At 40.3% G+C, this 144,179-nt stretch overlaps 4 protein-coding genes across 6 annotated transcripts; 2 read left to right on the forward strand and 2 right to left on the reverse strand.

Moving 5' to 3' along the window:
- Positions 1-2,573: 2,573 nt before the first annotated feature.
- On the forward strand, positions 2,574-12,955 carry nars1 (asparaginyl-tRNA synthetase 1). 2 transcript variants are annotated; one of them, XM_047569690.1, is made up of 15 exons: positions 2,574-2,774; positions 3,588-3,670; positions 3,754-3,819; positions 3,961-4,053; positions 4,388-4,477; positions 6,052-6,130; positions 6,285-6,355; positions 6,957-7,043; positions 7,752-7,973; positions 8,568-8,767; positions 9,389-9,524; positions 9,705-9,818; positions 10,428-10,559; positions 11,123-11,254; positions 11,760-12,955. In XM_047569690.1, exons 1-15 carry the CDS (start codon positions 2,732-2,734, stop codon positions 11,889-11,891), a joined length of 1,680 nt encoding a protein of 559 aa, XP_047425646.1. In that variant the 5' UTR covers positions 2,574-2,731; the 3' UTR covers positions 11,892-12,955. The 2 variants fall into 2 exon arrangements, with proteins under 2 accessions (XP_047425646.1, XP_047425647.1); XM_047569691.1 differs by having other exon boundaries at positions 2,574-2,753.
- A 4,517-nt stretch (positions 12,956-17,472) lies between these two features.
- fech (ferrochelatase) lies at positions 17,473-31,802 on the forward strand. The gene is made up of 11 exons (XM_047569793.1): positions 17,473-17,676; positions 18,714-18,804; positions 19,424-19,543; positions 21,131-21,279; positions 21,711-21,845; positions 23,201-23,307; positions 23,747-23,845; positions 24,529-24,636; positions 26,328-26,492; positions 27,348-27,407; positions 28,520-31,802. The coding sequence occupies exons 1-11, from the start codon at positions 17,637-17,639 to the stop codon at positions 28,655-28,657; spliced, it is 1,212 nt and encodes a 403-aa protein (XP_047425749.1). The 5' UTR covers positions 17,473-17,636; the 3' UTR covers positions 28,658-31,802.
- Positions 31,803-37,988: 6,186 nt separating this feature from the next.
- Positions 37,989-78,842, reverse strand: onecut2 (one cut homeobox 2). Its single transcript, XM_047569478.1, has 2 exons — positions 77,264-78,842; positions 37,989-49,345 (listed from the first exon to the last, which is right to left on the reverse strand). The coding sequence occupies exons 1-2, from the start codon at positions 78,489-78,491 to the stop codon at positions 49,056-49,058; spliced, it is 1,518 nt and encodes a 505-aa protein (XP_047425434.1). The 5' UTR covers positions 78,492-78,842; the 3' UTR covers positions 37,989-49,055.
- A 14,051-nt stretch (positions 78,843-92,893) lies between these two features.
- st8sia3 (ST8 alpha-N-acetyl-neuraminide alpha-2,8-sialyltransferase 3) lies at positions 92,894-110,764 on the reverse strand. Of its 2 annotated transcripts, XM_047570414.1 has the most exons (5): positions 109,851-110,764; positions 105,252-105,281; positions 102,798-102,917; positions 100,203-100,760; positions 92,894-98,193 (listed from the first exon to the last, which is right to left on the reverse strand). In XM_047570414.1, the coding sequence occupies exons 1-5, from the start codon at positions 110,102-110,104 to the stop codon at positions 97,908-97,910; spliced, it is 1,248 nt and encodes a 415-aa protein (XP_047426370.1). In that variant the 5' UTR covers positions 110,105-110,764; the 3' UTR covers positions 92,894-97,907. The 2 variants fall into 2 exon arrangements, with proteins under 2 accessions (XP_047426370.1, XP_047426371.1); XM_047570415.1 differs by lacking the exon at positions 105,252-105,281 and having other exon boundaries at positions 109,851-110,762.
- Positions 110,765-144,179: the final 33,415 nt, after the last annotated feature.

Here is a 144,179-nt window from a genome sequence, read left to right on the forward strand (position 1 = left end):
GAAGAAACGGCGACTGACAGCAAACATGGAAAAAAAAGATTGTGTAGTGGTCTGCAGTTTGCCTGTTATGTTAAAAGTTGCATTAAATATCTGTTGTCTTGCTGTGTTGTTAGCTCCAGTCGCCACGTCTGCCTTGGCCGTAGTTACGACTCCAAGATATATAGGACATATTGGCCTACATTACTTTTTACATACCGTTTGCATACTACGTCTTCTGCGTCTTCTGTCCATCAACAGCTGATGCATGTTGGACTGCTGGATGAAAACAAATGCCGAAAGCCCACAGATGCTCCATGCGATCTGCCATTTTGCCGTCGTTGCCTTAGTAACGCGGAATAACGTCCTCCCACTAAAGTGACCTACGCCCACTTTGGTTCCATTTAAACTAGTGTGAACGCAGTGTAAGTACATATGAAATGCATTTGAATATCATGGGAAAGTCAGTTTGTATTTAGGTACCTGCTGATCCGTTTTACCACCATAACCTTCCCGTGTACTCATACTCTACGGAGGAACCAAACAGAACCATGCTGTACAGCAATTTCTTGTCTGTCATGTCGACAGGAAATCTGTGAATGGCATGGTAAATGCTTGACCATTTTCATCACCACCATCTACTCCCAAAAAAGAGACCATGATCAGACACAAAGATAAGAAGTAAAACCAGATCAATTTGTTAATTGGTGTTGTCCTCCCCTAGTGGACCTGGATGAGTGAAGAAAGAAGTGTTGCCGCTGACCATGTAAAGCCATAGTAGTTCTAAAAGTCAACTATTAGAACTGATGTTTGCTAGTCATTCTCAGTTTAAGCAAGTCAGAATAACTGTGTGTGAACTAGTTACCTACTGGTCTGAGGTAGTGCTATGCATCAAACCAACCATACTAACCTTGCGAGATACCTTGTAGATACAGAAAGAAAGTATCACTATGTCAGACCTCTTTTCATTTCAAGTTCAGCTTTGTATTGTGGTGAGAATGTGTGCCTACTTTGACTCTGTCTTTTGTCATCAGTTCTTCACTGCACCCTGTGAACAGAGGCCCTAGACATGCTCTCCCGTTGCCGCTTACACAGATGGGTGTAACCAACATCCTGTCAAAAGCAAAAGCAGAGAATCCGAGTTTGCAGATATTCACACCCGCGAACAAAAAGGCAGGCTTAACCAGAAACCTGACTGAACAGTGAGAAACCAGCACAGGAACCTGAACACAAATAGCCCATCGGTTCTAAAGCTATAAAAATTTAACTTTTTTTTAATGTATAAACGTTCAATTTAATTGACACAATCCACCTTGTAGTAAATGGGATATATAAGCATTTGTTAAATTAAATCTACACTGAAATAAAAACATGGGCAGGAATCAAACAGTTAGATAGAAACTGACAGTTGAGCTATCAGTGCTGATTTGCTTTACAAATGTCTGAGTTTTCACTTCCCTTGATTAGAATACAATGTGTTCTTATAAGCATGAAAACCACTGGAGATTTCATTTATTTGTTTCCTGATGTTCTAAGTTGAAGTTCCAGACTGGTTCTGGAAAGAATTGCAAGGTGCATGCAACACACACTATATATATAGATATAGATATATATCACACACACACACACACACACACACATATATATATATATATATATATGTATATGGAACAACACTATCGATATGACACTAGTCAGAGTACAGTGTAAATGTGCTGTTCCTTCAAAATAACACACAGCTATTAATGTCTAAAGTGCTGGCAACAAATTTGAGTACAGCCCTAAGTGAAAATGTCCAAATTGTACCCGATTAACCATTGTGTGATAAATTTGGTGTTACCGCTCTCACACTCTCTCATACTGGTCCCTGGAAGTGGCACATGGCACCACATGGCAAAGAACTCTCTGAGGATCTGAAAAAAAAAAATATATTGTAAAAATTGTTTCTCTACATAAGGATGGCCTAGGCTATCAGAAGATTCCGAACACCCTGAAACTGAGCTGCAGCATGGTGGTAAAGACCATGAGTGCTGCCAGCATTGCTGCCAAGGTCTCCATGGCTGTCGTCCCAAAGGGAAGCCTCTAAAGATATATACTCACGAACAGTTTGCTGAAGATAAGCAGGCTAAGGACATGGATTACTGGAAACATGTCCTGTGGTCTGAAGGGACCAAGATAAACTTATTTGGTTCGGATGGTGTACAAAGACAAGTGTATCTTGCTGTCAAGCGTGGTGGTGGGAGTGTCATGGTTGAGGAGACCATAAATTTACATGTTTATATGAACTGTACACTGACTGCTTTACATTGCATGAAAGTGCCATATATACAGAAAGATAGACACATAAAGTTCAGTAAAGTGGGAGGACCTCTGTAGATAACTGGTTTAAATTAATACTAAACATTGACAGTGTATGGTGCCAACTGGCGTGATTGAGCGTTTTCAATTGACCTGGTGGGTGGAGCCCGCAGACTATACAGTCATGTTATACTCATAAGTTAGTTGACACAGAAGATCACCAATCACGTTGGCCGTTATAAGACGTGACGTATCCATGCCAGCCAATCAGTGCAAGGGCACTGTGCCGAAAGTGAATCCCCCTCCGCCTGTGTCGCTTTGCGGCAGGATTTAGGCTGATGCAAAGTTACATGTGCGACTGAGCAGACATCCGCAGACGGTCTTGGGCTTCTAGTTCCATTTTTTTTTCTGTCTAATAAATATATCATCAGCGGACTCCTGTTTTACTAGGGTCAACATGGCGACCGAGGTAAAAAAAGGTGTGGAGACACTCTCAATCGGTAAGAGAGATATTAGCTCATTCAGAGCTAGCTAGCAGGTCAGCCAGCTCCCTGTCTTTGATATTGCATCAGTTGCGGTGAGTTTAACAATTAGCTCGTTAGCTATTGTTGGTTTCCGATTCTCTCATGTGCTCACACAGAGCGTGTGCACCCGGTCACTGGGTTTATTTGAAGCCCCCGAAGGACCGATAGCCAAAGATAAGAGCTCCCGGCTAAGAATAGGATAGCATCCAGCACTGACAGCTGGCCAGTTGCAATGCCGGAGCTGGGCCGTTGCGTCGATCCAGAAACGGATTCAATGAATCAAGGCGGCCAAGCTTTGTAACGTTACGGCCTTTCAACTAGACCACGTAAATAGTATGCGACGGTCGTTGTCAGTTATTTCATCTGACAGCAGAGCAGACACGTTGAACGTACTTTCGGTTTTGTCTCACAACGTGCCACCCCTAATATGATCCGAAGGCGCGTGTGGCCTAAGTGTAGATTATTGGAGTTAATGTGGAGGATAAACTTTCTTTTACTTTCTTTACATAATCTACAATGTTGGCTTGATGTGATTACTGGGAAGATCCTTTTTTTAGTAACATTTTATTGTTCTGTAATAACGGCGTCTTATATCAACATGTATATTTTCTGTATTAGAAGATGAGTAAATTGATTTAATTACCAATCGACACTATTTTGCAAGTAAACGAGAAAAATGAATTTATACTTCCTGGTTTTGAAAGAAGGTCCCTGTAGGGAGTGGTCCTCACCTTGCTTTTGACCCAGACCGCATTCCAATCCCTAACCCCTCTCCCTCTCTTTCTCTAGGAGAGCTGTATGTGTCCGACAAGTGTGGCAGCGACCAGGATGGAGACGGCACGCAACAGAAGCCCTTCAAAACGCCTCTCAAGGTAAGCGGAGTTCAAATTGCTGGAAAATCAGCGGGGATTATATTGTTGATGCCCACGCCTCATTGTGTTTCTGATCCTCACAGGCTCTACTGTTTGCTGGGAAGGATCCATTCCCGACCATTTATGTCGACTCACAGAACGAGGGAGAGGTACGGTTTCTGTTTAAGTTTAGACTATTAATATGTATGTTTTTATTCATGTTCATGTTCCTGTTAGACTTGTGTGTTTTGTACCCAAATTTGCCGTATTTTTTATTTATTTTTTCAACATGTTTTCCTTGGCATCCTCAGCGTTGGGCAGTGATCTCCAAGACGCAGATGAAGAACGCAAAGAAGGCCTTTAACCGCGAGCAACTGAAGACCGATGCCAAGGATAAGAAGGAGGTTTGTGTTCCAGAGTTCACTTCTCATCTGCTAATGCCAGCTCTTTTAGTTTCTCTTCTCTGCATGCTTCCTCTTACCCCTGAGTCATAAAGAGTCCCTTGAGGACATGTCTTCTCTCTTCCCTGTGTTGCAGTTTCAAGATAAGAAGTCCAAACTTTCTTAATTAATGTCCTTTCTGACTTATAAAATCTGAGCGCAGCACGCCACGAAAGAAACTTAAATAAACATACACATCAAATATGTACAAAGGAAAAATAGGAATAGTAGAAGTGGTGAACGTGGAAGGTGAAACGAATTTGTCTCTTTAAGGGTTGTCTTGATGTTTGTTGTGCAGGCAGAGGACGGTGAGAGGAGAGAGAAGAACTTGGAAGAAGCCAAGAAGATCATCATTGAGAAAGACCCCAGCCTCCCTGAGCCTGAAAAGGTCGGTCATTGTTTTCGTTTCGTGTGTTACATTATAATGCCCTCAAAGGCTGTGCATAATCATTAAGGTTGTGTTCACACCAGAGCTGTTTGGTCCGCTTTAAACGGGCCACAGTTTGCTTCCTCTGATCTACTTAGTTTGGGCATTGTGACAGCTGAACCGAACTCTGGTGCAGACCAAACAATTGAACTCTGGTCCCCTTGGAATTGCAGGTCTCAGTTCGCTTGCAACTTTTGGAATTGTTTTGGAAAATAATCGATTGCTTTTTATGATAATACACATAACACATAATTTGCAGTGCGTTCATGGTTAACCTCCACTCTACAAAAGCCTTGTATTTTGTGAAGCGGCCAAGTAACTTTAGTTTGAAAGGCGACGGACACACATGTCGGACCCTGTCAGGTTCAGTTACTGTCTTATGCTGCGATTTGCACATTTAAAAAAAAAAAAGCAGAAAAAAGCATTTGTTGTAATGGTAACGTTACTTATCAGTTTACGGTTAATTCCCCGCCAACATTGTCTAATCAACAAGCGCCCATTTCAACCATGTGATATTGCTCAGAAAGTTTGGTGCCAAAACAACCTTTATTTGCTTTTTGTGTCAAATAAAAAGACAAGTATGAAATAAATACAGGGGTCCTTACCTGATTCCCTAACCCCAAAACAGGAGAAATCAAGAAAACAAAACTGGCATCTCATTCATACTTGGCAGACCTGTGGTGGTAAATTCAGACATGGAGTGAACTGTGCAGAGAGAGTGGAGTGGTTCAGCGCTTGATGGGTTATAGGAAAAGAGGAGAGTGCCTGGCGTCTCCAGTGAAGGCCTTTTGAAACTCCATTTCCGCAGGTCTGGCCGGACTACAAGAAGCTGAAACAAAAAATGAAAAATGGGGAGGAGCACAGTACCAGACAGGAAGTCTTAACAATATAGCCCTGCTTTCTTTTGCTATAAAGTAAATATTTTTTTATGAACTGAAAACTGGACAAACAGTGCACAGGACAGTAGGTTTGGAAATAAATAAAATTATATTAAAGTCACAATCTGAGAATAAGAGGTAGACAGTCATTTCTAAATTATGCCATGTGGATGTTTGGGAATGTGGTAGTGACTGTCGACTTGAATCGCCACCAAAACTGACAAAAATAAACAAAAAAAATGTGTATTGAGTACACTTGGGCTGCACTGTCACAACAAAAACAGGGTTGCAAAGTTTATGGTGTTGGAAGCTGGCCATCCAGCAGTGTGGTGTACACATGATCTAGGAGAATACAAGTAAGAAAAGAAATGAATCACCAGAGGGAGAAATTTAGTGTATTTAAAGTCAGGTTGACCAGTGTTTAATATTAAAAGATTGGTATTGGCTCGAGGCAAAAATAACTGATTGGGACACCCCTTGGGTTTTAACACGAAGAACTGACATTGTTCTTTATATCCATAAATTATATTTAGGTCTGCTGCAGTCAAACTAGAGTGTTGGTGGTAAATGTGAGAACACAGTGACTTGATTAGTATGAAGCCAAACTACACATTAGTCTTGCATGTTAAAGATGAGTAACACTGACTGTTTGTCCAGGTTAAAATCAACCAACTGGAGGCAAAGAGAGGTCAGAGGGTGAAGGTGTACGGATGGGTTCACCGCCTCAGGAGACAGGGTGAGATACATGACACATGTCTATGTTTGTATTTGTAGGAATTTACAGAGATCATACCATTTATAAGACCAGTCAAACTGCTGCATGTGGGGAGCCGAAAAGGAATGTTCCTTGCAACTTTCATTTATTTCATTTATTTTTTTGTCCTCTTCAGGCAAGAACCTGATGTTCATCGTGCTGAGAGATGGAACTGGTTTCCTCCAGAGCGTCCTGTCCGATAAACTGGTACAGCTTTATTTCTTCCTATCTTGACACTTTGTGACTTATTCGCTTGAGTTCAGACCTTTGTATCTATCCACTCCATTAAGTAGACTAATCTAATGTCTGGTAACATGGCATAAAATGGCATCAGTCTACATGGACAGGACATACGCTGGTGCCAAGCTGGTGGTTGTTAGTCAGGCTGATGCATTGAGCTTTAGTTATTGGTAAAGAATAAATGATTCCTCTCCCTAACAGAAAAAGATTAAAGCCGAGGCGACGTCAACTGACGATGAAATTAGTTTAAGTTTATAAATAATATATTTATAAACTTGAGTCAGTCAAATCGGTATAAATTTAAAGCTGTTTTTTTAACCACACTTGAATACACTGAAGTCTGACCTAGTCCAATTTTATCAGGACCAGGACCAGGACTAGGTTGTAGTTATAATTCTACTATATTTGAAAGATGTGCTAATATTTTCTAACCTTCTCTATGTCTAGGTTCTGAAACTCACATTGTGCTGTGTGCTTGTTTTGGTGCACTAGAGTGAGCACAATTATTCAAGCAAAGTTGTTATAACTATGACTGACTGGTGTGTTGTTGTTGTTTTCTTGTCTTCAGTGCCAGTGCTACAACGGCTTGGTGCTGTCCACAGAGAGCACCGTGGCTCTGTACGGGACCGTGACTCCTGTTCCTGAGGGGAAACAGGTAAACACACCCACTGCAAAAGACACAACCTTGCAAAACCTGTAATTGTACAGAAACTAGGTCACTCAGAGAAGTATTTACCTGTACTGTAGTAACCGGGTTCCAATGGGTAAGTGCATTATAAGGACACGATGGTCTGCCTTTCTGGTTTTTATCATTATCACACTTGAAGAGTTGGTCAAATCAGAGCATGTCATATAATTCAGTTTCCATATGAACCTTCAGCCATAACTGACAACAGTGGCTCTTAGCAGTTTTAAGAACAGTTCCAATGTCAAGGGTAAAAACGAAAGCCTTCTTTAATGAGGACATGAAGCATAAGCATAAGTGTTAAGATAAGATAGGACTTTATTTATCCCGATCAGGAAATTAGAAAGTGCTACAGCAGCAGAACAGAATGCAAAAAGAGAAAACGTAAATATCTTATGGTACAAAAAATATTTACATATTGCATCAGGTTTAAGTAGGTAACCAAAAGACAACTAGTGTAAATAGAGGTCAACCCTCTATTGGTGGTAAGTAGGTTGACTATAAATAATGATATTTGTGAATATGTGAATAGGAAAAAAAAAAACAATTTGCAGTAGGAGTTGCACTGAGTATTGCACAAAAATGACATGAGGTCATGACTGGGATGAGTCAGTATGTACAGATTATTATAAAGGAGGGAGGTGTTCACAGAGTTCTCCTCTCGTCTGCCTCTACCAGGCGCCCGGAGGCCACGAGCTGCACTGTGACTACTGGGAGCTGGTGGGCTTGGCCCCGGCAGGTGGAGCCGACAACCTGCTGAACGAAGAGTCCGACGTGGACGTCCAGCTGAACAACCGTCACATGCTGATCAGGGGGGAGAACGTCTCCAAGATCCTCAGAGTGCGGTCCACCGTGACACAGTGCTTCAGGGACCACTTCTTCAACCGCGGATACTATGAGGTGAAACACTCAGACACAAAGGGGTGGTCAGTTAATTGTTTGAGATGTTGGAGATGGCGCTGTAGAGAGAGCTACGGTAGCAGCTGCTTGAAAGGTCTGATATCGAATCATATGCAAGACCGTGAATTGGTCACATGACAGATCACAGATGCTCTGAGAGCACTGTCAGACATGAAAGTGGATAACATGAGCAAAGACACATGCAACATGTAGAAAATATCTTTCAGAACCAAAGTGTCTCTAAAAAAAATTCATATTGAATTGATTTGAAATCAAAATGATACAGGAAACTGGTAGTAATACTCAGCCCTAGTGTAGATTCAGTTAATAGGGTTAACCTTCGTCATAGTCTGACTGCTTGTGAACACTGCCTTGTGTTTTATACAACAACAATTAAGGAAACGTTAGTAGTGATAGTAGCAATTTACTGCAGCTCTGATGCATCTGTAGGAAACAGAAAATCACTTTTGCTAGTCACAAGTGCTGGATTACATGCTGCATATGTTTCCTGGTGCGTATTTCCTTCAGATAGACGTTTGTATTCTGGATCATAGACCCTAACCATTGCTGATTGGATTGGTTTTCTTGGTACAGATCAGTCCTCCGACCATGGTGCAGACTCAGGTAGAGGGCGGCTCCACGCTGTTCAGCTTCAACTACTTTGGCGAGCAGGCCTACCTGACGCAGTCCTCTCAGCTCTACCTGGAGACCTGCATACCCGCCCTAGGAGACACCTTCTGCATTGCTCAGTCGTACCGAGCTGAGCAGTCTCGCACCCGCAGACACCTGTCTGAGTGAGTCTGGCTAGCTAACACGTTAACAAGACTCGGTCAGGGAAACAAACGTAGGCTTGTGTAGGGACTCAGAACCATAGAGGAAAGAATTTGATCCACCATTTAATACTGAATTATTTTAGTCTTTTAATCCAAGCTGAACTGGTCACGTTATACTGAGTACATGTGTATTTTATAGGTTAGAAGGAAGGATGTGTTTTACTCCCTTTCCATCCTCTTCTGAGCACACGATGCTGAACTGTGATCACTTTGTGGTGTCAGTTTCTTAAGCACCTAATGAGGCTGAAGAAACACTGAATGACTTGTGTCAGAACTTTTATACAGTACACATGGTCGATTTTGCCTTCACACAGTATCATGTGAAATCAAATTCATAGCCAATGATTTACTAGTGTATAGCTGTGTGAAAGCTGAGCTTGACAAGGTGAGGCTGCCTTACAACAGGATTGGAATTTAGGCTAGTAGGTTATTATCAGATAGTACAGATAGTAATCAAATGACAACAGGCCATAAATAAAGTGTTAGTCACACTTTTCAAGCGTCTTCCTCCTGCATGTGAAACATTTTTGTCTTGTTAAAACCCAATTATTCGTGTATTAATTTGTGTGTTTCTGTGTTCAGGTACACTCACATCGAGGCCGAGTGTCCCTTCATCTCATTCGATGATCTGCTGAACAGACTGGAGGACCTGGTGTGTGACGTGGTGGACCGCGTGCTCAAATCCCCCGCCGCACCGCTGCTCTACGACATCAACCCGGTACGCCACGGTTCACCGATTCACAGAGCAACTTCGCAGCTTTGTTTCGTTCTTTTCAGCAAAAGCGGTCAAAAGCAGCAGCGCAATCACAAAAAATAATCTCAGGGTCCATTAATAAAGAGGTTCTAGTTCCTTCGCTTATACTGATATTAATGTAGATTTTTTTTTGTTTTATGTCAGAACTTCAAACCTCCCAAGAGGCCGTTCAAGAGGATGAACTACACCGAAGCCATCGAGTGGCTCAAAGCGCACGATATCAAGAAGGACGACGGCACTTACTACGAGTTTGGAGAGGTGACTGTTGAACACAACACATCTAAACACACACCATCCTATTATCTATGTTTATTAGACTGTTTCTACAGGGAAGGTTGACTCATATAGGTTATAATATTTATTTGTAGCGTCATGTGGGTTATAGATCATCAGGTAAATCAATATACACGATAAACAAATCATTGACTAAAATGTGCAAAAATGTTATAGTATATAAATGTGCAAGGAGAAACTATAGCAGCAGAGTCCAAAGTATCCTGACGTGGTCCAGGCTGTAGTTTATTAGTTGTGTAGCAGGTCTATTGAAATTGTTGTCAGTCAGAAAAGAAGGGCTGTAGTTTTCAAACACACCTGTAGAGGTCACTGTGGTATTTAAGTACAGCTCCAATGTACTGCGTCAGTCTTTCCTCTTTAATGTGTGTTTGAGGAGTTGTGTCCCTGCAGTTATCATTTTGCTGACGCATTTGTTGGTTACAAGGATTTAGCACTCATTAAGTGCATTGAAGATAAAAAAAAAAGATTCAATCAAACCTGGGGGATCAACAGCATTTTATGTTTTGACATTTTATACGTGGTTGATCTGAACTCAAATACTCAGTTTTGAATCGCCTGTCGTCTCTCTCTCAGGACATCCCCGAGGCTCCAGAGAGGCTGATGACCGACAGCATTAACGAGACCATCCTGCTCTGCCGTTTCCCAGCTGAGATCAAATCCTTCTACATGCAGCGCTGCCCCGAGGACAGGCGGCTCACTGAGTCGGTACGAACCTCAGACGCAAACCCTGGACATGTGCACATAAAAGGATGGCCATGTTCTACAGAAAGATCCATGTTCACATTTTATCCATTTCTGACGTCCACGATTAGTGATTCTGAGCTATTATAAAAAGCAACTAAAAACAAACTTCAAAAGACACAGAGGGATTCAATTTGCTGCATTTATCACTTTATTTATTGACCTTTTACTTTTATTTGAATTATCATGTAGTTATGTTATTGTCACCACCCACCTACTGTTATATGTTAAGTCTAAAAATCTTCCAGAATATTATTTGACCATGGTGGGAGTTTTGACACTAAATGAAGTGTCAACATTAATCTACTGAAACAAAATAATAGACCTGTGTGCATTTAATTAGTGAATAAAAGCAATGTTTGAGTTCACAAATTGAGCAGAGAGTGTAACACTGATTTACTAAGTCTTACTGAAATATGGTGGAGTAAACTCCTAAAAACAGGGAAACTTAAAGTAAAATAAAGGCCTGTCTCTGATATGGTTTTCTGCTATCTGACCTGTATGGTGTGTGTGTGTCTGTGCTGCAGGTTGATGTGTTGATGCCCAACGTTGGTGAGATTGTTGGAGGCTCAATGCGTATCTGGGACGCTGAAGAGCTGCTGGACGGATACAAAAGGGAGGGGATCGACCCAACCCCATACTACTGGTACACTGACCAGGTAAAGGCTCTGTTATAGTACTGCAGGACTGGGCACTGTAACCTACACATGTAGCCTATGCTGGTGAGAGCATAGCATTTGTACTTAGGCGCTCATCAGTCTGACTCACCCTGTAACAACACCACCAAAACACTAGTGGGCGCTGTGACTTTTGTGAGAGTTTGATTAATTGTTGTTTCTACTTGCTGCTTCACTTTCAACAATGGCGGCTGAAACTTTGGCCATTTTTCATTTTCACCAAAGACGAGTCCTACAAATGTTTGTATCTCCAAACCTCCTCAGTGAACCTTTCCTCGATGTGTTCTGTCTAAAACTCTCAATTTGAAAATTGCGGTGATGGAGAAGCAGCTGGAAATACTCGAACGGAAACACGCTCTCTGGAACAGCTGGTCCGACCCCACTGAGCCTGATTTGCTTAATCCGTTCCTGTGTAGAGCCCTGTCTTAACTTTGTTACGTGCTGTTGTGAATGGTGTGTATTAACAGGCTTTCTTTGTGTGTTTCAGAGGAAGTACGGCACATGTCCTCATGGGGGATACGGTTTGGGTCTGGAGCGTTTCCTCACCTGGCTGCTGAACAGACATCACATCAGGGACGTCTGCCTGTACCCTCGATTCATCCAGCGCTGCAGACCCTGAGCCACATCTATACGCCAACATACACTCACACAAACACACACAACACACAGTACGACACAAGTACCTCCAGGATATGGCATGTGGCAGCACTCTGTTAGCCGTGCTGCACATTAAGTCAAATTACAGAAACGAGTTTTGTTTCGTTACTCGATTTATTTTCTGCATTACACATAAATTCTGAAAGCTTAGCAGCTTTCCAGTGAACTCTGTCACCACAGACTCAGTTGGATATTCCACGTGCAGTGCTCTGCCTGAAACCTTAAATCTTCCATCTTCCCCTTATTAGCCCTGTGACTAATTCTGATCATTTCTGCCTCTACACATGTTGTCTTATGGCGGATTATTGAACTAGAAATGAACAGTTTTACTGTTCTATAAGTCCTTATAACAAAATGATACCTTTCTGCACTATACATTTATTTTTTTACTATGATTTATTAGCAATGCGGCTTTAAAATGGAATTTTAAAGTTTTCGAGATAACTTTGTAGCCGTTTAAGTAAACAGTCACATGAACCTTCAAAAGAACTTTTGACAACTTATCATGTTTCTTCAAAGGCAGAACAGAATCCTGTCACAAAAAGGTCTGAAACTTAGAGGGTCAGAATTGAGGGAATAACAGAAACTGACGTAAATCGGAGCACAAAACATGAGATGGAAATCTACGATGACGGTTCATTTTAAGATTTCAAAAAATTACAAGTTACACACACACACACACACACCTTCCTTCTGCTTCCTCATTGTGCCAGGTGACCACTGTCCATCAACAGTTGGTTCAAAGTAATATCACAAAAAAATAGCGCTACTTCTTCTGCACACTGTTTCTTGTTCATGGGAACAATTTACTTCTTTTCTAAATTAAATCCAGCCTTGTCTGGAAATCAAAGGTAGAAATAAACCGTGGGCAGCGGTCTGTCCGTCATATTCCACCATCTGAAGTCCTGGTGGTTTAGAAATGTGACATTATTCTCGATCTCTTTCTGTCTCTGTCTGCTCTGCCTCTTCATATGATGAACCTCCTACTCAATTAACTGCACTTAAATAAAATGTGACTCAAACATGCGCTTGAACGAGGTGTTTCTTCCGTTTGACTTTTTCCGGTCTCTTTGTCTTTGGATGGCAGCTAATGCCATGAGAGATTATTCACCTACTATATGGTTGATGTAAGTTTTTATGTTGAGGCAAACTGAGTTACCAAATGAAAAGGCAGGGTGCTTCATGACAGCCACAAATGACAAATTATGGCATGAAATGGAGACAAACCTGGAAACTGGTAAGAAATATACCTTGCAGTCAATGTCAATGGACATTTAGTGCAATTCAATTTTTTTTTAAATGCAAACAAAGTCAAAACAAAAAACTTTGGTCTTCATTGTCATATACCAAATGAATAGACTTCCTTTTCCTGCAAAAACCACTCAGTAAAATAATACAGTAAATGTTCACTGTGACATGGACATCAACACAACTTAAAATCATACATTTCTACAATAGGTTTAAGAATAATTTACTGTGAGATCACTTTACTGCATTTGTGCCTTAATTATGGGTTATTATTAGTATATTATATCATTGTTGTAACATTGCCTGTAACATTTGTTGGAAAATATTTCATTAACTCGATAAAGTTCTGTGTTTTAGGAAATAATTGCATTTAAGGGCGTGGTTCGTGTTACCTGTTATTCCAGCTTGTTTCACTTATGAGATTGTTTGACTTTTGATTAGCAAAAACAACGATGCCATTTTTATCTATTTATTTAGTACTGTTGTTATTCACTCCAGAACTTAACTAAAGAAGTAAGGTATGACTTCATAAAAGTACAGCATGAATTAATATTACCTGCCACAAAATGTGAACACCAGAACACCACCCTTCTCAAGGGCCTCCTTCAAGGACTGCTGGAGGTTCCTCACTGTTCCTGGTTCCACTGTTTTTTTTTTTTTTTTCTTTTCAGGTCCTCTTGCGCCTCGATTGCAAGAACCTTCATAGTGGATGCTGTCTCTAGGTTCTTGGCCATGTAACTGAGTCTTTCCTCCTCCCATTGGCAGTGTTGATCTGCCATATGTTTGCAGGACGCTCAGTGCCACTTTAGCTCTGATGGTTTCCTCCACCTCTTATTACAGACAGCTCTCAGCTGCCTTCCTTTTTACTTCCTCTGTCTTGACTGCTTCTTCAAGCTGTTGAACCTGCAGGGAAGCATTTCCATGCATTGTGTCCTGTTTGCAGAGCTCCTGACGGAAGACAGCCATGTCTTCTTTAGCCTCGTTTACCCGTGTTCCTTGATCTGCTCTACCTCTTATTGTAGAGCAGCGTTGTCTTGTTCCAGTGAAGAAATCTTCTTTGCCTTGTTCTCCAGAATTTTGTGAAACGCCGGCTCAGAGATCTGAAGTAGAGCGTCGTTCTGGTTCCTGGCAGTGGCACATTGAAGTTGGACTGTGTCCTGTGGTTTTTTGGTTGTGTTGGCGCGTAACATCTGAGAGTTGGATGCACTTTATCCTCTGCAGGTTGCTGTGTGGCAAAGGTAGAAGCTGGAGAAAATGCTTTGTCACAGGTAGTTCTGGAGTTTCTCTTTGGGGAACAGTAGATGGCTCCACTTTCAGAGTTTGCTCAGACTGATATTTGTGTGTGGATGGTTGTGTAGGTGGCCGTTCTATCCCCTCTGGGCACTTGGATGGTTGCGGTTGAGGTCTCACGTCTCATGCTTGTTGTTTTTCTGCTCCTGTTGCATGAAGGGTTGAGTCTGCTCTGTCTGGAGTGCTGGAAACTCACAATCTTCAGGCTGCATGCTGGAGTTTTGCTCAACAACCTCTTGGACATAAGATGTGATTTTCCAGGAGTTTGCTGGCTGAGATATCTCTAAGGTTGCTCTTTCGTAGCAGACTTCTCTCGAAGGGCAGAGACACGTTGTCGACCTGTAATCAGAGGTTTCTTTGCTTTACATTGATGTCAGTGTTTTCCTATTATGTGGCCCTATGCTATATTTAAAGCCTCCAGACTTCATTGGCAGAAATGTTGCTTTTACCTTATAAAACACAGGTGTTACTGGTCTGCTGCTGCCCTGACGTGTTAGTTAGATCCAAATGAACATGCTAAAGCCACTGAGTCATTCAGGGGTAGACCCCAGTCCACATGTTCTGCAAGGAACCACTGAGACTGTCATCACCATCCCAATCCCAGTGTGGTTTGGAAACTGCACTGCAGTCCTTTTGGTACTCATGCACTATATTGCCTTTACACTCATATGAACTTAAGTGACATCCCATTGTTAAACTGGTAGGATCAGGTTAAAAACTGCACAGGTATCTCTGGAGCAGCCTTTCCATCACTACAGGACATTTATGCAACCAAGAGCTATCAGGAGAGCCCACAACATCTCCAAGGACAGAACACACCTGCAACACCACCTCTTCACACTGATGCCATCTGGGAGATGCTGCAGGAGTGTGAAATGGAGGACAACAAGACTAAAGAACAGTTTCCTCAGGTCACTTGCTCAGACTTTCAAGGTAAGAATCTCATTGTATGGTCTAAACCTCTGTTGTTTTCTTTCTGCTGAGCATATGACAGTAAACATCTTGAACCCTGTTAGTGGACTATGGTCTCCTGGTCAGTGTCCCTAAACTGGGGGCTTGCTGAACGCCTTCTGCTGTGCAGTGATCCATTTACTGTGGATGGATATACACCAAGCTGCAGTGCATCTAGTTACCACTAGATGGCTAAGTGTACCAACAATAAAGTGAATAGGAAAAACATACAACTTCACAAAAAAATACAAAGGAAAAACAAACTTCCAGGAACAGGATTGAATGTCTTTAGAAGCTGTTCTTAGAAGCTCTTTACTGGTGAGCTGTTTGAACACACCTCCTCTTTGACCCTGTTCCTGTTTTATAAGGAAGAAGGAAACACAGCTCTCAGTTCTGGACAAACTGGTACCATTTAAAATAAATGGAAACAAAAGCTACACCCATTGTATGTAAGTGACCTTTTACATTTCCTTCTTCCTTTTAAAAAGAAGAGAGCCTGTACTTCATTAACTACCTTCAAGTAGTCTGATGAAAGTAATAAATCAGATTACTTGGAGGTAGTTGCTTAAAGAGCCTGTCTTGACCTAAGGCTGCTCAGATTAAAGCTGGTACCTGGCACTGGAACATTAATGTAATTCTAAATAATTCAATTCAATTCAATTCAGTTTTATTTATAAAGCGCCAATAACAATACAAATCGTCTCAAGACGCTTCACAAAAACCAGCCTGCAACCTCCAGAGCAAGCCTGAGGGCGACGGTGGCAAGGAAAAATAAGCAACCTCAGGCACACAGAGCAGAAAACAAAAAGTCATAAACTGTCCAAAGACATGGTCACGCATTCAGTCATGTAACAGTGCTGCTGGGGAAAAGTGTGAATATATAAACAGCAGATAATGATATTACATGTTCTTGTTCTTATTGTGATCAACCCCCTCCTCATTCCTATTCCTCCATTCACAAGCTTGAAACCAGGTCAAAAGGTGAGCAGCTAGAACTATACCTTATCTCTGAACACGCACACAGAGAAGGAGGGTGTGGTCAGCATGGGGCGGTTGGGTTATACAAAATGATGTTGAGCTTCAACAAAAGAAGAAAAAAAAAGAAATCCTCAGTGGAGTACTAAAACCAAAATAAACACATTCCATTTTACATAAAAAAAAAATTTAAAAAATCAAATCACGGTTTGTAAAATTGTGTCATTTTTGGGTTTGTCTTTTATTTGCTTATATCCTGATCCCTGGCCCTGTTCACACCACAAATTGATCTGAGATCTGAAATTTAGCAAAAAAATCTCCCTTCTATGTGTATATTAATTTTTCACCATAAGATACACATGTACTTAATAAATTTCTATAAACCAAAAATTGTTGTGTTTGGGATTGAATCAGAGAATCCTGCACTATGTACGGGGATGTCACCAATTAACTGCCAGAATAAAAGCAATAATTAATTAAAATATAAATTTTCACATTTCAATTTGGTAACAGTGTCGTATTTCAAGTCTTTGTGAATGAAGTTTATCTCCACTTTGGCCCCTAGTTGCGCACGCTTCTGTGCAATGACGTTGAATATAAAGTGACGTCACAGCGCGAACGTAAACAGCGTGAGACCGGATATTCGACTAAAATCCCCTGCATAATAAAAGCATGAGCTGTATCATAAAATAAGTTATATCATTTGCCAATTAAGAGCAAATAAAGTTGTGGAAAAGTCGAAAACTGTAACATAAATAGTTATCAAACCCATTCGCGCCATGGGCTTTTAAATACGTTCAGTCCAGAATCCATATCAGCTTGCTGACAAGTAATGCATTTTCTTTTGTTTGAATTTGTTATGCTGACACATCTTTAATGCAAAACCGTGCTGTAATTTTCTACAAAAGTATTCTTCATGAATCATGATAATAATAGAAAATGAACACCAATCACCCTTTATAAAGTCGGCGAGTCTGCGAATAAAATAATTCATGCATTCGGATTTTTGTATTGCATTGGCCTTTGTTTCGTTTTATTTTGAAATTGCAAACCGGAATACCAGCTTTATCATTACAATCTTGACGGAAGTGCGACCAGCCAGCCGGTGGTAGCTGAAGGAATCCGGCTGTCATTCTGTTGGGGTTGGAGGTTGTCGTTGATCTGGGAGCAGGGAGCACAAATATCCGGCCTTGATTCGAGCTGCTGCAGAGACTTTTATCGTCAGCGAAAACAGGAAATTACCATGATGGCGGCCCTGGGCAGCGCTGGTCGCTTGATCCAATGTGAGTATATGTGTGCGGCTAAGACAGCTTGCTCAAAGCTTAAATGGAAACCTTCAAGTTTCTTTAGATAGGACGGAATTTAATGTCACGTCATAAGTTGTAATAGTCGGCCTTTCCAACATAGTTGAAATGCAGTTTGGAGTCATTACGCGGTAAGTTTTTGGTGTAACGTGGTAGAAACTCTACAGCATGCTGCTGACATTGATATCACCATTTCGTTACATGTAAAGAGTGCACGATTAGGGCAACGCAACTTCCTGTCAGGACATTCATAATATAATGTAATCCGTAGCAGTAACAATAATTCCATCGTGTTATTGATTTGTACAGCATCAGCATCTCATTGTTCTCACTAATGGGGCTAAGGTACTTTGTTTGTTGTCCGTGTTCACATTAGATTTACACGAAATCCTAATATTTGCTGTCCCGTGCAGGTTACTGTGCTTTTATTCTTACAGGTGAATCACTATTTCCGCAGCGGGCTAGTCGCTAATTCACGGTGGTTTGACAGAGACCGACGTTAGTGAAGATTACTGTAAATGTTGCATAAAGGACTTAACTTGTACCAGCGCTGCATTAACAAACACCCGGAGGTCTGTTAATGCTACGCTCGTCCGTGTCCAGTCCACGCGTTGATGGCGAGAAACAAAAGAAGTGGATATTGAGTTACACAATTACGGGCTGTTGAACTTGCGTAATCGCAGCAGACCCCCTGGTGGCGCGTCGACTTACTGCAGCCGTGGTTATGAAAGTTCAGCTGCTTTTACAGCTCATTTATCAAACTGTGAATATCTGAATATTGTGTATATATATTCTGTGCTCTCTGTGACTCGGAGCGTCTGTTTTTGTCACTTTACTTATTTCACTGGCGCGATGTAATCAGGTGAGTTGGTGTGTCCTCATGTTAGAGGTCATGGTAATGCAGTGGCAGCCTTCTGGGACACTTTCCCCTTTATTTTACTTATTTCCGATGATTCAGAACAACCAGTTAAAAATAAAACGGCCATGTGGATAACCAGTGTTTTCTTCTGCTACAGTTGCCAGGAGCAGCGTTGGCCTGAGTTTGAGGACACGCTCCACTGCTGCAGCTTTAGCCCAGACTGCCAGTCCAGAAACTCAGGAGAACAGGTGTGACACACATTGTAACAGATGGACATAAGTGTGGGGGCTAATGCACCTCCAGAATATTCCTCACTCACATTGTTTGCGTCCTGTTCTGTCAGGGCCGTGTTTAGCATCTGTGGCTGACGGCCAGTGACGGACTTCAAATAGTCCTTACCCAAACCAGCACGTTGAGATGACAGTAGTGTTTCCTCTCTGCATATTTGCTTCTGATCCACACGTTTAATGTCACCAGGAAGACATTGTAAAGCAATGACTTCACTTTAAGTTGTCAGGAACACGTTTGTGTAATCTGATTCACTGTTGGTGTTACTGAAAATAGACAGCAAGGATAAGTAAGAGTAGCTTCACAGCATAGCATAGCGTAGCATGACAGGCTAACAGTAGGTGATTGAACCCACCACATTTATTATTATCAATAAGATACATTTCAAGAGGGTATTTGTATTATTTTGTGTTGGGATCTTAAGAATCTACAGTACTTTTCACGTCAGACATCAGCAGACGTTATTCATAATGAAATCTGTTATTAGTTGGCATTAATAATCAATACGTCCAGCATGTCTTTGTGTGGGCCTGGGGGATTGTTAGCTGTGCATTATTGATCATGAATCTGTGTCTGCAGGAAGCCCAAGACAGGCATCCTGATGCTGAACATGGGGGGACCCGAGAAACTGGAAGACGTTCACGACTTCCTGCTGCGGCTCTTTATGGACACAGACCTGATGAAACTGCCTGTACAGAAGTGAGCAGCGTGGTCACACACACACACACACACACACACACATACACACACAAAGAAACTTCTTCTTATCCCAACCAATAAACTGATGTGCTGAACAAGATCCAGAGAAAAATACCGTCACACTTAAGAAAAAAAATCTATACACAACTTGCATAAATTTAAGTTGGTGCTTATTCAAGTAAACAAACACAGGCCTGAAACTTCAACAAAAATTCCATACAGTGCGCAAAAAACTGATTTATCCTAGCATTGACACACACTGTAGGAAAAAAAATGTCTTTTAGTAAAGACATTAACTCACCTAACACAGTTTATTGCTAATGCACTTTATAAGAAATGATTTCTATAGTTAACACACGCAGACATTGAAGAGGATAAATGGGGAAGCTGGTTGGCTCACAGAGCTGTGCTGTGTCTCTGTTTCATAATAAGTGATTATGAGCCAACCACCGCTGCTGAGAAAAAATGGTTTGAACAACGCTGTTCTTTTTTTTTTTTTTTTTGGTTGTCGTTGTTCTTGTGACTTCTTAAAATGAAGCTGACCCAAGTATGGTCAGATAAGACTCTTTGAGAATACCTTGGGACATAGACGCCACAACCTACGTACGTAGTCTACACCGCTTCAATGTGTCTCTCTTCCCGGTCACTGAAACTTTACTTTGCCGAACAGATGAGTAATACAAATGTTTGTATCGCCAAACCTCCTCAGTTAACCTTACACATTATTTATTGATCCAAAACAATCAGTTTGATGGAGATGGAGAAGCAGCTGGGAATACTGAAGCAGAAACATGCTACTGCTACCAAGTGGACCAGTCACAGCTCTTGTGGTCTGCACCGCTGCTGCACGTAGTTACATTTCTGGGGAGGTGCACGTCAGCTACGGGGCAAGGGTCTGTGTGTAGGGGTCTGTGTTAACGCCGTAGCTATGGTGTCAAATCAACACAAAAACCTAAACCACCTATTGGTGACCCTGTTGTTTCTTTGAAACTTGTCGGGTGTAAGGTGCTTTTAGAGTACTGTGGAACCTGCACACACAGCCGACGGTCGTGTGAGTCTGGCTCTCTCTGTAAAAACTTTACCCAAACACTAGTTGGCGCTGTGTGTTTATTGTCAGTCAGGTTAATTTTGCTTCTACTTTCTGCTTCACTTTCTGTCTTTGTGAACAGCCAATGTGTCTCATTGGCTGTTGTCTCTATAATGAACGTGATATTGTGTTTGTCTTGGAAATCATGTGGCCTTATTGCATTTATTTTTGTCTTTTCTCTGTGTTGTTTATCATGTCTCATTGTAGTCAGTTTGTGTCTCCCTGGTAGCATTGTGTCTCTTTGTAGTCTGTGTCTTTGTAACAACATTGTGTCTCTTTCTAGTCTGTGTCTCTGTAACAACATTGTGTCTCCTTTTGTCCCTTTTGTGCGTAGTATATTCAGCTCTATTCACCCACAGCATCTAATCAGTGACAAACACAAAACTGCTTTAAAAAGTAAAATAATCAATCTCCATACATCACTCCCTCCAAATGACACCATTTATGGAAGTGAAAGATTATTGTGTTCATAACTCTGCAATCTGTCCTGTGTTTTTCAGTAAGCTGGGGCCATTCATCGCCAAGCGGCGCACGCCTAAGATCCAGGAGCAGTACAGTAAGATCGGAGGGGGCTCGCCCATCAAACACTGGACCTCCATGCAGGGAGAGGGCATGGTGAAGCTGCTGGACGATATGTGCCCCGAGACAGGTGAAGTGGTCTGAGAGAGGACCTACACCTTCCAACAGGAAGGCTGAGATAGTGAGGCTAGCAGAGGCATCACTCACTTTAAATGGAGGTTTTTAGTGTCATGAAAAGGCCTTCTGTGCTTTTATAGGCACCAGAAAAGACACACCGTCCTCTACGTAGTACTTTGTATTCGACAACAAAGGGAGTGAATGTGTTTCCTGCTGGCGCGCTCGGTTGTTGGGAGTAAAGTGTGTGTAGAATGAAGATAATGACACAGAGAAGGAGTGTTTATGCACACGCCTGCAACACACCTCACTGATAACAGACATTCAACAGCTGTCTGACAACTGACCGCTGTCTAAGTAAACACTTTATGAACGCACACGTCTAACATTCCTTATCCGGCAGCATTCAGTAGCACTGCTAATGGTTCGCTTCCCATCTCTCGCCAGCTCCTCACAAGTTCTACATCGGCTTCCGCTACGTTCACCCGCTGACAGAGGAGGCCATAGAGGAGATGGAGAAGGACGGAGTGGAGAGAGCTGTGGCCTTCACACAGTATCCTCAGTACAGCTGCTCCACCACAGGTGACAGCCGCACACTTCACAGACACAGGGAATGAAATCAAGTAAAAATGAATTATGTAGGAAAGTAAACGTGACGTGAATTTATTCCTTTTTCAAAGACATGGGTTGAAAATGAAGGGACAATGCTGAATGACCGATAAGAGACGTGTGTGACCGTTACTGTCACCACACCCAGGCGGCTATCTGCCCTCTTAGTATCTGATAAACACACGCACACAGTACTGAACTCCAAACTAAATCAAATTCAGTGTTGCATCATGCAAGGAGAAGCTGCTCTGCAGACCGACTGAGAGGAAGGGCTGTCCAAACCACAACACATCCCTGACCACCACCACCCACGTCCCATATGTTTTAGGTAGCATAACTAACACAATCTTTTGTTGTTGTTATGTTTTGTGACACGAAAAACAGCGTATGAAAGTCTACACAGAGCATTCATTATTCTATTATTATTGAGTTTAAGAAGGACATATGTATGGACACATCAAACTGACTTCAAAGAACTACAAATGACAAAGGCCAAGATCACGTTCTCTTACAACATCGTCTGAGCCAAAAAGTGGTACTTGAACACACCACAAGGACTACAACTAATGACCAGACACTTGTTTTTTTCTACCTGCGTGAAAGACCGGAAACAGGAATAGGTGCTATTAGCTCGTGCTTAGTGTTTAGTGTTCTATAGAGCTGGCCTCTTCTGAATCATGCTGATCACTTGATCCAGTTTATTCATTCTGCCGCAAAATTCAGAAAGTTCACCTGGTGACGGTTCGTCTCTGTACGAGGATCGACCGCTGGTTTACCTGTAGACGACTCAAGGAATGCAGAGATCAGAGAGTGAGAACTGGATTTAATAAATGACAGTGATAGTCAAATGAGCTAAATAAACTGTTTCGACAAAGAACGCTGAACGGCTGCACTTACACTTTCTCATGTCAGTAAACACAGGGAGTGTGCAGTTGTTGTTCCTCAGGTCTAAACTCAGAAGCAAAATATTGTCTTGAAAATGTACAATAAACTGAGCCACATATCGTGTGGTTCTTGTTGTACATTTTGCTTACAAGGCAGCATTTGAGTGTGAGCATGCTCAACAGTTTGGACTCAAATCTATGATGGTATCAGTGAACCTCTTGTATTTCTTGGTTCTGGTGTGGTGTGTATTCTCTGGTGCTTTGCTGTCAGTGTTAATGTGACTATCATACCTACAGACACACTGAAACACTGCAAGCTGGATATATATTGGTTTCACTTCACTTTTCCATCTGTTCACAGGAAGATATTTGAAATAATAATAATAATATTAATAATAATAATAATAATTGAAATACAACTGTTTTTTTTGTGTATGTACACAGGCAGCAGTCTGAACGCCATCTACCGTTACTACAGCAACAGAGCCGACAGACCCAAAATGCGCTGGAGTGTCATCGACCGTTGGCCCACACACCCTCTGCTGGTGGAGGTTAGGGCAGACACACCTACACCTTTTTTTTTTGTGTCCGTTTATGTAGCCCGTCAACCTAATCATAAAACTACAGTGTCTCAGCTTCCTCCTTCTGACGCATTTGAAAGCGTAACGTTGTGGGTGGGGAGGCACATTAAACCAGCCCTCTGTCTGATTTCCTCTGAAAGAGCAAATGGCTAGATTATGGAAAGCAAACTGAGTGTGCCAACGTGTCGTCATAGCAACTAATGAGCCGAAAGCAGCCATGTTTGGTAATCATGGGAACTAACGGGTCTCAGTGTATTTTTAGAAGACGTCAGAATGCAGCTACCGCAGGGAGAAGCAGCAATCATCCATAGGCAGTTAACAGTTAGCAATTATTTTACAAGAAGAAAATGTTTGATACAACACAAATAATGTTTGACCTGTGTGTCTTTGTGTGTGCGTGTGCGTGCAGTGTTTTGCAGACCACGTCCGTAATGAACTGTTGAAGTTTCCAGAAGAGAAAAGAGACGATGTTGTCATCCTGTTCTCCGCACACTCCCTCCCTCTGGCTGTAAGTATTCACAAGTATGACTGGTATAACTGACAGCAATATCAAACCTACTGCTCCTTACTCCTGATGACACAGATACTAGCCGTAGGAGTATAATTAGCTTTTTACTGATACTGTACAGCTTATCAGTCCACTTCTTTTCTGTGTTTGTGTTTTTTCTGACCACTGCTCACAGAACAACCTGAATTTACAACCTTTTGTTATTCAGTGTGCACAGGATTGTAATTTCAACCATAACCATTTTATCCAGCCAACCTTTGACCAGCCAATGTAGAGCCAGTATTCATTCAGAACCAGGTGCCAGGTGCTTTATCCTGAGAAAACTCTCTGTAGTGTCGATTCATGGTACTGAAGCAGCCAGTTTTTGGTAAAAAGAAGAGAAAACTACTGCATTGCACACTCATCAGAAAAGGCATTGGCTAACACTAGCACAGGAACGGTCTGAATCCCCATCACCGACTAGTTGTCCTGACTTTCATCACATATGAATCAACTTCAAACTATCTGAAGTCGTGCACTGCCTACCATCTATGTGATGTACTGTATGTACATTAACTGCTACTACAACTTACAAATACACTGTTGCTGCATTACTATTACAACTCCAATGACGGCTCAATTTCTGAGCTATTCATCTCCCAGATGTTGTGTGTGACAGTCCTGCTGCTGTGTTCCCTGTGCAGGTTGTAAACAGAGGTGACCCCTATCCTCAGGAAGTGGGAGCCACTGTTCAGAGAGTCATGGAGCGACTGGGACACTGTAACCCCTACAGACTGGTGTGGCAGTCCAGGGTGAGTAGAGATAAAAATGTAACACACAGGCTGCCAGATCAGTTATGTTTTCAGTAAACCAATGGCTCCATCTAGTGTATATTTACTGAAACTGAACAGAAGCGACACACAAGTTAAAGTCAATTTAGACATGAAGTTAAGTGAGGATTAATGTAGCATGTAGCCTGCATTATTAACCTGCTGTGGTTATGTAACATAATACAGCTTTGCTTCTCATACCTCGGCATTGGCAGCAGCTTCTTTTGGTTTGGCCACATTCTTGTCAACCTCATATCTCACAAGCTCCTTGAGGGTATCGCTGGGATTTAAGGACGAATGGATTAGAATTTGTCGGTCGAAGGTCCCCCTCATACACAGTTTTGACTATTTTTCAAGAGTTCCTATGATATTTATGGCTAAATTCGTGCAAATATCAAATACAAGAAGTGATGAAATAATGACATTTGTTTTACCCAAAACACCAAAGAGCAGCATCAGCCTAATATCGTAGTATTCTGCAAAAAAACACTAAATAAATTCCTTCAAAGTCCTCAATACATACAGTATGTTGTATATTATATACAGTAGATGTAGACTTCAGTGTATGGTGGAGGTGTATATCTGAAACAGTAATTCCAGTTTCCTTCTCTTGTAATGCATCCATCAAACATCCAGAGTTTTGTTGCTTGTTCCTGACTCTCTAAGCACAGTCTGTATCTTCACTTTGTCTTTTCATTTAAACAGTGTAAAGAAGGGGAGCTTTGCCTCACTTTTGCACAGTACTGGGACTGGACTCTCTTTAATGCAAAGCTCCTTCGTCTCGTTATGAAAACCTCGACTAACAGCTTTTTATTTGCCTCAGTGACTTAGGCACAGTAATTTAGAGCTTTATCCCAGTAGCATTTTGATTGAAAGTGCCCATATATTTGGACAAATCTGACCCATTTTAATGAACTTGACCAACTTGATTAGTCCTGTATAGGCATACAGCAGAATTTGGTATTGATGCAGTTGAAATCTGTACAGAAATGTCACATTACTCTATTTCCAATTATAAAAACCTCCACAGTCTGAACTGGTGCCAACTCACTGAACTGCTCCGTCATGCTGTCAGAGACTTGTTTTTTTTATTTATTTTTTGTCTCCACAAGATGGAGCCACCTGACTATCTAATACTCCAGCTACACCCTCAAAGTTCTCTGTCCTCATTTCACAGTGGCTGGTTACTTCCATTGTTCACACTTCAGATTAACAGTTCACAATGGAAGAGGGCTAAGAGGTGTTATAAACTACCTGGGGAACAGAATAACTAACCACATGTGCTGGAATACTGTTCAAATATACACAATATCTAGTGCAGTCACTAACCAGTGTTAAGAGAGCGTAGTCTCTTTTAGCATCAGTTTATTCTTAAATTCTGCAAATTAAATAATGAGACAATTTCAGACTAAGTTCTCCATGGTAAAGTCAGCGTACTTACACTTGAGGAGTGAATATTTCAGCCACACTGTGGAAGTCAGTTTATTGAGTAGAAGAAAGGCCACACGTAAAATGTAACCAGGAACAAACTATCACGGAAATCTGAGCAGTAGTTGAGATTTGTGTAGAAATAATAGCAAAATAGATCAAAAGGACAAACTCAGTTTTCAGTCCTTCCGTCTTCTCATTGTAATGCCGTTAAACGGTTGCGTTCCTTGTGTGTGTTCTCTCAGGTGGGGCCCATGCCGTGGCTCGGCCCACAGACCGACGAGGTGATCAAAGGTTTATGTGAACGAGGGAAGAAGAACCTCCTGCTGGTGCCCATCGCCTTTACTTCAGACCACATAGAGACATTACATGAGCTGGACATAGAGTACGGACAGGTGCTGGGGGAAGAGGTGAGCAAGACAAATCAGTCCACGGACACGTCACCACGAAAGACACAAAAGTGTTTATGTTTGGGAGGAAGAATTAGGGAATGCATAACCATAGGAAGTCCCTCTGTCCTCAGATCTGTACGTGAAGTGTACATTTCTCTTAAAGTCCGTACTCTAGTGGCCGATAACTCGACAGACATACCAAAACAAGACTGAAGTCTGGACCGCTTCAGTCTGTCTACAGATAAGAGAAGTTTCATTCCAGAGTAAAACCTGCTGGACCACACACGTTCCACACGTTTAATACCTTTAACTTCATTTCATGCTTCCTATAAATAAGCATGTAAACTTTCTTCATGGATCAATTTTCCACCTCACCTATTGCCGTGGTTGCTGTTTGGTTGGTTCTGAAGATAAGCAACTGTTAATTCCATTACCATTTACAAGACGGGAGAAAAGAGAAATGAACTAATAAGTAGCAGCAGAGTGCAGCACGACATGAGCTGTCGGCTCATTAGCTGTCGTGGGCCTGTGTAGCTCTAACGATGCAGGATGACAGTCAGCTAAGGAGAGCAGCTACTTAGAAGGAGTTTCTGCTTATTGCTCTTTTATATTAATGAAAACAGAATATACACCAGTCAGGCATAACATTATGACCACTGATGGGAGGCGTCGATAACATACAGTATCTGTGGGACGATCCACAGAGGCACCTCCCTTCAACCCATAGCACCCAAAGGCCCCCACTAACAACATCCTGATACCAGACACAGAATACAGACGACCCAGGTCCATTCTCTGATGAGTCACCCAAACCAATCACAACAAGACTGTGGCTGTTGCTAAGTTTCTTTGTCCGTGTCGTTGTTTCTCCAGTGCGGGGTGGAGAACATCAGGAGAGCAGAGTCGCTGAATGGAAACCCTCTCTTCATGAAGGTACTGTCCACTCACGCTGAGCCGACCCACGTACACAAACATTAACAGGATGCAAAAAAAGTGTGAGAAGGATGTAGGATGGGCTCTAATCTAGAACCATTTTGGATCTCATTAAGTGCAAAGTTTCAGATTTGCTGAGGTGCTAAAAATCTTTCATCCGCTGGCTCATTTGTTCACAGAGATTGTAAACCACACACGTGAACAACATACTGAATTTGCATAACAGACCACAGCAGTCGTGTGAAGTCCAGGCATGACATGGCCTACAAATGGGCACCTTTCTCTAATCTCCGTTCTTCTTCCTATCCCTCCTGCTTTCCCCATCTCACCTCCCTCCTTCCCTTCATCCTCAACCCTGAAACCTTTCTCACAATAGGCAACTCCTGCAGCTGTAACAGCTATTTGTGTGTATGCGTGTGTGTGTCTGTGCATAGTGTGCGTGTGTGTGTGTGCAGGGTTTATTAAAGGAAGGGGGCAGATCAATGGGAACCTTTAGAGCTGACTACAGTAGAACTGAACCTCCCGCCCGGCTGGCTGGCTGGTCAAACTCGCCGCGCTCAGAGACCCCTCGCCAAGTCTTTGAGTGTGTGTGTGTGTGTGTATAAATCAATATCCAGAGGATGATTAGTTGGTAGTTACTGAAGGATGGTTTCCTTGGTGTGGTTTTAGTTTCTCGGTGAGCTGCTGCCGTCTGCAAGCAGCAGCCATTGGAAAATAAAGAAAAATACATTCATCAGGATTTATCACTGCAGACAACGGCTCCAGTTATTGTTTAATTATTTAATAAACCCTGATGATTAAGTTGCACAGTTCGTCTGCTTGTTTCAGTCTCCCGTTTAGCCTTTTAACTTTCACTCTAAATTGGATGTCTCTAGCTCAAATGCTCTTGCACACATACGCGTGTACCTTTGACATTTTCTCAGGGGAAGGAAAGGACTGTAACTACCAGGAAGCTCCTCCCACTTGGCAACTCGGTCATTTCTTTGCACAAGCCCACAGTAATGGGCTGTGACGACTTTGGTCAAACAGCATGGAGTGTGGAGGTGTTTAGCGGTACGTCTCAGAGTCCGCCTGTCCCTCAGCGCTGAGCCTCTGTCTTCTGTCCCGTCCAGGCCCTGGCAGATCTGGTCCAGTCCCACCTCAAGTCCAATGAGCCGTGTTCCCGCCAGCTGACCCTGCGCTGCCCACTGTGCACCAACCCCACCTGTGGAGAGACCAAGGCCTTCTTCGCCAACCAGAAACTCTCATAGAAACACATCCTCGCATGAACGCATACCCACACTGATGCCTTTCCTGCAACAGGGCAGCCTGTAGAGAAACTTCAGGCCTTCTTCTAGAAAGGAAAGCTTCGTACGCACACACAAACACGCTAAGTCTCCCCAGCGATAGTGTCCACAAAATGCAACACCAACAATTTACCAACGGATTTCTGCTAATACAACAAAACAAAAAGTCTAAATGTATCTGCCTAGATAGACAACACAAATTTAGGGTTTGGTCTTTTTATTTGTGGAACTGAATATCAGGCTTATGCTTGTAATGGAACAGATCCACTCTAAATCAGCGGATGCCCTTTGGTCAGAGTCTGTGTAGATACAAAAACCGCATCACATCTCATCAAAGCTACACCAACCCTTGCACTATAATTTTTTATTACTTTTCCCTGGCTTACATTCCGTTCCCTTAGTCCCTAAAAGTGTCCATCAGAGACCCTGTATCTCTTTGCTCCAGTGCTAAATGGTCAGCCATGATGAAGGCACCACAAGAACCGGTGTTGTGCTTGGTTGGCTCCTTCTCTTGCTCTAACCACCCATCCTGCTGCAACCCCTGTAATGTGACTGGAGGAGGTTGGTGGTGCTCATAGCTGCCTGATACCAGAATACCAGCTTAAAATAGGAAAAAAGAGACATTCTGGGCTTCAGAATATGAGTCTCACAATGCACCATTTGGATTTCATTACACGTTGTGTTTCAGCTGATGTTGAGAGATGTCTTTAAAGATTCCAACAATCCTCGCTGACCTCAGGCCGTTTAGTGAAGTTCGTTTTCAAAACCAGGCGGCATGGAATCCTCATGATTATTTCATGGGGACACCCATGTTTCTTCTTCCCGTCCCCTCACTTATTGCACACTGTTAGTATAGAGCAATTGAGATGTAATACATATGTCAAAACGTTAGTTTTATTCAGTAACGTATTTAGCTTTAAGCAGAGGCTCAGTGCATGGTCTGAGGCAACAAGACCATTCAAGTATGTAACACTGTAGATGTGATGTAAGCAGAAAATAACACGTGTTTCACGGGACAGTTGGAAAACACAAGCATAACCCTGAGACATTGGAATTATTCATTAAATAACTAAATGCAGTAAACAAAGAGTGTAGTACAGTTTTTTAATGTTTTGATCGTTGACGTTAGTGCAGGAACTTGGCATGAAAAACCTAACAAGTTAGTGCGCTGTAGTTGCAGAAAAACGTTGCTGCTTTGACTCCTGCTGTCCTGTTTGTTGGGAATGAGAACCAGCAAGCGAGCGTTCAAAATGTGGACAGTAACTTTACTTTGATCTGCTTTTGTCCTCTTATACCATGAGAATGTGCCTTTTGCACTGGCTAACTAGAAATACTGGACTCATGCTTTATGTTATTTTTTACATGTGCTTAACCAAAATGCTAACATAGAAACTCCACCCTGAGATCTCCATTCACATGTTCCTGCTGTGATCCGGGCCTTCCACAGGTTCTCTTATGTTTAAAGCCAGAACAACTGGCAGGGGCATTAGATATCCCAAACTGCACAAGTTTAGCTAACAATAAGCTAGCAAGATAGTGGGTGCATCATCAAGCTAATTAGCCACTCAGTTTGCATTTGTATATTTTCTACAAGGTAACCCTGTAAACTGTGGCTACCTTAACACCACAGTGTTGTGGACAGAAGGAGACGTTGAGACTTTCTGAAAGCCATGATGTCTCCCACTTCCGTCTGTAAATTTGCAGATGGCTTATATAGGCTGTTTAAAAAAAAACGTGCACACAAAGCTAGCAATTCTGAAATGTAGTACAAATGATTTTCAGCCAAATATCAATTGCTTTCTTTTCCGTTCTGCTAAAATAGCACAAGCGCAGCAAAACAACAGCAAACTTATTACTATCTGTTACTTAGCGCCCCCTTAATGGCTTAAAGATTTTAAGTTGAGACGTCCTAAAGAAAATGTTACAGAACAGATGCTAATGTCTGTTTGCTTTTGAATATTCTTAAGTCTATATATTGTCGGTGTGCACATACAATTGAAATTGAAATAGCTGTATGAACTCTTGTTAGCCACTTGCAGTTCCAGTACAGTAAGACATCACTGGGAGCTTATCGTATACACAAAAATCTGCAGTACACACATGACACTCCACATCTTGACAGCAGAGCTTAGGACATGGTTGCCATTAGTTACCTGCGACCTGTCGTCGTAATGTTAAACATTGATTAAGACATAAAGATCTTGAAGGTCTTTGTGTTTCATTGATCTTATTTAGGCATCCTACGAGGGCGTGAGGTTCCCAGCTTTGGGTTTTATTTCCATAGTCCTTCTACATTGCAGCTGTTCCACCACAGAGAAAGCCTGTACAGTTCATTTAGCCGGTGCATTTTTCTACTTCCATTTTGCAGACTCAAATGCACTTTACAACACACATTCTCATCCAGTACAAGCACGCTCTTCCACAGGCTTGAAAGGTCAGGATGGCTTTTAAAGGAGCTGTTCGCTCCGTTCAGTTTCAGTAAGACGCATGTAGAAATTTTGTAACATTTTTGTAACACAACAGTCATGTTTATGTCTCTGCTTTTGTACAATGCCGTAAACTCATCCGACACACGCTCGACATTTGAATTAAGCTCTGCTGATATTATAATAAAAAATTATACCGCAATACAAAAATAAATTGGTCTTAAACCAAACTATCACCTTTATCGGATTCTGATAATATATTTTGATGAAATGGAAAAAAGATCCAGTTTGTGTGGGAATAACCAATAGTTCAGGTCACAGCAGATAGACATGCCTCTCTCTGTGTGAGGGGTGGGTGTTTCCTAATTTATTTTCAGTTATACTCGTGTGTCAGGTTTGTTTTGAAAACGTTGCGTGTGTTAAGCAGTGACTGCACTGTGCAGAGTTTGTATTGTACATAAAACAGTCTGTCTGTATAGCTTTTTTGTTGCTCCATAGTATGTTTTTTTTTTTTTGGAAGTTGTTTGGATTTATTTATTTGAATCATTGTTTTTTTGTTCCAGAGCACACAAACCATCTGTCCCTTCTGTGCATTTTTTAAAACATGACATGGTATTGTGGAACGACAAGTCTTCCTTTAAAATAAAATACTGGAAAAACAAAATGCTGCAGGTGTAAGAAAAGACACGCGTCTGTGTGTTTTTTTTTTAATGATTTGAGATGTTTGTTGTCATATGCTGTGTAGAAACAGCAGGTTAGACCATACAAGTTCAAACTTTGCAAATGTCCATTATGAACAGTAAAAAAAAACAAACAAAAAAAATATAGAAGGTACAAAGAATAAAAAAATAAATGAGGTTGTAACTGTTAAATTAAAGGCTAAAAATATGTTACAACCTGAGTTTGTAAACTTTGGAAAAAGAACCATTTGTGTCCGTACGCTGAAGAAAATGGGACAATGTTTTGTGGACAGATAAGATTAATTAATAAGAGGAATTATTTGGTTAGTATCATGTCTGGAGACCAAACAACACCGTGCTCCAGCCTCAGAACCTCATCCATTCATGAATCATGGGCCCAGTAACGTCCTTTTCTGGGCCTGTTTGTCTGTATCTAGACCAGGAATGGACCATCATCATCAACACTCCAATGAATTCTCAGTTATATGAGCAGATTGTAAAAGAAAATTTGAGTTTAAACTGTGAGTGTGACTGTGAGTTTAATCTCAACAGAAACTACAGTATAATATTTCTCTTTCATTAGTTTAATGGGATTCTCTCTGTCTGCTTTAAGAAGAATGCAGAGAACCTGAACTTTTCGCTCTGTGGTTTCCTTACCTGTGTGCTTTCACCTCCTTTACATCTCAGTCCTTTTCTCTGCCGTTCATTTCTTTTATTCCCCATTTGACTTTTGAATCTTTTTTTACTCTCCTGTTTTTTTTTCTCCCTCCCAGCCTCCATGCCGTCTTCCCCGTTTCTCATTTGGCTCCAACTTCTTGGACATTATGTTTTTATTGTTTCTCTATCTTCTTTCCCCATCTCTCCATCCACTTTTTTCCTTCCCTTTGTCCCTTCTTCACAGGCTTTGTCCTTTCAGCCATCTGTCTTCATTTGCTCTTCATCATTTTCTCCTTTTTCCCCTCACTCGTTTTCTCCTCCTGTCATCCCATAATTTTCTCACCTCCTTTGCGCATCCTCCCTCCCCTGCATGCCGTTTCCCTCCCCCTCCCCCTTTCTCCCTCTTATCTTCTCCAATCTGCCGTCCTCCCCCTTTCCTTTCCCGCCATCTTTCCACCTCCTCCCCCACTCCGTCCTCACCCCCATTTTTCCTCCTTTTCCAATCTTTTCCTCATCTTGCAGTTCTGTCCTCCTCCTTCCCTCCCCACCTCTCTGCACCTTCCCATTCATTCCTACCTCGTTCTCCCCCCTGCCTCCATCTTTTTTCTTCTTCTTCCCAGCAGTCCCCTGCGGTGTTGCAATCACCTCTGCTGCTGTTGATTAAGCTGAGAGAGATTGGCTGTCCACGACCCAATAACCCCCGAGGGCGGCTGGCTGAGCCACCCCCTTTTCTCCCCCTCTCCTCCCTTCCTCCTCCTCCCCCTCCTCCTCCTCCCTGCGTCTGAGCCAGCAACAATCTTTCATTTCATTTTCTTTTCTTTCCTGTCCATGCTGTCTCGTCTCTTATCCTCCTCCCTAACCCCTTCCTCTCTCCGTTCACCTCTTCCCTTTTACCTTCTTTCCGTGCCGCCATTCCCTCACCCTCCCTCCTGGCCTCATCTTTCTTCATCACGCTTTATTTTTTTGCAAGATTTTCTATTTTCTCTCTTCCTTCAACTTATTTATCTATTCTTCCTTACTTCTCTACTTTTCTTCTTTCCTCTCTTGTCCACTACTTACTTTTGCTCCCCTCTTTTTCCCTCCTGTGATTGTTTTTTCTTTTTATCGTAACAGTCCTATGTTCTCTCCTCTGCTCCTCTCTCCTTCTTCCCTTCAGTTTCCTCCTCTGTCTTTTCTTTTTATCTCTCTCATCGTGACATAACCTTGTCTCCTTTCTTCTCGCGCTTCATTCCTTTTTGTCCTTTTGTTCTTCTCCTCTGACCTTTTCGTCCTTCTTTTTTACCTGACTACTTAACTCAACGTACAGACAAGGCAAAACAAGCGTAGAGTCCCTCATGAAGAATAAGCCCAGAGTCTGGAGCTTATTACAGCCACAGCCAGGCTTCATGGAGATGCCAGGAGGTGTACTGGAGTAACTGTGACGGGGACAAAAGAAGAAGTGGTCAAGGTGGAAGGATGGGTCAGTGGAACACTGGGGGCCTTGCTTCCTGTTTCAATTAGTTTTTGTTCCAAAACAAAGATGCAGTATATTTTACAGTCGTATCCGGACTGTAGGGAGAAATGACCCATAACGGTGCCTGATGTTAACGGCCCAGTAAAACCATTCTCTCTTGGTAAATAGAATCAAGTATACATTTCTAGTATACTATAGTTCTAACCTACAGCTATTGATGTCTTCATGTGGAATGTCCCAAATAAAGAGCTCTTCTGTGAGCTGCTGCTTCTTCAGTTCTTTCAGTTCTTCTAAACTGAAGAAGCTACTCGGATGAGAGGCGAAACATCCACAAAAGTCCAGTTGCCTTCTGGATTACCATGACCTGGATGACTCAGAACCAACACTTTTTCCTTTCATAAGTGAGGTGATGAACTACCCCAAGTTAATGAAAATATCTGTAAAATAATTCACCTACCCCTACCTTCTCCATCACAGTACCTTCCCTCTGCTAGGAGGCTTGTTTTTTAAGCCGTTTCTTTAGTTCTCCGTCTTATTACCCAACGGGCTGCCATATTTGTTTTGAGAGGGAAACAGAGGCACTCCAACACATGTCATACTGCACATTTTAAGCCTTTCATGACGTTTAACAGCAGTGAATAACACTAGTGTATTACTCCTCCCTGCATCCGGACCATGGCAGGTGACATTTTAGGAGTCTGGGGTAGTACAAGAGCCAACAACAACACAAATTAAGTTCTGACCTCTGCTGTCCCACCTTTCCTCCACCTTTCCTTGCGTCCTCTCCTCTACGTATTTCCTCCTTCTTCTTTCTCTCCACTTTTACCTTTGATTCTTTCCAAGTCCTTCTGTCGCTCTTGTTTTCTCTCTATTCAACATCCAAATCGTTCTGCTTTCATTTTGAAATCTTCACTCTTTATTCTGTGACCGTGGCCTGTAAGCTCAGGGGGCTGGGGGCTGCTCTGGACCAAAAGTGGGTATGTGTGTGTGTGTGTGTGTGTGTGTGTGTGTGTGTGTGTGTGTGTGTGTTGTGGCTGCCAGTAATTGAAAAGCTGGGACGGCAGCGCCTGCAACCCCGTGACCTCCTATTGAGAGAGCCACCATTGATTTCTACAGAGAAAGATAGAGAGGGACGGCACAAGGAATAAGGAAAAAGAGAAATTACGGAGGGGAAAAAAAATGTGAGAAAACGGAGAAAGCAGAATGAATGCAGGGCGAGGCACAAGAAAACTGAAGAAAAGCAACAGAAGTAGAAGCCCAAAAAAGAATGAAAAAGGGAGAGAGAAGGAAGGATGAGGACAAAAGACTGCCAGAGAAAGCATCTAAATAGAGAGAGCCTTGAGAAACAGAGAATGAAGTACAAAATAAGTACAATTTTCCATAGAAAAGATACAGGGAGAGATGACAGAAGAGGATGTAAACCAAAGAAAGGAGGACATTTTTATGACAAATGTCGAGCAATGTTAACGAGCAGAAACTGAAGTAAATGTTAAACTTTTTTCACAGAATGATGGAGACGAAATGGTTTACCGGATATTTTTTCGTAGTTTCATCTCATGTTGGGCCTGTTTTCTTACTGTTATTATGCAGAAATCCAAATCCAGTGTCGCAGTTCCCTGTATCAGGCATAACATTATGACCACTGACAGGAGAAAGTACCAGTATTGACCATCTTGTGACAATTCAATGTTCCTCTTGGAAAGTTTTGGACCTGGCATTCATTCATGTGGATGTTACTTAGACATCACTCCATCCATAGCAATGACACTCCTTGATGGCAGCAGCCATCCCCAGCAAAAGTGGTTTAAGAACAACACAAAAACACGAAGACAAGCACAAGGTGTTGACCTGGCTTCCAAACTCACTAGATCTCAAAATGATCAAGTATCTGTGGGATGATCCACAGAGGCCCCTCCCTTCAAACACCTCCACTAACAACATTCTGTTTCGAGACACCACAGGGTCTTTATAATTAAATTTACCAGTGGCTCCTGATGGCGTACATTGTTTTTGTTAGTTTTTTTGTGCCATTCATGAATCAGATCAGATTTTAAAGTTTAACCAAGGCTTGAAAATGACAGCCGGGTCGGGCAATGTGTCTAGATAAACTTTGAGTTTTTTGTTTATTCTCTTCACTATCCCACCACACTGCCTGCCATAAAAAGTCCAACAACTTCATACTGGGTGTACATGACGGCAGGTAGCTGACTGCTAAACTAGATCATATAAACTCTGTTTACCACAGCTAGCATTTATCCTGCGTGGTGTGCTGTTACTGCCTATTGTGGGAATGAAGACCAACATCCGTTCAAAGTGGGTCTCTCTTTTTTTTTTTTTTTGTTTCCCACACTTTGTCCTTCTTATCAGGCATCTGACCCACAGGTAATAGAAAGACAATGTCACCAGATTTCCAGCAACAGAATGGGCCGCCGTTTCCAAGGCAACGGAGAGAGGAGGAGGAGGAGGAGGATGGGATGGAGTGATTAAAAGGGGAGAGGAGGAGGGTTAAAGGGGAAAAGTGACTAGGTGGATTGATGAGAGGAGATGGATGCTGGAATGATTACACAGAGAGAAAGCGGAGAAGAGTGACAGAAGAAAAGAAGCACGGGGCGAAGGGATGTAGAAAGAGACAGAAGGAGCTGATAGAGTCATTAACGACACAGAGAAACGATTGACGGACTGATGGAGTGGTTAAAAAGAAGGGAGTGAAAATGAGCAGGTAAGAGGAATGACCGACTTGAAGATGTTGTACCCGATCAAGCAACTCTGCGGGGAAAGCTGGTTTCAAGAACAATATCAAAGCAAAACACTGATCAAGGACCACCATCACAATCAAGAACAGCAGGGGACAAGCGATGATTAATGAACAAACACTGGTCACATTGTAAAATATAAAATTGGAGACTATGAAACGAAAGTGACTTTTTCTGAGTTTACAAGCTGTCACGTGTCTGAGGCAGAGTTTTTTTTCATAATAATGATGATGTGCTTAAAGAAAAACTCGGTTCAACATTAAAACCATTGATTGAATGACTAAATATCACTGAGTATCTTGTTGCAACACAATGTTCCTCTGGGAAACAGCACAAGGTGTTGACCTGACCTCATAGAACTTCATCTCACCTCATCTTCTACTCATCTTCTACCATCTTCTAGGCAATTGACTCAATTCAAAGTTTTGTTGTAACATGGAAATTTAATGGTTCAGTGTCTTCAGTTAATATTTCAATTAATGACATATTCAAGGAATGGTGCTAAATTCTTACCTCATGTGGCCCTGCACCATCCCTTAGTTATCTTGCTATAGTGGTAGGCTGCCAGGGGGCTTCCCATGATGACCTGTCCTCTATTGCTTCTCTCTCACTATAAATGTATGTGCCACTACTGTGTAGCATGTTATTAGCTGTGTACTGACCTACTGTGTAACTGGCTGATAATAAGTATGATTGTCAATCCCCACGTTCGAAACTATTCATTCACTCACTCCCTAACCCCTACTCCCTATGTAGTGTTGCACAAATAGTGAGCTCGGCCCCAACAGCTTTCGGACACTACATGTATCATCGTTTGAAGCGCAGTACGTCACTGCTCTTTCATCATTACTACGTGTCAGACTGCTGCGGCTCCTCTGGCTATCCCATTATAATGTACACATTACTAAAACGCAAAAATGTAAAGTTGGCGCGTCTGTCAGAGTTCTTGTAAAGGAAGGGGCACCAATAGATCTGACAATAGCAACATTACGACAAGCTGCTAGCTAGCGTTAGCTTACTTTTGCTGGACGACTTGTGCTATAAGCGTTAAAGCGCATTGCGATGAAAATGTAAAACATACGCGGAAAACTTTTTACTTTACTTTACTTTACACTCTGTATACCCACTAAACTTTTCTACAATTAGTATTTTGAATGCTAGCTCCATCCCATCCAGCCTCAGGCAGATGGGACCTTGTTAGTTTCTGTACTGCTTCCAAGCCAATAAGTAGATCACTTACAGGAAAATGGCCCAAACCATTCAATATTTTTACGTTTTTTGAGCTGCTTGAGTACTTTTACTAAAAAAAAATATGAAATGAGTATATGAAGGTTCATTTTCATTGTATTTTTATTACAGAAAAAATAACAGGAGAATCAGTTATACATGGATAAGACCATTGTGATGTCTTTATTGTTTTTTTTCTTCTTTTATACATAGAGTGGAACAACATTAATTCTCCAAATTTCTCCTTCCTGTTTGATCATTATTTTATTCCACACCACAGGTTTGCAGTCACTTCTCTTTTTCTGTTCCAACCAAATGTCAAAAACAAAATCAGGAAAAAAAGAAGAAGAAGAAGCAGAAGAAAATAATCAGTAAACTAAAATATCGTTTTGGGTTCGGTGAGCTTTTAGCAGGGGAGTGTGTGATTGGATAATTGGGTCAATAGTTTTTACAGGATGAAATAATTTTCTAATACAGAACCTAGAATAACTCAGAAAAGGGACTGATTGTGATTTTGTTCTAAACCCAACATCGTGGTTGGGCCACTTTGACCTTTGCACCTTACTGACGATGCTGCTGATGTTGGAACTGAAATGTAAGTCCTGGCTAGAACTCTGTCTACATGTACATGGGAAATGCAGTTCTTGGAGATACCATTTATTAATATGTGCACGCAGGTTTTAAAGATATTTTATGGGACTTCAACAATTCTAGTAGTGACTTTTTCTTATCAGCATTGGTTAATGGCCAGCCTATTTATCATATATATGTATCTATATTTAATAAGAAAAAAAGCCAAGGGGGAAACGTGTCCACTGTTAATGCCTTTCTGTATGTTTTCTGGAATTTGTAAAGTTGAGATGTGCTCGGAAGCTAACTGGAAATGGAAGACAAGTAAAACTGGAAGTGCTCTGGTTTTCTTTAATACTGCTTTAAATTTAATACAGTAACATAAGACTGGTCAGATCTGTTGATCATTAAGTTAATATTTACTATGTGAAAGTTTGAACCACTGAAGCAGCTTTATCATATTCAGCAAGTTATTCAGTTACTGCCGGTCATTTGAATTGCAATTGGATTAACTTTGCCTCAAAATTGTTCAAGTGTTTATTTATTGAACACTTTAGAAACTTACATCCAATGAAAAGTTTTTTATATATATATTTGTTCTTGAACCTATTTGTTCTCTCACTCTTGTTGTTTAAAGACAGCATTTGAGCTTTTGCTGCAGACCTCTGCATTAAATGTCAGTTTATGTTACCATGTGGCTATATTCACCTGCTCAATTAAGAAAGAAATACCCTCCTCTTTATGTAAGGGTTCCGATTAAGTGAAGTTTGCCAAAGCTTTAACATCCAAAAGTAAGTTATACACAAAGTGCATTAGAGCTGATTCGTGGCTGCTGAGCAACTTTAATTAGGTTTCACTCAGAAGCTTTCATATGTCCAGTTCATTAATGTTGCATTTAAGTGTCACAGGACAGCACAGTGTCCAGACAAGCGGACACATTGACCTGTAAACCATCAGTTATCTCATCACTTTTGGCGCTAATTCATCACCCTCCACAACGAATTTAAATGGGAGTCATCAGGTTTGACATCAGCAGCTCAAAGGTCACATGGCTGCAACACAAAGTTGTGTGTGTACAGTTTACAAGTGTTGGAAATGAACTGAGAAGATGGTAATAATGTTACTAATAAGAATCACAATGCATTACATGGCTAGCTAATCGTAATTATACTCATGCATAAAATCTGGACTATAGAACTGCTGTATGGGTTATGTAAAGTGATGCTAGCATTACAACACAGGAAAGGAAGAACACCAAAATAAGCTAAAGAAAAAAATGAAATAAAATAAACCAAAGTTTGGTTGAATTTATCAAAAATATGGATTAAAATAACTGCTATTATTCTGGGTAGAAACAGCCGATTCTGGCATCCCAAACCCAGAAAAGCATCCATGTTAGGGGACAATCACCCCTTGAAAAGAACCAGAGGAAAAAGAAGAAAAAAAGATGCATCCCATAGTCCTGTGTAGATGGGACACAGAGAGAACAGTAATACATCAACAAGAAAGAGAGCATAGAAGAAGACAAGCATTTTTCATTTTTGGTTTTAGCGCACCTTTTTAACTATCACAGAAATCACAACTTAAAAATGTATAAAGCTTTTTTCCCCACATTTGTTTTGTTTTAAAGTTACAGTTAAAGAAAATAAAAGCAAAAGAAAAGAAGAGCAAGTGAATAATTTATGACATACGCTATTATAACATCATCCTAACACTAGTGTCTATGAGGTATATCTGCAACGGTTTGGTAAAGAGAGCACGGTCTGCGCACAACGCTCACAAGTTTGTCTCTGTGTTTTTTCATCATTTAAAGCTTTGTAACCATTTGAAAAGAGAGAAGAGGGAGGACAGAGGGAGGGGGCGAGCTGCATTTCCACCAAAGCTGGCTGAATAGTTTGGTTTGTTGATGGGTGATTATTGGTTTCAGAGTAAGATTAATATTCTTTGGATAATGAGTTTAGTGAAAAGTAACCTTGTGTGGGTCAGACTAGCTTGAAACAAATATGAACACTTCTTATATTCTATCCAGGATGCAGCTGCAACCAGATTAATGTGTGGAAACCCAACTCAGAAAAGAGAAAAACAGGGAGACAATACGAAGAGAAAAGTGTCAAACAGAACAAGGAGCCTTTGGTATTCACTCTGGGCTCCTTTGCTTTGATTGCATTGCAAAGAAACCAAAGAGCAAACTCAGGCGCTCGAGCCAAGTGGCGGTGGTGGCAGCGCTGAGGTATTTCTTTTTCACAGGAATACAAAGTTTACAGCACAACAGAGAGGTCTAGACTTCGCTTTGGTCCAAGCAAGGCACTCATCCAAGGTTATCTCATACTTTGCTACGAAAGCGACCTCTGCAACAGTGCGGCCTGGTTTCGAAAAGCAAAGCGCATCAGCAGGAATTTAAACCTTCAAATCTAAAATGAAAAACATTAAAATAAAAAAGCACAGCTTTTCCTCTGCCATTTGGCTTCCCCGAATGATTTTTAAGCCAAATGCTTAAGGGAAGTCAAATGACACAGACAAATGTCTAATCCTACTTGAACATTGCTGCAAGAACAGAACTAGCACCATATTTCATGCTAATGGACACAACAGCCACCTTCCAGTTCCTGTTCTCCCTTGTCCAACTTAAGCATGCTTTGCTTTTCAAACCATGCCTGTGTGATTAGCTCAGTGTTGTGTTTTCTGAACATATGGGTTTAATCTGCCAAGCAAAACCAAACAGTTCACCAGAAACTCAATTCGCCTGATTGATGAGGTTTTTCTTCTTTGCATTTCGGGATATTGCTGATGTCTTGCACTGAAATATCAGTTCAGGGTACATTTTTTAGAATAAATGTGTGTTTGTTATTCGTAACAATGACACACAAGTGAGTAGGTCAGTAATAAAGCAGTTTAACACAGAGGCATTTGTTGTCTCAATGTTAAATGCTGGATTTTTGAAGTATGGGTTGGTCACTTAGCTGCTCTACATCCTTGGCTCATACTGGGAAATCTGGAAATGATTAGAGTGGTCCCCGTTTGCCTCATGATTAGTGCCACGCTGAACAAAGATGGTAAATGGTACCAGTTACAATGTTAGCACTGTCAGTCTGAGCTTATCTCACTTCGAGGAGGCAGTAGGGTGTACACTGATGACAGGAAGGAAGTTTCTGTTTGGATTCAGTGATGTTAACATGCCTTCTGTGAATTAGACTTCAATGGTTTCAAGTGTGACGAGTGTTTGGTTAGGGTTCCCTACCACTCCAGCACAACGCCAGAGCAGCGCTGCATCGCAGCGGTTGCTATGCTGCTCAAAGTTGGCAAGAACCAGCCATCTAATTAAAAACAACCTCGGCAGCTTGCTCAGGACTAAGAAACAAGATGTGTCCTGTCCTCCATCATCAGAAACTGATTAAAGGTAAGACCAACACACAAATTCCATAAATCTGCAGCTATCTCAGTACAAAACATCATTTTGCATCTTTGTGTAAAAGGTCTTATAATGCTTGACATACAAACGATGTAATTTGAAGTGCGCTGACTTATTCGTCAGCAGTTAATTTGCCACTCACAGTCCCAGTGTAACATCAACAATTTCTATTTTTAAAATTTCAAGCTTGGGGTACCTCTTCTCAATATTCAGTCACCTTTTTGTTGTTTAACTTACAGCTGAACATTAAATTAATGATACTAGCACTTGCTTCTAATTCTTGTCACACGAATTAACTGGCTCAAGACAAAGGCAAAAATCATCTAAACGTCTTCCTGTACTCCCTGATATTCTGCATCCAGCCTGGCCTTTGGTTACATCCACCTCTTCCCTCACACTTATTCTTTCTGAGGAGAAGAGGAGGCAATGTGAGGAGGAAAGAGAAGCAGGGGAGAAAGAGAAAAGGTGAGGGCAAAGAAGTTGTAGAATATGCGGCATAATCATTAAGAAAGAGAAAAAACAAAAGCATGGAGCTGAGCGCAGACCGTACCGAAGAGGAAACAAATCTTTGGTTTCTTTGGTTTCATCAATACGATTAAAAGGACAAATGGAAAGTCAGTGAGGTAGCCTCTCTGGTTCTCACTACTGAAATAGAAAGTTTTTTTTTTTTTTTCTTCTTTATACACACACACAAAGTCAGTCTTGGAAGCAGCTAGCTTTAAGGGACTCCTCAGTTTTTTTCTTTCTTTGAAACAAGTCGGTGTGTTTTCATTCACGCAGTCGCACACTGAACTTAGCTCCGTGTCAACAGAGAAAAACAATGTCGTGCTTTGGGTTGAAAGTTTACAGAAGTGTATGGATTATTCGCTCAGGATCTCAAAATAATTATTCAGTTTGACCAGCTCATGACAATATAACTGAATACTTTAGGTTGTGCACAGAAACTAACCCGTTTCTGATACATTTGTTAGCATGTCTAAGATAATCACCAAATGTCCATATATCTCTGTGGGCTACAATAGACCACAAAGAGCATACTTTCATGTAGTGTTCATGGGGCATAGGGTATATATGTGATCATACTACATAAATGTACAAGTAAGACATTTACCAGGGCATGAGCTGCGTGGATGCAAACACACACAGTTTATTGGCCTCTCAAGGATTCCAGTCATCTTTGGTGAGTCAGTTTATATCAACGCGTGGCCCTTACTTCATCTGATCAAGTACGTGTCACCAGAACATCAGTCTGAAATTCATTGCTTGTTCAACAATGGTCAGCAGGTTGCAAACGAATCAAAGGCAAAATAAGCAATAAATTAGCAATTCAAATCACAAAGGGGAAAAGAAAAACAGATGCAGTGCTCATCATTCAGTAGGCTATTATTTGGCATAAAGAGATTGTTTTCATTTTCAAAAAAAAGGGGGGGAGGGGGGCGGGAAATCATTTCAGGACGAAAACCTAGATTGGCTAAAGAGTGACAGAGTGTTGACATTCAGAAGTACACAAGTCTAATCTGACATTCCTACATTGTTCTGTCATTAAGTCTAAACATTCATAACACAACATTGTATTTGCTTTTTAAAGTAAAGCTAACTAAGAATAAATTAACAGGCCTGGCGTAAGCACTGCATCTTTGATGCAACTAACATCTTTAAATACTCATAAATATTCATCGAAAACAATTACATCTAATTAAATAACATTAAATTATTATTAAGTACAAAACTAGTGTGTTCTAAAACACCTCATAAATAAATACAGCATAGAACAGAAAGAAAAGGGAACATACAATGTAAACTTTGGCAAAGCTAATCACCATCAAGGGGAAAAGGGTTCAGAGGGAGATTTGGCAACAAAAATTGTTCGCTTAAATTAATTCACAATTAAAAAGAAAACAGAAATTACATTAAATAAAATTTTTTAAAAATCACATATTGCAAAAACCTAGAAAGGAACATAGTGGTAGTAATAGTAATTGGCAAATCATTAATAAGTACTCAAAACAAACAAGCAATGAAAACCTCTTTGGGATGGTTTTTGGTTTCATACTGTTCTTATTTTCTTTTCTCTCCTTTTTCCTTTTTTTTTGGTTTGGCAGGTTTAGCCTGTATTACATCCAGACAGAACTGCAAGTGGTAATGGAAAATGGCCACCGCCCCCTGAGCCAAGGGCCACGCCCCTCCGTTGGGCGTAGCCAACAGGACAGCAGGGTCAGGTGGGCGGAGGATTTCTTTGGACTATAAGCTTTACATACAGAAATACAGAGAGAAAACTAAGGATAAAGCTATTTGACCGATATTTTAGCAGTTTCTCTCAGCAGGTGTTGTGTTTTTTGGTTTTGGTTCATTTATTGTTGTCTTTTACATGGAGCAGCAGCATAGTTCCTCCCCCCTAAAGAACAGGCTAGCGCGGGTTGTCTTTGCTACGGACAGTTAGCATCTCCCGCCGTCACTCCCCTTGTGACGACGTTCCTCCAGCATGGCAATGTGGGCTATGACAAACTGTGCTGTGATTACAGATACTTAAATAATTGCTGTTCACCTTCCATTTATACCCAAGCCACCAGTGCTTTCTTTGTTTAACTAAAACCCAACTAGACTGACTCCTTGGGTTGACTCTAATCCATGCATTTCTGTAGTGGTTACACAACCACAACCAATTTCAGTTTCCCTGTGGTCCAGTTCATATAAAATCTCGTACCTTTTGCTTGCTTGATATTTTATTTTATTTTATTTTATTTCAAATACATTACACCCAATTTGGTAAGCAGTCCAAATCTAACCTAAACCAGCCTTGCCTCTTACTTGTTTAGCTGTTGGGTTTGGGTTCAAACGTAAAAATGTGTTTATGACAAAGAAACAGATGGATCAAAAGGGACTGGATATGAAAAAAAGTAAGAAAACGTGTCAGTGCGCTACTGTTAGTACAGCAGAAAATCTTTGGTATGTTCTGTACATATCCAGTAGCATTAACACTGTCACTCTCTCTGCAGCAGGAAGCGTGCCGGACAACAGCCAGTTTTAACGTGAAACTGTGAGCCTGAATAACCCAGAAGCTAAGATGAAAGAAGGAAGCGAATGTCTCTGGATGCTGACTCACAAGCTCAAACACCAGTCCCTGTGCTTTTGTCTGGCAGCTTTTGTTTTCTCTGCTAGAGATTGTTGGAGGTAGATTGTGGAAGGACAAATGAGAAGCTTTGGATTTTTTCCAAACCATTTTTCATCTCTTTATGCTCCGAAGTTTGTGGTCAGATTTGTGGGTGTGGAGGAGGTTTCATGATGCCATGCTGAAGGAACAACCCTACCCATCAAAAATTAAAAATGGATCTGTTTTAGCTCTATGGAAAATTGCTAGCTAGATTACAAGTATTGTGAAAGAAATATCTTGGCTAAATTTGTCCCCTTTAGTAAGGCTAACACAATAAAGGAATGCTACACATTAGAAGGTTGAAGGACAAACAAGCCTGATTAGCCTACATGCTAACCCAGGAAGTATATTGTATAACAGATGAAGTAGAATAATAAATGGAAATAGTAGAAAAACAAAACAACAAAAAACAAACAAACAAACAAAAAAAAACACAGGACACCACTTCCAGCAATATCATGCTGCAGGTGTGTACATGATTAACCAAAGTGTACATTTTCCCTTTTGGGGGGAGGAGGACTGCTACTGGAGTTAACGGTGAATCTTTGGTTTGTTAGCTGATGAGGTTTCTGTTGTTCTTTTAACCATTTTTTTAACTTTGAAAAACTGCATAGGCACACGTTAAAGACACTCTTCAACCGTGAGAGACACATTAATGTTCTGCCTTATCCTGGAGCCAGAGGGAAGAAAATGGTCTACGGCGTCGTCCGTTTGGATCCTTCCCTCCTTCCCGTGTGTTTTTTTTACCCTTTTCAGTCCCCAACTTGCTTCCCCTTAAAGATAGCCTGACACAACATCAGGCAGAACAAAGCTACTTCTCCACTCCCATGATGTCATCCTTCCTTCTATCCTCCCTTCATCTCCTCGTCATCGCCTTCCTCGACATCATCGCCACCACTCTTTTTTTGTTTTTTTTTTCTTTTTTTGGTAATAATTCTCTTCCATCTTCAGTAAGTTCCGTTTTCCGTTAGTTGGAACAGTTAGGTGCAGAAAAAGGTTTTCTTTGGTTTCGATTTGTCAATAAATAGAAAAAGTCTCAAGTGTCCATTTTTTTTTTTTTTTTTTTTTTTTTTTTTTAAATCGTACTTAAAGCCTTTGGCTTGTCTCTAACCAGGCTGAGACTCAGCCTGGGGTTTCTAAGGAGTAGGGGCTGCTGACTGACGCCTTTCCTTTGGTTTTGTTTCTTTTTTGGTTTGATAGCTAGAAAGATGATTGATGAGGTGACTGTGGATGGTAAAGGCTGCTAAAACAGAGCTGGAGGTGATGGTGGCTGAGGTTCTCTGGGTGTGGTAATATTTACATCATGTGTAAATGCTGTACAGTGTGACAGTATCACATTAAAAATCAATAGGTGTTGAGGGATTTTGTGTCTTTCAGTCGATTTGTCTGTTGACTTCCCATCCTGCTTCCCAAGCATCCAACTCTCCTACACTGAGGACAAATTGTATTTTCGCCTTAAGATTCGTCTTCAAAATCTGATTTGGACATGCAGCTGATCTCTCCACTTTCAATAAGGAAGTAAAGCTCATTTCAAAGTGGAAAATGACATCTGTCCATTGTAATGAATTAACACGTGTTGATGAGGTTCATGACTCTGTTGAAATGATTTGTTTGCAGGGTTAAGGCCTGTGTTTTCCAGTCCACTGACCCTCCGGATGAGACGGACTTGCCAGGCATCGTCTTTAGATTGTCCTCTTTAACTATTACAAAGGCCCTGATCCGCCTGGACAGTTCGTCCTCCACGGGCTCAGATGGTTAGCTGGTTTTGCTGTTGTGTCAGTGAAATGGAGGTTTGTGGTTTGTTGGTGGTTTGTTTTGAGTCTCTGTGATGGTACCTTGAGTCTTCCAAAAAGCATCCTAGCTTCACAACTGGATTTACATTCAAAGGGAACAACAGATTCGTAAAGCAGGAAATCATGAATTTAGTCCTGGACATGGGGAGTTTTTGTTAATTTTTGTATATTTGTTTCGGTAAAGGTCATGAACTTCCAACAGAACTGTCTTTCTGGCTGTATCTGACAGTTTTGGTAGACTTTATCATTATAAGGCCTACCAAAGATGTTCTTGAGAAACCAGTTGTGAGCACACTAAGAAACCAGTGGCTTCTGCTGGTTTATTGAGAGTCCAGACACAGGACACAAGATAATGTGGTGTTGAGCTAATCCCAACGTTGCTGACGTCTGAATGCTAGGGTTCTGAAGTGTCTGAACAAATTTAGTGTTTTAGGGACCTTGATCATTAACTATGGCCTTATATATATCGTGGAACATCTGGGTCAAAACTTTTGGACTAAAAATGAAAATTTCATTTGGTCATGTTTGGTCTAACTGTGAACCCAGACTGTGCCAATGCTAAGATGCTTTGTGTAAAGCTCTGCCCTCATAGATGAGTTACCATTGGTACAAATGATTGGTGGGTGAAACCAGGGTAAACTTGAACTTAGATTTGGTCAGAGTGGGAATTCTGGCAAGTGTTTGGGAAATGACTCTTTAAAGCTGTGGTGTTCCCATAAAGCAAGTGTATTTGTTGTCAATGTGTGAGTGTGTGTGTACATCTGTGTTTTTACATTCATACATTACAGTGTGGAACGACAGATGCCGAATGGATTTCAGCCACTGTTTAGAAAAAATGGCATCCTGAGTTTTTCTAAGATGTGAAGACCACTCGGCTTGGCAGAGAGCCCCGGTTCTATTGCAAAGAAAATGTGCTTCAAGATTGTGCTCACATACATTGTATATATTCATATATAATACACTAACACTGAACGCTAAGTATGCTGACAAAGCTTGCAGTTCTATGTCGGCTCAAATGATGAGGAAGTTGCATGTGCCTCTGTGAATGTTCGTGTACGTGTTTGTGTGTTTGAGTGTGTGTTTGTGCTTGCATATTTTGCCATTCGCTAACATATCATCACTGTCCCCTTTAAAGAGTCAAATTATGTTGCATTTTTAGTTAAGTGAGCTTTGGTAAGTTGTGTCTTGCGAGAGTTAATCATGTATCATGGATATTTAAACAAAATAAATAAATATATCCGTTGTCATATTTTTTTTTTTAGATCAAGAACCATAGAACAATTTAAAAACCAACTCTGATACCCAAAGCGGTTCTGATTTGGGGAGGAAATGCAAAGACTACACAGCCGAATGAACACATTTTAGTAGAAGTGATCTGGACTTCAATGAGTCCAATAATTATTTATTGTATTTTTGACTGACAAAATCCAGCTGGAAGTTGGTAATATAAACACTTTATGTTGAGACTCATCTGTCAAGCTACTACTTTCGAGGTCAAGAATGAATGAAGAAATTTTGACGCTCAGTCTTCATCTTCCTTCTCCTTATGGTCTTTAATCTATTTGGTTTGGTTAAACAAAAAAATTTGGACTCAGTCTCAGATGTCCTAACTGACCTTTTATATCTCAGCTTTGACACCTTTTTGAATTTTGCTGTGCAGCTTCGGAAAATCTCATTTCAGAATGAGATCCCCAAACTATCGTGTCATTGTGGTCTTTGGACATTTAAGGGTGAAAATACCCAGAGTTTGTATCATATTCTATAGTTACAAAGCTTTCCTTGGTTTGTTGTTTGGTTGGTTCCTAGCTTATATTGCATAATAGAAAACATAGTCTTCTAGTCTTTGGTATTTGGGCTAGTTTGTCAGCTTATTGTCGTGAAGGAGCAGTGAAAGTCTATGATTCAAAGATTTCTCCCAGTGAGGTTTGTGTATTTTAAATGTGAGTTTACCCTTAAGCTTCTTAATGGATTTGTAATGAATTTGAAAAAAGGCGGTTTGGCTACAACAAGTCGTGACAGTAAGCAGCCCCTCTCTCAGTTTGTCACTCTCAACGAAAGCAAAACAGACAAACGAAAATTATGTAAAAAGTTTGGTTTTCCGCCTCGCTTCGACCGGATGAAACCTCGACCCGCGTCATCAACCCCCACATCCCTCCCAGTATCTCCATCGTAACAACCCACCCCACCCAAACGCCCCCATCCCTGTCAACTCCCTTCCCCTAGATCCTCCTTGCTATCTTTTATCACGCTTTGGTACAAGTGCTGGACGCTGAAGATTGGGTGCCGGGGCTGGCTCCGTCGTCTGTCCATTTGTCCAGGCTTCGACGGCGGGCGTTCATGAAGAAGTTGCTGACGGTGGTGAGTTCGAGGCCCAGCTGCTGCGAGATGGTGAGCTGCATCTCTTTGGACGGTCGCTTGTTCTCCTTGAAGATGGCCAACAGGGTGCGCCGCTGCAGGTCTGTGAAGACCAGCCGCGACTTCTTTGGTGTGTTGTTGCGGTCCTTCGCCGTGTCTTGCTCCTTCCTTTTGCATGCTGCAGAGGAGAAGAAAAGGGAACGGGATTTGGCGAAGAGAATAGGCAGAACAGAAAATTAGTGTTAGTGATTATGGAGCCGAACCCAAATCATTCCGAAAGGCACAAATGAGATGTTTTTACAAAGTAAAAGCAATAGTTTTAAAATTATTTGTATTTGGGAACAAGACAAACTCACTATCAAATAGCTGCCTTTGATCATGTGTCCACAGTTTAATATTTGTGCGTCTGCCTGGATTGAGTGATGTTCAGGAGTCAGAGTGAAAAGTCTGGACTCCATAACAGAGGGGGCACCGACTGGATGAAACATGATTTAACTGCATTACTAGTTTTGTGGAATAGATTTTATTTATTTATTTATTTTTTTTACCTTACCGTATAACTTGTTGGAAGCAGAGTTTGACCAGGAGTCTATTCTGTTACATGTTCCGTACATTAGTATTGAGACGTCTACAGTCAGGTTCTCTCATGTTAGCGTAGCATCTATTGCCTTGGTAATTCAGATTATTGTCTATTGGTAAATGGTCTTGCTTTTATATAGTGCTTTTTGAGTCACCGACTTTAACCTCAAAACTTTGGTTTGCTTAAGCTCGTGTTAAAGCTGCCAATCAAACTTACGGTCTGACTTATGCTGGTGTTGGTGCAGTTCATATCAAAGCATACGTTGGTTTGACTGTGGGGTAAATGACTAATAAAACCCTCAGAGAATGAAAAGTAGTTAAAAAAAAAACAGACTAAAATAACAAAAGGTGGAAGAATGACACGCCTCTGTCCTGATAAAAGAAGTCACGGAATGACCAAAACTGAAACACAACAGCGTATCACGTATCTTGCCTGGAAACTTAGAGTCTGGGTTTATTTGTCCTACTCACTCTGTTCTTATCATGCTTCTTGTGGCTTGACTTGGAGCAGCTCTGTAGTCTGACCATAAAGCAGCTAGCTTAGTGGTCATCTATGTCCAACCAATAATACCTGCATCTCGTCTCTAATCATAGAAAAGCCCTTTGAGTGTAATAACATCACCTGTAAAACATGTCTTTCATTGTGTTACATGTTTGCACACAGCTCAGTACCTTTTTACGTGCCTCCATACAATATAGTGCACAGTACACTGTATTTGTCTTTTGTTATTTTATTTGTCTTTACTGAAGTTATAACAGAATGTTTCACAACAGGTATGAAGCCATGCCGTGCAATGCCTCAAGACAATGGAAACTGATGTCTTAAAAAAAAAACAAATAAATTGAACAAACACATCATTAGTATGCGATGATGGTGATGATAAAAGATGCCTAAAAGCTCATTAAAACCATTGTAAAAATTAAATAAATCAAATAGGACTGTTAACGCATTAACGTGAATTATTCCGTCATCATGATTAATTTTAATGCTCTGAACATCTCTGCCAACGCATTTCAGGCAGTTTGCCCAAGTAGAGCTACCGTCGTGCATGCACAAATGGGCAGTTGATCTGGTAGTAACAGGCAGTAGAACCAACCGATAAAGATGGAAGACGCTAAACAGCACGTTGAGTGGCACGTTAAGTGCATATATTCCCTTCTGTCTTGACTCAGTTTGCTTGTGCAAAATGAAACGTGATTAATATAGATTAAAAATTAACGATATTTAATTGAGATTAATTTAAATGAATCCACAGCAACCATGTGATTAATCTGATTAAAAATTGTAATCATTTGACTGCACTAAAATCAAATAAAAACCACATCAACACCTTCGCCAATGTGTCTGCAGTTGTATCACAGTGTGGAGGAGGAGGTCCGGGTGGGCTTGATTTTATTACCTCCTTGAATTAAGTATGCACGAGTCAGAGCCCAGCTGATCAATACGAATCAGGTTAAGGACTCAATTCAGTAACAAAACTATTATGTAAGGGGAAACTATCCTCGCTGTAAACACACACAAACACACACACACACATACACGCACACACACAGACATAGACACAGACAGAGAGAGAGAAAGAGACACCCCTCCTCCAGTCTCCTCTCAGCTCTTTATCACAGCGTTTGGTGACCTGAAGACAGATGCAAATAGACGATTGCAGCTCTCTGCCTTTGTGTTACAGAAACAAAGAATTACAACTGCTCCGTTCCAACAAATGTCATGTTGTACACAGATATATTTGGTATAATTGGGAATGTGAAAATTTTCAAACCAATGTTTGATATAACACATTTGAGTCGTGTGTTTTTAGACATCTAAATTTTAGTGAACCCCCATGGAACTCCTATGAAAATAAAGACAACAGGTAAATAAGTCAGATGTAAATTCTTCTGTTTCTATGCTGTTCATCACCTCATAAAAGTGCGTGTTCTTCCTTTGTTCTCCAAATGAGTGTCAGACTTGTGTTTATAGGTACAGTTTGTTGCTGACAGGTGGCACTGTTGATCTCTGAATATGAAACACTAGAGACTTTGGACCCAGATATTTACTGAATGATCTTTGTGATAAAATGTTTGAGAGTGAGCTAACGGACCATTAATGACAGACTACTGATAACTATTGTCAACGCTTCCCTATCTAAACTACCTCACAAATGCGTAAGTAAAACATTAACCAACCCAAATTTTTCCTATGCAACCATCTCACAACTATTAGCAGTACAGTGAAATGAGGGAGTGTCTTCACACTGGGAAAAGTAGAAGTATTTCATGTACTTCATGTTCACAGTATGGCAATACTACACTGATTCTTCTGTTTGTTCTGCTGCTTACAGTGAGGTTGTGATGCTAACATCCTTTCTAATACTGTTTCCACTACTTCATGTATTAATGCTACTTACTAAATCACAGAATTAGAATTGCCTGCGCCAATGCAGTTTTGTAAAGTCAGTTTACGATGTGAATGTCCCAATAGGTATGTTAGGTATGTAATGTAAAGGAAAATCAAGTCTATGGTTGTTTTTTATTGTTGTTGCTTGCGGAACAATCTGTCCTGGAATCCAAATACAGTAAGTACATACAGCAATCAGGCATAACATTATGACCACCTTCCTAATATTGTGTAGATCTCCCCTCTGCCTCCAACAGTTGTGGCACAATTGGGTCTTCTGAGGGTGTCCTGTGGTGTCTGGTAACACAGTGTTGTTAGTGAAGGCCTTTGGTTCATATGGGTTGAGGGGAGGGGCCTCTGAGGATCATCCCACAGATAATTGTTCAGTTTGGGAACTAGTGATTTCAGCCTTAAAAAAAAACATTCATCCATAGCTAAGGCCAAACCCTCCGATTCATCTGTATTATTTCTGTATTATAATCTGAGGCATGTCAACAATCTGGGCTTCCCTGAACCAGAAACCATTGGTCAACCATCCCAGGGCTTGACGGGGACAGATTTCCAGACTCTCGCATGATCCGGTTGTAACTGATAAATAGATCCAGCACACTGCAGATAGATGAAAGTGACAGCCCTGTGTGGAGCAACGCCATGCAGCCCCTTGAGAGAACAGTGAGGTGAGGGTAGACACTGGCAACTCATATCTGTGTAGTCCAGCATGACTGTCATGTCAGTACAGTCCCTGAACTAAAGTCCTTATGGGACTGGTTGACCTCTTTATAGTGACACAAATGTGCCTCAGCATCAGCAAGCAAGTTTTCCTTTGTTCAGGTTTTGTACAAACCATCTACTCAGATGTTGTCTATTTTCCGTAACTTCAGTTAACTGTTGATCCACACTTACTAACTTCACCTCTAACAGGAGCTGCTCAGTTCCACTGGCCATTGTTTGAAGTACAGAGTGGAACTCAACACAGCTGTTTTAGTGGCGTAATTACAGAAAAATACAGACACACCATTGCACAAGTGTAAATGGTGTAACACCCTAGTGTAGGCTTCTCGTAGACCTATAGTGGAGTGTAATCTAAGTACTTCTGCATCAGCAGTATAAGTATGAAACCTAGTTATGTTGAGGTACTCGCTAGTTGCTAGTCAAACAACACATATCAGGGCTAGGATGTCAAGCTATCTGCTGAAAATGATGCACTTAAAGAGGCATCAATCCAAAATAACATGAGCGAAATACAGTAAAGACATGAAGCGGCAGAAAGACTTGGGCTATGTCATATTTCTTCAGAAATACATTACAACTGCTGTGTCCATACAGCCTATTACCTTCTGGTACTACCTCTGAATGCCTCCTTCTTTCCTTTTACGATAAAATGCTTTAAAAGTAAAGCAAAAGATTTCCAAATGCAAGCATGACATGGCCCACACTTTGTCAGAGGCCTTCCCAATGAGTGCAGTATAGAAAGCATTAAAGTGGTAATAGATTTTCCACAATTAATGTACTATATATGACATGTCAGACTAGTACAGGATGTGCCTGTTACACATACCGTATGTAAACTATTTTATGTAACCCTGTGTTTCATCTACACATTTATTTTAGGCGTTAACAACATCCAAAAAAAAAAAATGTTTTTTTCAAATGTAGTCCTGTCCCTCCTGTTCTCTGCTTACAGTAGCTTTATAAAAGGCAGCTCAGCATCAGCAGCAGTTCACCTGAGACTATTTTTTTTTACTCACACAGGGAAAAAAAGGGAAAAAACTGCAGACACATCTACGTGTAAAAAGGTAGCAATCAAAATCACCCACCCATACACAAGCCCAGAGTTCGCCGTCAATGGAGGAGGAGCACGCTTGAGTGATTCAATCAGGTTTTTTTTCCTCTCTGGTTGAGGTTACAGTGAGGATCAAACACACAATTATATTATTCAAAAGGGGTTTACCGGTTTGAGGAAGGGTGAGAGTAAAGGCGGAGGAGGGGTGGGTATTCTTTAATGGTGAGGGCTGAATCAATAGGATCAATAAGGCAGGGTTCCTCCGTCTTTCATCAGCTTCCTCAGCCTCGGTCGTAGACATCCGTGTGTTGCTAAATGCATCTCTAACTGCCCACAAGATCAGCAGAAAACACAGAGAATCACCTGCCTTTTCTTTCTGGTTTTCTCACTACACGATTCCACTGTCACGTTGCTCCATCCCAGTTGACCTCCTTTGTCTTTTTTACACAATCCAAATAAAAAAGAAAGCCAGTGTTCCCATTGTCATCATTGTAATCTACAGTCATTGCTACATCATCATAGTTATTACAGAAATCCTCATAAAAGCATCACCGGGACTTGTTTACTGACTGTAGTCATCTGTGTAGTCATTATCTTCACAGTGATATCATAATTACGTTTTGGTATTGAACCACGGTGCTTTTATGGTGCCAATAAAATGTGTCTGTTGGTGTCAAATATCTTTTTAATTTCATTTTCTCAACAGATAAGTTCTAATATAAATAAATAAAGTCAACATCTGAGACTGTACTTTTGATTATAAGGCGCAAGAGCGGGTAAGGTGTCAAAAACGTCACAATACAATAGTTTGAGTATATAGGATATACGGTAAATACTATTTAAAAAAGCCCAAATATATGATAGTTTGGGCATTTCCATACACCCAAAAAAAAGGTTCAATTTACATGAACAATCATACATCACAAGGAAGTGATGGCTGGTGAAATGCAATGCAAAGAGGTGCAATTAACTGGGTGGGTCAGTGTGCTTAAACGTGACATTGTGTTTATTCATTAGATCACTGGAATGGTTATACTCCAGCAAAGATCTGCAAGCCAATCAAATAATTTAGGTGGTGCAATAAGCAGTGATGGCCAGAAAAAAATCACCACATTCATAATCTGATAAGATTTAAGTCTAATGTATATATACTAGGACTGTTATTCTCTTCATCATTAGTCCAGTAATGAGGAGGTAACCAACATTCAAATGAACATTTTAACAAAATACTGCCTTCACCAAGAACAGCCAAGGTACAATGTGTTGGTTAGTAAACAGGGAGGATGAAAGTCTCATGAAAGTCTTGTGAAAGCTTTCATTATTATCCTAATCATCACAGACAGTCATTCCTTTCACACTCTTCTAAGCAACCAGTCATTAGACATATTGAACATTAGCTTGAGGTAGAAAAAAAATACTCTTAGAGGCCTATTCATTATATTAAACAAGAAGACACTATGGCACCATGACTTTAACAACAACTGGAATAACTGGTCTCTTGGTTTGTGTTTGCACCAGATATCAAATACAGATATTACCTACATCTGTGTTGAACCGTATAAAAACACAATCAGCTGTTCAAAACCACTTCTGATCAGGAGGTCAAGTCTTCCAATATGGCAGCTAAGAGGCATTATTCCACCTTGAAACCCTTATTCACCTGAATGGAAGGTAGAATCAAGTACTAAACCTCAAGAGCTGGTAATACTCACAGCAAACTTATCAGTGTATCACACAAAGGGCTGCTAAACATCAATAGAAAGATCAAGGTAATGTTTGAAACAATGTTCAATGTGAATGCAGAGAAACAGGGAATGGGCACGCAAAGCAGAAAATAGGGAGGAAAATTTGAAACTGAATGGAGAGTAGAAGAAAGAAGCAAACAACAAAAGATTGACAAGACAATGAGAAGATGAAAAAGAGATTGGGAATGAGTGTTATTGATTGGGATTTTGTGACAGAAAAAAAGGGATTAATGTTATGTTGTTCAAATCATTCCCTCTATTGGTTATGATAAATTAGTATTATTCCCATTCTTATTCATATTTAAGTGGATAATATTAGCCAAGCCAACAGCTTAGATTAAGTAGATTCAACATGTGGTGTACCTAAGGGTTCTATCTTAGGCCCATTTCTTAAAGGAGCTTACTGCACTGTACGTGCTACCATTATCTATTCTGCATTTGGTTATTAGAAAATACAATAGGTTTCATAGCTACACAGATGAAACAGCCTATATTGTATATTAAGACAGATTTCCTCCAGAATAATTTAAATGAATGGAAGTACTTTTATTTTCACCAGTTCACCCTCATTAAAACCATTCTGTACTGCACTGAGACACAAATGCTGATGCGGAATTAGAGAAGGCTATCATTAAGAGTAAAAGTTTGAATAGAGGAAGTGCACAATCCACCAAGCATTGGTTTCATCTTACAGGGAGAGAGAGAGAGAGAGAGAGAGATGGACACGGAGAGTAGCTCAGTAGAGCCATTACAGCACAGAGATAGCATGAAGACGGACCATAGCCTTGTAACTTCTCTATGACATCTTCAGTCTCAACTGCGCCTTGCATAAGTACTGCTGCTGACCACTTCCAATAATGGACTGTGTGGAAGAAGTGCACAGGTTAGTCACAAAATAGTGCCACACAGTCCACACAGTGTTGTAACAAACAGGCCATAATATACGGTGATCCCAACTCTTGCTTTCTACAGTGACAAATATTGCTAAAAGAAAAAATAGGCTATTAGTCGTGTTAGTAAAATGCAAGTTCTGTGCAGACACCTGAATCGCTGTTCTGTTCCACCAGATGTAGTTAAAATGTGGCCTCTCAGTGAGTGGCACCAGGCTTCATTTAGTCTAGCTGACCTTAAACCTCTTAGCCTTTTAGGAGGTGGTGTTTGTCAAAACCAGCATAAAGCACAACTATTACAGAAGCAATATACTTTGCAGAACCAAATGGAAGCCAGGATGGTCTGAAACTAAAACCAATGCATAAATAGTTTAAAATGCAACAGCACTAACTCACTAGGTGTCATGTCTCTGGCTCCATCAGCTCCCATTAAACAAATATTAATTTCATTCATGGAATACTAAGGCAGTCATCGTTTTCCACATTGTGTTGGAGGCCCTGTTGAAAAGGTTTCTCAAATTCAGCCTAACAGACGTGTGTTTGGGAAGTTGTTTGGATGAATCAGTCCAGAAAGGTCTTTACTGGTCCTGAGAGATATGCACGTTGATGTTACATTACCTCTTTCACATCGAAAATACTGGGTTGACACAGGATTTTTGTGCTTTGGTGTGCTTTCACATTGCCAGCATTCGTGCTGGCATCATGTAACAACACAATTTATTAGTTTGATTGAAAAAATGGACAAAAATCTCTGCCCCTCAGAGATTGGTCTCTTATGGGAGTAGACCAAAACTTTGCTCTGTTTTTGAGCTGCTCGCAGACCTGGAGCTTCTACAATGGCAATTAACGTTCCTGTTCACATTGAAGCTGAGTCAACCTGAACCGATAAAAATCGTGGGTCGATTGCCAGGTCATTTGACCCGGGTCGACAAACCCATGTTTTTCGTCCAGTGTGAAAGGGGCTTTAGTGTCATCTTTCTTCCTTTAGTCAGTTTTGTTAACCGTAACTGTGCAACAACATTCACATTTTAGCCAAGGAACACTAATGCCACTTACCCTTACATTCCCATTCAAGGTTTCTTGGTACATAAGACCCACAGATGTTCCCCACCCCACTCCCCATTATTACATAGCTAACATACTGATACGGCTATACGTGTTAGCTATGCTTGTGCACTAGGGAACTCTGGTCTGGCAAGTCTGACAGTGCATGCATCAAAGCATACTGATCATTGTCTACTATTCCCTGAGCTAAATTATTCCCCACCTAATTATTGTCTTTGGTTCTGACAAAAGTCTGCGATGGACACATGTAGACAGAGGTAAAGATTGAGAGGTAAAGACAGAGTGACACAGCAAGAGATGAAAAAAGCACAGAGCACAGAGATTATGGATCAATATAGCAGAATATAAAGCCACAGATTTCTGTCAGGACTGCACAGACTCAGACAGACAGGCTTCATTCAGTGAGAAAAAAATTATTTCTTGCACAAAGGGCAGCCTCCACCTGGAGAGCTCTATCTCTGTCGGCATCTATCTAGCATCTCCAAAGTCTATTTCATTTTGTTCTTTTTACTGCAGTCTTCCTTTTCTTTTTACTTTTGTCTTTTAATACTATTTCTTCCATCTCTATTATTTTTTCTGCCTTGGTTGGTCTTTTCTTCTTTTAGCGTCTCATTCATCATTCGTCCCCTACTAGTTTTCTTTCATCTCTCTTTTGTCCCCATTATCTTTTTGGTGGTCTTCTCCATTGTTGTTCCTCTTTGCCTCTCTAACTCCTTCTTCTCCTCCTCCTTTTTTTCCTTCACATCTCCTTGCCTGGTCCTCTCCTTCATCTTCCTGCCCCTCCTCTATCCTCCTTCCCTCCTTCTCCTTTCTCTGTCTCTCTTCTTCCTTCTCTCTCTCTCTGTTTCTTTTTTTATTGCACCATTACCACTTAAGCCTTGGTATCCATTACACAAAGGGCATATAAGTGCAGGGTAAGTAGTAAAGTCGCCCTTCGACGTACACTCCACTGCTTGTGTGTGGCGCCACATTTGGACGCTTCGACACTCGGTCGTGAGCCAGCAGGGCTGAGCGATGTTTGGATTCAATCATTAGTCATCTGTGACACTGTTAATGTGCATGATGTCGTTGTGATGTCACACCCTCCCAACCCCCAATAATCAATGACTGTTATCTGTCATTTAATTCTCTCTGCTGTCTTCGTTCTCCCACAATAGCTCAGCACTGTGATAAATTTCGCAGACGGTGAATACCTTTCATTTATGGAATTTATGCTAAAACTACTAGCCTGGAATCCAGACAAATGTCCCCGCCCACAAATCTTTTGTGACAGATCTTTGTTGGTCTGGAGTCCCTCTGTTGGGAACTTATTATGCTCTGGCAATAATCTGCCGAGCCAGTCAAATGGTTTGGAGAGGGCTTTATGTCGTGACAGGCGTCCACCACATCTGAGAGCTGCAGAGTTGAATTCGTTTACAACAAAATGGCTTTGATTGGTTGTAGCAGACATATTTCTTTTCCTGTATCTGTTGAAACGCTCCATAAAAAAATAAAAATCAAGTGTTACCAGACTCATATATAAGGACTGAGTGTAGCCACGGTGAGTGTAGCCATGGTTGTGTAATTGAATTTGGTGAATTTAGGATTAGTTTGTGGATACGTAGGCATTCCTGCATTTTTATCTTAATTGAAAAGAAATAATAGTAACAAACTCAACTCCTTACATGGTGAATATATCATTATACTGAATTATCAATAAGTAAACTATTCAGTGCTATTATTCCCACCTTTACATGTCCTCCTGTGTCATTATATCATTAGAATTTACACACACCAGACATAGTTTGCACTGATTAGCAAATGCAAATAATAATTTTACTAAGATAGTGAACATGCTAACCATTATACCAACTGTCTAGCTAACTATCAGTATGCAAGCTTTGTCACCGTGAGCCTCATAGCAGGCTAAATTAAAGGAGGTAAGGGACCAAAGCTTTTAAATCAAGTCTACTGTCGACTCCATTAATATTAAACCATTGTTAGTGGCCAAATAAATAAATAAATAACATTTTCTGTAAGTTTTTATCTCAGCTTTTGAATCATGCATGTAATCCATTCATAATACATAATTGTTAATGGGGAAATGAATGGAATCCTCTTGTACAAATCATGCGCTATCAGGTATGATAGGGCTGTTTCACTAATACATTCTTTAAATGTCATAAGAAAGAGCTTCCTCAATGTTTCTTTTGAAACATAAAGCATGAGGTCTCAATCTTGGTAAGTGTGTCTTTTGGGTAACACCACTCCTGATAGGAAACTCATTTCAAAATGACGATGTCAGCCATTTTAAACATGTGCAGGAAAAAAGATGTGGTCAGTAGCAATATCACGTGATCAACAGTAATACTGAGAGAGCTTAGTAATAAAGGCAACTCTGGTCACAAAGGGGAACACAAAGCTGCTCCATGAATCAGGACGCTTCAGACATTTTAATGAAGCAACGATACAGTCATTCTTATGGCACGTTTGATCCAGATACTCTCAGTGCACTACCATGATAAACTCACCAACCAACAAGTTGAGTGGCTGGCGTTGCTAGTTTCACGTGATGGATCACTGCAAGTCACTGTCTTTTACGTGTGTCCTTTTTTTGTTTCATTTCTACAGAAAGCATGTTTAACATATCTGGTGTTATATGTTACTATACAACATCCACTGGATGAAAGTTGCATTTGTTTAACATGATGCACAATGTACCACTGTAGGGAAACAACATGAACATAGTTAAATGTCCAAAAACGTAGAAAACAAGGATGTAAAGTTGTGGATATTGTTACAAGCAGTTTAAATACTGCAGCGTATGTGCAGTATAGAAAAATGGTAAAGCTCAGCATGGCAGCCTGGCAAACATACTTGATGCATCACATCTGAGCACTCAGACACACAGCATCGTAGCACTTAGCAATCACCACTCTACTACTGTATAAGCGCGCGTGTGTGTGTGGTCGTGCTTAATGCACCACGATGCTTTCTTCCTTCCGTTTTGAGAAGATAACTGGAAATGGAGCAACACACACAGAGTAACTGAGAGCATGAATGAATCACTAAGAATGTATCCTCCTATTTCCCCTTTACCAAATAAATTGTTAGTGCATGTCAATCAACTGACAAACGAGGTAGCACTGATTATTTTACTGTTTAGAGGCGTGGTTATTTCCATCTCCAGAGCCCAAAGTTACACCTTGCTTTTGACCAGTGACTCAAACCTCAGAGGTTCGGTTTACAAACACATGAATCCCAGAAAAGCAGTAAGTTTAAATTTGAAGAGCTTTAACTTTGACTTAACCTGGAAACCAGCCTGAATGCCCAGAGTCACACTGCTGGGAGTTGAATATGCAGTGGCCATAATCGATGATCTGACGGACCAAATTGTTTAGGTGGGCTTTATCTGAGTGCCGTGGAGTTGAATTTGTTTACAACAAAATGACCCTGATTGGTATTTTTTATATCATTTAAAACACGCCCCATGATCAAATCTAAATGCCTTATTGTCTTCTTATATGGCTCCTCACCCGCATTAGTTCTACCTTGTGCATAGTGCTAGCAACTTTTAGCATGCTAATACAGTATACTGAAATGCTGAACTTGGTAAACGTCTCAGGTAGCAGCTAAACACCATTCTACATTGCCATCATAACTATTAGCATGGTAAATTTAGCATTTAGCTTACTGCTGAGCCTTAAGAGACTCACTACATATACATACTTGTTGACAAGTGAATTAATCAGTTAAATGACTATGCACTAAAAAGAAGCGACTGTACATCTATTTGATGAAAACATATTTAATGGTATTAATCACCTGTGTGTTAGCAAACTAACCCTTACTGTAAACTCAAAGCCAACATATACCATTCAGGCATAACATTATGAGCATCTTCCTAATTTTGTAGAGGTCTCCCTTGTGCCTCCAAAACTGTTGTGTTTCATCAGTATACATAGGTCTTCTGAGGGTTTTATGTGGTGTCTGGTAAAATAATCTTGTTAGTAGTGTCCTATGGGTTAAGGGGAGGGGCCTCTGTGGATCATCCCACAGATACTTGATCAGTTTGGGTTCTAGTGAATTTGGAGGCCAGGTCAACACTTTGTGTTGTTCTTCATGTTTTTTTTTTTTAGTTGTTCCTAAACCGTTTTTATGTGTGTGTCTGTGTCAGGGTGCATCCTGACCCCTGGTGTCATTGCTATGGGGTGGGTGGTGTCTGATCTGGTCTAGGTGGGTGCTACATGTCGGAGTAACATCAACGAGAATGCCAAAAAATTCCCATCATAACATTGGATTACATTACTTCTCCTGTCGGTGGTTTTAATGTTGCGGCTGATAGGTCTGTGTATATTTTAGTTATTCCATCCACGTTCCATACCAGTGACAATATGTAGGGTCTCTAAAATATAACTGAATGGTCTCCCAGACATAGTCGGAATGCATAGATCTGTCTGTATGACTGATGTACTGATGAACAAAGAGGGACTAAGAGTCCAGAATGTGTAATCATTGAATCTGTGTGTGCGTGTCCGTGCGTGTGTGTGTGTGTGTATGCACAGATATGGTTTATCAGTGTATAATCTGTATGTCCACACAGTCTGTGGTGACATCACCGGACAAAGGTCTCTGCCTGCTTACCCACACACACACACGCACACAGGCATGGTAATGTATCTCTACTTGTTTACCAGGACAAGCGCGCTGACCAATCACAGCCCCTGTTGGCTCAGTGATGTCATTGAGCTGATGAGGAAATGGCCTCAGAGGAGTTTGATGTCATCTGCCTCCATCGCTCTCCTTCTGGCTTTCTGTCTTCTACTCTCATTTTCTCATTAGGTTGGTCTTCTGTTATTTCTTAGCAGATATACTGCTGTACGTTCAAAACAACAACAGCAACAAGAATGTCAACACCAGTAATAAAATTAAGCAATATGTGTTGCAAATCGGTCAGTGTCCGTGCTCTTGCTTCTATTTGTGTTTATAGATAATATTTTTTTTATTTATTACTGTTGAAAACTCTTATACTCAACAGTAGCTGTCTGAAGTGTCTGACGAGTTATCTTTTGTCCAAAGTTATCTTTCATTTCTGTGTGAACAGTGGACTGGGAGAAGGGCTGAGCTATGTCCTCAGCTGTTTTTTAATGTATTTGGCTCATGACTTCCATTGTTCTATTGAGCAACTGCAGCAAAAGCAGTGATTTTTATGCCTCTTCCTTTCCAAAATGAAAATGCATCCAGGATTTCCACACATAAAAACACATGTCTGAACACAGATGCAACACTGGAGGATTCACTAGCAACTGCTTCACAATATATATACTGGAAATAACACATTCCATGTTTTAAAAGGAATGGTAGATCTTTTCTTCATGAATACTTGTCACTTTATTTAATTTGTCATCATTTTTTATTTTTTAATTGCAGTATTTTGGTTCAGCCTCATCTCCTACTGTATACAGACACAGTTAGCAACTAGCTGGTAAACTTTTTGGAGCATTTAGAGGCTAAGTAACCAGATATGTCCCCTAAGAGTTGTTAAACCAATAGCAGCGCTTAGAGACAGTTAGTATTGGACTTCCATTTTTCTGTTGGACACAAACTGAATGAGGCACTTGCGACTGAGGAGGTCAACCACACGTCAAAGTGTACTTGAGCGAGATACTGAACCCCAAGTTGAGTATCAGTAGGTGTAAAAGCACTATATAAATACAAGGCCATTGACCACTACTATAAATGAATGATGACTTGCTCACTAGCAGCTCTATGTCCAAACAGGCATGGTCACTCATGGCCACTTGTGTAAAATGTGCTTGTGAAAAACAAAACAAAAATCTGCAGTTTTCAGCAGGTTCATTCAGGTCCTGAGTTCAAAAGGAACAAAACAACATATTGTTGAGCCATCAAATCAGCTATGATATCAGCTAAGAAGCCATCATGTGCTGAGGGTGTCAGGTCAGTGGAGAGCAGCGCTGCGCTGTCTGGCTCCAAACTCTTCAGCCGGCTTCATCTCACTAGGTCATCAGTGTCTACGTTTTTAGGACGCCAGAGCAAATTGGGATGAAGTCGGACAGAAATCCAACCAGCTTGCATTATTTGGTGATAGCTACGCATTCCTGGACCTACCAAAGAGTGGTTGCTGATGTTGTGCCAAAACTCAAAGTATTAAATCCAAACACTCAGAATCCATGGATGACTTTCCTCTCTGATAGTAATAATGTCCCGACAACTAATGGCATCTCTATCTAAGGGTAACTTCCAAGGGTTAAAATTCAATAAAATATGTTGAATATGAACTTCTCTGGAGAGAAAGTACTAAAAGATTCAGGGAGAACATTGACTAACCTTTAACCTACTGAATGTTGACAGTGCTGATTAGTCATAGGGAAGCTCTTTTTGGACATGCCACACACACAAACACATACACACTAATAGATGATGAGTTAACTGACCTCTCACTACCTTTTCTTATCAGCAATGTTTTTTTGGAAGCCTGAAGCCATCGGCGCTCCGTCTCACAACGCACGGATCCAGCAGAGAGCAAACACGGCCAGAGAGATAGTAGTCTCTGATCAATAGATTGTATTGTAATCGCTGATTGATCAAAAAGAGGTTGGGCGGCTATAAATGGACAACCTGGCAAACCGCTCACCACTGTGTTTGTCTCTCAACGATCGGTGGCAAGCGAAACGACTCGATCAGGTTTCCTGATCTGACGGACGTGCACTTTCCTTTTCTTTGTTTAGATTGTATTATTTTATTCAGAATGACTCCTTTCTGATCACTTTTTAAAAAAAAAAAATCCAGAAAAATATTATTAAGTGCTTAATTCCTGCAATTATTTATTTCCATTTTATTATATTATATTTATTATTTTTCTGTGTTTAGTTTTTCCACCGTTGTGCCCCTGCTCTCTCTCTCCTGCTAAACCTGTCTCCATTAAAGGCTGTAATATCTACAACTGGATCCCATCCATCCAATATGAACCGTAATCCAATAACAGACAGATTCAGCTTAATGAATCCAGTTATGTGGCCCAATCAAATAGAGGAGGATTCCCTTCAAACCCATCTGTCTGATACACATCAAACTGGCTGCTTTTAATGCTTTTACCACCGAACCTACAGGAGGTGAGCACGGGAATAATAAAAATGAGAATGATAAGACCTTTAAAATTGCTCTTTTGTGTCTTGGTAAATTTTGGTTTGCGTTCAACTTCCTCAGCACAAACTATAAAAGAAGGAAAACGTCTAGGGGATAAAGAAAACACTGATGTTCCAATAAGAAAAGTAGAAATCCAGATGATAGAAGCCAGATTCAACACAACAGGAAATGTAACTTTGAGCATAAAGCATTTCAATAATGGACACAGTGTGGCCCATGGACATATCTGAGACAAGACCTAATGTTGTAAATGAAAAACTGAGTAATTGCTATTGTGGACCTACCAGCAGCCACCTGCTGTACATGGTGTGCTATGTTGGCTAATCCATCCCAACATGCTAGCAGTTATGGCATCAGGCATAACATTATGGCCATCTTCCCATGGATTGAGGAGAGGAGCCCTTGGGGAACAACCTACCGCTACTTGGAGTAGCCACCTTGTGCTATGGGGGTGGGGGGTGCCTGGTCTGGTCTGGTCTATGTGGGTGGTACATGTCTAAGTAACATTCACAGAAGATGGTTAATTTTATTCACTTCTCCTGTCAGTGGTCATAATGTTATGCCTGATCATATATGTAGGACGACAAATATTGCTGTTAAACTGTAAAATGTCTTGCCTCCCTTACATATCTTTGTCACGTCAAGTGTTTGATACCAGCATTTAAGGGGTCACTGCAAGATTGCATAGTATATTTTCTGTACTCTATAATCTAGATGCAGTATATCCACTGATATGTCAATACTGGAATATTATACCCCCCTAAAATCTGCATCTGCATCAATCCAAAATCGTTTTTGTAAAACAAGAAAAAAATATTTTTTAGCTAGCAAATTGGCATTTTTATTGACATTGAAAAATTACTTATGACCAACGATATGTTGAAAAAGCATTTGGAGCATCTCGCATGAGTTACACACATATGCAAATTACAGACAAACCCAATCAACTGAGTCTTTTAAAGGAGTATATTCAATCTGCTCTTGACTGATTTAACAACTAAACTACTTGGTTAAAATAGATTGGCTAAAAACATTTATATTGAGCGTTTCACGTCTTTATCCTCAGTGTCACCGTCTGATGCAAATGCAAGTGTGACTTTCATGCAGTGAGGCAGACGCCACCTCTGGAAAGCTTTATACTGTGCTGTGCTGTATGTGAATACATACCATTAACTGACATAATTTAGCATATAATTACACATTAGTCATGGCATTGTCCATGTTGTTATTATTATTTTGCAGTTGGAGCCATTCAGATGCAGTCTGTCTCTGTCTGTCTGTCTCTCTATTGTATGTTGTCAGCTCTCTCTCCCCGTCTCCCTGTCTACACCCCCCTTCCCCATCTCTTCCAGGAACTGGTCTGGATCAGGTTCCTGCAGATCAATGGAGATCTGGGTCCGCACCGTTTACGTTATCGTTGCCAGTATTAATGCTCTTTTAATCTGCTCGGGATTACAGCCATCGATCCACGTCATCCATCCACACGGACGGCTGAGCCCAAACTGCTGCTTCACACACACACATACACACCCACGCACACCTCGGAAAAAGCACATAGACAGGCCGAGAGAGCAGCAGCAGAGAGGAAAACAACAACATGAGCGGAGACAGGAGCACGAAGGACAACAACAAGGATGTGGGTTCGCTTCCTAGCTTGTGTCCAGTCCCAGTACCTGACCATCAGCGCATTGATCGGATATAGATACACATCAATATATTTACATACGGAGAACTGTCAACTGAATCTCCAAACAGAAATATGATCGACTGAGTAGAATGTAAAAAATTGAGCAGCAGTATATAGGGAACAGTGGTACATTTTCCAGAGGCAGTGATAAAACATAAGGTATATAGTATTCAGTTTCTTTCGGCACCGGACAGGAGCATAACTGCAAAATAATAAAATAATTATGATAATTATAATAATTATTACTAAATATATGTACAACAGTATATTTTGCTATGATTTTAATTCCAGTCTTTTGAGCAGTCAGCATTTTCAGCAGATTAGATGTAACTCTCGGACATTCAAAAATAGCAATAACAAGTTATATGGAACTGAACAAAGGTAAACTGCAGGAGTTCAAAGGTTTGCACTTGGCAATTGTATCATATAAATAAAAAGCACTGGTTAAATAGCAGTGGGTAACGGAACACCAGTGGTCCCAGCGTGGAATCTTGGGGAACGCCTTTTGATGCAGCGAAAAGGGAAGGTAGAGTTTGAAAACCAATGTACAACATGCTGGTTTCACCAATTGGTTGTAGTAAATCTGTAAAGATAACATGATCGACTGTGTTAAAAGCTGTGGATAAATCAATAGAAGGATTTATTATTTATTTATCATATAAAATATTTTTTTGTAGTGCAATGCTTCAATGATTCACCAATATTGTTGTTTGCTAAAATTATGTGTTGAGATAGAAATCAATTTGCATTTTAAGGTTTATTTACTAACAAGATCAAGAACACGATGGATTTCCTCCTTTCAGTAAAGAAAGATAGATTGTTTTTTTGTTAAGAGTCTCATTGTTGGAGAGAGAAATATGAGTGTTTCTGCTATAATTACTAGAGCTTAAGAATCTAACACAATTACAAATAATTAGTACACGTGTTAAATAGTATGTAATTATATTTAATAACTAATAATAATTGATTTAGACATAGACAGTCTGTCCAATACTTTTCCGTTAAATTTGTTGTTATTTTTTATTGTATCTTCTAATAACATTGATAATAATTATACCAACATTAGTAATATTAGTCGCATTCATAACATTTTCATTAGTCTTTCTTGGAGGTAAATGCAGGATTTTATCATAAAAAAATCCAATTTGTGTGTGTTCATTTTCCTTTTTTTTTTTTAAGACTGTTTATCTTTCACCGTAAACCCTGCCCGCGGCCTGACAGGTTTGTCCTGCCTGTCGTCGTTCATTACGCCTCTGGACAGAGTTATTTGAGCGGTGCTGCGACACCAATACTAATGAAGGTGAGGGAGGAGGGAACACAAGAAAGGGGAAACAAAGGTAGAAAGAACAAGAGGGAAAGAATGGAGGAAAGGAAAAAATAAATAAAGCACCCAAAAATAAGTCACATAATGTTGAGTCTATTAAAAAGGGGGGTATGGGCTTCATCGATGAATTAACATCCACACATTCCATGCTATTTCGGACTAAAATGACTGTGTATTCAATATTGATTGAGCCGGAGACACTGATAACGTCAGTAAATACGTAGTGGAATCTCTGAACCAATCAATTTTATTGTTTACAGAATAACCCTTTCCTTTTGCGACACATCACATTGCTAAAAATGTATAGACAAAAATCCCTATATAGATTAGGTGATTAGGTGACTGATTTCGAGTGAATTCATCACAAGTGAAATACTGTTTTACATGTGCTAATCGCTGATTGTTTCCACCAATCAGTTGCCAACATAGAGCAATGACCTACTTTCCAACTATTAAGTACTTTCATTACGTTAATTTAAAAACATTGCATTGTTAGCTCCTGACTTAGCATCTCCAGTCAGTTTACTGTAGCTCTGTGTTTACAGACTACTGAGGCCTGTATGTGCTGAGAGACAAAAGTAATGAAAAAAATAATGGCAACCACGGCTTTGACATCCCAAATTTAATTTAATTTCTCTGTAGTGGGTAAACTCCAATCGATTTCAAACTTCAGAGTTTTTAATGTAAAAATATACATTTCAAAACCCAGAATAATGCAATGGTTTTCAGTGAAACCAATCATGACTACAGAACTTATATCTGTGCAGTACTCCTCTAAAAGCCAACAGTTTCTTTATAAAAGAACTTTCTGAAATATCCTGGGCACTCTTAGCCCGAAAGATAGACAATCTTAGCAGACAGCTTTGTCTGGAGTCGCTCTGTTGGGAACTGATTATGCTTTGGCATAGATCTGCTCAGGCCAATCAATTGGTTGCAACAGACTTTATGTGGTGATGAACAATGTAGCCACATATGTTATCTGAGTGCTATGGAGCTGAATTCGTTCACAGCAAAGTGGCTGCTGTCAGAGAAGCGGACCGTTTACACTCTGCTATTGCATCTGTTGTAAAGATACTGACAGAAATAACTTTAAAGGACGAACAGTTACCAGCAATTGAGGCATTTGTTCAGAAAGGCCTAACAGCTTAATGTCACATCGTTGGTTTGATTGCTTGTTGAACTGCCCAGTTGCACTTAGTTATTATTTTTTTCTGTATTGGTTTAAACAAGCCATTAAATGTTACCAGAATGAAATAGTGTATTTGTTGTGGACTATTTTAAATTGTGGATTAATACTCAAATGTGACATAACCACCATCTTAGGATTCAGAGTTCCATATTTGGGGGGAAAGCTTGCTATGTTTTCATAGAACAGGGGCTGGGGGGCGATAGGAAATGTATGCTTTGTAATTTGAGAATGATGTGTTTTTAGCAATACAGTTGTGCAATATTAGAACTAATGCACGGCTAAAAGGAATTGACAAAAACCACAAATATGCCATTTTGGACATAATTGTGTTCCTGTCCTCGCTGCAGCTACCTGCACACGTACTAAGTGCATGTGGAGCCCTGATTGCATGGCGTGCATTCTCTGAGCACTCTGCCCCTCAGTGAGTTCAGAGTCAAGGTGCCACGTTTGATTTGACCGCCCTAATAAAGCGGCGACAGGACCATTTTCTCCTGTGAACCCGAGCCGCTCAGTCGGCTACAGCAACACATCTACCAGCCCAATGCCGCTGGGGCACCGTAATTGGTGTGGACAGTCTTAACAAAAAATCACTAGGCTGCCCCTCTGATATTCTTATTGGGAACAACAGTGAAGGTTGCAGAGAGTTTACAGATTTGAAAAAGGAGCTTGGTGCTTTACATCGATGAGGTTTGGTAAGCTCGCCTCTTTGTAATTCCACACCCCAGGTATTTTTTAACTTCTTCATTGCCAACCAAAGCTGACTGGAGGGAAACAGCTTCCTTTGGAGCACAGCAGAAGTCCACAATAGCATTTTTTGAATGTGCAGCAGCACGAACCCAAAAAAAAACACAAAACGTAAAGACAGACTTTGTCCCGTGTTACTGTCCAGTCTCCAAAACTGCTATCGACAGGATGAGACAGAGATAACACAGTCTGTCAAATCTTCTCACGCTGACACACAAACAAACATCACAAGTCTCCTCTCGGCGGCCTCAAATCCATTATTGCAGATCGATAGCAGTCTGTGAATATGCAGGAGGCAGGAACAGAAACCCTGAAAACGGACACAAGCTGTATTCCCACAGTCTGACACTGGAAGAAACAAACACACACATACACACTCATACAGAGTAACTGCTGTTAATCTGTTTCATAAAGCAGAGTACAGCTTATTAATAATGCACTGTTGTCTGCTTGCAGCAGGATGCGTAAAATGGAAAATATTTAGGTTGGGTCATTCAGATTTTCAGCACAATTTGACTCCAAGTGGATTGTTGTCTGGTCTTCAACAGAAAGGAGATCCCTGGTGATATTCTGTATTTTATTCTCCATGAAACCACCAAAGACCAGCAGTGAATGCATCCCACTAACAATTCTAGTATGTGTTCCAAGCCTACTATGCCTGGTGATGGCTAAGCTTTAAATGTGAAACGTAAACAGTGATGACACTTAAATGAATGAATGCCGTATTTGTGCTAAAAGAGAAAGTGGGGACAGCGTTGTGGTCAGTGTGACATGACAGCGATGTCACTGCTCTGCAAATTTCCATTATGCTGAATATACCGTGTAAATGCATAGGACGCAGGCTCGCTGATTCGACACTGATTTGAGCATTGTTTTCTTTTCATCCGTAATTCACTTGCAGTCACAGATCGGCTGTGTTGCCCTCCGACCAAACAATGGACTCCTCCTCTCCCTTCCTCCGTCCCTCTTTTTTTTCCCTCCCTCCCTCCATTTTGCCTGGTTAACCCGGCTGCGAGGTGAAGAAGAAGTGAAGTGAGCAGACCGAGGCGGGTCACGCTGAGATTCCCATCAATAATTCATCGGGCCGCTGCTGCCTCTGCTCTTGTGTTCAATTCCCCTGACAATCACATAATACCTTCCCCCAAAAGAGGGAGAGAGAGGGAGAGAGAGAGAGAGAGAGAGGGAGAGAGAGAGAGGTCCAAGGAATAAGAAAATGATGACAGAAAGAAGCAGATTTCGAAATAAGATAGAAGATGAAAAGAAGGCACAGAGGAAAAGCTGAAGAGAGACATTTCAACACTCACATATCTTATTTTATTATATGCTGCATAACTGTACAATATGTGCATCCCTGTACCCAACGACACAGTTCAGACTTTACATGTTAAACAAGAGAAATAATATTGAGTTCTTTTATTTTACGTTCAGTGTGTCCTTGGCAGCCAGAAATCATGTCAAAACTCCTCTTGGAAGTCTTTATCAAGTGGCTGTGTAGTACTGTTTGGTGACTGGTTCATTTATCCCACCAATTAGAGTTTAAACTGGCGCAGAAGCTGGGATGGTTTCCATGGCAGATTTAAGCCACCTCACTAACACGCTACGGCCGCGTCCATCTGACCATGTTTCTATCATTGCAGTAGCTAGGTAGCTAGCTAAGAAGATGGCACCCTTATTATTAATGCCGCCTACAAAGCTTTGATTGGACAGTTCCCCAGTTAGCAAAGTTTCCAGAAAGGGTAACTTTTTTTCTGATTGTGTAAAAAGGCTTATGCTCTGTTACAACTCTGTGGTATATTCCACCTGATAGGGCCTAGCCCAAACTATGGGTATGAAGGTTGTGGTGTCCATACATTTATGGACAGTCTAACAATACGGCACAGATGCTTGATGTCCATTTGTAAGAACTGAACCAGACACAACATAAGACAGCCACATGAAGTGTTCCAATTGTCCTCTCTAGCAGTTCACAAAACTCCACACACAGCCCATTTATAGCTCAATACCTTCATATTTTCTCAAATAAAAATGAAAGTCCAGGGCGAGCCGCCACACAGGACCTGCACTAAACAGCCAATTGTACCCGAGCGCACATTCTTCCTTAAATACACAAATGAATAACAACCATTTGGATTTCTCTATGCAGATGACACCACATTGTACTTGTCTAGTATGCTAATCTCTGCATCCAAAACCACTGATTACGTTCAATGACAGGCTGTTTATCAAAAACATCTCACATATTAAGCTACATGTTTGATATTAAAAATTCTAATTTATTCATGTATATATATATATACATTAGAGCATTTATTTACGTTATTTTGGTGGTGGTGGTGGTTAGACAATATTCTTATTTGTGCATTTTACCAACCGTGTACTGACTTGAGTTGTCTGTGTAACAAATAAATTTAACATTTGGACTGAATGAATTAAATGTGTGTCAACTCATGTCTCTATTCTTCCTATCATTTGCATCAACTGGCAGATTTCTTTCCAGGAGTTTTCTATGGAAAACATTAATTATACAATCAGAGGCCGTTAAAAAGAGATTACCGCGAAAGTACAGGGCTTTGTGGAGAAAATTCTAAAAGAGCTATTGGACTAACATGATGAGCTTAATTCTTTACTGCCGCTACTATTTTCATTGCGGTGAATGTACAGAACATTAACATGGATGGAGCAGATTGAGAAAACCCTTTCCTTTCTCCTCCCACCCCCTGCATACTGCTCCTCTCTGTCCTCCCTGCTCATCTCAGGGTCAGGGGAATATTTGCTCCATCTATTGTCTGAGTGTTGCCGCTCTGACTTTTGACCTCAGCTGTATTGGTTGCTTGTAGAATTGGTGAGCTAGGAGTTGTAGCTCCCTCTGTTTCCAGACTCATTTTAAAGTGGAAGAGTACAGTGGAAAACGTAGCAAGCATGTATCAGATAAAATAAAACCACTGGACAACAATTAGCTGCCATGGCAAAATCAGTAATATTTTCAACAAAGAAAATCATAGCTACAAAATGTACAGTCACATGGACATTGGGGGAAACTCTCCAACTAACAGGAAAAATAAATATTTCAGTAGAAAAAGATTTTTTTAAAATCATATTCTTGAACATTAAGGTTCTAAAAGGGCAACCTCACACTGCCATTAACCGCACCATTCTCAGATGTTTCTGCCTTTCTCCTCTAGCTAGCAGGCTAACGAAATGACTGAAAAAGACTAGGCTGTTTTTTTTTTCTTTATGGCATCCATTGTAGCAAATCAACCTCCCTATTTTCACTTATTGTGCTTTATTTTTGTGCTAAGTTAATCTTCAGCTAAACACATGGGTTTTCCTCACTATATAAAGGCTCCTTCACATAATAACACAATAGTATTTTTAGTGGGGGCCATCCATCTAAACTATATAGAGCACTGTAAGGCTTCAGTGATAAACTTGATGATTAAATTACTTGATCTTAGAGTGTCGCACCTGGCTTTAGTCAACGGTAGCTAGCTTTATTTATATATATAGCATGTTATTCAGAAGTGCTTGAATTTTCTTCTTTATATTCTCTATATTTCTCTAGGTTAGGAATTTTAACGAATGGGGTTTAACATGGGCACTGGAATTATAATATCCAGCCTTTGCAGTGGCTTGAGGTTCATATTTATCCCGCTGAGAAAGAAAGGGAGGGAAAGCAGATGAGTGCAGCTCCATCAGACAGAAGAATATAAGCGCGGGGCTGTTCTATGACATTTTACAACACACAGGGGAGCACGGATCACATGAGCTCTCCTGCAGCTCCACCCTCCATCCACTGTCACTCTTTTTGTCCTGTTAACCTGCGTTGTCAAATCCCAGCTGCAAAAAAATAAATAAATAAATAAAATAAATAAATAAAAGAGTGCCCCCCCTCCCGTTCCCAATCAAATTAGAGTCAAATCTTGCACAGATAATCTGATCCGTGTCAATGTTTACTTACCAAACCCAGGCTGCTTAAAAATCAGTTTTACATTTTTTGAGAATGAGCCATCCATGTTGAACTATTTGGGTCGCAATGAATCAGTATTTGCACTGATTAGTCTGAATTAGAGTCTGTTCACCGGGTCACGTTTGTTCCCCATTCTCCTGCCTCTGCAAAATTTAAAAGGGCCCTGAGCAAATATTGCGACAAAACATTGTAACATGACACACTCAGTAAATATCAGTTTAGAGTGTGTCACATGAAACCAGATGTGGCTTCTCTAAAAACTTACACACTTCAAACACACCCAGAACAAAAAGCAGTAACGGTGTGATTATGGCGTTGCTTTAAAAAAATAATTCAAAAGACATTCCAACATCAATTGTCCATATTCCGACAAACGTGCTGCTAGTTTCTTTAACTATAGCTTAGATTCTCTGGGGAGTGAATGGGTCAGTTCTGAAATACAGTTATAAGTAATAGAGTTTGTTGTGTATTGTACGCAAGTGTATAATATTATTTTTTGTGTATGTTTGCATACATTTTTTGAAACGCCCCCATAAAGATATTCTATGAAAACATTTCAGTAAATTTAAATCTGCACCTGATCGCGTCTCCATTTTACTACGTTTATTTTGTGCATGTTTCTGTCTCATTAAAGCACAATTAATTATACTTTCTGAGTACATGCTTACGATATTGGCCCTACGTATTCGTAAGAATATTGATTATAATTTTATAATTTAAAATACAATAAAAGAAATTACTCTCCAGTACAATTTAAGACATATATTTTATCTCAAATTCCAGGCTTCGTCCCATAATAAGCAGTACATTTTTATTTTATTATTCCGTTATATTGCATAATTTGCCATTTTTAGTTTGTTTAGAAATTGATGTTTAAAATGTGATATTCCAAAGAAGACATGCATATATAAATTAAAGAATGCATCATGTGTCGTTGAGCTGCAGGAATCAATTTCAATTTACCTGATTTCACCAGCATATAACCCTCTGAGTAACAATACTGCCTGGAAATATATATATCAAGCGCATAGCCATAAAAGGTTTATGCTGAAGGTTTAATGTTGGATTTATTGTAGTGATACCAACATAAACAGCAAGGACTGTTTGTGTTGCATATGACTGCATAGTGTTTCAGTCCTTAGTAAAACCATCATATTTAAGGATTTACTGTAACATTAAGTCGGGCGACACACTAAACGATCTATGTGCAGTGATACGCTGTCAAACAAATATTTTTTATTAAAAGACAAAAACATATGTGTTGATATTTTTGTGGGTTATAGGATATATTTTATCAAACATATAAAGGCAAAATTAATAATTGCAGGAAATGCTTATTGTAATAGGAAAGAGATTCTACATAAGGCTCAAGTTTAATAGCAATAATATTTGATAAAGATGCACAGTGATATTAATACCTGGTATGCGCACATATTAATACCAGAATATTTACAGTCTATCTGTATTTATTCCAGAGCTCTTTACGTGTAATGTTGCATTTTTTAGAGTTCTTATACAAGACTCGAGTCACGTTAAATCTCAAAACACAATCAACTGATGAGCAGAAATCATGTCGACCTTCTGCATGGGGTGTTTTGAGGTAGATTTCTTCACTTTGCTCAATCCACTGGCAAAGCACGTAGAGCCCTGCACATGCAGCTGCAAGTGATCGTAAAATCCTGGAATAAATATTTAACTTAAGTCAACAAGTTAAAATGGAGCAAAGTGCTTGTAGTAGAAGCGAGGTCGGATGCAGTTTGCATGAAACTGTAGGACGAAACATTTTGAAGCCTGCGCAGATCAGGACATTCCCAAATATTCCACCTTTTCAAGCTCTTAAGTGAGTTGTTTTAGAAATTCCACCTAGAAGTGCTTCAGGCACATTCAGCTCATTTGTTAACTGATTGAAACACAACCCAAAAGCTGTGACTTCAATTTCCAGTGAAAGCCACGCGCTTCCTAAATTTGGTGATTTTGAACTTTGTAAGATAAACCAACTAAGTGGAGCAAATTAAGTCAACCATTTAAAAGCCCGGGGGATTCTGTGGGGAAACACTTTTTATTCCTTGCTCATGAAAGTGTGAGATATGGTGCATGTTTTTCACAAAGCTGCAACACAGTGTCTGAATGAATAAAAATGCAAAGTGTCCTAAAGTACTCAAACACAGTTTGTGCATTTTCCGATAGCTGTCTTTTCTTATCTCTTTACCGGTGCAACTGCAGCCATGGTACTTACAAGCTCTTCATTTTATTTTGACTTTTTGTATCTTATTTTTAATTTCTACATTTTATTTTTCCATTTTTTTTCACCTCACGGAAACAATATTTGTACAGTAAAAGAGTAGAGGATGAAAAGAAGAATAAAGGTTACAGAGGGAGGTAGTATTAGAATTAGCCATATTAGCTCAACTATGATGCTAAATTATAATTACTTATTTTTTGAAACACAAAAAAACACCTTGTGAGAGCACAGTGGGTGGTTTAATGTCTGATAATAAATCAGTTAAATGATTTTCTCTATCTCTCTTGTTTCAGGATTAAAAAGAAAAAGAAATTTAAACGCGCCTTCCTAAATTCAACAGAAAGCATACACTTTATGACTACAAACGCTGCTACAAACTCAACAGGGACACACTGAACCCCTGAAGTGACCTCCAACTAAAATAGTCTGCTGTAGAGGGGAATATAATCCTAACCTGACCCTTAAAAAAACACTTGATCATTTTACCTCTGTTCTATCCCTGCTCCTGCTGCTGCTGTCCCCTCCAGACAATAGAGGCTTGTTGGACGGGACAGAAAACTGGTTCCTCACTAGAGGGGGCACCAGACCCACCGATGTTTGTGTCACAGTGTTTGATCGCTTCAACCTCCACACAATCAAACTAAAAATTCGTCCTCCGACCTTCCCTGTCTACCAGAGATTCTTTCTCACCCCCCTCTCTCTCTCTCTTCTAACGCCGCCCTTACAAGTGTCTGACAATAAAAATAAAGCTGGATGAACCTGAACCACACCGAGAATAAGAGTCCTCAGCTCCAGAGTTTAAACTAAAACATATTCTAAAATCTTGACGAAAAAGAATGCATTAAAGAATGCATGTTTCTTTATTATTTTCTATATTTTCATCTAATTTTTTTTCAAGCACATTTAGTATCAATTAAAGCGGAATTTGGAGCCCAGTGGTTGACCGATATTTAGCAGAAGAGCTGTGTTCCCGGCATGCAGGGACAGGTGAAAAAGGAGTCCGGGCTACTGCACAAAGCAGAGAGAAGGGATTGTTGGAGGGAAATCCCATGACCTTGTCATTTCCTATCGACCCCTTCTTGTTATTGATCAATAATGGTAATCATAACACCAGCGATTCTAAATAAGTTCCATTCACCTAAATTGGAGTGGAGAGCCGGTGCTGGAGTGGAGACACGAGGAAAGACCAAAACAAAGCCAGCCAAAAGTCAGTTAGTGACTCTGTAGATTTTTTTCTAGGTTCCTTTGTTTCTTTGCTTCCAACATTCTTCATTTCAATATTGTCCTAAATGCACAGCGTAAACCAAAGCACCAGCATGGCGGGGTTATTTTTCTCCTCTTACCTGCCAGTCTGAGGGCCGACATCCTCTGAAACTCGGGCTCCTGCAGCCACTTCCACATCCTCCTGAAGGTCTCCCGGCCTGACTTTAGTTTACTCCAGGGTTTGGGGTTCCGCAGCAGGTCTGAAAGGGTCCCTTGGGAGCGGCACAGCACCCTCTGGGCGAAGATGGCCTGGGGGATGCTGTACCTTTTCAGCTCCGCCGTGATCCTCTGCGCGACCTCTTTGGTGTTGATTTCTTCCAGCTGTCCCGAGCTGTTCCCCCCTTGCGTCCCAGAGGAGGAGGGCGGTCTTTCCCGGCTGGAAGCCAACACGGGCCCGTGGGATGGAGACTGGAGGTGGGAGTGGGGGTGGTGGCCCGCCGAGGACGCAGCCGGGTGCCCCGGGTGGTGCATCCCGTTCAGGTGTGGCATCATCCCGGCTGCCGGGCCACCGAGGCCTCGGTGCTGATGGTGGTCCCCTCTGGCAAGCATGGACGCGGTGTGGTGCGCGTCGAAGTTCAGCATCTTGTCGTGGCTCCCGTGCGTCGTGGTGCCGTAATTGTGGAGACCCTGTTGGGTGTTGTGGATGGAGCCCAGGCCGTTGCCCAGCACCGGAGACAGACTCTGACCCATCCCGGAGATGTGGTCCTTGTGGTAGGGGCTGTAAATGTTGTTCATGCCCGGTAGTCCTCGCTCGTCCCGCATCAGAGTGAAGCTCCCGCTGACATTCCCGGAGAGCCGCTGGTGGTGGTGGTGATGGTGGTGATGGTGAAACTTGTCCGACACGGTGGAGATGGGAGGCAGCGGCTGCAGCGGGGTTAAGGTGGTGTAAGTGCCGCTCATCCCCATCCCGGGAGAGGACGTGTCGCAGGGCACGCTCATGGCGTGGTGCAGCGGCAGGGACAACTCCGGACGGTACTCCCCGCTGCCGTCCAGTATCGTGGCCATGCCGGGCACCATGGCGGAGCGGGATGAGGCGGCGGCGGCGGCCAGGTCCTGGTGTATCCGCAGGGTGGACGCCGCCGCCGCAGCAGCCGCCGCCGCCGCCCCCGGTCCCCCCGCCACGGACGAGCCTCCGCGGCCGTGGTGCGGGCTGTGGCCGCTCATCAGCTCCGCATCAGGGGCCACGGAGCTCACCGCCACCCCGCCATGCAGGCTGCCAATGCCATCCATTGTCATGTCCGTGTTCATGGCATAAACGTCCAGGTCCTTGGCCAGGCATCTATAGGCGTTAGTGTAGGCAGTCTTCATTCATCTGTCCTCTCAGTCCATCAGGTCGAGCGGAATTATCTCTCCTTCTTCTCCTCCTTTCTCTCGCCGCTTCTCCCGTGATGCTCCGGGATGGGTCAGTAGCCGTATTCCCCCTCTTCCTTCACTCCCTCGGTTGTTTTCCCGTCCTCTTAGGGCCTCTCCAGCTCGCTGTCTTTGTGTGTTTTCCCCGGTAGACGCACATGAAAAAGTGTTTTTTCGTTTTTTTTTTTTTTTTTTTTTTAATTTATTATTTTTTTTTTTTTTATCTCGATCGTACGGGCCTGTGCGGTGGAACCCCCATATCCAGCCCTCTCCTCCTCCTGCGTTACTCTGCTCCTCTGACGGGAGCTGTCCACGGTCCCCTAGCAGACCGCTCAACCCAACCTGCTGGAGGCGGAGGAGGAGGAGGAGGGAGAGAAGCGGGCTCAGAAGATGGGCCGCACCCGTTTGACTGACGGAAAAGTGAGCCAATCGAATCGGCGGATGGGGACCTGGAGGGCGTGGTGTATTTGTCTGCTGGCCAATAAGCGCTTCTAATGGATACAGCGGTTTAGACAATAAAGCTACTCTGGGTGGGTTTTGAACTAAACGTCAGTATCGTATACACCTACTGCGTGTTATCATGATTTTCTCCTTCAAAAGCCCACGCCGTGGCCTGATAGTTTGGAAATTTGCATAAATAAATATATATAAATATATTTCAATTTAGTTTTTACAGTTTTTACATATATATGATACTATTATATTATTTTATAATTATAATAATTATAATTTTATCCTAACTGTGTCACAATATATTTTTTTATTCTGGTGTTTTTCAGTAGTGTCTTTTATATGCTACTGTAACCAAGCAATTGGTTACTAGATGAATAAAGTTGATCTAAGACACATTCTAAATGATACACAATATGACTATTTATAGCCTAAATTTCTGATCTTGATTTATGTTTGTTTGTTTGTTTTTTCATCCATTTGTGTGTGAGACATTGATATGAAAATGTAAGAAATTTTAAAATGAGAGTAAACTAGAACAAACACTGCCATGAGGAAGTTGTATATATTATATATTAGAAACTATATTGAAAAGTCACCATAATCACTTTTGTTTTCATAATTTTACTATGATGTAACTTAAGAACAATACCCACTAGTTAGAGGCTGAAAATGATTAAATAAATCTATGTGGGAAGGCCTGCTGGTGTGTGTGTGAAACAGAATTAAAAAACAAAAAAACAGCTTTAATCTGCGGGTTCTTTGTGAAGAACTGAGGATGCTGCGTTCTCTCCTCGGAGCCTGCAGCAAAGGAGCCATTCGCCCACAGGGATCATTAAAATTTGATCTCATCTCAGCTCTCATCTCATCACCTGCTGCCTGCGACTGTTTGAGGAAGTGTGGGGACAGGAAACAACACGCGATAAACACGTGTTAAAACCAGAACTGTCGCAATAGACGGCTAAATCCCTCAACACTGAGGAAATGTTTCTTCCTATTCCTTACACGACAATCTTTGAAAGACACATTTTTGTGCACATTTGCCTCATGTATCAAAAGAGAATTTTTTTTTCCAACAAATGCACATGACACCGGTCCTCAGTGTACTGCACAAATACCAAAGTAAACTTTCTGTAAACCAGAAGTCATTGACCGCTGCCACATCTCACAATCTCTAACAATGAGTACGACTCGTTATCACAGTGTTAAATAATGGAAACACAAGGTGCGGAGTGCCATTAGAGTACAAAACACAGCATGACGTGAACAACAAAACATGTTGCGAGATCTTATGAAGTGAAGTACCATAAGCAATGTTAGCTGTCATGATGTTACCTGACAGGATATGTTCTACCATTAAGATAAGACATGAGAACATCATGGGATCTTACTCTAACGATACAAATTATTTAAAAAAGGCATGATGAAGAAAATTAGTGTTAAACTAAACCTCATAACGTGATGTGACATAATGACACGACATGCCAACTAGATTTGTCTGTTGTGATCGCATATACCCAGTCAGTGTTCTGGCAAAAATATTTTAGTAGTCCATTCAAATAATAATAGATTTTTCTCCAATAAACAGAAATTGATCTTCATTTATTGTTTTGTCTTTTCTTTCGAGTTGCATGTTTGTGCTTGATGTCCACTTTTTCCAGACTAGTGATAATTAAATTTCTCTCAGTCTGAAACGTTTTGGTTCGGGCCTGTTCTTATTCTAGTCACTGTGTGGTCAGGAAAACTGGGATTAAACAGGTCTGTAGTGACAGTGAGAGTTATATTCCATGAACTGATGTGACGTGAGATTATTGTGATTACTTTCAAATACACACTGCAGGCCATGATGTGATAAGATACATTATTTTTCATGCACCTTTGCACTCTCACTGGCCTTACAGTGGCAGAGCAAGAACCTCTGGGCGGTGCATGGGCTTTCCTTGTCCACACCTGATGCCTCCTGGAGCTCACCCCACTATCATGACTAGTTAGTGGCCAGCTGTGGCTCAAGTGGCTGAGCGGAGTGTCCACTAATCGCGGGGTTGGCGGTTTGATCCCCTGCTTCCTGGCATGCCAAGAGGTCTCTGGGAAAGACTGCGAACCTGAAGCTGACGAGTGCCTCACATGGCATACGTACTACCTCCTGTGCGTGCGTGAGTTTCGATGAACGAGATGAACTGTCATCTTCTCTGAGCACACCAAGATAGCAGTGCAGAGCATATTTTGGCCTTTTACTCTCCACAACACTGAAATAAAATCTCTCCATAAATAAAATGTCTCTCTCCGCTTTCTGTCAACGTAACAGAATTCTTCTTAATTCGCATTGTGATGTCAGGTCGCATGCCATAATCAGAGTGAAATGGGATATGTTGTCATGATATGGCAACACATGATACAACTTCACATGACCTCTTGCAAAGGTAACATTACATGATGTAACTGTATATGAGACCAACAACAACACAGTGAAAATGAAACTTGGTAAATATTTTTATTGTTTTATTTTTTTTTGACATGTGAGTACAGTTGATGTTTGCAGCTGCGTGGCTCACAGTGTTGAGGGCAGCCGGCTGTGGTGTAAATGATGTGCCGCTGTGTTGGGACGTTATCGACAGTCTCCGGGTGGAGTGATGAGCGTGGGAGCTGCACTGAGAGAGCATTATGGCCTGTAGCCTGTTCACTTTACAATTCATTACACTTCCAAGGACAAATGAGGGCTAAATAACTGTCTGCCTCTCTCCGTCTCTCTCCCTCCCTCCCTCATCTGTCATCATAAAAGCACAAGGATAAAAACAACGACAAAAACAATCAGACAGTTATTTTAGGTTCAGTTACTAATAATTCAGCCCCTCTGTTTCTTCTGTGTATGACATATGACGGTTGTAACATGTACACGAGCAGCCACGACGGCATCAGGGTTCACTGCAATATTGAACGATCCTGTCAACTAGATGTTTGTCATCTGTGGCCACATAAACTCAGTTAACATTGTCACCAAACTATTTTTAGTAAAATCCATTAAAAGACAGAATTTTCTCCAAACAGAGTGTGGTCTTAAATCAATTAATTCACATTTATATATATATGTATATTTTTTTTCTTTTGAGTTGAGTTTTTGTGCTCAGTGTCTACTTTTATTTGTCCTGGTTATAAATAAATAACAATTCTTTTTTCTTATTCATATTTTTATTTTTATTCTTCTTTGTTTTTTATTTTTATTTTGTTTCTTATTCATATCCTTATTCTAATTATTTTTTTATTCTTACACTTATTTGTCTCTTATTCTTATTTGTTTGTTATTCATCAGAAAAATTAAATTATCAATGTTTCTTGGAGTCAACTAGCTGCACCGTGTTGTGGCCATTTTCTACAGCAACATTAAACGGACAAATATTGTTACAGACCAAAGAGCTTGTCATTTCGAAATATCTGAGGCACATTCAAATTATTTAAACCCACCTATCACACTTGTCAAACCGCATTATTAGTGGAGGCTTCATTCCCTGCATATTTTAAATTGTAACCTTCCCTGTAGACAAACTTCACATTTTTCTGCCTGCTCATCCAACCTGCTGTGCGCCGGCTAAAAGTCTCTTGGACGGGTAAGGAAGAAAAGAAGGTGGAGGAGATGAAAAAGCAAGAGGGGAGGTGGAGCGGGATGGGTAGTTGGGCAGATGTTGCTTTGTTTAAAGACTGTTGTGTAATTAAGGACAGAGGAACAGAAGCCTGACCCATTTTCTCCTTTTGATCAGTGGTCTGAGGGCCAGGCAGGGGGTCTGTTTAGGGACAACCTGTCTGTCTGTCCTTAAAACTTTCAGCTGTCTCCATGAGGGAAGGCTGCTGCAGGAGCTGGTCGTTGGAGGAGCTGCACAATGCAGCAGAGAGAGGACGTGGGAGGCAAGCGAGGGAAGAAGAAGAAGAAGAGGTGGCAGGAAGGTGGAGTGGGTGGAACAGCAGGAGGCCGTGAGGAAGAGGAGAGAGATAATCGCAAGAAGAAGATGGGGACAAAGTGGAGAGGTAGGAGTAAGAGGATAAGAAATGTGATGAAGGGAAGTAAAAAAAAAGTGATTAAATATGGAAGGGGAGAAGAAGGGACAAGGTAATGAGAGACATTGCAGGGAGGAGTAGGGGTGGGGGGGCATCAGGAGACTGTAAAGGAGCAGCTGCAGGGGGAGGAAGGAGAGGCGGAGGAGGAAGTGACAGAGTTTGGAGTCAATATGGCGGTGTAAACAAAGCCGTGACATCACTGCCAGGCAGTGGTTGCAGCTCGGCCCCCTGGAGTTTCTAACTGTCAACAAATTCCATCCATCAGTCATCACTCGTTCTCTACAGGTCTCTACATTTCACAGATACACACGGACGTTTTAAACGCTAAAAGTTACACATTGGATTGCGTCCATCGGTAATGGGAGCAGTTATAGCTGTCTCAACACACTTAGTGAAAAATAATAAGAAAATAAAACAATAAATACATTTTAGAACAACTAGTATGAATTTATGCTGCACAGCGTCCGGGTTGTCAGCTAGTTACACAAACGTGTGTGGGGGATTTTGTTGGAGTTTTTTTTGAGTGTGACACTATCGACGTGAGCAGTGTGTATTGTTTGCAAGGATATGTATTTCAACTGTTTCATTGTTAAAATATAAAATACCATAAGCTATATTTATTACATTCTTTTCTAATAACCCTTTTTATTATTCTTTTATAATAAAGTTGTATTTAGTAGTATTAGCAGGTTAACATGTTGAGTGCTTCATATGTTTCATACCGTTTCATACGCATACGTTTTTACTTCTAAACAGCCACTGTTGCATGTATTAGCTGAAGTGATCTTTTACTGAAGAGTATTAGGGTCACCCATGAAAAAAAAAATTAGAGGAGATAGATTTTTTTTTAAGCACATGAAAAAGTAAAAATTTCAAGGGAAAAGTCGAAATATGAAGTCATAAAGTAGACCTTCAAACTGGCAGTACCGTATACGTATCATTTTTTTCCTCATGGATGGCCATAATATTCTTCTGTAATCCTTTAATCGAAGACCATACACGTGTGCTTTTTTCTGCCATGTCAGATCACTTGACCCAACTTCAATCCATATTTAAAACCATCAAATAAAGAAGGGTTCTAAAGTTATAGGTATCTGTGGTTGTCCCTACACAGAAACTACTTCATATAATTGTGGATAGATTTCCACTCAGGTCACACAGTTAAAAAGAAAAAACAAACAAAAAAAAACAGTGACAACACAACAATACAAGCAAGATAAATTACTGGGATAGCTGTTGGACATTTCTACTTGTGGAACAACAGAAAAAAGACAAGGAAGAGAAGCAGGAAGTGAAAGAAAGTGTAGACAGAGAGCAGGTCCCTCTGCTGTGTTTCCTGGTGAGCTGCATTCGCTGCGGCTGAAAGCGAGCGGCGTGTTGAAAAATGTGAATAAAGCCGCAGAGCTGCAGGTTGATCTGGACTCCTGGTTCCTCCTCCCAGGTCTGACCCCTCTCTCTCCCTCTCTCTCTCCCTCTGTCTCCCTCTCTCTCTCCTTCTCTCTCCCTGTCCCAGGCCATCTGCTGCGTACAGAGCAGCGGTATTGATCTGCAGCTTTGTGCTGGAGACCACATGCTAATCTATAGCGTTAGTGACAAACACTGCTCCGCTTTGCCTCGCATCTGTCCCACTGACTCTCTCTCTCTTTTCTCTCAACATAACCAGTGTCATCACCCCCCTCACCCACCCAACCCCTCCTCTCTCTCTAAATGACCCAGCAGTTTTTAAACGGGGGTCCATCTGTCTGGCCGTAAACTCTTCCTCCTCCTCCTCCTCCTCCTCCTCCTGCAGTGGTTGGCTACTGGTGAGTCCTGCTCAGTTCAGTGTGTTTTGGTGTTTCAAGGCGGCCATGTTTTATACTTGTTATATATTACATAAAACACTATAACTAGACATTTTAATAAACATATTTTTTTGTGTATTGATGTTAAGTAGATGTAGTAAATGTGGAAGCAGACGTCCTTAAAAGCCTAGATATTCAATTATTTGTGCGTTCATTTACAGATAAACATGAATGTAAATAAAGGAGAAGATACGTGTGAATTATTACACAGTGTTGGATTAATTTTAAAGGAATCCACACAGAGTAATATACAGATTTAACAGTATTATAAACAGAATATAAACATTTAAATACATGGAAATTATGAAGAATTAAATATATAGAATGATGTCAGAACTTGTGCTATAATGCACTGTAACAGAGCAACATAACACCAATTATATATGAATTAAAATTAAAATAAAAATATATAATATTCACCCACTCACTTTATAATTACATGGGGCTGAGTAGTTTCATATGGTAGAAAAAAAAACATGTAAAAATGAACATATAAGCTATTAAAAACAATTCTTAGATTGTAATATATACAATGAAAATCACAACATATAAAATGTTTGGATACATTTGGTACAGACTTAATTATTTATGGATGCATATTTTGAAACAATACATATATGTGTAGAGATGGCACATTAAAATCTTAATCTGGAGTTTATTGGAAAATGACCCAATTATTATTTATCATGTACGTACCATCAGAAAATGAATCTGTTAAAATATATAATGATTATATACGAAATAATACATAATGGAACAACGGTTTAAATGGAGAACATTTTGTTTTCAAGGCATTTTTACAGAAATTACACAAGAAGTAAATGTAGCTGGAATAGACAATGTGATTAACATACAGCATACGCACAACATGGATTATTTATTATCTACAGATATAATAATACAAAGAGGTCCAAGATTAATTTGGAACATTGTAGAGACAAAATGACAAAAACATTTGTGTTTAATGTGTTTAAATAAAGAAGATATTAGATTTAGATACAGAATATGCACAAATGTTTAATTACACTTAAAATCAATCTAAAAAAAAAAAATCCAGGCAAATCTTGTGCAATGTGTACTTTATTGCACACACACACACACACACACAAGAGAAAGAGAGAAATAGATTCATGTAATAATAATAATAATGTTAACATTAAAGAGGTTAAAGTACATTTCAATCATCTTCTTCCTAATTCCTAAATCTCGTCCCCTTCCACTCTCCTCCTCCTCCTCCTCCTCTCTCTCTCTCTCTCTCTCTCTCTCCATTCTCCTCAAATCTCAAATCCAAACTTTGGGGACCTGCTGCCTCTTTTGTTGCAGGCCTGTTGGCCGTGAAATCGGCCTTTCATGTTGACACAATGGCCGCGTGTGGAGCCGACCCGCTGTATTCAAATGTGACCACACGCCATCCACTGCGTTTCCAGCTCTAAATAAACACCCATTTAACAGCCTTTCATCTCACACATTTATGAAGTTGAAAATCACCCGTTGTACATTCTTTGACAGTGGGGGAAAAAAAAAGAAAAAGAAAAAAGAAACTCCTGCTAACTGCAACAAATTAGTCATTTAGAAACCTGACTGTGATGCTTTTGTGCATTGATTTTAGAGGAAATGGTATTGAATTTATGAACACGGGCTACTTGTTTGGTTTTATTTTATTTATGAGGGCAACAATCTAATAAGCATTTCCTTAAATGTGCAAGAATTAACCAAGTGGTTTCGCAAAGAATCATGTGAATGTTTTTAGAATAACTATAAGTATAAGACAACAGGATGCCAGGATGAAGAACAAAAAGCAACAAACTCAGAGTAATGGGCAGAATAAAAAAGAAAAGAAGCAGAAACAGAACCAGGACGCCACTATACTGTCGCATTCTGCATGCGGCCACACAAAGCAGTGCAGAGGAACACAGCTCTAACAAGCAGTAACTAGATTTTCACACAGTTGCCACGATGAACAAGACGACATTAATAGCAAAGAAAATCCATAAAGATTCAATGATATAATATAATAATATAAAGTTAAAAATAAATCAATAAATACAGACACTATACTGTTAATGTAATACTGACAAATTTGCCTGTACATATTTTTGCAATAATTGCAATGATTTTTATGCAAGTAATTTGGAACACAAACACAACCAGGATTATGGATTTATGATTTTTTAATTAATCAAATTGTCAAATAGTTTTTTTTCATTTATGCCAATTTATTTATACTTTCCTTTCCTTTTCTTAAATTAAATGCATTAATTTACATTAAATAACTTAAAGTGTTAAGGTACAAGCTTTAATGAGAGAATGCTCAGTAAATAAAAAACATGATCTCAGCGTATCTCTACCATAAGTTATTATAATTAATTTTACCAGCCAGTTTGTAGCTCATGAACATATTAAATGTTTCAGAATATCATTGTTATTTTTTGAGTAAGCACTTTATTCAATGAATTACAAATACAATATAAATCAATATCGTTTTGTCTTGTTTAACTTTCATTAATAGTGTTGATTCTACAAGGGAAATAGGTAAGATTTTAAATATTTAAAAACACCATTATTGCTAAATATTCTGACTCCATCTCACTATAGGAGGATGTCCTGGAAGACCAGGCCTTGCAATTCCAATTAGAAACGAGTAAAAGCAAGGAAAGATATTTTTTAGGATGTTCTTCATCATTCTCATCAATATCGTGCTCCTCCTCTCTTCTCATTAACTCGCCTGGTTGAACGCACACACACACATTCACTCACACACACACACGCCCGCACACACTCACTCACACATGTGTATGCATGTATGTATATGTGTTTTGGCAAACATCACACAGAACATGGCCACAGGCAGCAGCAGCTCATGCTAATTCAGATCAATATTAGTGATGAACTTCCATGTGCTCAGCTCAGCTTCCTCTCAGAGCAGCAGCTCAGTGAACTCAGGGCAGATTTACTTTTCATCTGTGGACAGTTAATACTGCCAAGCTCTCTCTCTCTCCCTCTCTCTGTGTGTGTGTGTGTGTGTGTGTATGCGATACACACTGCACACTGAACATCTTTCTTGCCAAATTTCACATTTTAGATTCACGGAAGTGAGTGAGGTGTTTGCCAAAGCATGATGTACATTTGTCCTTTCTCCCTCCTTTTTTTTTTAAACACACAATGACACAATACAAATACACCACACCCTATTTTATTACAGGTTAGTGTTTAAACGAAATGTAGTCAGGGTCGTTATTTGCATTGGTAAAAAAAAAAAAGGCTTTTACACTAGCCATCATCTGTGTTTCTTCAGTTCCAGTTGCTTTCATTAAACATTCTTCAGTGAAATTTTAAGGGTGAAAATCTCTTCTCTCTATTCTTCCAGCATGCATATCCAGCATGTTCTCACATTTTAATTAGGATTCTGTCAGATGCAATATTTAGAACTTAAACATCACATATAAATAAAGGAGCTGTTTCATTTGACTTTTTTTTTTTGGTAATATGTTTTTAATGTATTTAAAGTAACGTCACTATATAAATATAAACACCACATCCAATCCAGGACAGGCGGATGTAAACCAGATTTTTAAAATGTTTTCCAAATTTTTCCTTTACTACAAAAAACAGTCCAACAATCGGCAGAACCAAACCCTCAAAGACACAACGTGAAGAACGCTCACAGACTGACTGCATGCTCATTTTGTCTGTGTTGTGTAGCTGTCTTGGGACTACGGCTGAAAATTAGCATCTGTGCTAAGACCAAAGGGAACGTAGATAATGACTCTAAACTTCAAATTCTTCATTAACTAAGACATGGAACATGCAAAAAAAAATCCCAAAATCTCGCTCACACCAGTGTTTGGTCCCCTCCTGGCTCAGGTTAAGGCTAACTTCTTTAACTTGCTATCAAGTAAGAAATAAGAAAGAAAGAAAGAAAGAAAGAAAGAAAGAAAGAAAGAAAGAAAGAAAGAAAGAAATATGGTCAGCTCTCCCAAATCACAGTATGCAAGGCGTTTTTCTGCAGAGCAGGTTAATTAGTGAGAGTCCTCCTCACTTATTAGCTACAGGACCGAAGTAGGAGGGCTCCTCCTCTTCCTCCTCCTCCTCCTCCTCCTCTTCAGCCTCCTCATTCCTGCATGATTATTTAATGTCCTCTGGCGTGTTGCTCTTTTAATCATCACATTTGATTTATTGATTTCCTCCTGGAAAAGGAGGCGGCCAAGTGTCTCCAAGTTTTCACACTGATGATCAAAGAGGAGAGAAATAAGAGGAAGAGGAGCTGTATTAATATTTCAGACCTGACCAGCATGCTCGAAGGAGGGAGCTGGTGATTTCTCTGTCCATTTCTATCATGTCTCTGCTTGTCTGTGTCCCTCTGTGCTTTTTTAATCTTTTTTTATGCGTGTGAGAAGCCCATAATGTGTAACACTGTGAGTACTGTAAGTTTTCTGTAAGTTTTTCCTGTTTATTTGTCATTTTGATTCAGCACATAACAGATCAGTGGTTCTTTCTTAGATACTGAACTGATTTTTCCATATATACTTGCCTTTATCTTCACACCAGCAGCTCTGTGCAAGCATTTTAGGCACTTTGACATCCTTCTCCATCACCACCCAGACGGGACTGTGATCGGCCTTCATCTACGGAGCGTCCGGAGCTTGAACGTATACGTACATAGTGCCTGTGAAGGGAGTTATAAATCTCCAGCCACAAAAAGAACAAGGAGCCCTGCAACAGATGGCACGATCCCCACAGACATGATGGAGTCAGTCTGGGATTACACCAAGACACTGAGACCGATTAAAAATTCACAGCATTATTCCTGAAAGCATTCTCATTTACAGCACGGCAAATATACACGCACGGATATTCCCTCGCACATGTACACGAAGAGAGGCACACACGCGGGCTGCCCGCAGAAGTATACGTAACAGTGAAAGTGTTTTTCTTTTTGACAAGACAGTGAGACCGAAGCAGAGACTGAGTTTAGCTTTTATTTCACACATTATTCAGTTACTAATATCCCTAAAGGTTGAAATTCCACTCCCCTGTTAAATGTTCTTTGAGGGCACCGTGCTGTACAAACACATCCTGGAAACAATAACGCTGCCGAGCGCTCAAACCACCGCAAGCTAACGATTAAGTGCCAAAAGACAAATTTGTATTTTGTGGATTCATGTATAATACATGAATGTTACGTTCTCTGGCCACAGAACTGTGATTTGACAAACCATGTTCAATTTAACTTACCCGTCCTCGTTTTTTTAAATATACATCACATGGGGTTGAATAAAAGGCAGTGTCACAATTAAAACTACTCTATTACTGCTTTATACGGTATTTCCGTTCAGGACGACGTATTTATTAATCCGCTTACAAACTGACATATTTGTAACACTCCTCATTGATTTACTTAGTTTCCTATTTGTTTGTTGTGTATCTGTTTATATTTTCCATGCTGGCTCTTCTCACTCGTCCCCGCCGCTGCACTGACCTAATTTCCTCCTGCAGGAATCAATAATGTTTTTCTTGTTATCTTCAAGTCCAACGGTCTGTTGCCACAGTTAGAAGCCGTTCAGACTCATTCATTTTCACTTTAATTCTCAGTGCTTTTGCCGCTTCTTCAGCTTCTTCATGTTGTCCTTTCATTTTCATAAAACAGCCGTGGATTTTTATCCCACGCAGATCAATAAAGTTTGATTTTAAACTCTCTTTTGCAGGAAAATGAAATCTGTAATTACACATTCATCACACACTAGTGTCCACACAAACACAGTGCAGCTTTTTTATCTGTTTAGAATATATTCTGATCCTTTGCATCAAATATCAAATGAAAGTTTACGAATCACGTTTAACTGAGAGAAAATCCACCTGTTAGAAAAACGTGTTTTGAATCCAGCTGTTGTGCTCCCTCGCAGGTTTTCTTTTGTCGTCAGCTCTAAACGTGAAGCTGTGGGATCGACAGGGTCGGGGGTGAGAGGTCAGCCACCTTTGCCGCACGCCACAGGACCCCTCTCATTTACATACACACCGACCTACATCCCGACGGCACTGCTCTCTGACTCTGTGAAGAGGTGAAGAAATTCATTTATTACGTATTAAAATGTTTGGACTGCTCTTTGCAGTTTTGTGTTAGCGTTTCATTTTGCATTTCCTTTTATATTATATGTTAGATTATTTTGATCCATGCCCATTGGCATTATGATTATTATTGATTATTTCAGACCCACTGGTGTAGAAACATTGACATTATTCATCAGCTCTCATGCTCTCACAGGGAAGTATTTATGCACACACTGACACAAACCTGGGAGGGTTACTCAGACCCGAAGTAAAAATGTGACTGTAGTCATTTATTTGTTTTTATTTTTATTTTTTTAGAGTTTCTGATTTTTATATCATAGATTCTCGAGATATGTGTGTTTATTTTTTTTTTTAATTGTATTAAGTGGCTGCTTTGACACAGTAAAATTCTATCATTTCACTTTTATAGTAAAACAAATTGCATATTATACACACACACATTGGATCGTACACAGAAATTTCAGAATGGTTTCAGTACAATTAAATGATTTGCATGGGTGTGAGAACTTGTTTTTTTTTTCTATGTTGTAGGGATCAATTTTTCATGCAGTACTAATGTGTGTGTGTGTGTATATGTGTGTCATTTTCACCACCTTACAATACATACATATTAAGATGACTGTAATAGAGAACTGAATCTGGGACATGTTAGTAACACATATGATTAAACTATAAAATAAAAAAAAATAAATAATAATAATACAAAAATAACAAATGTCAACCTGCCACATAGACAACTGCGAGGAATGTCTTAATAGTATCCACAATCAGTGCAAACAACATTTACCTTTAGGGAACACTCTGATCTGTAGTGTTGTGCATTTTTTTTTTTTTTTTTTTTTTTTGGTTTTCTCTTTAGTTCTGGTCCTGTTTGTTCCTGCTGACTTTTTACCAACAAACCAGTCAAAGTAAATATGAAGTCATATGGCCTGACTGTCCTGGTGTAACTTATTGATTCGACAGTTCTGCTGACGCCCTCCTACATTTTCACTTTACAGTAAATGGTGCTGTTTTTAGTTGTTTTTTGTTTATCTAGTCACAGTCTCTCACAGCGTTTTATACTGTTATATCATGCACTTGCTATGTTTCACTTGTTTAAATCCCTGTTTAATGAATGAAGGATGCAACACACTTCTTTGAGTTTTTTTTTTTTTTTTTTTACTTTGATCAGACAGAATCCAAATGTTCATGAACTGTAGTGCACAACCAAATAAAATACATTCATATCAGGACTGAATAGAAAAATTTAATCCTATGATATTTTTTCATAGTCAATGCACATAAACCCAAATTAATTGCACAAAAAAAGTTGTTTTTTTTTTGTAACTTTTAAATGTATCTGGAAGGGATATTTTTCATTCATGCATTACTCTTAACTGCTCAGAGAGCTCCCTGCTCAATTCACAACTTTTCAATTCACAACACTGAAAGTAAATGCAAATCATTTTTTCTCTGGGTATTTTTGACAGGGTGTATTACTGCCCTCCACAGGATAAAATGATTCACCTTGACCACACTTCAGATTCAGGTTTCCTTCCACAGTGTAATTGCTGATTTGATTACGCCCTGATTTCCCCAACTATGGTTTGACATATTTTTTCATAACATATTTTGCACTGATCACAATAAATGTTGATGACAGTCATACTGAATATTCTTTCTGCCAATACAGATCTCTTCTTCAACAGCAAAGAGACTTTGAGTGGTTGTTTAGCTTCTGAATCCCTGCTGAATCCCTCACACCATCCCATGGTTGACCTGCTCTGATTTTGCGTGACAATTGAACCTCACCAGTTTGCTTTGGTCAGAGATCTGTCTGTTCAGGGCATCTCAGTTCAGCTGTTTAATCCACAGCTGCTTTTACATTATCCCACACAATTATAAGCAACACATTTCAGTCTTCAGAACCGCCAGTTAACACATCTAGCACAAAAGAAGACACAATCCACTTAGTCAAATTGATAATTTCATTCATTTAATGACTAAATAATTAAATAAATACATGATAGATATGCTTTATTTCAAGTATTAGATGGATAAAACACATTTGCTAATATACAGAGTATTGTATGTTATATCTACATGTGTTTACAGTATATGTTACTGTTACTAGAATGGTCTCTACAGACTTCATTATGGATGAAAATGGCCTCAGTTTCATTCAAAATGCAAAAAAATACATTCTGGAAAAATCTTTATCTGACTATATATATAACATTTGGATATATATATATTACAAAAGTAATGATGAAAGAAGAAAATGAATATTCCAATTACATTACCTTGTGCATCAACAAGAGTTGGTAATGCATTCAAGTCAGAAAATAAATATTCTTTTTAAATAGTGGGTTTCACATCCATGTCAACAACCGTCCTGAAGGTCCTGATAATGTCACATTTCAAGTCAAATATGTACATCATTTTGAATGAAAAACAAACAGAGAGGAGGCAAAGAAAATGACACTGAAATGACGACATGAACATCTTTCTCTTGCTTCTGTTCTCTCTCTGACGCACAGCAGCAAATATGAGCAAACATGAAAAAAGAATCCTGAAAGAGACGCGTGTCTACTTTTCAGAAAAAAAGCACTTCATAAATATGATCATTTACATTTGACATGGCTGAAGTCACGTGTGCCAAGGTGTTTGTCGTCTTTCATTATTCATTATCATGTATGTATCGCTTCCCAGGTCAAGAACACAGGAATCAAACATCAAGCTAAGCTTTTTTTGCATCACTAATTGCAAATAATTAGAGGGTTCAGGAAAACATACCACGGAACACACACAGAAGCAACAGTTAAAGTTGTTTGTACAATTGTACCCATTCACAAAAACCTGAGTATACAGATGCATACCATCTATGGAATGCCTGATGTGCCAACATTTTTCCACAAAAATTTAAGGGCTGCATTTTTTTATTTTTTTTTTTGTAAATTGGAAGAAAGCTTGATCAAACTAACCTCACTTTATCCAAAATAACTGGATCCACCCTGAACTGACATGATGCATTTTATGTAACATCTACAAATTATGATTAATGACGGTGAGAATATAATGGTTTCTTGTTTTAATTCCGCTTGTCTGATCGTGTATTTATTTGGACAAACTTCCATGATCCCTTGTTGGGATATGCTACCAATTTCTTATGATAAGACGAATTTGGACTCACATAAAACTCGCATTGTCACACAGATATGGATTCATCAGTTGTATGGACTAGCTCTTTTAAAAGCCGAAAAACATCAACAAATGATATGCATCTCAACGCAGTCGCCCTATTGTTTTTTTAAGTACAACCTCTTCATTGGCAGCAGCTACATGCCCTCGTATGCAGCGCCCCTGAGCAGTTCATGGCACTGTCGTATTTCCTGCATCCGGTAACCCCCCCCACCCCCGACACACACACACATTTTCATTTTGTTTTTCAATCTTGTAACAGCTCTTCCCCTCTGCTCTCCCACCACAGATATCTTGTGCTAAGAACAATGAACAGGAAGAGATTTGTAGTGGCTGACAAGCAAATCCTGAGCTACACGACTCACAATCTTGTCATTACAAAGACAATGGCAAGGCTCTTAGGGTGAGAAATCAAGTTTAAAAAAGTGGGTGTCAGCACATGATTTTATGATAAAGTCTGGATATTTTTTAAAACTGCAATCGCAACTCGCCCAGTGAAGGTCCCGCATATATAGTTTGTTAGACCTACAATCAACACAACGACATAGACTCTGTCACTTGATTCCTTGGGATTTGCATTCAATGCCAAAGATCAGTGCTGAAGGAAGTAGTGAACACTTCTATAAAGAAGTGAAACATAAAGGTATGGAGGTCAGGATGCTGGATACAGGTCCACCACATCCAACACTTGTGCAGTAGTTTTCCAGTTAAAATTGTCAATGTAGCAGTAACAATGTAGCTGAAGTAGCTACACTCAGTTCTTATCAAAATAAGAGTCAGTATGAGTTGGTCAACATAATATAACATTAGGATTTCATTATGGGGTATGTTTTAACTGATAACTCAAAGAAAAATAAAATATCCCTCTGTGTAGAAGTATAGTCCTACAACCAAACGGAGCAATGAAGCGTGGGGTATTAAGTAATCCATTCATCCTATTTCGTTCATGGCACTCAGATGACGTTAAAATGACTATGAAAAAAAAGACTACTACTACATAATTTATTCAACGATATGTGAACACAACCTTCATAACTATAGCCTGAATTATTTTTAAATCTGATTCCACTGTCTTGATGTCAAGGCAACATTTCCATTTATATTGATCTTTACCTCTAGCTATGAATTTACAGTGTCAAATCTCTTAACATAACATCTCTTACTTTATGGTTTATTGTTCAATAGAACCAGTAGAATAGATTCTACTCTTTGTTTTAAGCATAGCTCTGGCTTTAGTTTTTCTAATGAGGTAACATGAAAGCTATTTAGCTATAATAACTGACAACTTGTATGCTATACAACCATTTTCTGGAAGACATGTAAAAGAGCAAGCAGCTGGTGAAGACAGTGGAACATTTGGCAGCTGAAGAGCGAGAGCTGGTAGATAGATCAGAGCTAAAAGGAGAGGGAGTATTGCACTTAAACTGGACAAACATGACTCAAACCGGACAATGCTGGCAGGTATCAGTTAGTTATGTAAATGGACAATGGCACATTTCAAGTAGGAGATTCAAATTTTCCTCTTGTATCCAAATTCCAGTGCAATTACTGATGCACTGATTAATGGCATGTTAGTGTTATTACTTTTACATAGAGCTATGGTCTATGTCTAAAAATGTCCTGTCCAATTCTATACTTGCTATTTTGAATGCTCATTCATTCAGATACATCAATCTCCGTTGTATCACGTATCACCTTGTTTGTACACTGTACAATGTACAATGTACACTGATCAGGCATAACATTATGACCACCTTCCTAATATTGTGTAGGTTTCCATTGTGGCTCCAAAATAGTTGTGAATCATCAGAGAATGGACATGGACTTTCTGAAGGTGTCCTGTGGGTTGAGGGGAGGAGCTTCTCAGTTTTGAAGGCCAGGTCAACACCTTGTGGTGTTCTTCAGTTTCTAAACGTTTTTTGTGCGTGTGTCTCTATCTGACTGCTGCCATCTGGGAGTGCCAGTGCTATGGTGTGAGCATGCCTGGTCTGGTCTGGTGGGTGGTACATGTCTAAGTACCGCTAACTAGGTGGTACTTCAGCAAAACACTTAACCCACCTTGCTCCCATATGATTGCAATTTGATGTTTGAAGGTGGTCGGAGAGGCCGTTGGCGCACATTGGCAGCCACGTTTCCATCAGCCTGTCCCAGGGCAGCTGTGACTACTGAGGTAGTTTACCACCACTAGGGGGTGACTGTGCGAGCGAATGAATAATGCATTTAACTGTGAGCGCTTTGAGCATCTAATGGAAAAGCGCTATATAAAACCGATGCATTATTATTAAGTAACAGGCAGGTCCAAAATGCCAGCAGAAAACTGTATTGTCACAAAGTGGTCAATGTTATTTGCCTCTCCTGTCAGTGTTTATTTTCCTGATCATTTTTTTCTATATCCATGTGCATGCATACATTTCTTTCTGAGTTGACTTTCATGAGTTTGTTTCTGCTGCAATCTCCTCCTTCTTGTCCTCCTCCCCCTTTTTCCATCTCCTTCCATCATCTTATTTTTTCTGTCTCTTTCCTGGGTCAAGTAGATGAGACCCCCAGTATGAGCAGGGTCCTTCCTTTTAAAAGGTTTGCCTGCTCAGGTTTTTGGTTCTGTAAAGTCTCTAGGGCCCAATTTGATTGTTATTGACGCTATATGAATAAAATGGAATTGAATTGTTTTAAAAAGAAAAAAAAAAAATTATTTAGTGTCTATGTCGTACAGTGCATCCCAGATTTGTTTTTTTTTGTGTGAAGTCTGTGCTGAATTAAAAGTCAGTGACCTGTCTAAGACAAAGAAGCTGCACTTCTTTTCAAGAATACTGATTATAGTATGAGTAGTGTAGGACAAGCAGAGAATGAATGCCCTCAATGGCACATCTGAGCAGACAGCTTAACTTGGCAAAAGGTTTGCAGAAGAAGGACATGAAGGTCACTTCAGAGACACCTGGAAACGTCATGCCCTTTTTTTTTTTGACAGCTTCTTTGCACCCATGGTGATGCAGTGACTAATAATGTTGGAGCTATCAGATTAAACTGTGATATTAGAATTTGGAACCTCCTGCCATTCACTTTTGTACGTCACAATTCGTGAAGAAAAATCTAGAAATGTTCAACACGTCTCTTGGACAAGTGACAGTGTTCGACAGAGCAAAATTTATCAACAGACGAAACAACGGACAAACAGTACTTTGTTGTGCGACTGCTGTTGGAGGCATCAGCAGGATAATGAAACGAAAAAAGTCCACTTTCAAGGTTGACCACACACCAACACTGTGCACCTGCTTGTATTATAATATGAGCCTAGTACAAGACAGGACAGGGGAGAAAGACATCATGACTTTGTCCAAGACTGAATCTCCAATTAACCCTTGGGTTTTAACTCTGACTGGCTCTTACGTTGTGTTGCTGAATGACATGGCGTCCGCCCCCTGTGTGCGTCAACACAGTGGTGATATTCTAAAAAAGGCAATATGCTGATCTGAAGTTGTGCTATGGAGTAATGATTCTGTTCATATTTTGTTCTCAAAAGGAACATTAGCTGTAGGTCAACCGTTATCAAAAAACTGACACGAGTCTTGTGCAACTTTTGATATCTGAGCAAGGGAAGATTAACATGCTCCTTTTTTCTCGGGCTGTTGGAGTTCACATTGAGCGCAGGATTATGGACTTGGGCGGAGGCAGGAAACACTGTAAGAATCCATCTCAACCTGCATGACTCTTTCACCACCCCATCTCATGATTTCTGTGATTCTGTTCTGTGGATTCGCGAGCGTGAAGAAACTCCGTACCTGTTGGAGTTTCAGGCTTGACAGTGAGAGAGGGAGAGCTTCAGAAGCCCATCTGTATGCATCTTGTAGAGGAGCTTAAACTCGGCGGGTAGCTGATGGGATTCCTGCCATTTGGTGGTGAACTTGGTGCCCTTTTTGTCGTAGTAGTGGTACGGCAGTTCCTTACCCGTGTTGGGGTCCCAGCCGAAGGGCCAGAAGCCGTACAGATGGATCTCGTCACACATGGAGGAAGCCAGCGTGTACATCAGGATGCCAGTGCTTAGACGCTTAGGCGACAACTGTTTTGTTTTCCAGTAGCTGTTGAATACAAGGCAAAAGATTTTTTTCAACAAACTGCACAACTAATAAACAGTATGTGGAACTAATTTTGGCTTGGGCCTTTATTTAACTCAAATGCTGAGAACATACATTACATTAGAGACATGACTTAAATTTGTAATTTTCAGTCAGTGTTTTCTGATCTCCTTATATTTAAATCATTTTGTGCTATTGTTTTTAATCTAAGTAAACCCAAAGGTAAGATTTTTTCAGATCATTTTATGATTGATTTCAGTTGCATCAGTTAACCCCTGACGCTTCCCATCTATACATTTCCAGCAATTACAGCAGCTCAGAAGCCATAATCTATGTCCTAGCTGGTAGACTTTTAGGGTGAATCATGTGTAGGAAGTGATGGGTGAGCATACACGCACTTAAGTAACCAAGTTACTCTGAGAAACAAGGTTATACATGTAGCCATCCTCAACCATGATCAATCAGAAACCTGTGGTTTCCAGGTAAAACCTACCTGAGAAATTCAGTTTCTGTAATACCTTACCCTTTTTACAGTAACCATGTATCAATCATTTATGAGACACATAAGTAATCCGTTTACATGACTTCCCAGGTTTTTTAGGTGCTTGTAAATGCACAGAGTGACAGCAGCTTAAAAGCAATAGAACAGGGCAAAGTAACAAATTCAATCTGGCAAAAAAAAATGTATCCCACTTTGTATTTGTCATCTTAAACTAAATAAAGTAAACTCGGTTCATGGATCTTATTTTTTACTTTGGAAATCTTTTTAAACATCACAATATCCCTTATTTTTGCCTTTAACTGATGAAGTGGTCCAAGTGTGTGAGAAACACATTTTTCAAAAATTACAACAATAATTTTTGAGCAATTCTATGCTATTCTAATTATTTTGGCCAAATCATTGTGTAGAATTTGTTTAAAATCCATATACTCATTTGTACACAATTATACAATTATATCCATCAGCTTGTTACTTGTATTCATTAATAAGAATTCTGAGTATACGCTGTAGCAGCAGTGACTTCATGGGGTAAATGTAAAAAAATTAAAAAAAAATTTAAAAAATTCTGAACACTGCTACTGCTTTCATCAGAGCATTCCTGCTCTGCAGCATCACAGAGGGGGAAACTCTCCAAACTGGCCTCAACAAAAGCCCCTCCAAGAGTCCTTGAGGTGCTGAAAGCCACCTGAGCTGCTTAAAAGTGGTAAATCTACCAGAGCAGGTAGATTTAATGGGATTGGTAAAGATTAGGGTACTGTACAAGAAGCCTATTCTGCAGCTACAACACTAAGAACCAAACTTAAATCCCTCTTCACACACAGTTAAAGCTGTGTGCAATACCTTTCTCTAAATAGCTGTTTCCTTATAATCCGGCTTTGGGGTCTAAATCTCCTCTTTGCCATATAGAACACAGCTCAATATAACAAAGCTACGCATTAGTCGGTTTCCACAAATTACTACCATCAGGATAGGGCTACGTGGGGGATATTTAAAACACGCGCAGACATAAAGACACATATGGCAAGGCAGATGGACAGAATAAAAAGTCATTTTTAGGAGGCAAGGCTACCCATCCTGACCAGGGGCTCATGATGTTCTGTCTACTTTGAGAAGTGGAAAGGTTATGAGAGGTACAGGACTCTGATCAACCATTCACCTTAACAACCTTCATATGATCTAAGCAGATTGGACTGGAAAAACTATGTGTAAAGGTTCTCAGTTTTCCAGGTCATGGTTTATCTAAAAAAACAACAAGCTGAAACAAGTGCAAATTAATTGAAGACAATTATTCACTCATCCAAGTATCTTCTTTAGACTTCTTTCGACTGGACTGAATTTGTGACAAACTGGAAAACAATTCTCTTACTACTAGGTTATGTTTCTGGTCAGTCATGTGAGTTTCTGATTCACCCACAGATTAGTTCGATGGGTGTTGAAAATCTTTACGAAATATTGTCGGTGTGCTACATGAAGCTACGTGAATGTATCATATTAACCAGGTTTTTCTTACTTGTTGATGTACTGCATGATGTTTCCAGGCCAAGCTAGCTGGACCTTCAGCTGACCTCGATGTTCCACAAAAAAGTCCACCAGCGTTCTCGTCACTGTGGCCGAAGTGTGGAAAAAAAACGCTGGGATCCACAGGATGGCACCATCCAGCTTCTTCAGGCTCAGAAAAAAGTTGTTCCTGTCCTGCACAGTCAGTAAATTGTTGTAGTATTTCTCCAGGATACTAGGGTTAAAAGTCGTCATGTTGGTCCGACGCCCAACATCCTTCTTAAAGATCTCCGTTGGTGCAAAGTTGCAGCGGAAGACAAAGTCAAACTTCTCAATCTCGGCACCACAGCGGGAGCCCGTGAGGATGCCACTGTTGCCGACAACGGCGCAGACATTATAGTGTTTGTTGAGGATTGGTGAGACCTCTGGGAGGAGTGAGCGAAAGTTCTCACCAATGGAGAAGACGTACTTATGGCTGGAATAGTCATAGTGCATCAGCTGTCCGATTCTGACTGAGTCTCTTGTCAGCGAGAAGTTGTGTGGGATGTCAATGTATTGAGCGATCTCTGTCCTGCAAGACAGAATAACATTGTATTTGTAACTGCATCCTCACTGTAAGCTTCCTCAGGTCAGTCAAAATGACATCAGCTTTTAGCTGATCACACTGCTATCACACAGCAAAAAGACTTAAGGAAACATTCAGAGTGAACATAATAAAAAAATACTGTCTTGCCAAAGGCATTGTTATTCCATTCATAATTGTCCTTAAATCTAGTTAGAAACATTAATAAGCATAATTTTATGTGCATAAATCATGATTCGTATTCATATAAATGGTTGTGGCTGATAAAGGAGCAAGGAGTTCTTTATGCTTTGATTCCTGTAAATCTGATTAAACATAAAAAACATTGAAACAGTAGGTCTGGTGTCAGCTTTCTGGATGTAGGAGGACTACTTCAGTCATAAAAAGGATGACTTGATACTTGACATGGACTTGACTGATATGAGTACTGACTTTCTATATTTGACTTGAAGCTTGAAAACATTCACATGAATCAAAGAAAATCATTTTGATTGATCTGTAACACTTGCAACATGTCATTTACTTGGATTGTCTTAACTTGTCTTGAGACAAGTCCTTGAGACTTGACCTGAGATTCATTTTGGACCTTGTGGTCTAGACAGACCTTAACTCAGTGATTTGAGCTTGATTCGAGAATTAATTTAACATTACGATTCATTCCATCTCCCTTGAGTTTGTCCTGAACCTGTCCTAACTCATTTGTGACCCAACTTTGGATTCGACTTGTAATTGATCTTTACGTCTGGAGGCCTGTAAACGTTACTGTAGCCTTGATAAGAATCAATACTGGACTTGCTGAATTTCTCAAAAGAACTTGAGTGTAAACTTGAACCTTGCTTGGGTGGCTGTGGCTCACCGAATAGAGTGGGTATATGGACCAAAAGTTTAGCGTTGAGATCCCCAGTGAAGATCAACACTACACGAATGACTGTTGTGACAGCTCCGTAGAGAAGTGCTATATGAATACAAGACCATTTACCACATGAGACTGAGCTTGCAAAATGAACGTCGCAAGTTTATGTAAAACTCTAGGATATAGGTCTTCAACAGGGGGTCTGCAGACCATACTGCAGTGGGGTCGCAAATTCTTTGTCTGATTTGACATTTTTCATATATTTGAAAATTTTCTCCAAAAACTCTAATTTGTTTAAATGTACGTTAACACAAATCCAACATATTGTAGTAAAAGGATAAATCTAGGTTTTCAGTAAGTACTTCACTCAATCAGCGATACGAGAGCTGTCTCAACAGCGCACCATTTCACACAGAGCGCTACACTATCCGAGACCTGTCAATCTAAAACTCCTGTACACAGTAGGCCCCGTCCCTATTGCTGCTGGGCCAGTGACAAGGGCGCATATTACACGCTGACTCTGTCAGGTTCCCCACAATTGGTCGAGAGCCTATTCAGTCCCCAGGTGAAACCCCAGAGGCACGCTGAAGCATTAACAGAAGAGAAATTAACAGTGCAGCTCACTCTCATCAGCCAATTAAGTCCAACTACTTAATCTCGTCATCAGTTTGGGGTCCTTGGCCTGAAAAACGTTGAACACCCCTGCTCTAGGACATTTACCTTGACATGTGACTCTAACTGGTCTAATCCAAAACTGCTGTACTAAAAGTTATTGCAGCTGTTTTTGTGAAAAAAAAAAGCAGCTGATTGCATCACGCCAGTTTCAACAGCCTTTGATCTGTAGTCGTTTTTAGTCACTCCACTTGTTTTATTTCACATGTTGCAGGATGAGTTCAAACTAAACGAATAGGGATTTCAGAAGGGTCAGAGGCGTTCATAATCAGATGTGATACGAGATTCACATCCAACATAAGCTCGATGTGTTAAGATTTAATGTGAATGCTGCCTCGTTTTCTGCAACTGTGACACTGAAAATGCCTTAAGCCCAAGAAGCTGAAAAGTTTTTCGCGAATAACGCTCACCACTGTAAGTGCTAAAAGCATGTTAAGCTATTTGGACCATCAGAAACCACAGCAGAAATAGAAGAAGGTGAGTTTTTATGTGTGACCTACCTCTGCTGTACAAAAGCAGTTCTGTTGTACCTCCACCTAGAGGAGTTCTGCAGGTCTTCACTGAGTGCATTGGTCAGAGGAGTGAAAGCCGGATCGAGATACTTCATCGCCAGCTGGGAGCTAAAGAGAGAATGAGGAGGTAGAGAAGAAAGTGACATGGAGAAAAACCCAGTCTTCCTGTATCGGGGGTTGGTCAGCCTCATGCAGTTGCACTTCAAAAGGTTTTGAGAAGCATTTTAGGTCTTCTGAAACTAGCATTGTACAGAACACAAACACAATTAACTGTCATTTAATTTTCAGAACAGGGAAAGGAACATTCCCTGTTAAACCTCTGTGATCAGGTAACCAGACAGGTTGTGCACAAGCAACAGCTCAGCCAGATTTTTAAAGTCCCTTTACTAGGAGGTCAAATTTGGTTAATGTTGAGAATAAATGCCACGAGACTTTAAAAAGTACATAAAATGTATTTTACCAAACGTGGAAATATCTACTGGTTGAAAGTGAAAACGTATTGATATTCCTCACTGCCAGTGCCTCTTCACAAAGCTAAAATGCCTCCAAAAGAACCTAATTGAAGCATGCAAGAGTTTGGAGAGCCATTTCACAGATAACTCTCATTCTGTTTTGTTGGGAAACCAGATGCAGTGAAAGCCAGTTTCATTTACACATTCATCTCAGTGTAAAAGCAGACTTTCAGCCTCTTTTCTGCATGTGAATCCAGTTCACAGTAAAACCACGTTACATTACCATGAAAAAATGAGCAAGAAGGCCAAACTGTTACAGCAAGTCTGTCCATCTTAGCAAGTGACTCACAATGAACTCAAAACTCCACATATGTGGAGAGAAATATCGATCAGTGTCTCCAATTTCAGTTTCACACAGTTCTTTCATCTTCAGGTTGCTTTTTAATGAACACATATTGAAATGGTCAATTCAATTTAAATTTAATAATGAACATGAGGCACCTGTTAAGATGAACATTCTGCAGTGCAAGAAGCTATATTTCCTTGCAAGGATAATCCCACGAGTGAGCAGCCTATAGTAAAACCAGGAGATTAACCAGGCATTCATTTACTTGGTGAGATTTTATACATCTGACATGTGCATGAAAAACACAACAATTGAATCATCTCACATCTGAGCTTTTGTCATTCTTTTAGAATGACTTTCTTTAAGGCTGAGAACAGTCTTCACTTAAACAGATCTGGTGCAGGGAAACGTCAGATGTGTTTCGTCTAGCTTTGCATAGAGTTCAAGTAGATGAGACTGTTATCTTAGCTCTGTTAAAAAAGTAATAAATATACCTTCAAGCTACTATGTTGAAACAGAAAATTTAAACAAAACTATGTGTTTGCCTTAGCAGTTAGCACTGGAGTCATTGGGTAACCACAGACACAATGGAATAGTCATTGTAGACCATGGTAAGCTCATATGAAACAGCAAATTATTTATTGGATACATCTGATCTGTTCGGATGTTTACCAAATAAAAAAATAATGTATTTTATGGGTTAAGGTTTAGTTGCAAAGTGAAGATGGGTGAATTCCTCCTCTACAATAACAGCAGCCATGTGTGCGCAGTTACTCATAGGACGAACTGTTTGTGTGTCCTTTTGAGACGTGTTAAATATAGACACAATTTCTATCAGCAAAATTGCTTTCAGGTTTGATAAATCACTTTGCGTGTGCTAAATTAATATATTTGCATTTTCTCCACCCAGCACACGCAAAATTGCGTATTAACACCCCATGCTTATTCATTGGCGTAAACGCACTAATTGGACGCTGACGCACTATTTTTGCACCTTTGAAAGAAGCAACCCTTAATGTGCACAGTTTCTAGGCTTTTTTTTTTTTTTGCACGCAATGAGTTTGCTCATGTTTTTGTGCATGCAAACCTTTAGTAGATCTAGCCCATAGTGCCTGACACTAACATGCATGAAGAACCAGGTTGGCACTGCATTAGGACAGTCGACACTGTCAGAGGTAACTTAAACTGCACAGCAAACTGTACATCTGTGGTGCCCAGCTACTATCAGATGATGAGGATCAGCGTGAAGTACTGACAAATAGTAAAGATAAAGATGCACAGTATGAAGACTAAAAAAAATTATAAATCATTTTTGGGCCTTCTTTTGAAATTTTTAGTGATCTAAAAACATGTGTATGATTCATGGCAATATCAAGAAATTAAAGCTGGGAAATTATAACAACCCTGTGTGGCAAAATAACACAAAATACGATAATCCAAAGACAAAAAAAAATGTGATAACATTCTGCTGTGAGAAAACATGTATTTCCAAATGTAAGAATTCAGAAATACAATTCAAATTTCTCCTATTACATGCTGTTTCAAATTCAACATTAAGATAGATATACAGATAGACAGAGCAGTTGAAAACATATATATATACTCTACATATCCTTGAATTATTAATGAGCACTCTGTATTCACCTCAGGTCAGGTTTGCGAGGGGGCCTCTCGCTGCAGAAAGGATGTGAAACAAAAAGAGATAATAACTAGCTTGCTCTTATTTTAATTTGACAACATTGAGTCTGAAATAACATTAAAGTGAAAGAATACCCAAACATTCACCTGGCATGCAGAGGCAGGCGTGCATTTCGGATACTTACTGTATACCGTGTATACCATTTCACATTACTGAATCAATAAAGCACCAAATGAATGGTATGTAACACAGTGCAGCTCAGTCGCATGACCCTTTTTCACAAAAATACCACTAAGTGGTAACAAAAAATAAAGGGTAACACTGACAAACCAATTTGACAGTCAACCACAGTAAAAGACAGATCTACCAGTCTGTCGGTTTATCGGCATTCAATAAGATGCAAGAGACAATCACTCTAGTGGACCTTTCAAACACTGCCGATGCATGGCGATGTGTTGCAGAGCACTGGAAAGTTAATTATGGGATGCATCTGGATCTTTTCCTGTTTTGTTTTGTGTAAGAACTGTCACCGTACTGAGTTTTCGACTTTCTGTTTGGGTTTCCTTGTTTCCTGTTTTAGTTTGAAATAGCCCCATATGCTGTGTCTTTCAGGTAGTTGTACTTCCTGTCCTTGTCTGCACACCCTTACTGGTCTCACCTATGTCTTGTTCCCTCATTAGTTCTCAGAGTATAGTCCTACGTCTCCCTTTGTCCTTTGTCTGTGTTCTTTCCCAGATGCTTTCCTCTATGTTGGTTAGTTTGTTCTGTTTTCTCTGGAGACTATATTGGCTGTCATTGGGTTAGGGTTATGGTTAGGGGGAGAAAGACAAACAACAACTCACACTCACACCAAGGGCCAGTTTAGAATCACAACTTATCGTAATGAGCATGTCTTTGGACATGGGAGGAAGCCAGCATACTTGGACAGAACCCACAGACAGAGTACTCGAACTGTCATGTTAGACAGACAATGAAATGAACTCTCCATCCACTGGTTACACCACCAACAGAGTACCATCTTCCTGACAAAGGAACCCACACTCGACAGCAACACTACAGGAAGTCTCTACAGATTTGTCCACGAGGAGAGCAGCGTTTTCTCTTCAAAACGCTGCTCTCCTCCACATATAACTCACTCTGAGCGTAACCTTGGCCTGTAGTGACAGCAAGCAAGGGGAGAAAATGATTACAGGCGGTAGGAAAATGAATGTGGCTCTCATGTTGTAAATCACAGCAGTCAAGGGCAGCTCCAGAACCCTCATCAGACAGCGCTGTGTTAGCATCGCACTACAGACCTGAGTGAGCAAGTCAGACAACAAGATTTACAGAATGGCTTTCCATGGAGCGGTGCTCTACTCGCCCTAATAAGGGCAATAGTTTAGCATATATCTTCTCTTTTATCAGTCTTTCTAAAAAGCTGAAACCTGCTATTGATGCTTTGTGTCCATATTCTAATACAGAGGATTATTCATAGCTTGTATTAGAACAGCTGGGGTGTCGCTGTGAAACAATGACATATACACAAAAACTCAAAGACCGGACCTCCAGTATCTAGAAGTAATGGATGCAACTGAAAATGAAATAATACTAATTAAAGATTATCACATCTGTCATATAGGATTGGTTTGGGTTTGCAATGTCCAACAGGTAAAGTATAGGTCATAAACTCCACCCCCTCTGTGTTAGTGGATGAGGCTTGAGCCAAACTAAAACACTCAAATACACGCAAAATATTATATTTTTCAACAATGGTTTCTGTCGTTTTAGGAAGTTAATATAATGCTTATGCATACATGCATGCATGTTAAATTTTCTGATATGTTTTGTTTTGGTTAGTTATTTGACGCTATAGAAACAGGATGTGACATTATGATGAGTACCAGTTACCATGCCAACCGCTCCATAAAGCATTCCCATAGAGCTGTGAGAGTTGGAAAAAAAATAAATACAGTATATAATCTAACATTTCTTTGTAACTGGTGGAGGTAGAGCAGAGTGCAGTATAAATTAAATGAAAATGCGAGTGAGTCTGGTGGAAGTGTGGGAGGGTCATCGATAATCCCATTGTAATGTATGTAAAAAAAAAAGGACTGGGAAATGAACTGGGGATGTAAACAGGAGATGACACTGAAGACGAGTTATATCAACATATATTCTATTATTACAGCCTATAAGCTTCCCTGTCTATACCTTGTGTGCAGTGGTTGCTCTGACTATGCCCTAGCAAAGATCTGCTGGGCCAGTCAAATCGTTTGGGTGGGCTTTATGTAGTGATGGATAGAACAGTAAGTGAAACTGTCACGTGTGGTTTTCACACCGATTTGATCAGATTTCTTCAGCCACTGAAAATAGAGATATTTGGCACCGAACTTAATTAACGAGAGAAAGAAGAGCTGTGAGTGAATGAGCTGATCTAGTTCACAGCTGTAGGATTAAATGACAGATGCCCTGTTTTCCTTAAGGCTGGTACACACTCACTAATGTGGCACTAACGTGTCAGCGTGTTTTCCAGTTTATTAGGGCAAAGCTGCATTTTTATCAAAGAAAACAGCTGGCCAGTGTTGTCAACCAATGACATGCGAGATAGAAAGCAGTTGTGTGATGCACTTTTTTGTTTTGTTTTGTTTTGTTTTTTTACTGTGAATTTATCAATAATACGCCAACTGTCTCATACAAAATACGAAGAACCGTACAGAGTGGAATCCATCTGTGCAAAACTTCATCAATCAGTTAATGAACTCCACTGTTACTCTTCTGTTGATAACGGCATAAAGCCTCCCAAACAGTAAGATTTCCGCGACAGATCTTTTCCAGGGCATAACCACCTCCCAACAGAGGGACCAACATTCTGTACAGGAACAGTTGGGCTGACATCCAGACTACTGAACAACCATAAGAAGCAAAATCCTCTTATCTGATCCAACCAAGATCAAAGTATTTATGTGTGGAGAAAACCAGGCACTAAGGATCACCATGATACCATTCCTAAAATCATACAAGAGTGAGCCAGCATTAGGCTGCGGGAGACGTTCCTCTACAACGGTGACTAAGATACGACTCAGGAGAGAGGGAAAGAAAATTATGCAGGAAAATATAGAGCAACCCTGACTGAAAACCCTTTTCCAGACTGCTTTGGATAAGTGGCTGAGGCGTGCCAGGAAAACACAAGTCAAACGCTGTGAAAGTGGCCCAGTCTGAAGGTAGATCTGAACCTGCAGAGACATAAAAGTGGCTATGTGAGGATACTCACCACTGAACCTGGGTGAGCTTATGTAACAGCATTAAAACATCAGTAACAGTGGAAAGACAGTTAAGGGCAGCTGAGAGGGTAGAGCAGGTTGTCTGACAGCCAGAGGGTTAGTGGTTTAATCCCCAGTACATGGACCACATGTCGAAGTGTGAGCAAACCTTGGGTGAGATACTGAACCTGGAGTTACTGCCAGGGCCTGGCACTGATGGGTGAATGTGCGTGTGCTTGTGTGAACGAATGAATAGGTGTGTCATTGATACAGTAAAGCCCTTTGAGAACCAGTAAGTAGAAAAGCCCTGTATGAATACCAGATCATTACTAAGAGAACGATTTTAATGATACCACTGGTAAGAGTGGCAAAAATTAGAGCTATACTGTGTGATGGATGTGTATAATTAACATTAACATGTGTATTGAACCGGAACAGGGAGTCAGTTAGGTTAGGTTATCTTATCTTAGCAGTATACCTAGCAACACCTACCTCAATTGTTTCATGTTTACACAAACAGAAATGTTTGTGTAAAAAACTGAAAAAACTGAAAAAAATGGAGTTCTGCATTACATTATGCAATTATTTCCTGGGGCCTTCCTAGTGCGACTTCCTGGAGTTTTTGTTGACAGCTTCCTGTCTCTGGGAAGTCAAAGCTCTTAGCCACTGTTTCACCGAGGGTTGTAATACATATGACTTTTATTCCAGAGACCAGAGTTTGCATCCCATTATGATCTTTGCTTTAAAAAACATATCTTATCTTCGTCTCATTATAACTTCACACGTTTTCATGCTAAATATTGGCATTTAACACTGTTTGGGATTTCCACAGTAGTTAAATGCTAATGTTGTAACAGATGATGCCGCTTGAGTGTCATTGTGCACTGTAACATTACAATTTCTCATGAGGCCCATGGGTCAAACAAGAGAAAAAAATGCCCCACACTAAAGGTCACTTCACAAGTAGACTAACTAGGAACCTTTCCTACTTGGAGTATAAATGCTAACAGTGAACACTTTGGGTAGGTCTGATATAAGAAACAGAGACCTTCTTGTTTATGTGATTGACCAGTCTTCGGGGAATGACTCTAGCCAATCTGTGAGCTGCCAGGCCTCACACGGTAGAGAGGCCTTCACTTCAGTCTCATTAGCACAGGGAATAAAGTATGTTTAAAGTGGGTTTGTTCTGATTCATCCAACATGCAGTAAATAATAAGTATAGGCGAAAAGGCAGTGATTTAAGTTTCTACATTAGAAGGACCCTACCTATATATAATTGATGAAAAATAAATTCAAATCTAAAACCTGCAGGACAAAACAACAACCAGCATACACCATCAGGTCTATGGCCTGGCCTGGACTCACCGAAAGCCAGCGTGGAACATGTACATTCTTGGTCCTCCATTGGGTCCGTATCTGGGGGTGCTGAGCAGGAAGTCCTTCTTGATGGACACGTAGCTAATGAGCGACAGGATGAGCAGTGCCACGCTGAACATGACAAGCCCCAGCGCGCTGGCGATCCGCACCATCCTGCCTCGCTGCGGGCAGCGGCCCCCCCGGACCAGAGTGTCAGTCACCGGCCAGGACGAGGAGAGACTGAGCACCCAGGCACACCGCATCAACGGGTTTCATCGACTCAGAGGGAGCGGCGAAGCGCGGGCGGCGGAAAGGAACGCGTTAAAGCAAAAAGGCCGCAGAGGAGAAGACAGACACGGATTTGTTTTACGCCTTTAACAGAGGCCACGAAGGATTCGGTCCTTGTGTGCAGCGAGGTGTTGCGCTTTTTCTGCCGATTTCGTCACCTCAATGTGAGGCTCATGAGAGCTGTCGTCTGCGGACAAAAAAAATACACAATAAAAAACAGCGTGACGCATTGACAGTCCATGTATCCCAGGATGGAGAGCGGAGGAGGGAGGAGGGGGTCTCGGAGGTTTTTCTGAAAGCACGCAGGGTCAGATGACAGTCGGTTTCGTAACCTCTTCCCCCCCTTTCACGAGGAGGTGAAAGGATGCGGCGACGCACAGCATCACGCAAGAAGGGAGAAGATGGACGCGGCTCCCTCTCCTCACCTGCATCCGCGGCGTCGCTCTCCTCCTTTCCACTCTCTCTGGTATTCTAATTAATTAAGCCGGGGTGTCGCTTTAAGGAAAGCTTGCTCTTGTATCGCGGTAATCAGATATACGGCAGCAGCAGCATCCGAGGCGGGGCTCTGCTTCCTGATAGAGAGACGCAGAGAGAGAGGATACCCACGCTCACAGTGACCGGGGGTGTGCATGGGCGGTTAAGTGTCAGTGTGCAGGCAATTGCAGAGAATCTCTAGAAATGACACGATTTATATTCATGTTTTAGATCATGTTAACTATAAGCTCTGTAGAACTTATGAAAATATAGGTTACATGAACAAAAACCCAGACATGGGTTATCAAACATTCTCTTGGCCTATAGGTTATTAAGGCTACTTTTGGAAGCCCTTTTAGTGAGTTACAGCCATGGCCAAAGGATTTGAGAATGACACCAGTATCGTTTTTCACAAAGTCTGCTGCCTCAGTTTTTATGACGACAGTTTGCACATACTGTACTGTACTCCAGAATGTTCTGGAGAGTGATCGGATGAATTGCAATGTCCCTATTTGCCATGAAAATAAACTTGTAGAGTGCTGGCCAGGACAAGGCTGGAGATAACTGTCAGGGCGTATTGTTGGGACAACAGACAGGAAGCTTTAAAAGGAGGGTGGTGCTTTTAATCATTGTTCTTCCTCTGTTCATCATGGTTTGCAGCAAGGAAGCATGTGCAGTGGTCATTGCTTTGCACAAAAAGGACTTCACAGGCAATGATATTGCTACCAGTGAGACTGCACGTCAATCTATCAGATCATCAAGAGCTTCAAGGAGAAGGCTTCAGGATGCCCATGAAAATCCAACAAGTGCCAGGACCGTCTCCTCAAGTTGATTCAGCTGCAGAATCGAGGCACCATCAGTGCATTGCTTACTCAGGGATGACAGCAGAAAGGTGTTAGTGCATTTGCACACACAGTGAGGCGAAAACTTTTGGAGGATGGCCTGATGTTAAGAAGGGCAGCAAAGAAGCCACTTCTGTCCAAGTAAAGCGTCAGAGACAGACAGATATTCTGATATGGGATTGGACTGCTGATAACTGGGCTAAAGTAATTTTCTCTAATGAATCCCCTTTCTGATTGTTTGGGGCATCTAGAAAAAAAATAGGAGAATAAAAGGTGAGTGCTACCATCAGTCTTTTGTCAACAGTAAAGCATCTGGACAGCATTCATGAGTGGGCTCAATCACGGTTTTACCTGAGAACACGGCCATTAATAATGAATGGTACCAGAACATCCTGCGAGAGCAACTTCTCCCAACTTTCCAAAAACACTTTGGCAACAACAATGCTTTTTCCAGCATGATAGAGCACCTTGCCATAAGACAAAAGTGATAACCAAGTTTCTCGGGGGAACAAAACATCAACATTTTGAGTTCAGGGCCAAGAAACTTCCTAGACGATACTCCCACCCAGAACTTGTGGTCAATCGTCAATAAGCGGGTGGACAAACAAAAACCCACAATTTCCGAAAAGCTCCACGCATTGACTATACCTGAATGGGCTGGCATCAGTCAGAATGTTGACAGACAGCATTCCAAGGTGAATTTCAGAGATCTTGAAAAAGAAGGGTCAACATTTCAAATACTGAGTCTTTGAATGACCTTAATGTAATTGTCAATAAAACCTCTTGACACATGCTTGTAATAATACTTCACCATACCATAGTAAGATCTGAGAAAGACACTGAAGCAGCTTTGTGAAAAACTATATTTGTGTCATTCTCATAAATTTTGGCCACTGCTATATTGTGCTATATTGGTTTGCATACAAATGACCAGGCATTAATATTGTGTAGGTCTCTCTTGTGCCTCCAAAACAGTTGTGACTCCTGCCTTCTGAGGGCGTCCTGTGGAGTCTGGCAGTTGGGTTGTGCCAGCATCCTGTAGATGCAGATCCTACTTGATCAGTTTGGGATCTAGGACATTTTTTTTTTTTTTTTGAGAGTGCCTGATCTGGTCAAGTTGAGTGTAAGTTGATCAGTGTTACCCCCCCCCTTCCTGTGGTGACGAAGGTCTCCACTGGCCAGCAGAACAGCCTCCCAAGCAGCATAGCATGAATGAGAACGGACAGAATGTAGAATGAGAACAGTTAAAACACGGGCTCCTTTCTTGTCAATTAGACTAGTCCAGTACTGTTAGAGGGCAGGGCAGGCTGAAGATCTGCTTCTGGACTCATTTGGCGGAATTTCTGAAATTCAATTTGAGATAAGGCATTAATGATTTTATCGTTTAGTCCTGGAATATGAGCTGCTTAATGAATTGATCCAGAACAGAAATCTAAGTAAGGCATTATACAAATTATTGAGAAACATGCTTTGTTGATGTTTACTGCTGCTTCACTGACAGATTGAGGATTTATTTCTGGTGCCTAGACTAGAGAACATGCATTAGTTGGGTATATTTCCGAAACATCTGAGGTGGTGACACCACTTGACGAGGATGACAGTTTTGGCCATGTACCAGCAAAATTGATTAAGGAACCCCAAAACAAACTGGAGGGCAGTGTTGGTGAGCAAACAAATTACAAAAGATTCTGTTCCATTTCTCAAGCAGTCCAGAACTGAAGCTCTGACCTGCATTCTTCTTTCAATATTACTGAAGCAGATAAATGATCAACTTTTAAAAGGTCGAGAAGCCTGGGTAAGGAGCGGTCTTGAGGAACAACTTCTCTTTTGAGATGGTTCTAGAACATGGCACCATTAGTCTCTCCGATTCGTTTCAATGTTTATGAGTGGCAAGGAAGCCCACATGAGATGGCTCACACAATACCTAAAGATTCAATGGCTTGAAGGCGACCTGATGTTTTCCTAGACTCAACTACTCAGAGCTGCTAATTGAGCAGAATAGCTGTAGTAATCCCTGCTAATCGAAGCCAGGTTAATCACAGCTAAGCAGAGCAGGATCTTAAGTAAGTTAAGTTAATACATGGAAGATTTGGCTCCTAGGATTGTAGGAAATGGCAGCAGAAGCAGGAGGACACCAGGGAGATAGAGACTGCACTTCCAGGGTTATGCACAGCATCGCATGATGGACTCAGGTGAAGGAGGCATAGGCGCTGCTTTTTAAAGAGCAGAGGGATTAGGAGCGCTTGTCAGTGGAGGCTGTAGCTTGGTGCAATCTGGTGAGTTGAAACACATGCAGCAAAGTGAGCGAAGTGATGTGCCGGTCGCAAACGAGAGCCGGATTAGAGTCAGTTCTTTGGTGAAAGGCTAGCAGAGAAAAAGGCCAAGGTAGGACATATTTAAATAAGGCGCGCTGAAAGCAATTGTCCAATAGGAGGCTGTGAGGAGGTCATCAGATGATTGAAGCAGCTGCTTGCTGTTAACAATTAATTTAGGCTTGATGACATAACCTGCCAGAACTAACACTATGCTCAATTCCACCAAACACATTATTGAAGGGACAATATAAGAGACATTTGCATGTTATTACTCTATTTTGTTGGCAACATTTCCATCTTATTACTTCCATTTCACCCATGTATTATAGGACATGTAACAAGCCCATACAACATCACCTCCTACTGTAGGATGGCATCCAATTGTTATTTTTTACCAAATTACAGACTGTAAGAGACTCAACAGAGACATCAGACAAAGAGAAAGACGGGCTGACATGGCTGCTGACATTTCAACAGTGACCTCTCTGCTGGTCTTAAGGCCCGACGGAACTTAACACAGGGAGAGAGAGCAAAAATGAAAGAGAGGTGTTGTAGTTTTGTAAAAAGAAAAAAAGAAAAAAGTCAAATAGATTGTGATCCTAGAGGTTCACCTCAAATGTCTTACTTACACACACATTATTAGAGCAAATGCACGCTTCCCAGAGTTTCTCCAGTGTTTCCAACTCACAGAGAAATTAGTGTAGATCAGATTTTAAATACTTTCTCTTGCCTTCAACATGACATATTGTTAAAAATATATTAATACGTATAATGGTAACAAAATGCAAGCACCACCTACAAAATATGTTATATAAGATCATAAAGCAGCACTGAACCCCTGCTGCACTGAAACATGACAATAGCTATTTGCAACCTCTGCAAACAATTCAGACTGACCATGAACTACTGCTAACAAAGGTTCAGTCCTGAGTGATCAGATCATGGGTATCCAGCTTTAACACCTGGCAATAAAATGTGTCTCCACATGCCACCAGTTGATCATAGATATACCAAAACTAACGTAGTGTATCAATGAACACTGTCAGTCATGTAAACCACCTGCAGAACAAAGCAGCGCCTTTCTCGTGCCTTGTCCTTAAGCTGATCTTTTATGTCCTTTGACATTTCATAGATGCTGCTCGCAATCAACCATCACTGGGACTATATCAAAAGCAGAGGGGAATATTTGTTCCTTGAGAGTTTATGTTTATTCTGTAGAAATCAGCTGGCTTGTCCTTTAGTTCTGAATCTGCTTGATCTCAGCAGCATCATAGCTTTTTTGGTTTCCTTCCTCGTCCTACAACATTGTACATAATCGAACTGAGGGTGATATATGCCTTGTCATATTTTCTTTTATTTGGAATTGATGAAGATTCAACCTCTGCTGTCTGTAACCCATACCGTGTAAAGAACCCTCTCACATGGTATGCTAGTAGTGCTCAAGAAAGCCTCATTTAATTGCCTTCCCATGCCTCCCAAGCAATAGCTTATGCCATAGTTATGTCTGTTACGTCCCTAGGAAATTCTGAGACAAAGTAAGGACGGACACAGGCAAGCAACCTTAACAGAATTTATTTAAATACAAATGTAACTGAAAATCTGCTTGAAGCATAAACTATTGGGAAAGATTGGACCATATGGTTATACCAAATAAATAAAAATAATATAACAAAACTACACCTGGCTAACAAACTTGTATTGTAAACACCCGTATTGAAAGCAACAAACAAAAGGTCTAGCTATCTTCTCTACTAAAAGGTGTAACCAAAAATACACAGGTGGCACCAATCAATAATCCTAGTGTGTATAAACAAAAAGGTCACCTATGTGATGAGGTGTATAGGCTACCGCAACTAATATAAATGGTAGTCAAATGTCCAAATGTCTCATGAACGAGGTAAATAACAGTAATCAGAGTAATGTACTAGAAACCGGACCGAGCGGCCTATCTGAGAGAGAGAAAAAAGAAAGAAATATGCTCCCCCTGCCTGGTGCATTTTGTGTGTACTGAAATTGGATCATTCAGGGCCAAGTTAATATCAGGTCTGAACAGGGCCTAATAACAACATGAGTGGGTTATGTCCATTTGCATGTCACTAGGGGACCTGGTACAACTGAAGAGGATACAGAAAACAATTATATCAGCCATTACACCTGTGTCTGATTCAATAGCTGAATACCACAGATGCATTCAAAAGTATATTCCCACTGGAAAAGACAGTGTGCAATCAACTGCTGATGATCATAACTGCTGAAAAGTGTCTAGCAACATCTCATCTTCTCTTTCCCTTGACTACACATCAATGCAACTCACTTCAGAAAATACTCAACACCAACGTATAATCAAAATATAGATAATAATATTTTTTAATGAAAATGAATTGAGAAAAAAGGTAGACTAATAAATACAAGAAAAAAATAAAGTACAAAGCATTATTGAATCAGCTGGAGCAAAGACATAAGATGAGGGACAAAAAAAAGGAATATTGGTGGGAGATTTAAGTGTAACAGATAGACGAGAAGTAAAATGATATGGAGAGGAGTGAGTGTAGTGAGAGGAGAGAGGGAGTGGATGAGGAGAGATCCAGGATGAAGATTATGGCATATCAGCTTCCGCTAGATAAAGTAGACCATCAAGGTTTGTTATTTCTTCCCTGAGTATTTGTAAAGTCATAACACTGGGATATGTTGGCATGTTATATTTATTGTTTTGGTTTTATCCACTGATTATTTTCAACACGTCAAGCACGTGTCTCTTATTTAAGGTTGTAAATAGACCTGTGTGTGGATTCGGACTATTGCCCCCTAAATAATACACCTCAACAGATTTGGTATTCTTTGCGACCACGACTCCATATCTAAACTGCAGGCCTCCCTCAGGACATCAAACTTTTGTTTTTAAATTTCTATAAACCCTGATGATAACCACCAAGCTGCTAGGGCAACAATTTACTTGTCGTCTTTTCTCAAAGAAGTCGTCTTTTCTCGAAGAAAACGTACCAGACTTGACACCTGAATAGCACTTAGTCAAGAATAATGCTAAAACCTAACAAAAATGTAGACTAAGTTACTACTACCTCTCTCATCATCAGAGATCAGATCAGAAATAGTCACAGCCTCCATAATCCATCCAGACAAAACCTCTTTTATCAAAGGACCACATGCATCAGAGAAAAGGCCTTTCGATGGTAAACTTGAAGAGTTCCTCGGATGCAGAGCAGCTCGTGGTCATGGTCTCATTTATGGGAGTAAACCAAAATTTTGCTCTGTTGTTGAGCTGCTCGCAGCCCTGGAGCTTCTACAATGACACAGTCTGACACAGTGACAAAATCAGAATGTGACAGGCAGGTACATCAGCATCATCGTGTAAATCAACTGGTCGACACGGCATTCCTGTTCACATCGAAGCTGAGCCAATAAAATCCTGGGTCAATTGCAGGGTCTTTCAACTCAGGGAAAAACCGGGGTCAATGCGGGTCAACCCACGTTTTCGCTCGTTGTGAAAGGGGCTTTTGACTTCAGAGAATCCTTTAATCACTGGATCAAAATCCTTGTGATACTTTGATACATACATCATGAAATTACCGTAGTCTTTATGCAGATGATATAATGCTGTTCCTGAAAGACTGCCCTTACTCTATCAAAGCATCATACAATCCATCCTTCTGTACTGTTCCACATGTTTCTTCACCATACTTTCTGTCAGCAACCGTGCAAAGCTTACATGCATTATAAACACAGCTGCTAAAATTATCGCTCTCCCCACACCCAACCTCACAGATCTAAACAGGAAGTCTATCATCCGCCTAGCAAACAACATAGCACAAGACATCACCCACCCGCTGCACCAATGTTTCACCCCACTACCCTCAGGGTGCAGGTACAGACCCCTCAAGTTCAGGAAGGCCACCTAGGGAAAAGTCAGATCCCTGCAGCAATAGCTGCCTTGAACAGCAGGCCACACTGATCTGTCTGCCCACTACGCCACTGTTGTTGTTTTTGTTGTTGCTGTTGCTGTTGTTGTTGTCAGGGTTGTTGTACAGTCAGTGTAAACAAATTTCCCCATGGGGACCAATAAAATCAATCAATCAATCAATCATTACAAGACATATAAAACGTTCTTTTTGGATATTGAGTTCTCAGGAATAAATCATCTGTCCTTCCCTCTTCTGTCCTCAATAGGAACATCTGAGATGCGGCATCCCATGCATCACATATCACATATCACATTTACTTCACTTTACCTAGTTTTATTCATCTTCACTGATTTACTAAATTGTGTTGCACTTGATTTCATACGAATGCACTGAACTGAAATTGTCTTCAGTTCACCTCACCTAACACTCAAGGTGTCCCATAGAACAAAACAACTAATACACAGAATAACCTTCTTTGCAAAAAGCTGGTGATGATTGAGACCAGGAGGAAGTGGGATGAAGTTGTGTAAAGCAGCACAGTTCAGTCATGAAGACGTACAGACAACTGCTAATTGTCCATATTTATTCAGCTGTCTTAATATTATTATTCACAATATTCACATGTTACATTAATTTCAATAACTATATGTTTTTATTTCATTCACATTAAAAAATCAGCTTAGATTTCACAACATCTACTCCTAACCTCCCAGTCCATCTATTGCAGATTTCCTTTTGTCATTTATCAACTGTTGTTTTCAGTACACTAGTGCTGTGTGTTTGAATGAGAGACACAGATGTCCTCCTGTATCATGCTCAGTCAGGATTTCCTCCAGCTCCGTGCAGGAAGTAGACTCAATAATGTGTGGCCGTCCCAATTGAATGGTGGAGTCTCCTGACTGCACTTCACTCTGCTATCACTGTATTCTGCCTGATTTTAATGTACTTCCCTTTATAGCATTTGGTTTAATTTATAAGACTTCCCTGTGCTTGATTTTAATGCACTTCCCTTCACCTCATTGCACTGCGCTTGATTTTTAATTCAATTTAACTCACTGCGCTGAACTTTAATTTAATTCACATGAACTCAGCGCACTGTGCTGGATTTACTTCCCGTCATTGCACTGCACTTGACCTCGCTTCATTCCGAAAAATCATTCAGTGTACAAATGAGAGCATTACACAAATTATATGACATGCACATACACCATCGTACATCTTATCATTAAATTTCCATTAGACATATAACAGTACAACAACACAAAGAATTCCTTCTTGATGCAGATGTTTGTATATTCTTTAAAAAGTCATTTTGTTTGACCATAATGCCCCTGTCCTTAATGCGGCACCTGTTTCACAAATGTATCATGCAGATGGAATTGTCTAACCTGTGTATTTTTGTCACCTGTGCGTGTTACAAAGCATTATGCTGAATATGTCTGCCTCAACTCTTCACATGCTGCAGCAGCTATTCTGCAGCTTGAAAGAGTGCTGGGCGATAGCAGTTGCACATTTAAAATAAATGAGGTCACACCTGGGAAATATTTTTAGGGCAGGGGTGGTAGAAGGGTTTAAAACAATGGAACTCTTCTCTACTGCCCAAGTTCATATAGCGATGGTCCAGTTTTCAACATTTTTTCCTGAGATCACTTTGTCACCAGTATTCAGCAACACCAACTGATTCTGTCCAGGGCCTCTGTTGCACTTTGATAAGTAGCACCATGTCAGGCGCTACTGAACATGCATTCTAACAAAATAAAAAGCAAAATGTTTTCCTTTATTCTATGTTAAGTGTCTGGAGCCTTGTTTCAGTTCATGATCCATTCATTCAATTATTCAGAATGTGGTCCATCACACGAAAAAACAAACTGTTTTAAAAATGTACCTGACACAACATTCATTTATCTGCCTGCAGCAAGTTACAAATCCTTGGTTGGTTTTACCACAAATGAACCAATGCTAATTCTAAGTTATAAATTATTAATCTAAAAAATTACTGCATAATGAAACACTGAAAAAAATGACGATTTTAACAGCAGAACTAAGGAACGAATACAATAACTCTAAATGGGACAGATCATTTTACATTATGAGTCTTTATATACAGTACACCCATTAGGGTGTGTGATTGACAAACACTCATGTTATTAATTATTATGACATCAAAACACTAAATCCTTAAAAGAAAATGTTTTTATGCCCGAGCCTGCTTTTCTGTGAAAAGATGAAATGCGTGATTTTCCTTTGTTCTCGCTCGCCGCAGCAGTCCGCTGAGCACTTCAATAAAACCAAAATGAACTCATGAATCAGGCTGATCAGATTTTCATGTGAACTCTGTGATATGAAACCAATCAGAGCAGCTCACGTCTCATGAAGGAGTCAATTAATAATCAATAGTCATTAGAGCAAGGAGGAGGGTGGACGATCAGAGGCTGAAGCTCCCCCTGAGCTAGAGGAGCGTGAAATTACTGCACTCTATGTACTGTACACAGACACACTCACATGCACACACAGTGCAGAGTCAATTGCATTGACTTAAATTCATTTCTTTGAGACCCACCTTAACCCTAATCAAAACTACTACTTGCCTGGTCCTGAACCTAATCTTAAACCCCATCATGACGTCATTTGTTTAGATCAAAGTGATCTCAAGGGTCCACACACAATATAAACAAATTGACTTATTTCCTGGACGTTAACCGGATCCTAACTTCAATTTATTAATCTTGACCCACATTTAGGATTGGTAAGATTGGTGAACTTAGAAAACCTTAAAACTAACCCTTGTCCAAAAATTTAAAGATATATTTTAGTGTAATATACTGTCCCCTTAAGGCAGACGGATTAGACTAGATTTAGTAAAGCTTGCGAAAGCCTTTTTTTTTTTTTTTAAATGTGCAGTTCAACAACTAATGTCTTCTAAATATCTGCAGTTTAAACATATGAATGTACATGAACTTTGTAATAGTAACACAACTGGTGGCACTCAAAAGGAAACTTTATACCCTGGACAACACAGATGTAAGCTACACTGAGGTGAATGTAACCCTGTGTCCACATTTCAGCCAGGGAAGACAGGAGTAAAAGAAGTCATCTATGTTAAATTGAAAAAGCAATCTGTGAGCAGGGCAAGTGGATTGAGATATAATCTGCCAAGATTATACCCCAAAAGGTATCACGCATGTACCCACCTAGAAGCTGGGGTCTGTGGACATTGGGAGGCACAGAACTTCTGTCCCCTCATTTCTTCCCTTTGCAATTCAGTTTATTTAAATTATACTATATATGACATTCAAAATTGTCTCAGAATGGTTTACAGAATCCTGTAAAGAGAGACTGAACCCCCCAAAGCGAGCATTAAAGCAATGTTGGTAAGAAAAACTTACTTTTAACAAGAGGAAACCTTGAGTAGGATTCAGTTTATATGGGAGGACCCATCTGCTTGAGACCAGCTGACTACTGTGTAACGTCATATCAGTTGTGTGTCCCTCTCTTCACTTCATATCCCCCATCTCCCTATCAGTCTTTTAGAACTGAGGGATGTGTGGTGAAACATCTTCAAATCCATTTGCCTTTCTTGTTATTTATTTATTTTTTATATATATACCATGGCGTGGACGACTGAGAAAACTTCACAGACACGTAACTCTGTTTAATTATTCCAACCTGCTTTCTATAGGCAGTGTATGAATTTAGTTTCTTGTTTGAGTGTGGATGTCAGGTGACGTGGGGCTCAGCAGGTAAAGAACAGACAGCAAGTGTAAATGAAGCCTCAGCTGAATGTCCAAGGTCACATTGAAGAATCCAGTTTCCACATTTCATAATTCATCATCCCAACCTCGAAATTGAACCGGTTCCCCTCTAAAGATGAGCTGTGCGTGTGTGCACGCATGTGTGTGTGTGTGTGAGTGTGTGTGTGTATGTGCGCGTGCTTGGGTGTGTGTGTAAATGGAGTAGGATGCAGTGCTTTGTTATGTCCACTGTATCGATGGAGGACAGCAGATAGACTGTACATCACTCATAGTTCAGACAGCAGACAGCAATGGACTGAACCCTGCGTATGCCTGTATGTGTGTGCATGGACGTGTGTCTGTGTGTCTAGACAGAGCTACAAAGCCAAATAGGCCAAACTGACCACAGCTCTGCACAGACACGGAGACGGTCCAGGTCATAATTTATTGTACTTGATAGACAGCCTGGTCACAATGTTGTTACCTTCTCTTTTTTAATTGTTGAGGTAGCTTGAGTTCAGTGACCAAATGCTCTGAACCCTGCACATCAACACAAAACAGTACATAATTGTCACCTGGACGCGGTGGTGGGAAAATATGTTAATAATATTGTCTTGGTAAAATCCCCCAATATCTGCTATGATGTTGTCCCAACTACTAAAAACTATTCATACAGTATGTGAAGTGTCTACACGTAAAATCTGACCATCTCAAAATTACACAATAACACAACAATAACATAACAATAACACTGACTGGATTTAATGACAGTTGACTGTGCAGTTCATATACGGGAAAACTGTGGACACGTGGTAATCTATGGAAAAATTAATGTGCACTTAAATAAAGTCAGGGAAAAGTTCTAATTTATAGTAAACAGCTTTCAGTCTGATTCTGCTAGCTAGCTCTCGTAAAGTTAAGCTAGCGCATGTTACAGCTGAAGTCATTTCTTCATAGGTTTTTGGTCTAAATAATCACGAGCACAAACATCGGATTTTAAGCAGTGGCAGTAAAGTCTATGTTTATTATTATAAAACAACACTTAGCTGCACATCACGTTAGTCCCGTATGTTGTCCAAGCTATTTTCTGTACAAAGTTAAAAGACTGTAAGATGTAAGTGGTACTATTTTGACAAATGCAATTAAGAAGTCGTTTAATTTTAAACATAAATTGTCTAAAAGTCAGTGCAGCCCAATGCCATACAGACCCAAATGAAAGTGCTGATCTCTCCCTTTAAAGCTCTTGAGTCCACTGGCTGGACTGTGTCTCTGTATGGCTCCAGTCTGACTCCAGCAGCTCAATGTGACCAGAGGCTGAAAGGTCAATTTCTTTCTATTTCCCCACAAGTAGAAAAGATAAATGCAATAATTAGGAGAGCGGAGATGCTCACTCTGCTACAGAACTTACTGTACATTTCCACCCTTCTTCCCTTCCACCGCTAGCATTCCCATATTTCATCAATCTTTTTTTTTCCCTTGTTTTGCCACTTTTTTCTCACTCTCCCTTTATTCCTTTTTCTGGTTCTCACTTTCTCTCTACCCATCTCTACCCTATCTATCTTTTCATCACTCTCCTCCTTCCTCCCTCTATCCCTTGCTTGCTCCCTCTCTTACACCCCTCCATCCTCCACCTCTCACTCTCTTTCATCTTTTCCTTTTTTCTTTCACTTCATCCACAGTACCTGGGCAGGAGCGAAGGAGAAAGAGCGGCTGTTGCCAGGCAACCCTAGCTGACCAATGAGTACGGCAGAAGCGAAGGGGGAGGAGATAAAGGGATCGCGAAGCAGGGAGAAGAAGGAAGAAGTTAAGGGAAGGAGGATATATGATGAGAAGGAGGAAGAGGAGGAGAGGGGAGGAGGAAGAAAAATAGGTATGGAAGGATGAGATGGTGGTCACTGCTCACTGATTGCAGAAGTCGCTCCGGCCAATCAATTGCAGCAGGTGCGTGACCAGAGCTGACCAGCATCAATCACACACACGCACGCACACACACACACACACACACACACACACAGGAAAAGTCATTCATTACAGAACAATTTGGGAAAGTAACAAGAAGAGAAACAATGTTAGAAGAAAACAGTGTGTTAGTATAAAAGAGAGAAAGGGAGAGCAGTGGAGGAATTAAGAAGGAGAAAGGTAGGAGCAGAGTCGAGGTCTCAGATCAATCTGTGTGTCTTAAAATGTTACAGCACTGATCGTGCTGAACACTGCTAACAAATTCAGTTTATGTTTAATCAATCATTGCCATAAAAATAATATGCATTAATAATCAGGAGATAAACAGTTATAGAAAGAACAACGTAACATCGCTGACATGTTAGTTGTTGCGGTACCAGCTACTGGAGCTAACAGCTAAGGAGAATAGCAGTAAAGTAGCTGTAAGGACTAAATTAAACTAGATTTAATTCTTCAAAAGTGATGACACAGAAGGATCATTTTTGGTCAATACTGATTGGTTCAGACTACACAATGATTCTGATTTGATAAAATAGTCACAGCATTCAGTTAGTGGATTGATAGAGTGCTGTATGTGCTGCTGAGAGTTATGCTCAAGTTACAAGTCGTAGCTGGTCAGTCCTGACCTACATGATACCACTGGGCCGGGGGGCAGTGCCAGGGCCAAACCTCCAGACAGTATTGCCTCTTCCGGAGTGGGAATCCCTTGAAATCCGCATGGAAGAGCTGGAAAATGTTGTTAGGGATTAAGACACCTTTGGGCAGACTGGTGCTTCCCAAGACCACGTATACCGTAGATAAGCTACAGTGGATAGCCAGAGGAAGGTGGAAAAAATGCATGTCTTCTGTAAAAGCAGCATAGATCTACAGTAATAAAAAGATTAAGGTTCAGATCCCGGGCATCCCCTCTTCTGGCCTGACTATGTTAAGTACATTCACGTGCTTTTACTAGAAATTATATTTTTACACCACCAACTAAACTTTCCCTTTCTCTTTGCCTGTAATGCTGACAATAAAATGATCACAAGACATTTTAAGAAGTATACTTGAGACAGCAGCAGCAGCAGTCGTTAAAGTTGTTAACGCTTGTACCAGCTAGTATCAAGAAGCAGCAGCAGTAGCATTAAAGTGAAAGAGCGGAGGAGGTTCAGGACGGCTGTGCCTGTGCTCATGGGGAATATGAGGTCTGTTTTGTCAAATACTTTGTTTGTCTTAGATTGTTTTGTGGTCCATAATGCTAATTCTGTACGTATTTTGATTAAAATGTTTTCTATCTTATTTTACTAAGTAAAACTTATTATAAATTTTATTTTGAATGTATCTTATTTTATTTTATCTTACTATTTACTCGTGGGTTTTAAGAGTGTTTCTTTTATGAATAACAATAATAGAGCAAACTGAAAGTACTGTTAGTACATGTGAGTAGTATTGTATAGTTCAGAAATTATTTTTATTGACGTGATGTGAATATTCATCTGTGCGTTTGTCAGTCAAAGAACATTGCTTTTCTACATAAGCCATTTACAAAGAAGTGCAATTAAACAAGTGAACTTAAAATTACCTGCAGGCGTCTTAGCTGTATCAGAGTTGTAGATAAAACTCCTCCCTTCCTCTGTCCCCCTCCTCTTCCTCTCTGTCTCTGTCTGTCTCCTTCATTAAACTTCAGGCTCCCAGACATCAGAACTCGCCAGTTTTACTGATCAGACTGTCTCTAAACACTATTGATCTGTCCTTATACGAGCTGCCATTGATCTGATCTGTTAGGATGATTTTACCCCATGAGATGAACACTGTAAAATATGACAGAACTCACAAATCATTTCACTCCATCAAACACTGTATTCAGACATTGTACTGAAGTTACACGCCTGTTGTCACTTCTAAACTACCTTCACCAGCTTGGCTTCCACATCCTTATTGTTAGCCTAATAGCATAATTGCCTAAGTCATATTTGAACATTTTCTGTAAATAAGAAAAAAACACAATTTTTAGCAAGCACAGTGTATTTTTTATTGATATTGTAGCAGTAAGTCAAAAAATGACTCAAGTGTGCTATTAGGCTAACGATGGTATGTTTCAAGTATGTACTGTAAGCGTGAGTGAAGTGTTCTTTTAATCACATTGTCAGCCCTGCAAACTATAGATCAGAGATTCCCAATACCTTGATGGCAATGGAATGGTAAATCACCATCATAGTGCTGGTAGATTGAGTGCCATTCAAAAAAAATGATGGATTGATGAGCAGCCAGTATGAGATCTACCTGCACATGTGCAGTCAAATGAAGTGTTTATATATGAGAGCTACTTTTGTATTTGCTCAAGTTTGCTCAGCACCCTCTTCTGCCCCTCAGCAGAAGAAAAGAAGACACTGTGACTTGAAATTGAGACTTGGTTCAGCACCAAAACACAGAGCAAAGGGAAGGCGCATCCTCTACAACAGGCATGTCAAACATACGGCCCGCGGGCCATTTAATCCGGCCCGGCATAAATTTCTGAGTATGTCAAAAAAAGAAGCGAGTCTCTAGCTAATTTCTATTAAAAGTTGTGATTTTTTAAAATAAATACAAACCAAATGCTCCCTCCGGCCACTAGAGGGCAGTAAATGTGTAAAAGCGCTCACGTCAAGCATGCGGCACTGACACGAGTTAGTCACAGGAAATAAACATTCGCAACGTGATGTGTCCAAGTAAAAAATAAACCGGCAATCTTGCTTCACCATTCACCACTACTAAACAAGTTATCGGTCAACACACCCTTCCCAAAATGGCACTGTCAAAAAAAAGAGTGGACACGGAGTGCAGAGTTTTCCAGGAGAAATGGACCGAGAAGTATTTATTCACAGAACTGAATGCAAAACCAGTGTGCTTGGTATGTAATCAGCAAGTTGCAGTGTTCAAAGAGTTTAATATTATCATCATAAAGACAAGTATGTCATATTAAAGACAATTAATATTGTGCAGTATATTCTCAGCTTCAGTAGGCCCAGCCTAGTAGTTTGATCTGATGTAGTCTAATCTTATTGCCCATGCACTGCTATAACTTTTTTATTTTATTTATTTTATTTTATTTTGTATTTATTTTTTTATTTATTTCAAAGCAGTATGACAATTAAGGCGAAAATATTTTTTTATAGCTCCCACTTGAGTTTGTTTAGTGTGGTGAGTTGGTTCAGGTGTAAAACTGCATTCACTCAACTGTTAAAATAAACCAGTTGTGAACGCATTCACGGCCAAACATGAAAAATATTTTTTTTCCCATTGGTTTTGAATAAATGTGTTGTGCTTAGAAAAGATCCCTTGTCATCCGTGATTATAATATGTAGGGTAGGCTACAAATGTAGGCTGAATGATAAAGCATAGTACTGAAAAACAAGCTAAATATTTGGAGTTGACATTCTTTTACTGATCCGGCCCACCTGAGAACAGAACGTCTGGATCCGGCCCCAGAGCCAAACTGAGTTTGACATGCCTGCTCTACAAGAACAGACAATGTGACTTTCTTGTCAATGGGTCAACAGCAAGATTGTTTCATGTTTCAAATCGTATTTCAGCATTATTCAATTTTAAGTTAGCTATGTTTGTACTATTCTTTGACAACTCAGTGCAGTACTTACTAAAGGACAAACTGTGGTCAGACCATAACCCACATACACCGATCAGGCATAACATTACGACCACCGACAGGAGAAATAAATATCATTGACCATCTTGTGCCAGTGCAATGTTCTGCTAGGAAACTGGTGTTGGTGTGACATGTACCACCCACCTTGACCAGACCAGGAACCCAAACTCCACAACAATGACACCAAACACAGCCCAAAAAACATTAAAGACAGCACAAGGTGTTGACCTGTTCACTACATCCCAAACTGATCAAGGATCTGTGGGATGATCCACAGAGGACCCTCCCCTCAATCTATAGAACCCCACTGACGACATTCTGTTACCAGACACCACAGGACACCCTCAGAAGACCCCAGTCCATTCTCTGATGAGTCACAATTGTTGTGGAAGAAGAAGGCAAATCTACACATAAATTAGGAATGGTGGTATTATTCTTATACCTGATCGGTGTATTGTTATTTATGTATCTAACTTAGCTTTTATGAATAACCACTGATTTTATGTATAGTGGTGAGTTGATTTGAAGGACATGCTCAAAGCAACAATGAATAATTCCACAAAATGCCCCCTCTTGTCTGAAAACTCAGTATATTAAAACACATGAGAAAGGGTGACGGAGAACAGTGACGCTTACCTTCATTACCATGAACACAGCTCAGTATTGATGACGCAGTTGTTGACAGAAAACACATATCTGCACTAGTGTGTCTGTAACAACTCAAAGAACACCACATGTAAATCGATCTACCTCTGAATATAGTCAAAGCTTAGTGGCTTTGACTATATTCAGCAACAATTCTTGTTGCTTGAGTTTGGTAACCACCAATTCCTTTAAACCAGAGTCTGCAGCTCCAGTCTTAGTAGCTTGTCTATGTGGTTTACTTTTTACAGTGTATTTACTTCACAGGCCATCAGCTGGAATAAACAGAGACAATCCAACAAATGAGGTGGAGTGACACTGACTCGCTTTATTTCAGAAAATGAAGTCTGGGATATGATTATGAATTGATGAACGTGCAAATGGAAGAAAATGTAATTGAGAGAAAGGGAGTGATTCACTGGAGGACGGGGAGAGAGAAAAGACAGTGTCAGAGGGGAAGCCTAGAGGAACTCAAGTAATTCAATAATTCACATTTTTAAATTTGTTTCATTTCCATTGAGAATTACACAGAATCCCAGAAGAAATCTGGTTATATTAGAAGATAAAATCAATTGAGTTGGACCAGAATACAAAAAAAGTTTTATCGTTTTAAGTTTTTAAAACAACAACAACAAAAAAAACACCTGTATCTACAGCAGAAGATTTTTTTTTTTAAATCACATATTCATTTGTCTAAATACAACTTGGAATTACAGTTCCAACATCCAGTCTATACAAACTTCCCTAACAGACAGAGCCTGGGGAGTAGAGTCTGGACGTTCAACATCAGAGGCTGTGGACGGCAGGATGATTGAGAAACAGACATATTAATCATTTTCAGAGGAAATGACCTGTAAAAATGATAATCAATACCAGTCAACTGCTCTGACTCTCAGACTGGGCTGTTTAATCATTGACACTGACTCAGTGGCACATTTTAAGTGGATTTCAGTTTAGAATGTGTCTTACTTATGACACACACACCCTCTTGTTGTAGTTTCCTCAGCCAAACTATCGGAGTGTTTACCGACTGATTGTTTCTCAATAATCAGTGTCTCCTTCTGAACAATGACCAATGGTTGATGTATTCCGAGGTCCATTGTGAGCTCTGCACCGAGGGCACAGCACTCCCTCTGTCTGGCAAAAGTATCTGAGCAAACATCTGCCTGCTTTGAAGTTTCCAAATTATCCAGGTAATGAAATATCTAAAAACAATGTTAAAGGAAGGCCAACAGGACTTTCACTGCTGATTTCTGATGTTGATTTCTGAAGAAAACAAATCCAGTGGTGGCTTTTTTAGATTTGTTTTCTGTATACATGGCATGTGCATTTTTTTTTTATTATTATTATTTGTTAACAATTTCATTGAGTCAAAGACCAGATATGGTGTTTCGTGATTGTTTTTATCCTTTTTTAACATGTTGATATTGTTTTAAAGTGTGCATATCGCTGTATGACTTACCATTACCATAGGTAAAGAAAACCCAAGCAAGATTCATTACTGTTTATCACAGAAAGATTGAGATGTATAGCTCCTACTGTGTCTGACCAGTGGGCTGTGAAGATGTAGGCTTTTTGCTGAAAGTGGCAACATTTCGTCTTCTCTTGTGTCCTTTTTCCTCTGGCTCACTTTGATTTCATGTCCACACCTCTTGCCTATCCTCCTCCTCCTCCTCCTCCTCCTCCTCTCATCTCCTCTTGATATGTAGTGATATGTAGAGATGATGACCTATTGATTTCTGCTGGAGGGATGTTTGACAAGCAGGCTGCAGCTGGAACGCTGTCAGGTTGTAATCTCACTTGTTCGGTAATTAGCCGTTACACATTATACATTATACACGTTATACGTTATACGTTATACATTACACTAAGACCGAGGCTGTGATACTGTAGAGCTATGGGGCAGAGGCTGACTGATGGTTCCATTTTATTTTATTTCATTTCATTTCATGTCTATACAATATGTACAATGTAATACTGTAACCTCAACTTGAGCCTTTTCATGGTGCAAAAATCTGCACATGAGAAAATGGAACGCACTAGTCAAATCTACATTTCAATACTGCTTTTAATGTCATTCCAGTATTGTCACAACCCCTAGTGTTATAGCTGCTGATGGTATACTGCTTGTTAACACTGACTGATTTACTGCCCTATGTAATGATCTTACTGTATTTCCAGGAAAGGAGCTTTGTACACCTGTAGTCAGTTTTTTTGTGGGAGAATAGTAGACAAGTCAGTTGAGTCAAGTCAAGGCACTTGAATAGCTACTAGTATTCATGTCAAACATCACTTGACCTGGGTCTCCTGATGAAGCTGTCGGGACAGAAACCTGCCAGTCGATACTTCAGCATTGCAGTGTTTAAGATCATCCATTACTCAAGTCTTATGAGCTCCTTTGATGCAGCCATTCCTTATATCACCATGGTTGAGCTCGTGTGAATGGATATTGTAAGAAAATACTTGAAACATTTCATCACTGAACATCTTGAAGATCTTGAAGTTTTTTTCCCCTTCAGGATTTTCTACTCGTGTTGATTTTGCAGATGCGGTAAATTGAAAATGTTCAGATGCAACACACTGTAAGACAGTAACTCCAAGCACAGGGGCGTTGCTAGGCCTGCAGCTTTACAGGGGCACAGGCCCCCACCCAACGTCCTGTGGATAGCTGAGCTCTCTTGCTCTCTCCCGACATGATTCCCATTAACATCAAGCTCAGTGCAATAAAAGCTAAACCTACCTCTTTCCCTCTCATTCACATTTCTCCTTCTCCCTGCTTCTTTGTCTCGATCCCCTCTGTTTTTAAAGAACTGTCTGATGTCCATGACGCCAGCCAGGCTGTCGGCTGACAGCGCATCCTTATCTATGATCCGCAGCAGAGTTTGTAGACTTTAAATTTTGCGTGCTATGTGTCGCCCGTTACATTTAGAGCTGTAGTCATAGCGTAGGGGTTCGGATATTATTCTGTGACCATAAACTCTGTCTGTGATGAAAAATACTCATTTGTGAAATTTGATTTACCTCTTGGTAGGTGTACTGCTTTGGCATGAATTTGTTGTCATATTTGGGCAAAGACCATATTCAAGCCTTGTTTGTACCATATGGCAAATGGAAAGCTATTGTCTAATGGGCAATATGGGCAATACGCAGAGAGCATCAATATTGTATTAAAAGCCTTATATCTTTGGATATCAGTTGTCACCACTATCTAACTGGTTAAGTGTCCTTTTTTCATTTTCCTGTAAGGGAGATACTGTCAATCAGCTGTGTAACATAAATATTTGTCCTGTCCATTGATGGTTCTGGAATATCTGTTGTATATCTGTTGTACCTGGTTGAATGGCCTTTGTCAGACAGGCTTAGTTTAACCAGGTATGTGATGATTTCTCTGCCAAGAATGGATTATACCAGTAACATTTTACATTACTTTAACAGAGTACTTGAGTAAATGGACTTTTTATTCATGTTCTTACCACTAGGTTACATGTTTCCATTTTTCACCCACTGGAAAACCATGCGGTGTTAGTACAAAGACTAAATCACACACTGTACTAATGAGACATGTTCACATACATGGAGCTGAGGATGTACCGTGTGCACATATGTGTGCGTGCGTGTGTGCGCGCATCCTCTAACTAAATGGACGGGTCTAATCACCTCAGAGGGAGGAACCTCTTCCCCTTCCGCCGCCTCTTAACATTAACGGATATTAACGGCCCCCAACGCTCCGCCGTTTCCTACTGAGAAATGAAATAGATCACTAATGGTTTATCACAAACACGGCTAATGCTTTATGCAGACCTCTTACCATTAATAAATGATGGCATATGAAGAGGAGGGGGCCGCTGTGAAAGCTAACCGGGCCTGAAGGGGGGGGGGTTGGATCAGTTTCAGATATTTAACAGAAAAACTAGTGCATGATTTGTATTTTGTGGCAAGAAGGTGATTAAATCTCTTTTGGTCCTGTCAGTGGGTGCGCAAGGATTCACACTCTGATTAATAACAAGTTTTTTTTAACAAATCAGTTGAGTAATTAAATAATACAAGATGTTTGATTATCAATACCCAAAGGAAATAAAGTAAAGGGGAAATACAGTAATGTATATGGTATTTTATATCTTGTCCATATCCACAATACATGCATAAACTCTATCTGCATCTGTGGCATGTAAAGCTATTAAAAAATAAAATAAATAAAAACAAGAGAAACAAAAGAATTTCAAATGTGATCTGAAATGTTCATACTCATCTAAACATTTACACTCGTTCATGCCCTTCCTCCTGTCACACAGCAGATGTTGAGATGACTCTTGTTCTTGCTACTTAGGAATTGCTGGTGTGGACTGGTTACTCTAATGTACTCTTTTTGCACCGCCATTCCAGTGGCCGGCCTGCACTTAAAAGAAACTTTCACAGTTCTTGAATTTTCCAGACTGACTGACCTTCATGTCTAAAAGTAACAGAAATTAGAAATGAGATACACTTGCTCTGTGAATAACTTTTTGAAAGGAAATTTGTTTTTCAGAACAAAATTAGAGTAGATTTACTGCACCATACGGTTTTCTTTAACTTTGGTATATTTGTGAAGAAGAAACCCTTCCTTTACAGGTGCTGGCCAGTAAATTAGAATATCATCAAAAAGTTGAATTATTTCAGTAATTCCATTCAAAAGGTGAAACTTGTATACTGTATACTTTCCTTCCACACATAGTGATATATTTCAAGTGTTTATTCATTTTCATTTTTATTATTACAACTGACAGCTAATGAAAACACCAAATTCAGTATCTCAGAAAATTAGAATATTCTGAAAAGGCTCAATATAGAAGACACCTGGTGCCACACTAATCAGCTGATTAACTCAAAACACCTGCAAAGGCCTTTAAAAGGTTCCTCAGTCTTGTTCTGAAGGCTCCACAATCATGGGGAAGACTTCTGACTTAACAGTTGTCCAAAAGACGACCATTGACACCTTGTACAAGGAGGGCAAGACACAAAAGTTGATTGCTAAAGAAGCTGGCTGTTCGCAGAGCTCTGTGTCCAAGCACATTAACAGACAGGCGAAGGGACGGAAAAAATGTGGTAGAAAAAAGTGTACAAGCTCTAGGGATAACCGCACCCTGCAGAGAATTGTGACGACAAACCCATTCAAAAATGTGGGGGAGATCCACAAAGAGTGGACTGCAGCTGGAGTCAGCGCTTCAAGAACCACCATGAAGAGACGCATGAAAGACATGGGATTCAGCTGTCGCATTCCGTGTGTCAAGCCACTCTTGAACAAGAAACAGCGTAAGAAGCGTCTCGCCTGGGCCAAGGATAAAAAGGACTGGACTGCTGCTGAGTGGTCCAAAGTTATGTTTTCTGATGAAAGCAAATTTTGCATTTCCTTTGGAAATCAAGGACCCAGAGTCTGGAGGAAGAGCGGAGAAGCACAGAATCCATGTTGCATGAGGTCCAGTGTAAAGTTTCCACCGTCAGTGATGGTGTGGGGTGCCATGTCATCTGCCGGTGTTGGCCCACTCTGTTTCCTGAGGTCCAAGGTCAATGCAGCTGTCTACCAGGAAGTTTTAGAGCACTTCATGCTTCCTGCTGCTGACCAACTTTATGGAGATGCAGATTTCACTTTTCAACAGGACTTGGCACCTGCACACAGTGCCAAAACCACCAGTACCTGGTTCAAGGACCATGGTATCCCTGTCCTTGATTGGCCAGCAAACTCGCCTGACCTTAACCCCATAGAAAATCTATGTGGTATTGTGAAGCGGAAGATGCAATGCGCTAGACCCAACAATGCAGAGGAGCTGAAGACGACTATCAGAGCAACCTGGGCTCTCATAACACCTGAGCAGTGCCACAGACTGATCGAGTCCATGCCACGCCGCATTAATGCAGTGATTGAGGCAAAAGGAGCCCCGACTAAGTATTGAGTGCTATACATGCGCATGCTTTTCATGTTCATTCTTTTCAGTTGGCCAACATTTCTAAAAAAAACATTTTTTTTCATTGGCCTTTTCAATATTCTAATTTTTTGAGATGCCAAATTTGGAGTTTTCATTAGTTGTCACTTATAAATATCAAAATTAAAAGAAATAAACATTGGAAATACATCGGTCTGTGTGCATTGCATGAATATAATGTACAAATTTCACTTTTTGAATGGAATTACTGAGATAAATCAACTTTTTGATGATATTCTAATTTACTGGCCAGCACCTGTACTCCACTATGCTGGGCTGCACTCAATTTGTTAATTTTGTCAAAGTTGCAAATGGTGAAATATTCAATAGTCACTTTAAAATTATAGTATTTTGACCCAAACTATCATATGTACTAAAACTAGTGACATGCTGGGACAGTGTATTTAAATTCATAGCTATTCTATGTGCATGTAACTACAATACTAAGGAATAAACACAGAGCCTTGGCCCTTTGAATGAAACAGTCAGAACTATTGTATATTTGCCTTATCATATCTCTTAGGACCAGTATCAATGAGATTATTACTATTATTATTATAAATAGATTATTATCTCTGACTCTGACTCTGGATGATCTACCACATGACTCTGTTTCACCAATCAGACATAGTCATGCAGTCACATGACCACAAACAAACAGTGGCGGTGTAGCGGCTATAAGTGAGATTTGAAATGTGTGCCTTAAATGTTGTTTTGTGAAGATATTATTGAGTTTTCTTTTTTTAATTTTTTTATTATTGGGAAGTACCAGAATTTGTACATTATTTTATAGTTTATATAAGTTAAATAACACCATTTCTAAAAAAAACAAAAAAAACAAAAAAAAAAAAACACAAAAGAAAGGCATTAGGATCAAACAGTTACTCAGTACTTGGGATAGAGACTAATTAAAAGAAAAAACAAGAAAAACAAAACAAAAAAAATTGATTTAAAGATAAAGACAGATTTCATGAACTTCAGTTAATCTAAAGGTTAAATACATCTCTATCAAAAAATCAAATAACAGATGTAGCACAACAAATTCGTGACCTTGTGTGTTCCTGTTTGTTGTGCCTGCTCTTGCCCGTGCATGTCTCCATCTCACATGGCTGTTACTGCGTCACTCTTCACCTCCTCCCTGCCTGCTGATTGCTCATCCGCCCGTACACCCGTCTTCCATCTGTTCATCAGGGCAGCAATATTTCAGCGGCAGTCTTCATGCCGTTCTTGGATGGATCTCAGGCAGTGCCCTGCTACGGCCTTAGTGCGCACCTTGTGTTACTTGTGTTTTTGCTGTTGCCTCTTGCCCTGTCTTTGCTCTTCTCTGCGTCTCTTGCACTGCATTTCATTCAGTCACTAGATCACAACACATAGGCCTCTCACTCTGTTGGAGACTACAGATATAGTCTGTGTAATAGTTATAGTGACGCTAGTTTCAACTCACAAACAGTCTTTGGAATAGTACAGATTGCAGAGAGGCAGAGACATGTGCTTGGACTGTTATCAAGTTACTAATGATTTATATGACCAGACATCAGCAAAATGTGTTATTTTACACAGTGAAATTGTCAAAAGACAATGACAAGGTGAAAGAATGGATTTGGTATGTAGTGTACTTGAAGGCTTGTTTGGGTTTACCTCTTTGTTCAGTCACCCCATGTGATCCCAGAGAAGACAGAATAGTAAACTTTGTTTCCGAAAGCCTCACCTGATTAACATACGCAATGCGGTGGTGTAGAGCCTGGCTGTCATCAACAAAAGCTAGGATAAGTTCAGAGTTAGTTCAGATCTATATCGATCTGTTTAAATATATCCAGATCAGTTCCAACACATCTAGGTTTTTTTTTTTTTTTTTACTGAAATCAACTACTGTTAAAATGTGGAAACTGGCCAAAATGTCTGTTCACTGAAAGCCTGAAAACTCAGCTTTTGAGCACATGCCCATACAAACACACACACAGACACGTTTGACCCTCATGTCCAGTATCCTACATGCTCCCCTGTGTCCTCATTAACCCAACCTTAGAGGCCACCATTCATCTCTCCGCACTCGGCTCATTCGCTGTAATAACATCCTTGCCCTGTCGCCTCGTTTAACTTTTTCAATTAAAAGAGGAGGATCGCTCTATTAACCCTGGGCCTCCTTGCACAATTTTTTCTGCCTAACATTGTTTTGGAGAGGGCCGCAGGGACGGGGTGGGCGGCTGTATTTCACTCTGAGAACGGCGTGGGTCTTGGTGCGGTGACAGCAAGCGGCAGGCAGGGTGGTGAGTTATGGAGCCTCGATGGAGGGGGCAAATCATAAGTTTGTGTCTAATCCCGCTGCTGATCTGTGATGAGGGAGATGAAGGACGACAGGTACAAGAGGAGACTCTGCAGAGGTCAACAGCTGTACCTGTCTGTCTCACTGCCCGTATGTCCCTCTCTTATACTGTCTCTGAATCTGACCATTTCTTTTACCTTTTCTGTCCGTCCGTACCTGCCTTTATATCTGTATCACATAACTGTATCCGTATCTGTCCTTACCGTAATGTGTCTCACTTCATTCTTGTTTTTTCTTCCTTTTGTGTTCATGTCTTTTTACATCACTATTAGAGCCTCTCTTTAGAGTTTCTCTTTCTCAGTCCTATGGTTATCCCTCTGTCATCAGTTGGGGTTAGGGTTTATCTCTCTGTCTGTCTCCCTCTTCTTCGTTGGTCTTTTTTAGTTTTGCACTGCTTTCTTTTCTTTATCTTTTCATCATGATCTGACCACCCGTCTCTCCCCTTTACAAGCATGAACAGACAATATCTGAGCAGCAGTTATTAAAAACAATTACCTTGTTGACAGATGACACCGGTGTGACATCATCTTCATGTGTCCTACCCTGTCTGATAGTAAAGGTCACCTTGCCTTGGACAAACGACAACACTTTGGGCAGACAAAAAGCTTATTACTCAGTTCATTTTCTGAAGGTTGACCTCATCAGTAATACATATTACGTGCAGTACAAGGGGAAAAATTACACATTTACTAGAGCTATTTAAAAACCTGCATGGAAATATGCATAGAGAACAATGGCATACGCAAGTGATTATTGTGTCAGACTGTTCCCAGTTACACTAATGTGAAGAATTTGAATTATGTTGTTGTCAGATAGATATTATCTTTCTTCCGCACACATTGACATACTGTAGTGAATCCTATGAATAAATAGCAGACAGTCACAAGCAGGAAAATTTTTAATTGAAACTAATTAATTCTCTTCACATATTGTGCTGTTTATAAAGATACGTACAAATAATGTAATGTGAAAAAAAGAAAAAAAAAGGCTACATCTACAACAGAAACAGAGCACAGTGCTTGGATGGGAACAGAACCAGAAGCCAAGAGGTCAAGGGGTCCCTGGTTTAAAGTCAGTGGCATATCTTGATGTCACAGTAGCTTCAAAGACACAATATAACCACAGGAAATGATGAAACCTATACAAATCGACAATAAAATGACAGAAAAAACACTATAAAAGAAAAACTGTAGTACAAAGAGACAAGAAATGATAGGATGGGGGTGTCCTTAGAAGGAAATGACATTTATATGTCTGTACCCTGGGACACATTTTCTCACAATCCATCCAAGCTCCTTGTGATTATAAAACTATTCACTGAAAATACACTGCCGAAAACAACTGAAGGAACATCTCAGTTCTCAGTGGATTAAAAAATATCTGTCCCTTTATCAAATGGACTAGGCAATTTATTTTTTAATTTTTTTGGAAGGAAAGGATGCCACATCACCTGATGGAAATGAAACGTATTAACCTTCAGAGGCCTGAATTCAAAGACAAACTGGAAAATGAAATGAAAACATGATGCGGCATGCTAGTCCATTTTGCTGAAATTTCACTGCAGAAACTGACATGTGCTTGCATACATGCCTGACAATGTTGGGCCATGCTCCTAATGACACATTAGGTGGTGTCCTGGGGTATCTCCCCCCAGATCTAGACCAGGGAATCACTGAGCTCCGGACAGACTGAGGTTCAACCTGTAAGTGTCGGATGGACTGAGACATAATGTCCCAGAAGTGTTCCAAAAGGTGTTGAATAAAGGCAACTGTAGAAGTGGACTCCACTCCACTTGATCTAGAGTCCACTTCTACAAGTCTAGTTGCCTTTATTCAACACCTTTTGGATTACCATGACCTGGATGACTGAGAACCTTCACAGACATATCCAAGAAGTGTTCTATTGGATTTAGTTCAGGCAAGTATGGGGGCCAATAAATGGCATCAAGTCCGTTATCCTCCATGCACCATGCATTGCCATGTTGAACGATGTTATAGGCAGCATAGCATTCTCCCCGGCTTCTCCAGACCCTTTCACATCTGTCACATGTGCTCAGGGTCAACCTCCTTTAATTCGTGAAAAGCACAGGACTCCAGTGGTGGACCTACTAATTCTGTCGTTCTATGGCAAGTGTCAGTTGAGCTCCACCGAGCCAAACAGTGAGTAGAAGACCTACTAGAAGACATCAGGCCTTCAGGCCACCCTCATAAAGTCACATTGTTGCCCCTCTAATCCACCTGTTGTTAATTTCATTAACATCAAAGCAGCTGAAGCCGATTGACAATCCCCTCTGCTACTAAACTGACCATATCAGTATCCCAGAAGTTGAACTGGGTTTAACTAGTTTGAGTTGTATATTTAATATTCAACAGTTTAGTTCAAATTCTGTGCAATATAAAGTTCGGGAGACTTCTCAGCCTCAACTTTACTCAAAAACATCTTAATTAAAAAGTTCACACAAACGTAAAAAGCAGCTTAACCTTAATTAACCTGGCGCTGGTTTGAGATTTTTTTTTACACAATGTTTTTCCCCAAAGGTAAAAAGTGGTATAATAGGTGTGCAAGACTGTATAGTAGAGCAATAATTCCTGATGTTGTTTCATTATTACCAGCAATATTCATCATGTAATCTCATGAGCCATAGCTATATAAAAATTCCAATCACAGCTGCTTTTTTTTTTTTTTTTTTTTAGATAGTTTAGCATAAAATAATCAAAGCAGAATTCTGAACTCTGTCTAAAGTGGTTGATGGGAAGCATCTTTACACTTTACACAGAAATCAACATGAACTTTCAGTCCTCATGTCCCTATGAACATGTTTTGTCCACATATGAAAATATAGTTGTAGAACTATGTAGTTAAACCTCAGTATTTCACACACACACAGTTTGTCGTAGAGCCATGCAATTAGGACTTGGATCCATAGTAGCTCTGCCTCTATAGAGCTCAACATGTTGTCTATTGATTTGCCTCTGAGTAGAGAACAGACCAGAGGCCATGTTAAAATAAGTGTGTGTGTTTGTGTGAGCACTGTTCGTGGTGCCAAAGTGTTAGAAACACAGCGACGAAGAACGAAACAGGTCAGGAAAAGACGTGGTGGAGAATGAAGGAAAGAAAACCAGAATCAATCATGTATTTTGGATCAATGAGTGACATTGCTGATCATTCACAGACTCACTGTCACCAAACTGGTTCCCTGTCTGCTCCTGTTTTCACATGTATCTCTGTAAACTCTCTCTGTAGTCCTGTTTCCACTGTGATAGAAAGAATAGGTTCAAAGGTAGTCCTTATTTCACATTTGTTTCAAATTTGAATTTCCCCCCCAATCTTATTAGCAGGGGAAAAAATAATTCCACAAACATGACTAAGACATTAAAAAGAAGTGAGTAAGAAACAGTAGCAGTCAGGTGATCAGAACAAACTGTTTATCCAGACTTTCTTAACCACCCTAAAGCTCTATTCGCATGGGATTCGTTTTACCTGGGGATGTCATGTGATTCAGAAATGACACCGCTACATTTCAGGTGGTGCATTCACAGAGGATAAGCAAACTCTGCGTTTTACTCGCTATGTTTCAGCTACTTTTCAATCCACTACATGTCAGAGGACAAATAAATGCTTTATTTCTTTCCAAGTCATTTGCTCCCACACTCTGATACACATCTATTGTTTTATGAGCTTTAGCCAGTTTGACTGAGCTGTTGAATGTCCAGTCAAGGCTAAGATAAACTCTGTGTTCTTACGCATTAATAGGGAAGAGTATTAGGGCCACCCATGAGAAAAAAAAAATGAGAGGAGTTAGATTTCTTTTTTCACCATGCACTTTGAGAAAAAAAGACTAAATTTCGAGAAAAAAGTAGAGTAGAAAGTAGACCTTAAAACCTTTAAACTGCGTGGAGGAGTGTTGGTGCTTAGTAATTAATATTAAGAACTTAAAATTGTATTGCGATTGTTTTTCAGTTATACTATTTTATGGGACTGTTGCATGTCGACAGGGACCTGGATATTGTCACACACTGTTGCCTTGTTCACTGAGGGAGGGACATAAACTCTGAGGCTCAGGAGCGTGTCTCTATCCGCCCATAAAGTCCCGAAGCCGGGCACAGACTCACTGTGGTCTGGAAAGTTGCATACAGTCGGGTCTCCGCAAAGCACAAACACAGTTCAGCAAGCACACTCCCTGTGGTTCCCAACAAGCGCACACAGTTTATCCATCCTGTCAAACACCTCACATTCGCCATGAGTACAGGTGGTACTGTTCTCATGGGTGTCCATAATACTCTCATAATACTCATAATACTGCACAAATACCACAAAGCTACCGGAGCTACCACAAATACCTGACAATCAAATAAATACAGTTTGTCTGACATTAAACTCCAAGTAAATATTATTTTGACAAATCAATATTACACAATATACTTTGTTTTCCTCCCTGTTTGGATTCTGCAACATCAGCAGCGGACTTTGGTGACATGTCTCATGTTGCATGTACAGATTTATGAATTACTTTAAACTGGTGGTATTAACAAGTATGTTATGGTCCAAAGATTTAAATATCTCTTTTCAGGGTGAAACCTGTAACATATTACTGCATGACGTGTAAGACTAGGAGTCTTTTAGGTGGACAGTGCAACGACCTGCACGGTGAAGACATAATCTGATAATAATAATAATAATAATAATAATAATAATAATAATAATAATAATAATAATAATAAATAGATCATAAGACAGCATTCAGAAAATGTGTGGGGAAGCAGTTTATGGGGAAGGCACAGTTAATGCTCGGACCGCATGTAGCACATATAACGAATGAACACTAACATTTTATTAACTGTCAGTGTTTTATGATCCTGTTAACTTGATCCCTCTTTAGCCATGTTATTTTATCCACGCTGTTCTCTCTGTGAATGTCACGTCAGCGTCCATCTTTGACAGCTGCTTCTCGCTGGCTGAAGTCAGGTTGCTGGCAGAGCTACGCTTCAGTGATACAGTTTAATCATGAGTTTTTGGCTTCAGCCATCACTGCTTAACCGTCACCGGTGGAGGTAGCCTTACCATGGGCTAAACAGACCACAGATATACCAGCTATAATGCCCTCCAAGAGGCACCTCAGCCTATTTTTCATTTTATTAGAAGATCTCAGAGAATGTGAACGTACTACCGAGGGTATTTTACAGTGTAATAGTTTTTTATTTGCTGTCAAGTCTGAGAGCGTTCTGTCCATATTAACGCAGGTATTAGAAAGGTTAAAATGGAGGCACGGATGGGGGGAAAAGCACAAAACAAAAGAAAAAACACCCACAATAATAGCATCTATGGCCTTGTGTGTGTGTGTGTGTGTGTGTGTGTGTGTGTGTGTGTGTGTGTGTGTGTGTGTGTGTGTGTGTGTGTGTGTGTGTGTTAGCACGTATAGAGAAGGGCTGAAAACAACAATGGATCAATAGGTTTACTGTGGCCTCTAGCCAGCGGCTCTAACACTCTGCTTCTCTGTGTGTGTGTGTGTCTCTCTCTCTTCTGCTCTCATCAATACTTCCATTTGGTCAGCCTGAGGGCCCCGGGCCCCCCCATAGTGGTCACATTTATTTTTAGAGGGCCAACAGAGTATCACTGGAGGCAGATCACTGCTCCGTGTGTTCAGACTGCAGAAGTATGGTATACAGTCCATGTACACATCACTAATGTATTTAGAACTGGATCCATCTACAAAATCAGGCTAGCTGTTTCCAGTTTAGAAGGGAGAAGGGGCTGTTCTATTACAAGCAATCAGACATGTCCATCACCAATACAGAGCCTATGGTAGTGGTTGCTAGGGGCAGGTTTCACACCAGGTGACCTGTACCTCTCCAGTCACAAACACATGCTGAACAGAAAGCTGCACCGACTCACACAAACCTGCATGTGCAAAGGAATAGGTCGAGGAGAAAAGGTCTGTGTTTACCTTTGGTCAGACCAGAAAACAAACTGATTAATTTAAATATAGGCCTGCATGATGCTTCACTGTAAGGGAACTTTTCAGCCGTGATGCATTGATGCTTCTACTGTCATGGAACTTTTGCACTGAGTCCACATTTAGACCTTCCTATATTTCTTCCTGCTTTTGCACTGATCTATCATCATATGTTCTACAGCTGTTGCATATTCCATTTGTGTGCTACACTCGTGCAGCTGTATGAAGCATGTGTTCTCCCCCTCTACTGTAATTTGATAATTTACAACTCTCTATGAAAGAAATGTTCCCTGGAGCTGTGATCCAGCCTCCTAGTTTCATCCAGCCTCCGTTTAATGTGCATTGTTTGACGAGTGACAAACACAGACTACTGCTACCTACTGGTGTGAAGAGTCATTTCATTTCACACAGGCACATAATGTACGTGGCTGTAATCTCTGCAGTGTTCAAATGTAACTTTTTGGTCCAGAGAGTGAAGTCCAGTGAGGCAATTTTGGTGTTGGCCTTCATTAACAATAGTTCTTTGATTTAAAATAAGCCAGAACCTGATTTTTTCAAAGTAAATAACACTGGGTTATATGTGTTACTTTTGCTGTCCCCTGCTGTCCTAAACTGAGACACATACAACCCATGCCATACGCACAATTCTTAAGATTATATATGACAACTATTTCAAAGATATAGTCGTCCAGATATAGACACAGTTGTCTAGGAATAAAAGTCTAACAAACAAGAACTTGTTCTTCAAAATAATTTGGCTACAGTTTATGCCAACATTGAGAGTTTTAGTTAGCACATTCATTGCCGTTCTTACAGAGGTACGAGTAACTTAGAGTGTGTGAACTGATGGAAACTCTCCATTTCTCTCAGATTGAAATGGAAACAAACTCTTTTTCTCTCCCCTCATTTCCTTTCTCTGTCTCTCTTTCACTCTCTTCCCCATTTTAACGTTCTCTCGCTCTCAGTCATGCTAACGCACACAGTTTCACCCCGAGAGGCTCAGGATATTACCTATCAACTGGAGCTTGATTAATTAGTCCTTAATTGGTTGTCATGTCACTGACCTACGGTGTGACCGCACCCCTGAGGGATGGGTGAGACAGAGGACACCAGAGAGGGAGGGGGAGGGAGGGAGAGAGAGATGATCAGCAGCAGCGCTTAACACTGACAAACACACAAAATGACAATTTTAAAATTAATAAATTTAATCTATAATTTAAAATAAGAAAGTAAATAAATAAAGGAATTCATTTAAAGATCAATGTAAACAGAAATATGTCTCATTTAATACATTAGTTAATGCCCACAGTTTTTATAGACCATTTAATGTCTTTAAAAAAAAAAAAAAAAACAATTCAGCCACAGCCTACCTGTCTTCATTTTGATTAATGTTTTTGTTTGTTTTTTAGAGTTTTTGTCCTTACTACAATAATCCCTGCAACTGATGAATCACCACCTATTAAACAACTGTTTTTATTTCTGACCGTACGTAAACACAGAAATTAGTTTCCTGGAACAGCCAATTTTGTTACAGGCTCCACTCTCTGCAGCGAAACGCTTCCTCATCCGTCGGCAGCAGAGCAGTCAACAATTTCCCATCATACCTTTCCCTGTCGGGACGTTCCCGGTTGTCTTTCTGCCTCTGCATCCATCCTCAGACTGTCCTCTTCCATCGGATTTTAGCTTCACCTCTCTGGACTCTCGTTCCAATAAATATGGCCAACCGCCAGCCTGAAATGTCTTGTGACTGTCCTCGTAATGGTCCATGGGGTAATACACCATTGTGCTTAACTGCTGTGTTTCCAGAAAGTCGAGACATGTAAACAAACTGTTGTGTGAGGATTTTTATTCCACTAATCGGGTCGTGGAGATTCCCGATGCAGTTTGAAAAATTATCCATCCAGACGAGTCATTTCTTTATCTACAACACACTGTTCAAATCCATACCATTGTGCAAGTATGTGATAGGCAAACTATAATACGAATGAATACATGAGGCCTAATGACAGGTACATAAGGAGACTGCTCCATGTGTGGTCCAAGCTGAGTTTATGAAAGTGATGTCTATTTTTTGTCTTTAATCAGTGTTTTTATGCCTGTAATGAAAATGGCCCTGAAGGGAGACATAAAGTCTATTGAACTGAATTGAATTGTTCTTCTCTGCGATCTCTGGCTACCAGGCACAGACAGGCTGTTAATAAAAAGGCTATTTGTCAGTCTGTCAGCGCTCACTCCTCCAGTCAATATGGACTCACCGAGTCTGTGAACGCAGCTTCAGGAGGACTCATTGCAGAAGGGGACGAGAAGGAGAGGAC

The sequence above is a fragment of the Mugil cephalus genome, chromosome 19 (assembly GCF_022458985.1).
Source record: "Mugil cephalus isolate CIBA_MC_2020 chromosome 19, CIBA_Mcephalus_1.1, whole genome shotgun sequence".
Taxonomy (NCBI): domain Eukaryota; kingdom Metazoa; phylum Chordata; class Actinopteri; order Mugiliformes; family Mugilidae; genus Mugil; species Mugil cephalus.

Bases quoted from the DNA above. Each gene is read 5' to 3' on its own strand.
- fech (XM_047569793.1), top strand. From the start codon at position 17,637: ATGATGGCGGCCCTGGGCAGCGCTGGTCGCTTGATCCAAT. The intron at 17,677-18,713 runs GTGAGTATATGT...CTTCTGCTACAG, and splicing joins CGCTGGTCGCTTGATCCAAT to TTGCCAGGAGCAGCGTTGGC. The intron at 19,544-21,130 runs GTGAGCAGCGTG...TGTGTTTTTCAG, and splicing joins ATGAAACTGCCTGTACAGAA to TAAGCTGGGGCCATTCATCG.
- nars1 (XM_047569690.1), top strand. From the start codon at position 2,732: ATGGCGACCGAGGTAAAAAAAGGTGTGGAGACACTCTCAATCG. The intron at 4,054-4,387 runs GTTTGTGTTCCA...TTTGTTGTGCAG, and splicing joins ATGCCAAGGATAAGAAGGAG to GCAGAGGACGGTGAGAGGAG. The intron at 7,974-8,567 runs GTGAAACACTCA...TTCTTGGTACAG, and splicing joins TCAACCGCGGATACTATGAG to ATCAGTCCTCCGACCATGGT.
- st8sia3 (XM_047570414.1), bottom strand. From the start codon at position 110,104: ATGCGGTGTGCCTGGGTGCTCAGTCTCTCCTCGTCCTGGCCGGTGACT. The intron at 105,282-109,850 runs GTGAGTCCAGGC...TCCTTTCTGCAG, and splicing joins ATGTTCCACGCTGGCTTTCG to CGAGAGGCCCCCTCGCAAAC. The intron at 98,194-100,202 runs GTAAGAAAAACC...TGTATTCAACAG, and splicing joins ATCATGCAGTACATCAACAA to CTACTGGAAAACAAAACAGT.
- onecut2 (XM_047569478.1), bottom strand. From the start codon at position 78,491: ATGAAGACTGCCTACACTAACGCCTATAGATGCCTGGCCAAGGACCTG. The intron at 49,346-77,263 runs GTAAGAGGAGAA...TCTCCTCTGCAG, and splicing joins GTCGGCCCTCAGACTGGCAG to CATGCAAAAGGAAGGAGCAA.